Source organism: Thermobia domestica, chromosome 1 (assembly GCF_964235325.1).
Source record: "Thermobia domestica chromosome 1, izTheDome1.hap1.1, whole genome shotgun sequence".
Lineage (NCBI taxonomy): Eukaryota > Metazoa > Arthropoda > Insecta > Zygentoma > Lepismatidae > Thermobia > Thermobia domestica.
In genome coordinates this window covers 282,092,373-282,236,551 of record NC_137454.1, presented here as the reverse complement: position 1 = coordinate 282,236,551, position 144,179 = coordinate 282,092,373, and the positions used below count along the sequence as shown (strand labels likewise).

At 35.8% G+C, this 144,179-nt stretch overlaps 3 protein-coding genes across 10 annotated transcripts; all 3 read left to right on the top strand.

Moving 5' to 3' along the window:
- Nucleotides 1–8,150: 8,150 nt before the first annotated feature.
- LOC145680034 (52 kDa repressor of the inhibitor of the protein kinase-like) lies at nucleotides 8,151–8,975 on the top strand. Its single transcript, XM_081750423.1, has one exon. It carries the CDS (start codon nucleotides 8,151–8,153, stop codon nucleotides 8,973–8,975), a length of 825 nt encoding a protein of 274 aa, XP_081606549.1.
- A 14,520-nt stretch (nucleotides 8,976–23,495) lies between these two features.
- On the top strand, nucleotides 23,496–25,228 carry LOC145680003 (uncharacterized). Its single transcript, XM_081750422.1, has 2 exons — nucleotides 23,496–23,836; nucleotides 24,873–25,228. Exons 1-2 carry the CDS (start codon nucleotides 23,500–23,502, stop codon nucleotides 25,226–25,228), a joined length of 693 nt encoding a protein of 230 aa, XP_081606548.1. The 5' UTR covers nucleotides 23,496–23,499.
- A 6,224-nt stretch (nucleotides 25,229–31,452) lies between these two features.
- LOC145661147 (ARL14 effector protein-like) lies at nucleotides 31,453–135,012 on the top strand. Of its 8 annotated transcripts, none has more exons than XR_014126886.1 (4): nucleotides 31,692–31,722; nucleotides 41,601–41,747; nucleotides 100,703–100,819; nucleotides 132,633–135,012. XR_014126886.1 is itself a non-coding variant. In XM_081726597.1 (3 exons), exons 1-3 carry the CDS (start codon nucleotides 31,689–31,691, stop codon nucleotides 63,665–63,667), a joined length of 810 nt encoding a protein of 269 aa, XP_081582723.1. In that variant the 5' UTR covers nucleotides 31,453–31,688; the 3' UTR covers nucleotides 63,668–66,261. The 8 variants fall into 8 exon arrangements, 3 of the variants coding, with proteins under 3 accessions (XP_081582723.1, XP_081582729.1, XP_081582726.1); XR_014126884.1 differs by lacking the exon at nucleotides 132,633–135,012 and adding an exon at nucleotides 110,125–112,228; XM_081726597.1 differs by lacking the exons at nucleotides 100,703–100,819; nucleotides 132,633–135,012 and adding an exon at nucleotides 63,010–66,261 and having other exon boundaries at nucleotides 31,453–31,722; nucleotides 41,601–41,718.
- The last annotated feature ends 9,167 nt before the right edge of the window (nucleotides 135,013–144,179 follow it).

Sequence of the window (144,179 nt, the reverse complement as noted above, 5' to 3'; positions counted from 1 at the left end):
TTCCAGGAGGAAGTTGTTCTCAAGAACGTCGTGCCTGACAAACAGCTGATTTTGGAGTCTGATGCTTGTGATTTCGCGTGCTCCTCTTTGTTGTACCAGCGTGATGATAATGACGATATTCGTGTTATCGGTTTCACATCACGTGTCTTTAAAGCGGCGCAGAATTATTCGGTCACTGAGAAAGAGTTCGCTGTTGTTGGGACTAAATTTAAAATTCGCTGCGACCACCTTGCTCTCAAGTTTATTCTATATTGCAGGCTTACGAACCAGCGCATTAGCCGGTGGGCGATGCTGCTGTCGAATTTCAACTTCGAATTCGAGTTTGTTAAGTCAAACGAAAATTTGAGTGACTATCACTCAAGGTACCCTCCTCACACAGAAGAAGACCTCAGTGCTGCACGGAAGCCTATCCTCCAGGAGTCACTGATGACTATCCTTCCGGAGATACCATGTGAGTTGAGGAAGATGATTGCCATACTGCCAGAGATGCAGTCTTCTGGTCCAGTCTATGGAAAGATTAAGAGAGAAGTTGAAGAGAAGACGAACTCATCACGAGTGAACGGTGCTTGTCACCGTTTCGAAGTACTGAATGGGCGTTTGTGTAAGCGTGACCGGGAAGGAGTTCGAATCTGCATCCCAGAAGTGTTAGTAACTCCCTTGCTCGATTATTATCATTCAGATCGAGGGCACATGTCGGCTTGTAAGTTACTCCCACTTCTGACTGAATTCTTTGTATGGCCTAAAATGCGAGCAAGTGTGAGGAAATACTGTGCTTCCTGCGAATTGTGTCAAAAGAGAACCCCACCCCACTGTTATCGTCCGGGACCACTGAATCCCGTCGTCGTGCAGAAGCCAGGCTACTTGGTATGCGTCGATTGGCTTGGGCCAATTACAAAAGGAATTGGCGGAGTCCACTATTCTACGATGCATTTTCCAAACTAGTGGGATTGTATGCATGTAGAAAGGCTAACACTACCACCGCAGTAAGAAAGCTAAAAGAATACTTAAAAGTAAGTTCTAGTGTGGAACTCGTCTTAACAGAGAGGGTCACCTTTCCAGTCTGAGCGCTGGAAAAGAGAGCTTGCAGAACTTGGTATCAGACACATAACTTCCACACCATATTATCCCCAGGGAGAAATGGCGGAAGTTGTTGTTAAGGCAACCGTACGTTTACTACGTAAATTGTGTCATGACAACCAGAGAATGTGGCCCAAATATTTGGAGAAAATAGAGAAGTGTTTGAATTCTGCGAAACACCTGACCACTGGCGTGTCAGCTTATGAATGCCATTATGGCCAATCTATGTCAAGAGACATAGCACGGATATTTGAAATCCCAGAAGTGGAACAGCGCCATGACGTGCAGTATTATGTTGATATAGCAAGAAGGAACCACAAGAAAAATGCTGCTGCACGAAAACGTAACTTCGACAAGTCACACCGTACAATAGTGTACAATGTGGATGATCTTGTGCTATCTACAGTATTCCCTAAGTCGGATGCTCTAGCAGGTGTTTCAAAGAAGCTCCTTCTCTTATTTTCGGGTCCATGGAAAATCGTTGCAGCATCGGGCAAGAACATGTACACACTAGCAGACCCTGCAACGAATGAAGTCTAGATGACCAGAAACGCTTTCTTACTGAAGAAGTATGTATCCAGGGAAGAAACTACTGGTGGTACTGGTACAGAGGAGCCGCACAACGAAATCACACCAGAAGCATCCACCACCTAACTGTAACACTTTAGTGTATATAGTGTTAGTGTTATAGTGTTTACTGTTAGTGTATTTTTGTGTATTGTATATTATTCGGGAAACTTTGTATTCAGGTATAGTTAAGTTAGGGCTACCTGAATTCTCTGTATTTAGTTATCTTGCTTATTGTTGTTTGTAATTATGTTTTCTTTATTTTTTTGTGAGTTATGTAATATCCATTGATTTGTTTACAGGAATATGAAATGTGCACCCTGTTGATCTACGTCCTATATTAGTAATTACAGCACCTAGTATCAAAGGGGGAATACTGTGGAAGGCCGAGTGCCTTCACCTTCATGTGCACATCAAAATGCAGATGAGTGCACATTTCCCTATCAATATGTAAATTGTTGATAATTTGTGATTAAATTAATTGCTGATTAATTAGCATTCATTTGGCATATTATATAACTTTTATGAATACTATTGGGTAGACACCGAGCGTAATACGATATTATTAATAGGCTTTTGATATATATTTCATTCATGTGTGTATTTTATGTCCTTTATAGGTTATGAATATAATTAAACTTTGCGTGCATCTCATTAATGGGAATTTAAATGTATATATTACATGCGTTATTGGATTTACATATCCTGCATACATATTCTACATATGATAGAATAAAGATGAAATCATTATATTCATTTACTTCATGTATAGAAGTTTGAACTTCGTGTTACAGAGAGAGCTTGGACAGAGATTTTTTTCCCTTGGCGACAGCAGTCTGAGCTGAGAGTTTGTGTGAGGTCTTTGACTACTAGTGGGTGGAGAAATCTCCAAATAAACAAGGAAGACTGAAGGATTGTTTATAGGAAGTATACTGGTAACTTCCCTTGTATAGAAAGTCTAGGTGGAAACATTGCTTACAGACGCACTCCAGGCTTTGTTGCAAAAGTCATAAAATTTTTAGCGTCAACACGATAGATTTCCAATTTCTATACGTGTCATCTTCACACCTTTGAAAAGAATCTCACACGTCCCAAGCTCGTAGCGTTCCTTGAAGCAGCGTCCGTTAGCGTCAGCAAACTTACCTAGCTTTTTCTCCCATGATGCACTGCTTATTTGAAAACTTGTACTTTATTTTGACTTATTTTATGTGTAAATTATTAATATTGCCGTATTACGCTCACAAGTTCTTGGAAAGACCGTTTAAAATTCATGACTTTATTTGTCATCATGTTTCCCAACGTACAAGACATTTAGATCTTGTGTTATTGTCAAAATTTACTCAAAACCATAAATGTTTCTCTCTCTCTCTCTCTCTTGGGATGATGGCTGCCGGATTTTAGCAGACGTATCTAGGGAAGCCAAGGGAAAAGAGACTTCCTACGCATACTATGAGTGTTGTCAGCTGTATATAATAATATAATTGCATTCGGTGTATATATTACTAACTTTATGTGTGTATAATCATGCGTGACTATTCTTTGTATTATTACTGTTAGTGAAACAAGTAATGTTTATTTAGTTCTTGTTGTGGACTTCTGTTTGGACAGGAGCTTTCAAAACTGCCGCTCGCTACGATGAGGGCACCACCTGTCACGAGATAATTGCTCGTGGCACGAGCAGGTTGGCGTTTCAAAGTGTTGTTTTGTCGAGAGACCACCCACAGTTTAGCCTCCAGGCATCAAAACTCTTTGTAGTTATTCTGGGAAGAGCGAGTCCTTGCTTTTCCTGGAAGGGGCAGAGGTTACTAGCCTTTGGTGGTCATTGTGCAGTTTAGTTGATTCTGAAGTTCGAAGGTGCTTGGATGTTAGAACCCGGAGCGATGAGAAGTTTCGCTTCCCCAGGAGCTCTGATGATTTGAATACATGGTCACCCATGTATCGCGTACACGGGTGTGATAGTGTATATATTAATTGATAGTGGTTCTCACAAGACAGTGGATGAGATGTATCTTGAAGTGATATAGAAACAGTGAAATTTCTTCAATTGTCAAACACTTCGTTTTCAAGTATTTAAATTAACCAATTTTACTATCACTACACCTGAACGGTGGCTATGTTGGCCATGCCTGTGCAAGTATTTTTTCAAACTACCAGTATAGCAGTGAACTTAACTTTTCTATAGTGCAGTGGCGCTAGCATACCATTCCTGTCATGGAATGCTAGAATCTATATTAACAGATCTCAGCCGAGATCTAGCGGCCTGTCTCAGTAAACGACAGGGCTCCTCCTGAACTTTAAACAAGGAGACCACAATATGAAGTTGTACTAACTTTTATACTGGCAAACTTCTGTGTCAGTCGTGACATTTTTAACGTCACCTGTTGATTTTTCGTCACCGTACAGGGACAGTCATATTCCCAGTGGAATGAAAATGTTAGCAAGCGTATCCTGCGTGTGATCACCATCACCGAGACCTTCCAGTCCCTCCAGTGAACAGAGACTATCTTTGAAGTGGACATTAGGTCATTGGATTCCACCATGGAACTGTGTCAAATTTTCTAAATTGAGTTTAAATTTAATTTTTTTTATATTTTTATCTCTTCTCCTCCTCTCTGTGCAGAGACTGTGAGAGACTATAAACTCATACTAATGAGGAGAGTTCTGTGTTTTTTTCTTTTAATATCTGCTTAGCAGCTTACTATTAAAGAGGTCAGACAGATCTCAAGTGTGTAATATAAATCATCTGTATTAAAAGGAAGTGAGATATATATGTATATAAATATCAGTGTGATTGGTGCACTAGCGAAAGTAAGTTCAAATAAGTGAGTGTTATGTAAAATGATATCGGTGAGTGTATTCTTCAGTCATCTGGCTATTCAAGCTGGAGAATAAATATCTATCTTCAACCAGTAGAGTGAGGGTGTCTATTTTCCTGATTGGTGAGTACCCGATAGCTAATCCAAATGTTTTATTTCAGGATTGAGAGTTAAGGCAACATTATTCCTTTCTCTAGTACTTCTGACCACCTTCCTGAATGGGGCCCAGGAAGGCATACGCACAGAGAACAACTAAGACATAGCTATGAGTGTAAAGGGTATGTAACAGGCTGCTACCTGTTGTTTTGAAATCATTTTTTTATTAACCTTATTAAAAGTTTGAAAATCCTTTACAAGTAGCTGCTGAGACCATAGCTGTCGTCAGAAATCCCTGAGATTTATTATTAAATTAAAACCCTGAGATTTTGTTTTTTTTTATTTTTTTCTCATGCTCTAAATTATCAAGTGTGGCAGTGGCGGCTCCATCAGGAGATCACCTTAACACTCCGAAAAGGGATTTGCATACATAAGAGCAGTTCATTAGCATTTCATTTATATGTACATGAAATTTGAATATCCCTCGTCACTCCACCACCGTTCATCTGTATTGTTGTGTTGGTGTTTTTGTCTTGTGTGCATAGATTATATCTATTGCTCCTTGCACCTCACAAATAGCCTAAGTAATAACAGCAAGAAGGCCGATATTAGTATTAATACGGATACTAATTTCAATATTATTGCTGTTGGCACTTAGGCTACTGGGTCACTCAGCCTATCAATTCGAAAACGGTCATGACCAAACGAAACCAAAATTAAACTTTTTCTATTTTAATCAATTCTCCGAGCAAAAGTACAACTAAACACAATTTGGGAGAGAGAAAGAGAGAGGTTGTAAGCTGAAGGACGGACAAACTACAGATTGAGGGCGATTAATCTCTTCTTGGTTATGGCCCTCATTATCACAGCAGCCAGGAGGCTGTGGTTCGCCACGATTTACAATACTAAAATTCAATGGGATTATTCTCTAATGCAGCCTTTAATGGTAAATCAGAAGTTAACCCTTTCCAAATTCCAAAACTTTAACGCTAACAAGTTACAACTACAAGTTGGTTCAAAATCATTTCCTCCCAATCCTCTCACCCCTGATTTTTAAAATAACTTATACGTTTATTTATACGTTATAATTTATACTAAACTCTGTTCTCCAGTACAGAAATATTATATAAACATGATGGCCGTACTGTTATATATTATGAATACTCACAAGGATACACTCTTTATGCATTTATTCTATCGTCTATTGCTACATGAGATGATAATACTTCGCAGTAGCGGATTTAAGGGGGCTTTGGGGCTGAAGCCCCCAAAATATCATAGCAAAAGGAATTTGAGATCAGTCACACTAAACATGCTGAGAATTTTGCTGATATAATAAAATCTTCTTCTGAATTACGGAAATGGATTATGGAGGCTTGTTCTTGTGTTTTTAGATATTAACTGTCTTTAGATATTAACTGGCTTTAGATATTAACTGCTGGTCTTTTTAGTGGAGGACTTTTGTTTGGTGATGCTAACTAAAGAAGTTTTGTACTAATGTCTCGAAGTACATCGGTTGATTCTGAGGATTTTCGTTCTGTACTAGAAATGGCCATATCTTAATATCCGAAACTCCTATGCAAAACCCATTTCAAGAAATTCTCTTCCACACCGTTTATTGGGTAGTCAAATAACAATTATCTCGATTTCTCTTCAATCTTCCTTTAATTCTGAAAAGCAGGGATGGATTAACCCATCCGGAGGCCCGCGGCTAGAAAAATATGTGGCGCCTGCTGACTTCACCTAACACATTTCTGTGAAAATACAGCAGGAAATTTAAGGGAAGGTTTCATATTTTTGGTCATATTTTATGGTGATAATTGTATCTTCATGATTCGTTTTAGATAGGCAGTTGAGATTTTGAACAGAGTGAAGGCCTCTGTCCACCTGGAGGCCCGAGGCTATAGCCCTCCTAAGCCCCTCCCTTTATCCGTCTCTGCTGAGAAGCCTAATGCAGTTCCACAATTATACTTGATCCAGCTGGGTTTACAAACAGCGTTTTTGTGAACCCAGAGTCACCGACCAATACAAATGACTCGTACGTGAAACGGGTTGTAGCCAGTATCGTTTCAACACATGTCAATGGTATCAAGGCGAGCGTCTTTTTCTACGTATCACCTTGTCATTCTCACTTCACTTGTTAGAAAAGTTGACAAACAGTAAACTCTTCATTATTTTATCTGGTCGTTGCAGTTTCATTTTGCATTTTCGTATGGCGTTGTGTTAAAGACTTTAGTGTTAAAATGTCAAAGCGCAAGCAGTTGAATTTCGATATTTTTCACCAAAATAGAAAGAAATAATGAAGATAAGTGTGATAGTGATCCTAGTACTAGTTCTGAAAATAAACTTTCTGCAAATGAATCGGTAGAAGGAAATCAGTCACCAGCCGTAATATCAGCAGACCTTCACACTAAATCTATGTACGAGAGTAAGATAAGTGATACAGATTCGTTATCCGGTGCACCAGTGAAACTAATAGAAAAACGTGATATTGCAAAATGTGTAAGTAAAACTTTATCTCCTGAAGACAGGTGTTTAGCCGTCACTAATTGCTGGACACCTCCTACTTCATATTCTTTCCCATTTGTTTTTGAATCAGGGCAAACTCGTAGGTTCAACAGAAAATGGATCTCTGACTACCCGTTGTTGTCTTACAGTAAAAAAGAAGAGGGTGTATTCTGTTACGTCTGTGACTTGTTTGGTTCGCCAGAGGCTGGAATCAAAAGGAAAACACCCCTTAAAGCTTTAGTAACAACCCCCTTGAAGAAATATAAGAAAGCTCTTGAATATTTCCGCGATCATGCTAATAATGAAAACCACAAAAGTGTTCTTTCGAAAAGTAGAATCTTTGTGAGAAGTTACGAAAATCCTGAGTGCTCAGTGAACATTATGTTAGAATCTGAGGCAAAAAAGAATCTGTGAAACCTGTAATCGTCTCATACCTATTATAAAGAAAATTATGCTGTGTAGCAGGGAAAACGATCCACTACGAGGACACCGTGATGATGGAGAACTCCTAACATCGGATGACGAATCTCATAAAAACGAGGGGAAATTCCGTCCTTTACTGCGATTTAGAGTTCATGCAGGAAATAGACAGTTGGAAAACCATTTAATTACAGCTCTTCAAAATGCAATTTTTTTTTTAGCAAATCAATTGAAAATGATATTATAGAATGTTGTGGTTAAATAATATTTGCAAAAATTGTCAGTGATATAAAGAAAGCGAAATTTCTCTCATTGATTGTAGACGAAACTCGAGATTCAAGTACAATTGAGCAAATTAGTTTTGTGTTAGATATTTAGATATCGAAGACATTAAAATCAAAGAAGAGTTTTTAGAGTTTATAGTAACAGATATTGTTACTGGTGAGAGTCTCACTAAAATTATCCTCAAAATTTGAAGAATTGGGTTTGGATTTGGCATATTAGAGAGGTCAAGCATATGATGGCGGAGCTGCACTTGCAGGAAAGTTTAAGGGGGTACAAGCTCTTTTGGAAAAACTACAGCCACTAACTTTATTCATTCACTGCGCTTCTCACCAGTTGAATCTATCCCTTACACACGCAACCTCTGAGCAGAATATAAGGAATATGCTAGGGACTGTGTCAGATGTGGTTAACTTCATACTAGACTCACCTCAAAGAACTGAAACAATGAAACGTATTATTAGTGAAGTGAGTCCTGGAAACAAACACAGCAACTTGAAGACATTATGTGAAACAAGTTTTATTGAACGCCATGATGCCCTTATTCTCTTCCTTGACATGTACAATGTAGTTGTAGCATTATTCGAGTCTATTGATGAAGAAGTTCCATCACCGAAATCTGCTGCTCTCCTTTTTGCTGTTTTAGGGTTTGACTTCATCGTTTCTCTCCACATCGTGGGTACAATTCTTGGACTGATTGTTGCTTTGCCTCGTCAGCTTCAAAATCCTACTGTGGAACTTCATCAATGCTATACCATGTCTGACTGTGTAATACAGTTACTCAATCAGTATCACGTTAGCAGTGATCATTACAGTAAGATTTTTATTAAGGAAGGAGAGATTGCTATTTCACATGATGTCGATATCACATTTCCTAGGACTGTAAAGCGCCAAACTCACCGATCTAATGTAGAAGCACATACCCCACATGAATATTTCAAGACAAATGTGTATATTACTTTTTTGGATCACCTCATAACTGAACTGACCTCAAGATTTGCTTTAACAAACTCAAAAGTGATGCCTTTATTTAGTTTGATTCCAGCATTTACGGCACAGTTGGTTGAAGAAAGCGTTGTAAAATCATTACAAATTTACCCTGAGGATCTATGTGGAAGTGAAATCGGACTAAAAAGTGAAGTGACTTTGTGGAGGGAACAGTGGAATGGTAAATCAAATGTGCCTAAGAACGAAGTGGATGCTTATTAAGACCCATCTTGTGAATATTTTACCATTATAAAACAAGTGCTAGATCTTCTATCTGTTTTATCAGTAACATGTTCTGCAGAAAGAAGTTTCTCTACTTTAAAACTGGTAACATTCTATCTAAGAAACACGATGGGTCAGGTCAGACTTACTGTGTTAGCTCTAATGAATATTCACAAAGATATTGCAATTGATGTGTCTGAAGTAGTGGAGTTCTTCGCCCAGAAACATTCCAGAAGAATGCAGTTTCTGTATGATTGAAGCAAAGATATATAAATTTTTTATTTTTTACTTCTGTTTTGTCGTGAAGTTCTGTGACATGTATTCTTTGTTACAAAATATTTCATGTAGCTCCCGAAGATTTTTTAAAATCCTAGCTCATTAAGAATACAGAAAAATATTACAATGAGATACATTGGACAATGTCACAATATTAATAAAATAAACCTTTCAAATAAATGAGGTAGAATAACAGGCAACGCCAATTCTTTGGTTCCATGAACTAACCTATTTTTAACTATATGGAAGTTTATTATATATTACTATCAAATTTGACCAGCAGAAATGAGTTTTTCTAAATTATTTTGTTCCAGTCCCTCTCAAAAACAATTTCTGGATCCGCCACGGATACTTCGGACGTATTACGCGACGCTCCCGTTAATTTAAAAGTTTGATTTAAAAAATCATTAGCACAACCAATCACTTCCTTTATAAACGCAAAATTCCATTCTCTCATACAAATACATAAAGATAGAAATGTATATAGTGATAATTCATTTTACAATTTAATCAGTTGAGTAGCATGAGGGTTGTTCACTTCTCCGCTTTCCGTAGCGAATATGATGACTCTTTTTTAAAGCAGAGAATTAGCAGTAGGTAATCCAGATATACCATTTGTTCAAAGCTGGATATATAAACCTCCGTGAGCTACCACCTATGTGAAACAGTAATAGAGACAAACAAATACTTGTGTAATATTTTTTACGGAATACAATGCCATGAAGGAAATTTCGAATACTCACACCTCAATGAAATTCTTTGCAAATATTGTACGAATATTACATCCATTTACACTTACGGGAAAGCTCGCCAAAAGTTTCTGCAGGAAGTTTTTCAACGTAATGTTGGAAATCTTGAGGATTTAGACTGTCCACGGTAGACATCTCTAGGCTTCAGTGCGTCATAAATGTGCGCATTATAATCGTCGCTTAGGACATTACAAGTGTAGTGTACATAAAACCTTGTTATACAGTGAATATGTAAAAGTGTATGACTATATTTTATTTATGAACAATAACGGTGATAGATGTATTCCTACTTCGATACAGAAATAAAGTGCAGCAAAGGAAAGTGTATACAGATGAAATTTTAATAGTTCTTTTTAGCGTTAAAAAGTGGGTCATATGTGAGTGGTATTTATTCAATTAACACAATTCCACAAACAGTATAGTCCTGTTGGACTAATCGTTAATCTCGATACGTCAGATTCAGGAGAAACTCATTGGGTTGGACTATACTTAAACAAAGCTCATGAACATTTTACGAGGGCTATCCAGAAAGTAGATTACGTTTTGGAATAAAAAATCAACAAAGTATAGGAAACAAATTTTATTATATACAGATGAAAGCCACACACAAATACTACTTTTCGACATAGTCACCATTCAAATTAATGCATTTATCGTAGCGATGTACGAGCTTGGAAATTCCTTCGTCGAAAAATTCGGCCGCCTGCGACTTCAACCACTTCGTTACCTCTTCTTGCAGCTGTTCGTCGTCATCAAAACGCTGCATAGCCAGCCACTTCTTCATTGCTGGGAATAGGTGGAAGTCGCTCGGTGCCAGGTCGGGACTGTACGGCGGATGAGGAAACAACTCCCACTGAAAAGATTCAAGAACTTCACGCGTGACATTTGCCGTGTGGGGCCGGGCGTTGTCGTGAATCAACAAGATCTTAGAGCTCAACATTCCTCTGCGCTTGTTTTGAATTGCTCTTCTGAGGTTTTGCAGAGTTTGGCAATACCTTTGAGCGTTTATTGTAGTGCCTCTTTCCAGGAAGTCCACCAAAATCACACCTTTTCTGTCCCAAAAAACAGTCGCCATCATCTTCCTTGCCGACATTGTTTGCATGCATTTCTTGGGTTTTTGGGGAGAACCTGTGTGCCCCCACTGCATTGATTGCAATTTCGTTTCACAGTTCACGTGTTTCACCCATGTTTCGTCACCAGTAACGATGCGATCGAGTAAAGAGTCACCATCCTTATTGTAGGCGTCCAAAAAGTGCAACGCTGCAGCCATTCGCTGATTTTTGTGGTCCTCTGTCAAGATTTTTGGAATCCATCTTGCACAAAACTTGTGGTAACCAAGCTTTTCGCTGATGATTTCGTGCAACAAACTTCGCGAAATTTGTGGAAAACTCAAAGAAAGTTCCGTTATTGTGAACTTTCGATTTTCACGGACTTTAACATCGACTTTTTCGACAAGTTCGGCAGTCACTTTGCTGGGTCTCCCACTTCGATCTTCGTCGTGAACATTGGTTCGGCCATTTTTAAATCTTATGACCCACTGTCGCACTCCACCTTCAGTGATAATGTTGTCCCCATACACTTCACACAGCTGCCGATAGATTTCTATCGGTTTACAGTTTTTTGCTGTCAGAAACCTTATTACTGCACGCACCTCGCAGCTCGCGGGATTTTCAATTAACGCAGACATTTCAAACCGTCACAGTATCTTAACGGAGCACAGCACGAACCTCTCACTAGCACGGCTAGATGCCGACTGAGCTGCGCAACGCTCTGACCCCAAGATGGCCGCGCTAGCCCCGCCCCTAGCGGACACAGACGAAAACGTAATCTACTTTCTGGATAGCCCTCGTACTTTGTTAATTTACGCATGCCAATGCCAAAAGAAATACATTCATTTTTATGTGAAAACAGTAATATATATTATGTAAATAGTCAAGCATAACAAAACGAAGAATCTGTGTTGTGTGGATATTTTATATTATTTTTCATGTATCGTATAGTACGCAATATTTCATTTGAAAAATCTTTGTTTCATAAGAAAAAATAAAACAGAATGATAAGATTGCATATAGTCATGTATTTTTTTCAAAAGAAAACATTTATCTGAAATAATAAGTTCATTTATTTAATTATTATGTACAAAAATATATAGATCATAAAAGATTTTTTAAAAATAAAACTTTTAAAATTTTACTTCTTGTGCTTCATTTACATTATTGATTACTAAAGCGTAAAGTTACAACACTAAAAACGTATTAGTTAATGCTGTTTATAGTTGGAACTTCCACCAATAATTATTTTGTTGTGCATTTCGATATGCGCAACTTGATTTTCTCTCAAGCTTTTTTTATTTTGTTCGTGAAAAGAACAACATTTATTCGTAAGATTACCATGTAATTCATTTAATGGTAGACATTGTTTAGATTCAAGATCAACATTATCTAAAGAAAATATTTTCTTAATCCAAATGGATTTTCCTGTACCTATACAATAAAAGGTTGCATCTTGCAAACATAATTGATATAGAAAGTTACGTATATATGATACGGAATACCCGTTTTTATTATTCTATCGTAATCCATGCAACTTATTTGTTAAGCAATTAATTTGTTTTTGATATCCTAAAGATAACTAATTGTTTTCAAATGTTGATTTTACTAAACAATGCAAATTTACTGTATCATCACACGCAGTTAAACAAAATTCACGAATAATAAATTCGTTGTTTGAAATGTAAAAATCTTGTATGTCAATAATATATTGAATAACACATGGTGAAATTTCACACAAGCGACGCATGAACAACGGAATAATTTGTCCGATAAATTCAATATTCTTTAAACATTCCTTCGTTGTTCGAATAAAGTTTGTAGTTGAGATTTCACTATGTCTTTCGTCAAACAATTCAATAAGAGTTTTCTCATTGGATAAATGCTCTAGTATTGTGAAGTTCCAGTATTGTGAAGAAACAAGCACTGATGTTGAAGATTCAACGAACACTGTTCACAGGAAATTGCATTTAAACGTAAGTATACATTTATAGGTTTTAGAACACATAGTTCACTAATATATAGTCACTACAAAATACACAAATATGATCACCACCACGAAGTCCATTAATTTGTCAATACATTTTAAACAGCAACTATTTACACTAAGACAGTCAAATTAATCACTGTGTATAAGCTTTCTTCCTGTCTTCACTTTGAAGAATGTTTGTCACTTCACTAACAAATTCAGTGGCTTGTACCTAAATCAAATTTAAAAATGCTTGATAAAAATTTCCTGCGTATAGAAGACACTCAAATGCAATTTTTCGTATGTGTAGAATATAGTTCTGTCTACGTTGATTAATCCTTTCACCGCAGCTTCTTCAACACCCTCTGCGGACATAACACTCATGTACAAGCTGATTCTTAAGCCTTTCAACACATCCACCACAAATTAGGATTTTGTCGGTTTCCCATGCGTTTATTGGGGGGCTTCAATAATATATTGTACGTCCACTTTTTGGCGGGAACAAGAGATCCTAAACTTCAAATCGTGAAAGTTATAATAAAGATGGCGAACTCGGCGGCGATGGAGAAACCGTTGGCGATGGTGTTTCCGGAAGATCCAGTTCCTCTTTTTCATCCGAAGAAGATTATATATATATCTTCTACATAGTCTTGGGATTTCGGTCTGTTATCGGACTTTTGCCTCTTCACTCGTGGAGAAGATAACATTTCCTCGCTGTGAGGCTCTCTAAAAAGTAACATTCTGACTGGTGCCAAGCTGAATACATCGTTGTTGCGCTTCGAAGAACCACTATGTGACATTTTTGTCAAAAATGAGTTATATTATGCTAATAAACCTCAAAGCTGCCAGGCAGCTTCCCTTCTAATGTGAATATTCAATTGTTTCACCGCAACAATAAAAATAATAGATAGGCTTCAAGTTTTAATCACATAGTATTGATTCTCTATGTGCTTATAAAGGCGCAAAACATAAACCAACATTTGCTACGTAAACACAAAAATAGTAATATAATATTGCTGAAACAAGCTACAACAATGTCCAGTGCACAATATACTCAGAATCAACTTTATTATATTTTCAAGTGTTTCCGTGTATATTTGGCAAAATTTTAAGAGTGGAATGTTTTTTGCTTCTCCTGAAAAATTGTGGTTTTAACACACAGCGGTTCTTCGAGGCGCAGCGACGACATACAAGATTCTCCTAAAACTGTTGATTTAAGCGTTTACGTCACAACAGAATGACGTTCTAATAACAAGTTCATACAAGTTTTTTGCCCACTTACATACATATACGATGACGTCGACATTAACACGACATTCTTGCCAAAAAAGAAGAAAGTGTTATAGGATGTTATGGGATATTATATGATGTTATAGGATATTTATGGGATATTATTAGATGTTATAGTACTAGACTTCGATTCTCGATAACGTTATATTATTTTATGTTATTTAACTTAATTTTAGTTATATAATCACTCTTGTTCATTAAAATCATGTCATACGAATAAGAAGAAGAACATCATGTTATGGAAATTATTTACTTTGCTGATGCATTATTATCTTCATTACGAAAAGCAAATACTGCAACCTAGTAAGTATTATGTTAACAAGAGATTTCATTAATGAGGTTATTATGCCTGCCAAACAATCACCATTGGATCAGCATTTTTACTTTCAAAATTGAGTACAGAATGTCTGTAATATTGTAAGAATTATGTATTTATTTGTTTCAACAATTTCTTAGATTAACAAAATTTAAATCATCCGAGAGATTGTGTCTGGAGATTCTAAGGATTTTTGGTCAGCAGAATATTCTGTCCCACTTGAGTTTTCTCAACAATTCCACGGGCTAACTGGAGTCTGTTGTTGTCATGAAATATCTCCGATATCTGCAACCTCATTTCTTGATCATATAAAACCGTTTACTTGGAAAGAGAAATCAGTTTTTTTTATAAGGAGATTAAGTTCAGTGGAAGTTGGATGAAGTTAAGATTCATATCGATTAGTTCACGTGTCGAAATAGTAATTTAACATGTTACTTTACAACACGAACTTATATCTAAAGTAACGGATCGGAATAAGACATTCCAGTTTAAGTTTTCGGAAAGTTCGTACATAAGCTTTATTCACGAATATTTTACGAGTGTCAAGTTTCATCTGTCCATGGACGCTTTATAACATCTGAAGCTGAACTGCAGAGGAGATTTCCTGACAGCATAGAACCAGAAGCAGTCAAGGTATAATATTCTTATGGCAAGATTTCCTTATTTACATTCCACACAACCTTTCAGACATTTAAACGAGTCAAATCTAAGAACACTAGTTTCAATGACCAATAAACTGTTACAAAATGAGCGATAAGCTTTTCTCTGAATCCAATAACATTTTCATTAATCACAACTTAAATTATTCTTAAACTTTATGTTACACATTTTGCCTAACTTTCAGGGGTATGTTTAAGAGAGAAATCTCACATTTCTCTAAGTTTAGTTTGGTCTACTTATCCAAGCTACTATCCCCACATTCACTTCAAACAAGAGTAGACCAGGCTAACATAGTTGGAGATGCTAAACGATCCTAAATCCCTAAACAGTTGTATATTAGCTAACCAGCATGGTAGAGTATGCTTCAAGATCTACACCTTTATTTTGAATGACTATCAGATAACAGTCAACCCTCCCACCCACCCACGTTCGTTGTTTATTTTAGCATTGTACACATACATGCAATAACCATACACCTTGATCCGTGTTTTATTTTAATATAATGTGTTAATTATCTGGAATAATGATGGTATAAATGTAGTGTACTATATATAATCAATATCTATTTATTTTATTTTTGGCAATGACTGAAGGTATTTTGACTAGAAGTAAGAAAGCTATAAAGGACATGATGTTGGCATAGAAAACATTAGTTAAATATTAACCCCACGGCGACAAAAAAGTAAGAATACTAGAATTTTGAAATTTCCTAGCATAGAATCTAAAGTTGAAAATATGGCAAATCAAGGCGGTAGTACACCACCAGAACAGAAAATAGCAGTCACAGTATTTTCAGATTACGGTAGATTACCAAGATTTGATCTCACGAATGATAGAGATACAGTGTCATTTCTTGAAGAGTTTGATGATGCTTGCGACATAGCAGGTTATGACGATAATAAAAGAAAAGCGTTATTACCGTCAGTATTTAAAGGAATTGGCCGTCAATGGGTCAAATTATTTTTGAAAAGAAAAAATACTGAAATCACACGTTACGCGACACTGAGAAAACAGCTTATAGACGAATTTACAGGATCATCATTTAATGTAGACATTGAAGATCGGATTAGAGATAGACTTCAAAACGAAGACGAACCAGTAATTAGTTTTGCATACGATATTCTAACTTTAGCCGAAAGATTAGATGAGAAAATGTCCGATACGAAGAAAATAGGACTTATAGCATCAGGTTTATTACCTTATTATATTGACAAGGTAGGAACGAAATCTTATGCTAGTTTAGATGAATTTCTGAATCATTTACAACTCTTAGAGAAAAATAAGGTGAAAATAGTTAGGAGGCAAAATCGTACAAGCAATGAAACTAAAGAAACTGTTCGGGAAATGTTAAGTAAATTAAGAAAGCAAGACAGTGATGATGACTCAGATTTAGAAGAATAAGTGGCAAAAATTGCAAAGAAAAAAGAAGAAAAGCAGATTAAGCAAGAACCCGCGAGTTTATCTCAACTAGCTAGTTTAGAAAAGAAAGTAGAAGAATTGCAAGTAGCCTTAGCTGATTCAAAGAATTATTGTAATTATAGCCAGAAAAATAATCAGGCGAGAAATCAAAACCAATATAATAATAGAGGAAACAACAATAACAATAGGAGACAGTCCAAAGCTAGACATTTTAGAAATCAGGGAAATAGAAATTATAACAACACCGGAAATAACTTTGGAAATAGAAATCCTAGACAGAGAGGAAATAACAAAAATTTTCAGAGAGGTAGATATTGCAGAGGCAATAGGCCCACATATAATAACTATCAATATCAGCCATCATTTTGTAATCATCATCAATACAGTACGTGTCAAGGAAATTCAAACACTCAATTAAATTCTAATGCACAACCATTTGTTCCAAATAATGCAAACCAACATCAACATCAGTGTTCTTGCAATATTTCTTTAAATTAAAATCTACAGTAAATTGTCGAGGCACATTTACTGGGAACAAAATTAATAGAAGTAGAGAACTCTTGGCCTCTATCTGTTGCGAAAATAACATGGTACTTTTACCAGTTAATATTCACGGAACATCTGTAAAATCAATCATTGATTCTGGATCGCAAATATCAATAATTTCTAACGATCTTGTACCACCTACAGCCACAATAATTAACAGAGAAACGAAAATAAAAGGAATTACACAAAATATGCTCACAATAGACAAAGTCGCAATAATAAAATTCGCTATTGCTGGCAAAAATTTTCATCATTTATTTCGTATAATCAATGGATTTCCCAATAGATTATTAATAGGAAACGATTTCCTTAGCATACAAAAAGCTCAAATTGATTATGGTAGAAAAATCATAAGTATACAAAGATTTGGTCGTCCACCTTTACCATTAATTAAGACAAATGGATCGGTCAAGAATTAGGCACAAGATGAAAATAACATTGAACCCATGAACGTTTCAAATGAAACGGCAATCATTTTGAAAGCATGTTTAATTCCTGTATTTATCACACCGCGAAAATGTTTTATTTGGCCAAAATCAACTGTAACCATCCCAGTAAAACGTAGAAATTCTTGGTCCGGATGTGAAATGATGTTAGAGCCTAATTTAGAACTTCAAGCGAAAAAAGGCATTATTTTTCCTCGCGTTCTATTTGCAAAAAAGGATGACGTCATACAAGTGACAAATTTCACTTGTGAGAAAGTTGTATTGAAGCAAGGTACTATTTTAGGGAGAGCGGAAACATGCATCTCAAAGAAAGATTTACAAGAACAGGGCTTAACAGAAGAAGAAATTGAGGTAATAGTTAACGCAAGAAAGGAATTTGATAAATCCCGTTTGCTAATTGGCGATAAGGCCGATCCCGCAATTAAAAAACAATTGGAAGATCTTTGTTTTGAATTTGCAGATGTCTTCGCTTGGAATAAAAATACAATTGGTAAAGTTAAAAACTATAAACACCACATTGAGTTGAAAACGAAAGTTCCATTTCACCGCCCACAATACCAAGTTCCCGCTGCTCTTCGTTCTTAGTGCGAGAACAAATCAATATTTTACTAGACCAACAAATAATTGAAAGATCGGAGAGTCCTTTCAATAACCCAATGCTATTTATTCAAAAACCAGGTGGTTCATTACGTTGCTGTTTGGACTCCAGAGTTTTAAATAAATTCGCAGAGTTCCATAGAATTTTTTTACCTCCAATACATCAAATATTGACAACAATGAGCGGACATAATTGGTTCTCAGTCCTGGATGTAAAGTCGGCATATATTACCATCCCAATTACACCTGAATCGAGACCATGTACAGCGTTCAATATTCCGAATTTGGGCAGTTTCCAGTTCCAGAGACTTCCTCAAGGTTTTGTATCGGCAGGAGCGATATATTCTAGAATTATGGCTATGACCTTAGCGAATGCTCACCCAGAGAACGTCAATTGTTACATGGATGATATTTTCCTATGGTCAAATTCGCAGGAGCATATGATAGACATATTAAAGGCAATTTTTGTTCGTTTGCGTATCGCAGGACTCGAACTCCCAGTGGAAAAGTGTAAATTTATACAAGAAAAAGTTTTGGCTTTAGGACAAATTGTATCGAACAGCGGATATCAGATAAGTGAAAAAACTATTAAAGCAATAAAATCATTTCAACCACCCAAATCTCATAAAGAATTAAGATCTTTCTTAGGTCTCACGAATTATGTGCGCCGATTCTGTAAAGATTACGCAGAATTAGTAGCTCTATTACAACGCATGACAAGAAACATCTCAAAATTCATTTGGGATGAAGAAAAACAAAAAGTATTTGAAAAACTAAAACAAGTTCTTTTAGATGCACCACTTTTAGCACCCTATGTTCCAGGAAAACCTCTACGCTTATGCACAGATGCTTGTACCAAATCCATTGGAGCGGTTCTCCTACAACAGCAATCAGATGGTTCTTGGTCACCATTAGGTTATTACAGCAGATTATTAAGACCGGAGGAAACACGACGCCATATTGTGGAAATAGAACTTTTGGCTATTTTGTCTGCATGCAGAGCATTCAATTTCATTTTGGCATGTAATGAATTTGAACTATTAACGGAATGTAAGTCTTACATATTTAAAAACATCACCGAAATTATCACCATAACTCCTTCGTTGGGCACTTGAACTTGAAAGTTACCGTTACATTCCTGTACATATAGCTGGTAAAAATAATCCCGCCGATATTTTAAGCAGAAATACGGACATCGAGAAGACAAAAGAAGATTTCGATCCTGAACAATTGGACATACTTTTAACATGCCAACAAGGCTTAGATGTCGCTAGATTGCAGAAAGAAGATGAATTTTTTGGACAGATCTATGAAGCGATTCAAGATCCCGAAAAATGTTCCACCACTTTAGAAAGAGCGAAGAAAATGTATGAAATTAAAGATGACCATTTATACAGGATTCATCGTTTCGCTAATGGAAAGAAACTTCTTTTATGTATACCATACAGCATGAGGGATGCAGTTTTTAACCAAGCTCATTCTGACCCCATGGGCGGAGGCCACTTTGGGTACAGTAAAATATACAACGCTTTATATAAGAAAATCTATATTCCCAATTTGAAAGTTTTTCTACATGAGAAATGTGATACATGCATAACGTGCCAAATAAACAAACGGAAACAGGGAAAAATAACGTTACACCCACAAACATACCCTCAATATGGACCGATGGAGTCAATCGTTCTCGACGAGATAGGACACCTACCTTTGTCTGGAACCCATAGACACAACTACTTGCTGATGGCTACGGTGCTAGTTCCATCGGAATCCATAAATACCTTACGTATACTCTCCTTCCCTCCCTATTTCCTGATACCTTGTCAGGCTATTCGTGTTGGAACTGTTACCTTCATTAACATATATGTACTCCGTCATCTCCATCTTCTTCCCTCTGACTGAATCACTCTTTTTCAAACCTTAACCTCTCCGTGGTTTCTTGGTGGCGACCTTAATTGAATTCACTCCATCTGGCCAACTGCTCTTTCCAATAGGGCTCGTTCAGAACTCTATGATGCTTATTTTAATTCCTCTGTTGTGTTCTTAATGATGGTACCCCCACTCGTATTCCCGTCCGTCAGAATCTCCCTCTGCTCCGAACATCTCTTTCTGCTTTCCTTCTCTCAGTCGACTCCTCCGTTGAGAAGTGTTTGCTGACGCTTTCGACAGTGATAATGTACACCTTCTTATCCACGCCTCCTCCCCTCACCCTCCCACTCCGTCCCTGTCCTTGGTTTGTTTACCTCACTCTATGCCCTCCTTTTCTTGCCTTTCCATCTCCTTAGATTGGGCTTCCTCCTCAAGTTTATCTCCCTATGATTACCTGTGGCCTTCCTTAAAGCGTATTATTACAATTCAATCTCTTCAATACCTCACTCTTTGTCGTACACTCTTCCTTCCCACCACTACCGCCACCACAGCACTCTTTACGAAAGCGCGAGTTCCCCCTTCTAATTTATGTTCAATTCCTCAGTGATACCTTTTGTCTTTCTCGCTTACCAAGTACATTCACAGTTTTCCTTCCCAAACTCCAATTGTTGTCTCCCCTCATAATTCATCCCGTTATTGTCCTTATACTTCCTACCATCCCTTTCTCTATTATAGTTATACCATCCTTTCTCCTCTCCTTCCGCTCATTTCTCGTACTACGACTTCCTTGCCTTATTTGTACGATTATTCTCTTTTGAGCTTAGATCTCAATATCGAACTTCCCCTTTCCGCTCGGTCGCCGCATTCCCAGCATCTATGTGTCTCTTTTCCAGTCTTTGCCTCCTCACTTCCCTTCCACCTCCTGCTATTTATATACTAATGGTTCTAAATCCCGTGACTGTGTCGGCCCTGATTTCTATTATTCCTTTCTCAATCAACATTTATTTACAAATTGCCCTCCACTTCTACTATTTTTCAAGCAGAAGCTTGATCCGTATTTGCTGCACTCCTTTCAACATTCTTATGTTACAGTTTGTTTCATTACAGATTCCAAATCACACCTTACCGCATTAGAATCATATCCTTGGTCTTCTAAAAACTGTTCGTTATCTCTTAGAGATTAAATCATTGGTAGCACAACGTACTTCTTTTTTTCCTTGTTTTTCTATTTTGTTAGTGAAGAGTCGAACTTTCTCCTTCTGCCTACCGTCTCTGTTATCTCTCACGTCATTTACAGCGTTGGGAGCATTATAACTCAAAGTTCTTCAGCTACGTGGTGGTGGCACCACCTTCACCTCTAACTCCCCCCCTTGGTTTCTTTCCACCTCCCTCTCTATTTCAAATCCGTTTATTACTCCAACTTCGTCTTCATGTCGCATCCACTCCTGTTCGTCTTTCTGTCTCCACTAACTTCCCGCTGTGATTGTGAAGCAGTCGTCGGTATACGTAATCATTCGTTACTCCCTATATCGTCCCCAGCTCTACGCTCTCTTGTATGCAACTTACGGACCTGGTCCTTTCAACTTGGATATTATTCTTTTGACGGCCCCGATTTCCTTCCTCATTTTTTCTCTTTTTCTTTCTACAAATCACATGTTCCTCTGCAGTTCATAGTTATCTTCCCTTGTTTGATGCTTTCTCTTAATTTTCCCAGAGTTTATTCCAACCCAATTAAATCTTTCTTCATTGTCGTTGTTACCTCAGTAAATTGCAAATAGGTATTGTTCAAAACAGTAGCAACATTTCTGGAGTTCGACAGTGTCCAGCGTGGAGTGCGTTTGTATTCCACAATGTTGTGTGGAGAAAGGGATACATATACACTATACATATGTCTTCCTTTTACGTTTACACTTACATATATTCCTTTTCTTTTACACTTTCGTGCAGTTTTACTATACGGACCCATAGTATAGCTAGTAGTTAGTAGTAGAAACGTTTTAGAAGCCCAACAGGGGTTTGTTGGGTTCTGTTCTCGACATAAAGCGTCAAATTAAAGACTTTACCAAGGTGACTAGACGTCCCATTTTAGGCAGGACATTCCCTCTTTTACAAGCGTCGTCCCGTTTTTTTCTGATTCTCAAACGGGCCACTTACATGTCCCGTTTTTAAGCAAAAATGACCTAGGTGTCCCGTAATTATTATTCAAAATATAAATGGTCAATGCAAATTTTACACTCTTCCGTAGCAACACTCATTGTGAAGGATCAGCCGGATCTGGAACTTCTGAATGTTCAAGTGGGACCTCTCATTTCTATTTGTATACTGTTCGAGTTGAAAGTCTTAAAGAATTTTGTGCATTTATCAATCAAGAATATAAGCAGATATTAGGATATAGTAAAACTAGAGGGCTTTTCATCCTCTCAGCTGTTGAACGCCTTCTGATGATGTTTCTACATTTCAAGTCTTACTTTGAATCTGATGAAAAATGTCCGCTTATAATCAAATTCTTCTTTGAAAATCCTTTATCAGAGTCATGGATTTACTTCATCCGTAATCAGGCATGAACTTTCCATTCGGCAGTAGAAAAAAAAACAAGGTCAAACTTTACATTTTAAAGATAATTTCTGTTTTATGTGATTTAAAGAAAAAATTGGCTTCAAAGTCTCAAGATTGCGTCATTTCAGTAGCTATGGGAAATTTTTTTGAGAATTTGGATAGGAAGGGTTTTATTTCTGAAGTAGCTACGTTTTGCCAGTATATTCACATTTACTATCAAACTGCAGTTGAATATTTAGATTTTAAAGCAATTTAGTTGGATTACGTTTAAAGGTGTACCATGTTGGCAGGATATACAAAAAATCGTACGTAGACTTTATTCAGGAAATTAGCCCTTTCGTTCAGATTGATGATAGCCTACTGCTCTTTACGAAGAATTCGCGTATTTAAGACTAGCAGCGTTCACCCCGCTTCGCTGCGGTCACCCCGGAACGCAATAAACTTTGTTACTTAGATAATTTTTACTTTTTCGCTTTCAAGTGATATGATAAAAACCATAGAAGATTGCAGTAAATGTTAACATTGGGTGATATCAATAAAAATGAGTAGCTACTCCTGAGAAGTCCAGCTCAACAGTCGGAGTAACTACACCTGAAGTAATCTCCTCCCTCAATTTCGTATCAATAAAACAAGCCACTACTCAGGTCTAGTCTGCTCCAGATTTATGAACGTTTACTTGCGTTTCTTCTGCGCGTAGCAGTGAGTCATATCAATAAAAGGAATGGTTACTCATTTCTCCCGTCTGCCGGGCGGTCATTTCGTTGTGGTGCTGTATCCTAAACGCAATGGAAGGGACAAGTAGCGACGACAGTTTCAATCAAAGTGCATTTGTGGATATTATAAAAGAGTTTCCAGTGATATTTTCAAAGTCACAGCTACCAGAAAGTAAACGAAAGAAAGCCGAAGCTTTGAAAGCAATTACAGTGAAATGCAACGAAATATCAAATACACCAATGACTGAGACGCAAATCCAAAAGAAAATCTTTAATATTCGAGCGAGAATAAAACAAAAAACCGATTTGAAAAAAACAGGAAACAAGAAAGTAATACTGAAACCATGGGAACGAACACTATTGGAACTGATGGATGCTGATTCAAATCCAGCAATATCAAGATTAAAAGGTAAGTTATATCGCTCAGAAGCCGAAATATTTTATATGTATTCATAAATTCATAAAAAGCCACATACGTCTTTTGTATTTAGTTTTAAGTACTTATGACTTTTAGGCAGTGGTGGTTTTAGCGGCTAGGCCGGGTAGCCACGGGCCTACCCAAAAATTTTGAAAAATATATAAATGCTAAAAGATACAATGAAGAGTAAATATATTTTTCCACTATTAATATTAATGGTAGATAATTATTTAACAAATAGCATCAATCACTACTGTGAAAGTAATTTCCTATTGTCATTAATCAATCAAATGTGTATATGTATTTATAAGCGAGGGAGCGGGCCTACCCAAAATTAAAATCCTAAAGCCGCCCCTGCTTTTAGGCACCTCAGATACTTCAGAGACCTGCTTTCAGGCAGAACATCAAATAATCATCATATTCAATTATGCTGCTAACGTAAGGCAAACAAAACTATTTAACTCGACCATATACAATCGGTTTCACAGATCAGTTGTATACGTACAACGCAATACGCGCACAGCACGTGTTGTCCAAGGTCTTCGTAGATTGCTTAGCTTAAAGAATGAAATCAGACACTTGGCCCCTTTGTTCCCTTGTAAAGAATGCCTACCTAGTCAAGTCATAAATCACGTCCAGCTGATTGCGTTCTCCACACCACACGTGCTTCCTTTAAACTACATACACACGTATCACACGCAGCAATTACAGAAAGACTGATGAGCTATATATTCCTTTATATGTGATAGTATTTGAGAGCTTTTCTCTCAAACCTTTATATCTTCTCCCAAAAAAAAAAAAAAAAAAAAAAAAAAAAAAAAAAAAGCACTTGTGAAATATGTATACTATTCACATTTATATTACTATTCACAGTTTATAACTTGTTGGATTAAAAAAGCCTTCCACGAGCACGAAAAAAATAATATTATTTTCACTTTCACACTAGTAATTCAAAATCATACACTGTACACTTTCACATGAAAAAAAAATTAATCCAAATATTTATTGAATTTACATCCTATTCCAGCTGGCGTTACATGTGGTCTTGGGACATCAACATCATCTGCACCAACTAAGAACCCATGCGAGACTACTGATGAGGATGAAAGTCTCTGTCCTTCAGGAAGAGAAACACCATCAACATCAAGATGTAAGACACCAGTTCTTGCAGACAGAATGAATATCTTTAATGAAAGTGATGAGACAAAAAATCTGTCTCTACAGAAACTTCAAAGATTGGTTTTACTGGAACAATTAGCTGTTCTCCGATTGAAAAAAAGTGTCCTGGAATTGGAAAAACATAAATTACTTGGGGGAAATGAAGAGCATAGCGCTGCAGAAGCTGTAGTAGCCGAAGCTGATCCAGTGTTTTATACCCTGTAACGTGTATAGGATATTCGCGCTTGTGTGAAACATGACACCTTATTATTATTGCGGGATGTTCGTATTTCCACGAATACGTACAGTAGTGTAGTATGTTTATTGCATAGTATTTGCACGAGTGTGTTAGATAAAAAAAAAAAAAAATAGGCCTATAAAGTTAATTACAGTGCATATAAACATGGAGCGTGTTCAGTGTACAAGTTACTTGATATAGTGCATAGTTCGTACTTCGAAAAATATATTTTTGGACTTAACCTAGTTTCTGTTGTGTATTATTCCAGCAATTTCATCTCTTCTTCGCCGACCTCTTTCTCTAATCTGATCTCTTCTATCTTCCGGATGGATTTCCACTTCATTGATGACATCTGGAACTTCAAAGTCGTCATCCCGAAGATGTTTAGCAACGTTATGTAGCACAAAACAGCACAGAATCAAACTGGGAATTTTGTCTGTTGCGATTCGTATTTTACTTTGCAGAATAGGAAAACGTTGTTTCAGTTGTCCAAAGCATCTTTCGATAATGACGCGTTCTTTTGTTATGCATTTATTGTAAGATCTCTGTTCCGGCGTTGTCGGATTGTGGAACGGGGTCATTAACCATGGAGCAATACCATACCCGGCATCCGCCAAAAGTAATGCATTTGCACGATTTTCTATCATTACCCTACACACATCAGAAGTTTTCCATATACGGGAATCATGGACTGATCCCGGCCATGTTGCATCCACACTTGTAAACTCTTCTTTGGCATTACAAGTTGCTTGCACATTAATACTGGGTACCCCCTTCCTATTAACGTATTCGTCACCAAAAATGCTAGGTTTTTTAATCGCCACGTGTGTACAGTCAAGTGCTCCGATGGCATCCGGAAATGTATAGCGTTCTTGCCACTCTGCCTTTGCTGCTTGCATTTCACGCACACTTGTAGGAAACTTAATCCACTTTTCAGATTTCGCAATAATCGCATCCATTACACTTGTAATAGTCATAGACACAGTACTTTGAGCAACACCAGAATCTTCTGACACTCCGACTTGGAATCCCGGATCACTCACATAACGCAAGAAAACCCGCATCTTTTCTTCATTACTTAGTGCGCCACCCCGAGTTTCGGTTGTTTCTCCTAAAAAATGTTGAGCTAACCACTCCACATTTTCTTTCTTGAACCTATAAAGTTTTTTGTAATCTCCACTTGCAACATTTCTACGCAATTTATAAGTTTTTCTACGCTGCAAAACAATCATATACTCTGCCATATTTCGCACGGAGTCACCTATTTAGCTTGCTCCACAAATTTGAAGAAGTTACTAGCATCACAGAGGAGTCTTTGATTTTTATTGATATCAAACGCGGAGTAGTTATTCGGCTCGAGAATAGAGGTGTGGTTTCTCCAAAGAGGCGGGGCTTCTTCGAGGTCAGCCGAGACGACTAGTGCTCAGTTCTCTTTTTATTGATACCAATGCGAGTAACTACTTTAAAATTGGGCGTAATGAGTAACTTCTCCGTTTTATTGATATCACCCATTATATCGCCTGTCATTTATGTTAACCCGCCCCGCTTCGCTGCGGTCACCCCCGAACGCAATAAACTTTGTTACTTAGATAATTTTTACTTTTTCGCTTTCAAGTGATATGATAAAAACCATTATAACGCCTGTCATGTATGTTAACCCGCCGAGTGACACGGTCATGCGGGTTGCATATAAATACGTTTATTTTTATACCTATGATGAACTAACAAAGGATTTGTACGTAATGAACACCTGAATGGTCAATTATCTCAAGACACTGGTAATTGAAAATTAAAGTGATATGATAAAAACCATCTAGGGTCCAAATCCTAATAACCCCCCAAAAATAAAAGAAATTGGTTCAGCCGTATTAGCGTGATGAGCGGACAAAGGATTTGTACGTTCTCTTTTATATATATAGATAGCTAATACAACAACTAACCAAAGCAGTATATATATATATATATATATATATATATATATATATATATATATATATATATATATATATATATATATATATATATATATATATATATATATATATACTGCTTTGGTCAGTTGAGTTTTATTAGCTATCTTGAATTTTCCAAGGCTGCAATAAATAATTTATCGCGTATTTAAAAGATTACTTGACACCTGAAATATTGACTAGGTGGTACTCAAATAGAGTATCTTCTGACAACTGCATAATAGAAGTATTTTCCCATTTCTGTCCTAATAATGTACCGTACTCAAATTTTCTAAAAGTTGAGGAGTTCTTTGTCTATTTGCCCGGGACTAATGCTCCAACTGAACGTGTATAGGAAATTCCAAAACATGTGAGCCTTCTCTCACACCACTAGCAAAAGGGCAACCCACCCCTTGTTAGAACGATGGTTGGTGGTTGTTGCCAAATGTCCGATGTCATTAGGTAGAAGAAGAAACAAGAAAGAAAAAAGGAAGGAAAACAAGTGAAAAATAAAGACATAATGTGATAGATTTAACATAGCATTATTATTGTAATTATTATTATTATTATTCAGGACTGTCCACAGGCGGTTTTTAGGTGCTGGTTGTATTCATAACATTATTATTATTACTATTATCATTATTTTTATTATTATTATTATTATTATTATTATTATTATTATTATTTGAAAGACAAAATATTTCATTGAAAGTAGCATAGTCGGATTAATTATACCTTAATGATGCCTTTAAGAACGTTACCTATAAAGGAGAACTTAGCATTTTCAAATAATTAATTGTCATTGTCATAGCCAAGAATGCATTCTCTTTTAATTGAAAGAGCAAAATTGTGGAGGGAGGCATAAGGAAATCTAGATTGATTTTGTATTGATAGAAATTAGCACTGGCTGCCACGTTAAATAGCGTCTTATTATTTGGGATGTAAATTAGTATGGGTACTCTTATCCTTATTTTTCCTTTTTCTGGGCGTGGGGAATCCTCTACTACTTATTTTGGCTGTAACGGGAAATTTGGGGGATGATTGCGCCTAAGAACTTGAAGGATGGGTACTATTGTTATTATTATTAGTATTAGTGGCTGAAAGTTACTACAGACTCCCTGGAGATACAGCCTATAAAGGTGTATGGCCAGCCAGCCAACTTTTAATGGGTGATGTCAGTACATGACTTCCATCGCCTTTATTTCTGGATTTCTAGACCAGATTCACTATCTTTTAATTTTAAAAAAAAGCCCTCCACTTGTCTCAAAATGTGAAGTGAATAACGAAAATTGTGCCTGTAAATCAAAGTCAGAACCACGAATATGTTAAGCGTGTGCAATAGCAATTTTAGTGTTAGTACTATGGTCGTTACTACTTTTACTACTACTAACAATAATAATAATAATTATTATTATTTCAACATTAATATGATTGTAATCAACATGTAGTAAACTCTTACCTTTCTTGTTTATGAGCTATCATCATCATCACTCTCATCTGAAGAATCTGTTACTTGTACACAGATTTCAATCCTTTCATTAAAAATAGATTGAAAGTTTCTGTAGCTTCCTTCAATGCTTTCTACATGTTTGATATAATTTATCCACTTTTCGGGCGTCACATGATTGCACGACTCCTTAAGAAGTTGTATTACTTCCCCCCGCTGGTCGTTTCCTTAAATTTTGAGACGAAACCCTACCCTTCAGTTCTGACCACACCTTTTCGATGGGGTTGAGGACGCAATGGTAAGGTGGTAAACGTAGCACAATATGCCCATATTATGCAGCTAATTCGTCCACAGCATATTATTATTATTATTATTATTATTATTATTATTATTATTATTATTATTATTATTATTAATTATTTTGTCGGTAACAAAAGTGTTATCGTCTGTAACTTCAAGGAGAACGGGAATTATAGGAACAGGATTAGGAATGGCGATATTATGCAAGGTCATATAGTTAGGAATTTGACTTTTCTTCCAGGAAGAGGTTGGTTTTGGGTTGAGAACACGACTGTGATACGAAACACTGTCCATAACAATTACAAATGGTGTCTCAAGGCGTTTCAATAGTTTCTCTTCAAACCAATTCTCAAAGATACCTGCATTCATGCTACCATTGTAATCTGCTGGAGCATCAGCCCTTGTTTTGTGAGTTAAGCGCATCATCAATAAAACCTGAACGCCCCCCCGCAATGTAGAATAACAATTCTATTACCTTTATTCTTAGGACTCGTTACAGCACAATTGTCCCAATCGTCTGTCCAGTTCTTCATCCGTCAGGAGTTACTATCAAACCACGTTTCGTCGAGGTACACATCTGCATTACCCTAAGCACGAAGATTATTGATACTGTGCAGGTATTTATATCGCCATGCAATTACATGTGGTGATTCATACGAATACATTTTTTCACCGAGGTTTTATATTTAAAATCCGTACTTCGTACGTAGCAGGCAATGAACTGTAGTGCGTTGGTATGGAAACTTGTATTCGGTGTCAGCTGTGTTAAGCCTCATTGCTTCAATTAGCGCTTCCATTGTGGGAGATTTGCCTTCCTTATAAAATTCAGAAACTGTGCGTCGCAATAAATCACGAGTGAAATCGCCAATTTTGTCGAATTGAAGCTTTTGTTTCACAACTTTCTTTTTTGTTGGTGTCGAATAGTTTTTCACATCAATTTTCTCACAAATTCTTTTTATAGTACTAATGCTAACACCAGTCGCCTGCGTTAATAACTTATTTAAGTTTTTGGAAGTTAAGACGCCACCATTATCAATGACAATTCGTAAAAAAAAAAAAAAAAAAAAAAAAAAAAAATCACATCTTCACTAACATTATTGTTTGCTTACGCAACTTAGCTCCCCTCCCAACTACAACTTATCTTCTTTCGTCGGAGTTCTTGACGAAGAAGGCCCGGGCTCCGGATTTTCATACAAATATTGCTCGTTACGAGTGTTATTGTTTAACGAAGGTCGGAAAAACATTGACATTGTAGCGAATTATAACCGAACACACTAACACAAAGAGTGATTTAAGACTGAAAGAAATCTAGAAAAAAGAGGATATTTGGCAATCTCTTTTTCTGTTTCTAACCGACGGTCGCCTCTTGGTTTCTTAGATTTATGGCCAGTTGACAATGGTCAGAGCCATATGGGTGATCTGTGAATTCCTGGAACCAGGGTTCTCTTGATCTGAAACCATGTATATTCTCGGTTTCTCGCACATGAATGCTTTGTGGACAAGTGAGAAAACCCAACTGTCTATAGATACTTTGAAAGCTGTGCTGATCAGTAAGATTAATTTTGATCAGTCTTGTACCAATTTCTATAAACTGTTCAGTGCAAACAAAGAACGTTTTAAGATCCATTCATCCCAAAACTACCAGTGAAAGTTATGCTAGATGATATCATAGAGAATAATGGATATTCAGTAATGAGCTAAGTAGTTGATTAGTAGTTAAATGTGTTGTTGGGTAGTACTCAGAAACGCTGTGTTATCCCTCACACTTCTGTAGTTTGTAAATTGAAAACATTGTTGAGTCCACAATGCAATCTGGAAGTCACATATTTACCCCTACCCCGCCGCCGATTCGTATGCGTCTCGTGTTTGCAAGTAAAAATTCTGCTAACCTTGGACTTTCCTCATTTTTACCTTATATTTTACAATCTGTGGATGCGTATAGTAAACCTGCACCTATACTTTTTCTTTCTCATTTTACATTTCTCACTTTTCCCCCCATCATTTTTGCCCCGTTCATCTGGGAAGTTTGCTCTCCTTCACTGTTTGAACTTCTCTCCCAATCTTGCCATTTTCCCGAAGTTGACATTTATTTCTGACTGGGATTTTCACCTCAGTGTATTTCTTACAAAAATCCTGCTTGTATTGAATTGAAAAAGGCTTTATTCAGGCGGGTGAGGTTCAGCTTTTTGCTGCTCTACCACCTAACCCTTGTCAAAGAAGTACATTGAGATATACAAAAAAACATACAATCAAATGAGTCAAAAGATACGGTTATATACAACAAAAATACAGGTATACATTAAGAGGTATACACAAAAAAATTTGATTATTGCACTAATTTATTCGGGATCAGGTAATTCGGTTCGTACGTACCAAATTATCCAATTTAACTGCATATTTCTATAAATTTATGTTCGTAGTCAATTTTCACCGGGCAAAAATGATGGCGGAAACTTCATAACGAGGAACAACATAATTTAAACGGTTTACCCAACATTGTTAGGGTCGTCAAGTCTAGGAGGCTTAGGTGGGCGGGTCATGTAGCTAGAATGGAAGAAAGTAGGAACGCTTTCAAAGTCTTGACTGGAAAACCAATCGGAAAACTCCGGGTTCTATAGGTCATAGAGTTAGTCAATTTTCACATGGGGCAGTTTTAGTGATATTGCCAACTTGACTTTATAGTCGCGGCCGACCAAAATATTTAGTAAATTGATTAGTAGAAGAAGAAGAAGCTATGTGGCGTGTAGGACGATGAAGCGGAGTTTGAAGAATAAAATATTGGAAGGTAATTATAGTATTTGCCATGGGTTGAGTTAGCCGTACAGTTTTACTTTTGACACACCACTAGAAATAATTATTGAAAAATTATAATTTCAGTAATCTTCTTATTGTCCTCTAAAATGTTTCCTCTGGGAGATCTAAACCTGAAAATATCTCGTTTGGTATTGTTAAAATTCAAGAGAGCCATCAGGAGCAATTGTTAGAAATTTACTTTTTTTTTTTTTTTTGGTTCACTTGAGCAGACGGCTTAAGTTAAGAGTTGCCCCTCCAGCCTGAAGCGTCTCTGGTGCTTGGGGTCCCGGGTTCGATCCCAGCCCCCGCCAAGTGGACTTTGTGGTGGACAAACACCGTGTGCGTGGGTTTTCTCGGGGTTCTCCCGTTTCCTCCCACTTTCTTCATTCCACTATTTCATTCATTTCTCATCATCACCGTCTCCTTTAGCCTAACCGGCATAACCGTGGGACGTAATACTCAAAGATTTCATTTCCAGTCTGAAGCTGCACTTGGAATTTGCAACGCACAAAATACAGTGCTTACAGTATTAAAAACTGTTATATTCACTTAACTTCACTACTCCGTGTGCTTCAGAAAAATTTAAAGGGTTTTCTTCATTATTTTTTGCGCATCCGTTACACCTGTTCACCACATTCGCCGTATTTTACAACTACCATTCTGCTGAAACCTTCCGCATCCGTAAAATAGTACTAACTTCCACATATCTTTTCTCGTATTAAACATAACTCTCCTGCCGAACTTACATTCCTAAACATAAAATAAAAACTTACCTCATTTCTCCTGTATATTTTCCTGATTTTTATAAAAAGCGGAGGGGTAACTCTAAACTTAACCCGAGCAGACGGTTCTATCAATAGGTAAAATACGATTTTAAACATTTTTCGTGAAGGAATGAGAGTGTGAATATAAGTAATTACTGTCAGTGGACTGCATATTGAAATTAATTTTGAATCACAGGATCCTAGTTTATACATATACTTCCCGTCGCTGACGCGCGTGCTCCCTACAGACGCATCCTCTTGCCACGGCACGGACGCCATTGCTGTGCTCCTGCCCTGACTCAGATAGCATTGGTGCTTTATACTGGCTACCCAGCACAAGTTGGTTCACGTTTTCCGCATTTGCAGTTTTTAAGCGGGTTAAGTTCCAAAGTTGGGCGTCCGTTTCCATGAAAAGTTTTAAATATGGATAATTTATAATTTCCATAAAGATATGGATAATTTAATCGTTTGTGTGCTTGATAATATATAAGGGTCTCGAAAAATCTTTTTATTTGTTATATATAAGCGGTTATAAACATGGGATTATACGGCGAGCGGAGGGAACTACTTGGCGCAATTAACCGAACAGTTGCATTGTGGGAAAGTAACGAGCATATTGTTATCAACATGGCGAATGTACAAGGATAATGAAGTAACAGTTTTAACATTTGTGAAGCAATACGTTGATAACGAGCAAAATCTTTTAAAAGTTTGTGAAGAGCACGGATTAATGAACCTAGTAACAAATTGCAGAAAATATGGAAAGGAGATAACGGCGAAAAAACGTGACGAAAGCGGACTCTCAACTTCGGAATAAATGCCTTTTAAGCTATAGAGAGATTCTATTTCCAATCGTCCAGAATGGTCCACACGAATGCTCGGAATACTACATACAAAATTATTAGACCTGTATCTTTTCATTTTTTTTGGGGGGGAGGGGGGGGGGCAAAAATTTCTCCGATATACAGGCTTCCAACTTAGCCGCCCTCTTGTCGAATTCGGCCTATGTTTAGCAGAAGGGGTCCAGCTCTTTTCTCTAAAAAATGTTACAATTTTTGTAATTTCTGTTCACATTCGATTAGTTGAGGGTAGGGTTGGTTAGTTTAGGCTAGTTTAGGTTACGTTCGGTTAGTTTAGTTTGTGTTATATTAGTGTAGGAGTCCCGCATAATTTTCCAAAAAATGATAGAATTTCGCTAATTTCTATTAATATTACGTTAGTTTAGGTTAGTTCAGGTTAGCTTAAGTTAGTTTATGGTAGGTTAGGTTAGATTTGATTACGTTATGTTACGTCTAAGTACTTGCATCACTCATTTCTCCTGTAAATTTTGTGTTTTTTACGTGCTTCTGGACCCCTTGTACTAAACATACCCCTCGAATTTCTCGACAAACTGAAAAACATGTCAAATTAAAAGTTTTATTGTAGAGAAACGAGAGTACTTAGTAACATAATCACAACAGTAGGAATAATATAAAGTAGTGTGTTTCGGCGGAGGGGCAAAATTCGCCTGTTGGTCCAATAAGAATCGTGCAATTCACTCGCAATGTTGCCAACTTTGGTGAAAATTTTGCTAACTTCAAACACTTTTATTTCTTTCGTCACGACCCATATCAACCATCTGATTCTAGCACCGAAATCTACTCGATAAAGTCTCTTGAAAATGTAAAGGACTTAGGTTTGTGATTTTTATATCCTTGTTATGGTATAATGAAAACTGAAAATTTAGTTAAGACACCTATTTGGCCGCCATTTTCTCAAAAACTGCACCATTTAAAAATCTGATTTTTTTTTTACAACTATTGGAGAAGTACCTAAGTATTTAATATCCGTTAACCGTTCATGCGGCTGCAGGCCCTAACGTTCGTAATTAATTACTGAAATTTCGATTTTTGTACTTTGAATGTAATTATTTCTTATGGATAGTCTTCAGGTCTTTAGGTCTTGTATACAGGGCAGTTTGAAAACCAGTATGAAAATTTCGAGAGTTGAATCTTGACATCAGATCACGTAGAAAATTCCTATAAACATGAGTCGAATTCAGCTTCGTTTTCGAGTTACAGGGTTACCATCTCGGGTCCGAAAAGAAAGTATATATTTTGAGTTAATTCAACAAGTATGCTTTAAAGCTACTATGATGAAATTCAGAAAGTTGATTTGTATCAATATGATGATTTTTACGTGTGTAAGGGCGATGTAATTCGGTTGGCAGTATTGCTAACTTGGTAAAACTTTTACTTGTTTCCCAATGACACTACGTGTGTGTTTTTATTATTATTATTATTATTATTATTATTATTATTATTATTATTATTATTATTATTATTTATTTGGTATTCATAAATGATTTTAAACATCTCATGAAGCACATTTTTTTCCACATCACCCCGTTCTTGAAAACTTACAAGTATATCATTAAAAGGTTTTTACTCGTTTGCTATTAATAATTTGGAACATTGTGTGTGAATTTCACTTGATGTTACATCATTAGTAAAACCAAAAATTAAAATAAAAACTACGTCCGTGTATGTTGTCATAATAACAATAATAATAAGAAAAATTTCAGAACTTCTCGTAACTCTACACATCAAGTTCGAACGTGTTCAAGAAGCGAAGTAAGATCTGCTCGGCAAGTTGTAACGTGTTCAAGACGTTCTGTTTCAACCATGAAATAGTTCATTACGTGATTCGGTGTCGTAAACATCGTCCTAGTGTTCTCTGGGACCATGAAAATTGCTTTCACTAGTAATATAACATGGTAGTGCACTGATTACAGTGTGTGTGTGTGAGTAACAATGGAGAAGTCTTATTACAGTAAAGACCGTATTAAATGTGTTGATTATGCCAAAAGGCATAATATTGTGTACAGAAAGAATTCTCAACAAAAATTTTATCTTGTGGTCGAATATATGGATTGCGTATAGTATATCTGCCCAAACGTAGTATTAGAGGAGGATGATTAAATTCCTCCGTGCTTTAAGTAGTTTCCGTGAAGAACGTTAATGTGTGTGATATTGATGACCACGGAAGAAAGTGTAAAGATGAAACTATCCACCAGCAAGATGAAGAATTTGTTCCTCTGAATGTAGATTTGGAAACCCTTAACCAGACGGTTAACGTACTAAACATGAATGTGTCACCATTAAATGGGCCGTCATCGGTGAAAGGACTACGGCGAAGGGCCGTCATAGACTACGGCGAAGGATTCATCTCTCAAAATATTTCATATTGCCGTGGTGATTTTTTAGGAACTACAGGCAAAGCTTTCCCTAACCTGTTCAACAAGAGCAGCAGTAACGGGCGAACGACCTGATGATTTCACATGACGAACAGAACAACCAGTCTCAACAAATTTCTTGTGCCACTTGTAAATTGTAGGCCTGCTTGAAGGTTCCTTACCTTGTTCCCTATGAAATCTACCCTGAACAGCTATTGCTGAGTTCGTTTCATGAAATAATAACACACACGGAGCACGCTCACACCAGTGAAACTCACCATTTTAAGAAAGCACTACAGTGACGCTCGGGGAGACGGAACGTGGTACTGCGGCATTACACGAGTCAAACTTGCAGTGTTTTGCTACAATTTGTCAGCTATATCGATTCTTTAAGTTATTTCAATACAATTTTATATGATTTGAAAGTTGTATAGTCCTTTTTGACTCACCGTGTTTGTATTTAAAAATATCACACAACTATATACGTATGCACAAAAATATCCTGGAATAATAATAATAATAATAATAATAATAATAATAATAATAATAATAATAAAAAAGAAGCAGTTGTAGTGATCAGTCTGTAAAAGACGAAATTCGTTGGGTTAAGTATTGACCCCTAAAGCCCCTACTCTACAATGGTTTGAAGTTTGAAAATATTATTCCATTTGTTTACCTTTTTTTTTTAACATTCTCACGCAAACAGAAGCTTGTGTGTACCTCCTCACTCGTGTCATTTTCAAACCTTCATTCTCACAGTCGTGATTAATCCGATTGGGTAGAAAACCCCAGGAACGTGATTAACTAGCAAACTCATCACCATCAAAACGCCGAGCATGTATTTCAGACTTTGGCAGTTTCTGATTTTGAAAATGCTCCTGCGTACACTATAGATAATGATTCGGTATCTTGTACATCACATCGACAGTAACAAATCATATATAATATTTTTTAAGTGAGAGTAAAAAGTTTGGGATGCGAACGGAGCGAGCAAGAAAAATTTTAACTTTTCTATTTCTTTGCAAACGGACAATAATATATAATTAAAAGGGTGCCAATACTTTTTAGAGGCGACGCGTCTTTCACTTATTTCCAACACCTTTCCTTTCTTCTTGCTCGTTCGGCCCCCCTTGCTATCAGCGCCCAGGGCGACCACCCCGCCCGCCCTCCGCCCCTTAGCTACGGCTCTATAACTACTGTATGTTTTGTCCAAATTTCAAGTTTCTAGCTTAAGCTGTTTGGTCTGGACGTTGAACAGTCAGTCAGACACTCACTCAGTCAGGACTTTTTTCAGATATAAAGATATATGAATACAGGCCCGGGGAAGGAACATGCCCCAGAGGTGTGGTTAAAGAGAGCAGTAGATTGATTGATGTACATATAAATTAGGGGGCGCCGAATTTCATGTTTGCCCCGGGTGACATAAACCTTGTATGAATAAGGAAAATGTAATGTCCATGAAGTTGACAAGCCACTTACGTCAGACCCCAGTTTCGACTTTACACGTCGTTAGTGTTCGATAGTGACGCAAATCGTTAATAATACACTACACAGGTAACGTGTACTTTTTAAATAAAGAGTATGGATCTTCTAACTGCATGCCAACAGGGCCACATCTAAGAATCATCTCAAAAATGAGGTTAACCGTTAGAGCAGTGTAAGTGCTGATTAGTGCCATTAATATTAACGTTAATGCCTCCATCGTACGGCTCTTGGCGTAATAATATGACTTTAACAACTTTATACATCAGGTTCACCTTATTAAAATTAGCCAAACGAGCATAAAAACACCACGCTCTTTGTTAGAGTCAGAATGTGTCCCTCAATTCTCGCAAATATGAATGTGTTACCGGACGTGCCCAAGTTAGTTACTTCGTTGCAATTATTGTTTATCTGGTATTTACTGCTAGTCTGCAAAGTATTCCTTACATTAATATGCCCTTGTCCTCAGTAGTCATTGCGTATTTACAAGTAGTATGTGCATTACTGTTAGAAGATATCAAAGAACAATAGATAAAATCTGCTACTTAACGGTTCATATTTTTCTTTTACAATACATAAACAAATAATAGTAATAAGACTATTCCAGCATAAAAGTTATCAATTGCATCACATTGGCAACAAGCGACGCATATTTTAAACTTCATAAAAATTCGTTTCTCACGATTTTTTCGGAAACTACGCATGATAACTTATGTTCATTATGTCATTTTGTTTATCTCGGTTTGATATATGTCTTATCTCTGGAGAATATCACAATAAAACAAAAAATAAATATTAGGAGTACATTATAGTTTTGGGCTTCATCTCATTAACCATGGAAAGATTGAGTAGTATATACTTTAGGATGTAAGTTTCAGCTTAACTTGCATCATATACTTTCTTAGGATTACAAAAAGGAAAATAATCTTTCCGAATTCCGGAATTTTTTCCAAACTACGGAAATTTTTCGATTTTACTTTTCCGGATTCCGGAAAGTAAACATTCCGGAATTGGCCATCTCTAATATAAACAAAGTACGAGTATGTCCCATGGGCTAATGGAAACCACAATGAGCGCGAAGATATGTTGAAATAATATCGCTAATGTGTAAACTAGTTCGATAATAGCACTGGTAAATTCTTAGAAAGCTCATGAACATGATTAACATCGTAAGTTTGTGCGTTCCTCTGTTGAGCTCAGTAAAGAATTTAGGTTATTTTTACTTGGGGAAATGTTTTTTCATGTATTAATTTCCTTCGACTTTCCCATGAGCGCATAACTATCGAATCCACTGTGATCTTGCAAATAAGAAATTAGCAATCTATCATCAAATAACTATGGATTTTAATTCTTTTTTCTTGGGAATGAATAAAATTTGCTTCGTAAGGTCGGTCTGTGACCAAAACCTGAGAATAGTAATTAGTTTATCACGTCAGGCTGCAAACAATGTCAATAATATAGCAAATTAGTACACTACAACTTTGTCCTAAGATATTCAAGTATATTCAAATAATTGGTAATAAATAAATAAATAAATAGCTTTCTTTTTAAAGAAACCTTAAATTCTGTTAGTTTTCTTAGTCTTTGTGTTCTTAGCAACGTCGTACAAATTTAAGGAACATGCATAGTATCTTTTGCTAAGCCTTTTCCCTAGTGAGCAGCACAGACCTTTTTCTTGTACCAACCTGTGACGTGCAATCATGGTGATCATTGTTTTAAGCGCACGAGTGGCAGACCGGAATTGAATCGCAAATTTCGACTAGTTAGAATCATCGCATGAGCGTAAGGAAGTGTTCTCCGTAATCAGCTAGCCTTGAAGTTTGTTTTTTAGAGCAATATAAAAATCAGTGGAAATGTCTTAGAGCTTAGCAAATAAATGGTTTGAATCATACCTTAAAGAGCGGAAACAAGTAACTGAAATCACAGGAATAGTTAAAAATAAAATTCAAAAATGTTTGTCAAGTGAAGAAATTATTAATCGTGGAGTACCACAAGGATCAATTCTAGGACCACTTCTCTTTCTTCTTTATATAAATGATCTTTCTGAAAGTATTAATAGTTCATGTGTGACTTTATATGCAGATGATACAAACATAATAGTTAGTGGGAAAGATGAATGCGAATTAGCATCAAACTGCCAAACGGCAATGAACCAACTTTCAAGTTGGATGAATAACAATGACCTAATCATTAATGTAAATAAAACATGTGCCTTAAATTTTAACAATAGTAAAAGTAATCAAGCCAATGCAATAATAAAAATAAATAATAAAACAGTTAAATATGTAGAAACTGATACCTTTCTCGGAGTTAAAATATCTGATAATTTCAACTGGGAACCACATATAGAACATGTAAGAAGTAAGCTAAGCAAACTATGCTATGCAATTAGATGTGTAAGAGATAAGATTAATGTAAAAACAGCTAAGTGTATATATTACTCAAATTTTCATTCTACAATAAAATATGGCTTGATGTTCTGGGGAAATGCACCTAAAAGTATTGCTTTCTTTAGGCTACAGAAGAAAGTAGTAAGAATACTTGCAGGAGTAAAATGGAACTCTTCTTGCAGAAATATTTTTAAGGAACTTGGAATAATGACTCTTCCCTTAATGTATTTGTTCGAAATATTAATGTATTTGAAAAAACATAGTAGTGAATTTATTGTTAACAAAGACATTCATAGTTATAACACAAGAAGTAAAGACGACATTCACTTGCATGCACATAGGACAAATATATACAATAAATCAGTTACGCACAAAGGTACTCTATTATACAATCTACTTCCATCATGTATAAAAAATCAAGTCTCTGTCAGTAACTTTAGATCCAAACTTAAAAGGTACTTGATAGAACATTGCTTTTACTCTGTTGAAGAATATGTAGAAAATAATTCGTATACGTAAAATTAAATGTATAGTAAATAAATTATTGAAACCATAAGAATATATATGTAATAATAGTATGTATGTTTATGTATACTGGTATATATATAAATGACATGTCCAATTTCGTTGTATGACGATGAACGGATGCAATAAATTATGATTATGATTATGTTCATTGCCTTAAAGGAAAATTTGCCATGCATTTTATTTATTTTTTTTTTTACGATTTGCAAATCAATACAGCCTCCGGATGTGCTGAAAGAAAAAAAAACTGCAGTAAAGAAAACCAATTTGTGCTACATGGCCACTAAAAAGTATAAATGTTATTTAACCGGGTCAGGGCAGGGCGTAGGTGGTGCGGTACCACGGGGCTGCGTCGGAAGGGAACAGGCGCGTTAGCGATGGTAGTGAAAAGAAGTGGGTTAATACAATGATAAAAGTTTCAATAGCACTTGTCATGGTTTCATACTAGTGACGCTGCACTTGTAAATATGAAGTACAGATTCTATACACTGTGCAGAGATATACTGCCGGTGGAAAATAGCATCTAATATTCATCATTCATATATACTAACTCAATGTATCTGTCGCAAAGCATTTGGAATGATTTTACACTAGTAACCCTACACTTGTAAAACTTAAATAGAGTTGTATTACTTTGTATTTAATTCTGTCGTCTGCAGAAATTTTTACCGTATAAACATGTCTTTTCATGCTAAGTGTTGAATTTTATCTGTAAATCTTCCAAAATGTTGTGCGATACAGCACCACCAAGTTAATTTAAATTTTTATGGTAAGAAATTAAAATTCGACAAATCATATATAATTACGTTTACTTTTTTTTTTTTTTTTTTTTTTGAAAAACCTTCCCACTATTTAATATAGTCGAATTTGATACCGTACACGAATAAACTAATTTCATAATGAAACGAAGTTTCCTTGATTGTAGTGCTGTTAATATAAGTACGTAATTGTAAATTATCTAGTGTTATTATTCTTTACTAATTAATTTCCGTATCAATGGGGTCTGGTGTAGGCTGTTTTTTTGTGTAAATACGTTTTTTGTTTTCACTTTGATAAACATAGCATAGCATTCTTATAAGAAGTCGTCAAAAGTTAAATATAAAGTACGTATGAACTAGAATGTTACTTTGAGGCATAGATTCTGTAATGGGTGCAGATTTACTGTACAGATCCAGAATATTTGTAAAATACACACAACAATGTTGTAATATTTTAGTAGATTAGTATGTAAATCATCTAAATATTTATATTAATACATTAATGAAAATCGACCCTGTTATGTACGGATTCGCCTATAAGGAACTAGTAACCGCAATTTAGCCTATAAAGTGAAGTACTTGATGTCAGTGTGCTAACTCCTGACACCCAACTATAGATGTGTCCGTGAGTTAGGGGATCCAGGTAATTCTGAAATTTACGTTAGTAATATGTTATATTACTTTGGAACAGAAATACGGAAGCAATGGAAATTGAATTGCATTTCTCTTTATTTCAGCGGGCGAGGTTCAGCCGGAGGCTGCTCTGCCACCTAACTCTTGTCATCATTACAAAGAAAAGAAAGAAAAAGAAACAAAGACAAATAAGATACAAGATACAAATAACAACATAACATGGTACATTCAATAATACTAAGGATCTAAGGGTAAACAAAACATTCAGTAAATGTAAATGGAAAAAAGAAAACAACCTAATACTGTTAGTCCAGTTTCATACTGTAGTAAACCTTCCATGTGTGCCAATGCTTTTTCTCTAATATCTAAATAATAATGTTTGGAGTGATGATTTAAATGAATTGAATGGTTTTCAGTGATTGACTTCGGTAGGGAGTCCAGATTCTTACTGCCGAAATTGAAAATGCCTTCTCTGTTATTTTTAAAGAATGCCGGGACATATTCAGTTTATTACTTCCTCGGGTATTGTAACCGTGAATTTCTGATGTACACCTTGTCTCAAAAAGGTTGAGCGCATTCTTTATTGGTGTTTTGAGGCAAACATTTTCTAAGTCCAGCTTCGGGTATCTTCGGGAAAAAGTAAGCCAGGTTCGAACCTCCAAGCCAGCCTTTGCAATCGGGAAAAAGTTTGCAGATTTGTTTTTCTTCTTTTAAATATAATAAGACTTGTTACCAAGTGTTTAAAAAAGCAACATTGATTGAAATACTTAATGATACAATATTTCGAAACCCTTTTTTTTTCAAATGTCAGCACATGCTTGTTTGTCGTTTAGCTCTCCATACGTAATGGAACATTTAATTACGTTAAAGAATCTTTCCATATGTAAAAGAATGCTCAAAGTTAAGAAATAGAACATAATTATCGCCTGAGTACTAAAATAAAAGTCAAAGTAGAACAGAAACAGCGTTTGTAATGGATATGAATGTCATAATTATCTTGAGATCCGTTATACATCGCTAGAAGCATAGCTCTAGAAGTCCTTGTGTTAGCTCATTGGTAAGCTGTCGGATTTCAAATCATAAGGTTGAGAGTTCGAATCCCGTCTAGGTTAATCCTTTTTCTAAAATTATATTTTCCGCAATGCATGAAAAATTATATAAAATAATTACATTAGAATACATAAGTTTTGTATATATAACATAATCATTGCAGAACATAGTAATTATTATGTTTAAAATATAACATCTGAGATAATTTTCACAGTAGGTCGGTATATATGAGGATGTAAATACAAGTTAGGAAAATCATTTAATAGCAATAAATAAGTTATGTAGTGTATTTATTTGCATCTATTTGTCATACAGATGTAACTTCTCAATATTCTCATTACAGCATGTCATTTACATTCGTGAAATACAATATATTCCTACGGATATAGAAAGTGTATAAACAGAGTATCCAAAGTCGTATCCTGCTTCAAGACACATAACTTTTCCCGATCCCCTTAATGTCACGGGAAGAAACACAAACTCTCTTTAGAACGGAATGTCGTTACTTAGAGTCTCATTCGAATACGTTGAATATGCTTTTGTATATTCATCTCTCTCTCTCTCTCTCTTTCGCTTTGTTTATGTGTGTGTGTTGCGGAATATCCCAAGTTGAATACAACATTTGCCAAGTATATGAGCATCATTGTCATCGAATACCAGAAATTGAAAGTCGTGTTTCTTCAGGTTGGGTTTGCGTGTTCATGTTAGCTCACTGGTAGAGTACGGACTTGCCAATAAAGAGGTCTTGAGTTCAAAGCCTACAGCTAATTATCATTCTTTTGTTAGTAGGATTGCACAGAAATCGGATACAAGGAGTGGTTTACTTCTAGAAATATTTTCAGAAGCGTTTAGGTAGCCCTGAAAAGGGCTGTTTTCGGGAGTTGAGGCGGGGACATTAATATTGTGTCCAAGACCCTTCTGAATTTATTACACGCTCCATTCTTCTGGGCATGGAATCTATTACATGGGTGACAAATCTATCTCCTTCCCCTACCTCCAGCCATGCTTCGGAAACAAGATGCCACAGGTCATCCTGAGTTCTTGGTGGATCTGCCTCAGGCCAACTTTCCCTTAGAGTACGCTTCACTTCTGCCCACATATTTTCCATGAGATTGAGGTCTGCTCCACGAGCGGCCAGTCGATTAAATCAATCTCAGGGTGCCCTGCGAACCATTCCTGAATCACACGGGAAGTATGTATTGGCGACTGGTATTGCTGGAACTGAATTACACCATCAGGCTGAAATACTCGTACAGATAGCACCATGATATTACTGATAATGTCTAAATACTGAGCATTGTCCAGATGTCCTTCAATTCTATGAAGCTGTCCTGCTCCGCGACTGGAAATCCAACCCCAACATAAAATAGATACATGGCCACTGCGATTGCAAGCAGCCACATATCCATGGTCATATCGGGTGCCTCTCGGACGATACACAAAACGGCGTCCCTCCTTTGATGTTGTGAATATGGATTCATCTGAGAAAACTACGTTTTCCCAATTAAGACCCACATTCGCCTGTGCAAACGCGAGACGGTAAATTTTGTGGTCGTCTGAAAGTTTTTCCTTCACGGCAGCAACACGGCCACGTAACCCAGCATGACGTAGCCTTCGCAGAGATGTATGCTTTCTACCAGGAAAGAGAGAAACTTTCCTTAGCTGTCTAGATGTCCTTAGTGGGTCTAACCGGGCTTCGTTTACTAATCTCGCATCTTGGGCTTCGGTTGACACATGCGGACGACCAGAAGATCGTAAATTATCAGTCTGACTTGTAGCACCATATTTCCGAATCCATCGCCTTCCTGTAGAGGCCGGGACACCTACTCGCCTGCTAGCTGCAGTTGCAGAATAACCTTCCAACTCCCATAAAGTAATTACTGCTGTATGTCTATCCATAGTTACCAATGTTCTGAGCTGTGAGAAGGAAGCAATAGGTAAAAGCTAGTACCTGACGTGTGATTGGTTACTTGCACGACACGCCTATTGGGGAACGACTTGGTCAACGACTCGCGAAAGAAATCTGAAAATGGTGCGCCGTAATAATAATATCAAAAACAGTTTTTATAAAGGAATATTAATACATACGAAAAGCTGTTTAAAGAATGAATTGTTATACTGACTTTACACGTATAAAAACATATACCATATACCAAACAGATTGAGCGATATTATGATAGCTGTTTTGAGACAAACTCTTTCGAAGTCCAACTTCGGGTATCTTCGGAAAACAGTAAACTAAAGCTGCTGGTTCGAACCTCCAAAGCCAACCTTAGTAATCGGGAAACGATGTACAGATATGTTTTTCCTTCTGTTAAATATAATAAGACATGTTGAAATGGTATTAAGTGTAGAAAAAAGTAACATTGAAATACTTAATGATACAATATTTCGAGACTATGTATTCACACTCTCGTTTCGTCATTGTGATTTCCATACGGAAAAGAGCATTTACGTATGAGCTCAGTTATATTTCAGAAGCAGCTTCCGAAAAGCGGTCATGTTAGCTCAGTGGTACACCACCAAGCGTTTAAATCGTGAGTTCGATACCCGTTCAGGTGAAATTCTTTTATGATATTCTACTTTCCTCAATGCATGAAAATTATGTAAAATAGTTACATTACAATTCATCAGTTGTATATATCAGTTGAATATATATATTCATATCATCAGTCGTATATATCAGTTGAATATATATATTCATATCATTTCACGACATAAGTAATTCTTATCTTTAAAATATAACATCTGAGGTATTGACAGAGCGTCGGTGTGTTATGTGTGAATATTGAATACAAATTTAAAAAATCGTGTAATAGCAATAAATAAGTTATGTAATGTATTTATTTGCAGCTACTTTCATCGCAGATAACTTCTCAATATTCGCATTACAGCATTTAGGTAGAGCATATCGAAAATCGGATCGTGGTCCAAGACAAAAAACTAGCTATCCCCAAACTGTCACGTAAGAAATTCGCGAATTGCAAAAGTAAAGTGAAGAGATTGAGAGCGGTAATTCCTTAATCGCTCTCTCTCAACTCTCTCTTATCTGCATTTATACACATAAAAGTGTATGTATGTATGTTTCAACATAACTCATGTATGCCTAGAGCAGGGTTTCTCAACCTGGGAGTCGCGGCCCCTAGGGGATCGCGAAGATAGGCGGAAGAGATAAATATAGTTAGAATCTAATACCAGAAATTATTTTTAAATACTATTTTTAATTTTGTTCTGATAGGCATACTTTTATTTTTTATACACACTGTAAAGAACAATAAAAAATAAGTCTACTGAACATTTTCAAAGGGTGTAGAATTCGTGTTTCTATTCGGTTCAAAGTCTCTTGTCATCGCGAATTCTGTCGAGAAATTTGAAGCTTAAAATATACAAAACGATAATCATGCCTGTTGTTCTGTATGGTTGCGAAACATGGTCGCTTACTTTGAGGGAAGAACATAGACTGAAAGTATTTGAGAACAAGATCCTTAGACGAATATTCGGACCCAAGAGGAACGGGAATGGGGAATGGCGGAAACTTCATAACGAGGAACTACATAATTTATACGGTTTACCCAACATTCTTAGGGTCGTCAAGTCTAGAAGGCTTAGGTGGGCAGGTCATGTAGCCAGAATGGAAGAAAGTAGAAACGCTTTCAAAATCTTGACTGGAAGACCAATCGGAAAACGACCATTAGGAAGACCTAGGCGCAGATGGGAGGACAATATTAAGATGGATCTCGCTGAGATACGAATATACAAAGTAGAAACTGGATCCAATTGGCTAAGTATAGAAGTCAGTGTAGAGCTTTTGTGAACGCGGCATTGAACCTCCGGGTTCCATAGGCCATAGAGTTAGTTAGTTAGTAGAGTTGTTTAAAAATGAATTTAAATCAAAGAGGTATGATATAAAACTAATGAGAACTGTATATAGAAATACTAGAAAAATACACATGCAACAAAACCTGCAGATTGAAATACAGTTAAAATTAAAACCTAATGAGACACCTAAGCATGGTGTAATTTCACTAGTTCAGCAATGTCCGGTTCAATCTTCATGACGAACATTATCAAACCATTTTCAACTGATAAGCGATTTCTTATCTTTGTTTTAATGTTTACCATAAAAAAACACACTTTCGCACAAGTACGATATAGCAAATGGAATTATTACTTTTAAAGCAGCAATCCCCAGACCAGGATATTCTTCTCTCCTCATCAGGCAGAACTTGTCCAAGTCTTCGTTACAAAAAACCAGTTGCAAAGACTTGTCGCATAATCATTCTATTATTTGGTCAAGAAGTTGTGGGCGTAGATCGGATACGTTAATGGCCTCTTCAATGAAGGAGTTTAACATCCATCTTGAACCAGCACCTTCGTCGTTGGGAATATAGATATTACAGTTACTGTATCCACTGTCAGTGCCGGGAGCCGAAAAAAGGGGCCAAACATTTCGGAGGAAGTGTGTTACTCATGTTAGGAAAGTTCATGTGCACATGTGTAAAATAGAAGGAAAAACGTAATAAAATGTGCTCAAAATTAAGGAAAGGTAGGGTTTATTTTGAAAATGTTATTGAGCTTCGTGCCAACCATGGTGGCGCTTCGTAGCTAGTCTGTCGACGTCACTCATATATACGGTGACATCGTACTATACTCTCGCCCCGGGTGCTGATTTTCCATGGCACTGTTCACTATAAACAAAAAAATGGATTCTACTATTATAGAAATAGGTATGTTAAAAATCCCACACAAGCTTATTATAAAACAAATTAGAAAAGGGTCGCTGGCAAGAGCGTGTGATAAAAGGGGATCGTGATAGGAATTAGATTGAAAACCACTGGCCTAGAGTAATTTTAACCACATTTCTTATAGTTTCGAAAAGAGTGCTGTCGGGTTACCTATGGTGAATGGGAGGGGGATACATATAAAAGATTGCTAGAAAATGATCGATATTTTTGGGGGTCGCTTAGATAAATAGTGAGACTTTCAATTTCGCTTAACTCCGATTAAGCTCTCATTAGTAGGGATGGGCACGAACGACTTTTCTTTGAAACTCGACTCGACTCGAAACAGACATCTTTGAGGTCTACTATTGGACTCGGCGCGAAAAATATCTTCCAACTCGACTCGGATTAGAGTCAAGTCGAACCAAAACGAGCAAAATCCTGTGTGTAGTCCTACCTAGACAATACATAGACAATAATTATTCTATCATCAATTATACTACTATTATTATTATTACTACTACTACTACTACTACTACTACTACTACTACTACTACTACTACTACTACTACTAATAATAATAATAATAATAATAATAATAATAATAATAATATTTTAATTATTATTATTATTATTATTATTATTATTATTATTATTATTATTATTATTATTATTATTATTATTATTATTGTGACAACACCGTGTACAAACATGAACAATAGATGGTTAGTAAAGGAATACTAAAAGCTAGTTGACTGCCGACGTCGGTAGTCATGAACTCTACAAGGCAAAGACATCGTTCATTACTCTAAGCTGTAAGCGTCGGTGGACTACAGATGGTCAACTATTGACCTCTCGCCAGAAATTGGTGGCCCCGCAGCGACGATCCGTGGTGGCCCAAGTTCCATTTTGAAAACTTTACTACCAGCAGCAGAGACGCGATGAAACGCCAACGAACCACAAAATTACTCTCCCAAAATATGTCAAAATGCCTATATGTGTGATTTGTTTATATTTAGGTGAATCAAAAAAACACAAAACAAATACCCGGGGTGGACGCAAACTATCAATATTACGATTACTAGGCACGTGTTCTTCTGACTTCCTCACGGAAACGATCATAAAAAGCTTGGTTGTTGAAGGATAAATCATTGACGTCTTAATTTAGCCAATCAGACAAACCCCTACATCTCGAGTTCTAGAAGGTGATACCGTGAACCGTTTCAGATTTATTGCTTCCTGGTGGAGTACTATCCATGAGCAAAATTTGAGCATAATAGCCGACATGCATCTTCGGTGCCTCTTATCTTTAGCACAATTTTAACCAGAGATGGTGTGGGTCAATGAAAATTTGATCCACGACCCACCATGACCCACTATCACCCACCACCCAAATGCCCCATTGGCCCACTCTGACCCATCAACCATCGTGATCCACTCTGACCCACCACCAACTATGAACCACTCTGAACCATTGTGACCAACTCCGACCCACCAAAACCCATCGACATCAACTCTGACCGATGGCCCACGTCCTCCTCTCCATTGGCTAAAGAGGTTACACTTGTAATAAAACAAGACTGTGAAATTATCACTTACCGGAGTTTGAATTTCTACCATTAATGGCTCAAGCACCTCTCTGTTACAATATTGGTGGGTTTGACCTTTACGATATATAATGGCATAGTGTTTCTCATCTTCCAAATTAAAATGAATTTAAATTTATCATATATAATTATTTCTTTGTTGCCTTACAGACACATTTCAGTAGAAAATAGGGTGAAATTTGAAAGTTTCAAATCAAGAAAAAGTAGACCAACGTAAAAAAAAAAAAAAAAAGAGAGAGAAACTAATTTTCTATATAATTAAGCATGCCGTACTAATTGAAAATGCCCATGTAATTAAGTTTAGAATACAAATTTTATGGCCATTTTTCTCTAACTTTATGGCTTGATTGCCTTATGCTCGGAACGCTCCATATATTAAACACCAGATTCAGCAATTATAAATAGAAAGCAGTGGGTATAAAATTCAAAAAGATCTTTAGTTTGCATTACTCAATTTGTTTCTCAACTAATAACAATCGTTTTCGATTATTTTTACAAATCAACCCACTACCAATTTCCAATATATAGAAAATGCACCCCCGTCCCCCCGCTCATAAAAGATAATTTTAAAAAATGCCAGGACATATTCTCTTTATTTTTAATAAAGAGTTATATGTTGAATTTCAGCTCTCAGTTGAACGGCTTGCGAGATACTAAATTTTTCGCAAAAATTCGGACTTCTACTCCCCCTAAGGATATGTATTATAATGAAAGTGACACGCGTATGATAACTTCCCAGTTGGGATTGGAGCCTGATTATATACCAAACGTCAATTCATTTGACTTTGCAATTTGACCGTGATGATTACGCAGACATAGTTACTTTCAATTTTTTATGATGGATATCCTTATTTCATATGTTACAGATGATTCAAAAATATTTTTTCAAGCAGTTAGCTCCTCTAGAATCTCACAGGCTGCATCCCAAAATCCAACTCCTACTATCCTATGACAATCCAAAAGTGACTGAACTTTTTTTATTAGGAACAAATGACAAAAGAAAAATGGAGAGCTTGAAAGTAAAATGTAGAAAAGCTCGGTGCCCCCAATAACTATATATTTCTCCGCCCCTTCATCCCGAACTTAAAAATAAAACTTAATTCGAATATGGTAAATTAGTGAATTTATTACAGTTAAATTCCACTCACTACATGCTACAGCTACAACTATGTAACAAAAAATAACAACTGTGAAACATGTTCTGAATTACTATTAGATTTCTTACGCTATTATTAAACATATTAGAATAGTAAAAGAGGATTGTTCGTGAAATAGTATATTTGCTCTTGATTTATAACTTTTTCATACGGAAAAAATTAAAATATTATTCAAGTTTTAAACTTTGCACTCTGCAAATATGTTGCCCTCTAGGCAATGGGACTAATGTGAAATGTGGACTAATGTGGACTAATGGGAAATGCTGCACTGTTAGCGGCGCTGAAAACTTACGATTCGATTCTAATATCGAATGATTTCGATATCTTTATGTCGCTACGTAACCACCCTGGGTGCTAATGGGAGCTTAATTGGACTTGAATTGAAAGTAGAACTATTCACCTAAGCGACCACGAAACTATGGATTCGATACTAATATCGACCTGTTTCTAGCATTTTTGATATGTATCCCGACAGTACTCTTTTTCCAGACTGTAAGAAATATAGTTAAAATTGCTCTAGATATATCAGAATTATGTTGAAATACACACATAAATTCACTTTTATATTCTGTATAAATAGAGAGTGAGCGAGCGAGCGAGCGAGAGAGGGCGACTCAAGACATCACCACTTCCACATTGCAAAAGCATATATCAGGAATTGAACTGAAAATCTATGTAAAGACTTTCTGCTGTGGCATGCTTCATAAGGACAATTCCAGTCTGCTCACGTGACCTTTGGGGTTCATGAATATTTTTGCGAGCGTTCCGACTTTGGATTCTCTGTTTATACCTTCTGTTTATGCATCGAATAACTTTTCAAGAACATAAATGACATTCTGTATTATGAATGTTGAGAATTACCCTCTATATGACAAATAGCTACAAATAAATACACTACATGATTTATTTATTGCTATTGAACGAGTTTCTTAACTTGTATTTACATCCTCATATATAATACCGACCTACTGTGAAAATTATCTCAGATGTTATATTTTAAACATAATAATTACTATGTTCTGCAATGATTATGTTATATATACAGTACTTATGTATTCTAATGTAATTATTTTATATAATTTTTCATGCATTGCGGAAAATATAATTTAAAAAAAAAGTTTAACCTAAACGGGATTCGAACTCTCAACCTTATGGTTTGAAATCCGACAGCTTACCAATGAGCTAGCACAAGGACTTCTAGAACTATGCTTCTAGCGATGTATAACGGATCTCAAGATAATTATGACATTCATATCCATTACAAACGCTGTTTCTGTTCTACTTTGACTTTTATTTTAGTACTCAGGCGATAATTATGTTCTATTTCTTAACTTTGAGCATTCTTTTACATATGGAAAGATTCTTTAACGTAATTAAATGTTCCATTACGTATGGAGAGCTAAATGACAAACAAGCATGTGCTAACATTAAAAAAAAAAAAAGGTTTCGAAATATTGTATCATTAAGTATTTCAATCAATGTTGCTGTTTTAAACACTTGGTAACAAGTCTTATTATATTTAAAAGAAGAAAAACAAATCTGCAAACTTTTTCCCGATTGCAAAGGCTGGCTTGGAGGTTCGAACCTGGCTTACTTTTTCCCGAAGATACCCGAAGCTGGACTTAGAAAATTATTGCCTCAAAACACCAGTAAAGAATGCGCTCAACCTTTTTGAGACAAGGTGTACATGTTAATTTATGATGCAAGTAAGGTGGTGTTTTATGTGAATTTATTTTGTATAGTAAACAACAGTATCGGAGATATCGTCTTCGGGACATGGTTAGGATATTGTTTTCATTAAGTACCGGCAAAATATGCCGAGACTTTCTGTAATTGAGAGAGAAGCATATAGAGTAATTCTGTATTTTCTGAATTGCCCTAGTATTTTGAGTGGAGCGAGAGCTACCATATATTGAATCGCAGTAATCGAACAGAGGCAAAATGAGAGTGTTAACAAGATATAGTCTTGTTTCTTGCGACAAATAGCCTTTTAATTTATAAAGCTGTCGTAAGATGCTCTTAGCTGTAATACACTGTTCAGAAATGTATTTATTCCAGCTAAACCCTTGGTCTATTATTAAGCCTAGATCTTTTACAAAGGGAAAAAATGGAATATTGGAATTCACTACAGTTACTTTTAGGTCGTCAGGGTTCACTTTGCTCAACTGATGTGATGTTCCCAATACAGAGAAAACACATTTTAATGGATTAAGTAAAAGACCATTTTTAAGGCACAAGTTGCTAACAGCTGAAAGATCCGTATTAAGTAACTCTATTGCAGGGTTGATATGTTTAAAACGAGGGCTGTTGTTTTATTCAATTTGTTTTAAACGTGTTTTTTTTTTTTTTTTTTTCGATGATGGTTGAACATGTTTAAAACAAGTAAAATATCAGATTGAGTAAGTTAATTTAATTTTCTAACAAACAACCCATCCTCCGCAGGATTTGTGCATGGAGTAAATTACAAGCAGAGTTATATTCTTATTATAACAGCAATTACTGAACGAAATTCTGCACACCAATGTGCGTATAACTAAACCAACAGAAATTCAAATTAAGTAATTTCAACATTTCTTAATTTTCAAGAATAACGGAGGTTAAACACACTATACAATATTCTAAGATCCAAATTCACAAATTCAAAACTTGGGTATTTCTTGATTCACTATCATTTCCATAATAATGAAGAGTTCTTACATCATAAGCTAGAAGAAATGTTCTGACAAATACAATAGAACTCATAGAAAAGAGCAGTGACTAGCCTACATGGAGCAAATGACGTATTTTAACTAAACAGTTTTCAAGATACATCTCTATCAGCAACATGGGTAGCTAATAATGATTAATGTCTACGGCATAACAACACAATTAACTCTAGACGCCCGCCAGGGATTTTAACAAAACGGTAGACTCTCACGTTCGGGGCTCTGGTAACCTCCCTAATTATCACAGAGTCATGAGTGGAAAGCTTATAGACCACAAATTCCAATGAGGTAACATTCGTGAAATCCCCGCCGTATTCGTAGAAAAAGAACAGACATAAAAAATCATTGAAAATATGAAAATATTGACGTTGCGGGACCCTGGCAACCCTTGCAGCCACCCTACGCTGACAAAATGATTAATGTGTAGGCCACATACTTGTGACAATAATGTAAGAAATGGTAGCCATTGCTGCCATTGCGTAATGAATTCGTTTTATGTAGGAAATATTAAAAAAAAATATGCGCAGAAAACATTCATTGAATTAGACATTGTCTCCTCTTCCCCACTTAATACCACGTCCATATGCAAAAACCGTCATTTTTGCTGCACACATCATGCATACGAACAAGAATTATGTTTCTAGACCACTTCAGTGAAATATATCTTGTGTTATATGGGACCGTCCCGAAAATAAATGTAAATTAACCAAATTTGACCCCCTCTTCCTCTGTAAACAACAAGTACACATACAGGTTACTATCATGTAGTAGGGGACTACCTCATTGCTTCACATACCAATTTTTATGAATGTACCACAAAGGAGGGAGGAATACCCGCCAAAACCTGATGAAAAAAATTGATGAAAAATTAAAAAACGAACTTCATCCTCCCTTTCTCGGCCATACATACGTACCTTTATATACATAAAATGCAACTGACGGAAAGCTTCATCCCTCAAAAATACTTTAGTACCAAATCATATTTCTAGCTTAATTAGAGGCTGAGCTATTGATGTAAAAATAAATGTAATTTACGTCAAAAAAAACTGAAACTCCAAAAATTGTCTAACTTTGCCCCCTCCCTGCTCCTCATATAAGCAAGAAGTACAAATACACGATATTACCATGTAGTGGCGTACTTTATTGCTTCACGTAACAATTTTTATGAAATTATCCCCCAAGAGGGGGAATGCCCCCCCCCCCCCCAAAAAAAAAATACACGATGTTTACCCTTCTCCCATATACATAAAATGCACACCAGCAAAGCTGCATCTTTCAGGAATAAATTGGTACCAAAACCATCTTCCAGCCTTAATTTGAGGTTTAAGACTGAGCCATTGAGGTTTAAAGCCCTGACACAGCAGTTGCGTCAATGGGCGTTTAAAGATTAAGAATGCAGACGACCAGTAGAACGTAACACAAAGAAACTAAACTACATATTCCGTGAACGGAGATCGGGAAAATCCCGATTTCTTTCTCCGGAATTGAACATTTGGGCGGATCCAGATTAGGGAGGTTCCCGAAATTTGATCTAGCGGTTGAATATAGATGGCAAGCAATACCTAAGAGTGTAAAAATGTAATATATATGTGTATTTAGATTATTGTTTTAAACAAAATAAACATTTTAAACATGTTTTTTTGTTTAAAACAAAGTACTTTGTTTTAAACGTTTTAAACATAAAAACGTTCTTTTTTTTAAAAAAAAAAACATGTTTTCTTTTCAACCCTGCTCTATTGTGTTCAGAATATTTTCAGGTGTACTACTGATGAAGATCTGTGTATCACCCGCATAGAAGTGAACTGATGAATGTTTTATGACTAAAAAGATCTGCTAAAAAGAATGAAAATAATAGGAGACCTAATATTGAATCTTGCGGAATTCCTGCCTTTATCAGGGATGGCGTAGATACCTGAGTCTTTTCTCCTCTTAGTATTACTTGTTGCTGTCTACAAGAGAGATAGCTGTGGAACCATTTAATAACTGATTCCGAGAAGTTGTAATATTTCATTTTGGCCAGTAAGAGTTCATGATTTACCAGATCGAAAGATCCAACAAGACCAAAACTGTTACCATTGAATTTTCTATTGAATTCATAATTGTATCTGTAATTTCTAAAAGGGCTGTGGTTATGCTATGTTCTTTACGGAAGCCGGGTTGAGTAACAGGCAATGTTTCATTTTTATTGATATAAGTTGTTAATTGCTGAAATGCTACCTTTCCTAGTACTTTGGAGAAAATTGGAAGTATACTGATGGGACAAATTCCATCAAGCGACTGTACAACTGTCTTCTTGGGCAGTGGAACCACTTTCTCTCGCTTCCACAATTCTGGAAAACAATCTTGAGTTAATGAGTAATTTACTATGTAAGTGGAGTTAAACGGAACAGACAGTCGAAGCAGTTTTCCTGTTATTCCATCAAACGCACATGTGTTGGACTTAATACTGTGTATTGCAGTTTTAACTTCTGTTTCGTTTACAGTGTGAAACTTAAACGTTTCAATATTGCTATTTAGTTCACGCGATAAAAGCCAATGCGTTTGTTGATCAAGTACTTCAGTGCTTGTCTGAGACATTTTATAGACACTTGTGAATTTATAGCTTCAATCTCATTTATATCATCCGGAAGAATCAAGCATAAATCGCTTTCACCTACACCAAGATCACGCAAAGTTTTCCATATGTTACGTGCATCATTAGTAGATCTCATGCGATCAGATAAATACGCAGTCTTTTCTTGCCGAACAACAGTAGTTGTGAAGTTACGCGAGCGTCTGTAATCTTCCCAATGCAACTGATTCTTCGTTCTTTTATATTTTCTGTAAGCACGGTCACGCAACTTCACTAAAAGTTTTGTGTTACTTGAAATAAAGGGAAGAGTGTTCTTAGGTAGCCTTTTTGTTTTGAGCGGTGCATGGTTATCAAAAATATCGACTATAGACTTCTGTAAAAATTCAACTTTATTATCTATTGTCTCCATTTGAATAATCTTATTCCAGTTGTAATTTTGTGCATCATGATAAAATGATTCGGTATTAAATGAAGCGTAAGTACGACACTGGATTACTCTACTGGGAGTTTTGGATATTGTATGAAGCTTGAGAGTGACGTGAATTACGCTGTGGTCTGATGTTCCAATGGGTGGACTAACTCCAAACGAGTGTATCTGTTGCGTGTTGTCAGTAATAATTAAATCTAGCAAAGATTCGGTAGTTTCAGTGACTCTCGTAGGTTCATTTATTAACTTTGTGAAACCTAATATGTCAATAATAGATTTGAAGTAAATAGTTTCTTGTTTATCTGGAGAGAGTTGATCGCAATTGAAGTCACCAACAATGAATATTTGGTCGACCTGTTGATATAGTTCCAATACGACATCTTCGATCGCTGACAATTCCCTATACGGTATGCTGGGAGATCTATATACAGCAGTAATACCATTTGACAAGTGGTTCACATTAACAACAAAATTTAACATTTCTATACCTTGATAAACATCGTAAGATTGAAAGTCAATAACTTTCACTTTAATATGTTTTAAGTAGTAAATCAGCATGCCTCCATCCCTCCCTTTGTCACTGCGAATGACTGAATATTCTGGAATCTCAATTTGCCTTGTACTTATAGAATCGTCCAACATTGTTTCCGATATAATCGAAATGGAACATTTCATGGAGACAGCGAGTAGTCGTACTTCGTCAATTTTAGGAGAAAGAGAACGGACATTTGCATGCATAATCTTAAAATTTGACGGAGCAGCAGAATGAGTAAGGATCTGAAACCCCACATTGCTTATGTTTGTACTACCCATATTCAAATACAAAGGTTATAACTAAAATGTATGTATGTATGTAAAAAAAAAATAAAAATAAAAAAAAAATAAATAAATAAAAAAAATAAGCAGTAATTGAACCCTGGCGAAACTGAAAGGCTACACTGACACACATGATATGATGACTGCCTTTTCTATCAATAAACATAAAATAAAATACCATAGAACATAGATGACTGAACTTACAGTAAAGAAGAAATAACAGTATGGGAAAAAATCGCCTTACAAATGAAGTTCTAACATAGGCGTTTTTGTATTTATCACTTAACGCACACTTAATAAACCAGTGCTTGAAATTTAGCATTTTCTGGCTTGTTAACGTCGTGTCCAGTTGAAATTTGTAACGTGATGAGTAAGTAACTTACAACATCGGTACAAGTACCCTTGTACAAGTTCAACTTCTATATCCAGTAGTATATTACAAATTTGTCAACTCACGGCACGCAGATAACAAAAGAGCAAAGTTGATTTCGACTTACCATAGTTGTTCTTTAAACTATAAAGTATATTTCTAATACATAACAGAATAGATAACTGTAACACAAATACACACTTTTGCACTACCTGCAGGTTACACACTTTTGCACTACACACAAGGTCATCATTCACGCACTGTAGAGTGCAAACTTTACAGCTCCTGTAATTGAGAAGCAGGTAATGGGAAACATATCGGGATATTACCTACAACGTCTTTAGTAACGTATAAATACATAATTCAACACATAACGTAAGTAATTTTATGCTCCTCGTTTATGTATATACGCACCTTCGCCGACGCACCCCATTACTGACGCTCGTGCCTCCTGTTGCGTTCTTGCGATGACTCGGTTAATTAATGTTGGTGATTTTTAGTGCAGACCTAACACAAGTTTGTTCGTGTTTTTGCACAATAGTTCTTGCCGTATGTACAATGTAGGCCCCTAAAGTGAATCTATACAGAGCAATGGAAGTCGACACCTCTAAAATGGTTGTTTAAGATACGAAAAGTCATTTTACTGAAAAAAGTATATATACAATCAATTTATGTATGAATCTGTACAGTAAATGTGCATCCTCTAATATTTTCAAGCACATGACCAAATAACTGCGTACAGATTGGTGGTATGCATACAAGCTGATATGCTGCAGAAACGGTTATGACCTGATGCAGATTATGAATAGTCTCTCATACTAGAAAAACATTTTTCTTTCAGTTTCTTCCGTAAGGCTCTCTGCGCTGTTATTGCCCTGTACCATGCCCAGATAATTGGGTGCAGATTGTTAATATGTATGCAAACTGATGTACCCTAGAGATAACTACGTGCTATCCTGTTGTGTGTAATCACCAAATTCACTGGCAGATTCACTTTACAAGGACTTTCTTACGGGTATAAAGACGCGTTCGGATATATGCCATAAAAGCGATTGTCAAAAACACAACCAACTTTACAAAATGAATTCTTTCATCGAGGAAATGTAAATCATTTTTCAAAAGAACAAGAAATCTTGATTTAAATGTCGTAAAATGTAATATTGACAAGAAATGAATCACAATTATTAACAGTGATCTATCAGGCTACACATAAAATCTACAGTATTAATGAGGCAAATCATATTTAATTCTAAAAAAGAAAAAAAAAACTTTATTTCTACATATGGTTACAAGTATACATTCAGAGAATTTCTGTAAAGCAACTAACTAAAAATTGTCCTCTTGCTGGTCTATAGGCTAGCACGTACTCCTTAAGTGCACATGGTCCTGTGTTCGATTTCTGGTAGAAATCATTAAAATATGAACGCATTACGGTGGTACGGTTTCCATCTTACACTGTAGGCTCACATATCATATAGCCTCGGCACTGAAACTAAACAAATAAATTAAATAGAAACCAACCTAATAATGGTGAGAAGAAAAATTGGCACTTTGATTAATTGATTTGGATTTAGCGTCCCGATCAGCACCAACGCTGTATAAGAACTACGGCTTAACGTGCTATCCACAGGAGTTCCCACCGGCAATTGAACCTGGTTGTCCCGCACCAAAGGCGTATACATTGATCATGTAGCCACAGGGGAATTCGATAGTTTATTCAGTTCAGTTTTTCATTGGTCTTCGAATTTTGATCGTTAATTTTGATTGCTCTTGGAGTATTTTTAAGAACAAATTTTAATTCAGATACTAACCGTTCTACAAAATCCAAGACAAATTACGAGGCAAATTGTTTCAATCAATTGAATGAATGTACTCACATGCGCAAAAAAATTGCGCGTATACTGTAACTCACGATTTTTTGCATTTATTCCATTTTCCTTACGTTTCTGAGTAAAATTCAGTTATTAGTATGTGGTGATAATAGAAAGCTATGCATCTAAGGAGATATTTCCAAAAAATATAATAAATTTAAAATATAAGCAAATAAAATTACGCTCGGTTTTGTGTATACTGGCAATCATACTTTCGAGGGATTTTTCAGTAGCAGAGCACTATTGCGAAGGGAAATTGACAATAGGCAGTGAACAAGCTGGCGGAAGGAACTGAAAAGAGGATTAAATATTGACTTTATTGGTTTAAACTTAATATCTAGTGGTTTGCCAAATATAAATTAGCTTCTGTAACTAAGATGTCGTACGAAAATATAGAATTAAACAGAAAAACTCTTAAGGTTCGAAGCGATACTCACCATGGTTATGAGCATTATTTGTTAAGAAAAAGAGAGCAAACAAAACGTTGTCTCCGTGGTTAGGTGGACAGAGTGGCGGACTAGCAGCTATTTTATTATTTTGACACGAGATCGAATCCCACCCCATCTCATATATATATATATTTTACAAAACATTATAGGGTCATTCCATGTCAGTTCATCCAGCGCAAACCGAAATGTCACCCACCGACTCAGATTTTAATGATATTTGGTACACTTGGTCTACAACCACCAAAATTAACTTGTGCAAAATTTCAGAGCTCTCGCTCAACCCGTTTCCATGGTATGGTCCATCAAAATTGGGACATGGTAGGCAAAAAATTCTACTCACGACAGCCGGAAATGATGCATCGAGGTTTAAAATTGCCCTAGTAACGGGGCCTAAAATTGAGTGGAGTACTCCACACTTTGCGGAACTGTAGAAAAGGAGTGTGGATCTATAATTCTTAAAGTGTGGAGTGGTATTAATGTGAGTACCTTACTTTTCTCGGATTATGCATTTAAACGCGTTTAATGTGTCAAATTAAGTCTTTCTGATTCAATACATTCATTGTGCAATGGATTACTCAATTCCATATAACTGCCAGTATATGACATTAAGCCAGAGTTAGTACGTATAGGTGTCTCCTAGATGGCAGGGAAAACCATTGCCAATTTTGAGGTGAAGGGACCTTTTAACTATATTTAGTTTTCAAACGTTTTCGGTTGCATTCATATAGTATTAAAATATGCAACAACTAACTACACGTTTGTCTGTTGTTTCAATAGGACATTACACTTTTCCGATATAATGAAATGTGTTGTTTTGTAGATAAAAATTACACGATTCTTTGAATCCGTTATAGAAATATGTACTACCAGAGATAACACATCAATAACCGCCAAAAATTTAGCTGAAGCAAGGTAGACTGTCAACAACCAATCATAACCCAGAAAATATTATCCGTTCGTAAGTTTCATGAGAAAAAATCTCGCTAGCCGGCCCGGGTTAATTCTTTTTTCTATAGATTAGTGTTCGCTGTTTGGTGACGATGCTGCATTGTTGTCTTTGGTAAAGTAATTTCATTACTTTAGAAACAATAACGAAAATGGAACAGAGGAAGGAAATAAAGAAACAAAAGGTAAGCTAATGTTCCTTTAGTTCGTCTTTATACCTGCAGACACTACACCTAACACATGGTTCTCGTCTAGTTGATTTACCGGTACTTTGTGCCTACAAGCAGCATAGGGTATTCAATTTTCCATGTTGCTAGGCATTGGACATTAGGTCTATTTATTTTTATATGGAACATTGGAATTCAAAGCCTCATTAAAATTATACAGGGATCCCTCCAGGAATTTCTTAGTGTGGGCACCCATTACTGACTAAATATTACCCGGTTTTGAGAAATCGCGCTCACAGTCAGCAGTATGAACAGGTACAGTAGGCAGTAGACTATAACGCAGTAAATTTGGGGCATGTTGGGTAAAAGAGTACATGATCTTGTTAGTGGAGAAGTACTTCACCAGCTCGGAGTATTTTTATTCGTTTCAGGTATTAACGCAATTTGATGCATATCCGCATCGCATCCGCAATTTGATGCGCTACCCATCGCATTAATTTAACATGGAAAGATGACACCAAGAATGTCCAAGAAGTTTCATTTGTCATACAAGTAGCATCTGGACTGTGTGCTTTCTATCTCTTCAGGGCAGCAAACAAAAAGTTTAACGATGGTAACTTCAGAAAATAACTTTGAAGTTTTGCACTATCCAGAATATTTTGACGTCAGGTGGACAGAATTTTCATTCAGTGTGCTCACTACTCTCCTAAAAAAATAGGTATCCAAGATGCCTTTAATTGCAAACGGAAAGCCATGGATGTAATGAAACCATTGGTCATCTGCGTAAATAGATAGAAGTAGATCGTCTTCATCTTCTGTGTCTTGTGACAGACGTTCTATATGTTTCCACGAACTGCCAGCACAAGTTTGAGAGTGATGAAATGTTTGTTTTGGACATAATAACAAATAAAAATAGAACTGTAGCATAATTGGAGAGTATGAAAGAGAAACCTCTGTTAGGCGGGTGGGAAGAAACGTTTTTAAACGAACGTGTGCAAGAGATCGTCAACGGAGAAATACAGTACTCATTACATAGTATTCAACTTCATCGTAACACACGTCGCAATAAATTCCATAACAAATATGTCATGTAGAAAAGAGATCTTACTGTAGTATGCTACGAAGTCCTGGATTCCATAATTAACTTTATTAGTCAGCGTTTGCTGTATGAAGACAGTATTGTTGCTTTGGAGCCTTTGCGTGTTTTGCAAGAGGATGTAACTGATGATGCCCTAAGAGAATGCCACAGAGTTATTTGTCCTGATACAGATCTTTTGCAGTTCGCAATACAATATCGTGCAGTATGTTGAAAGGTCTGGACGCTAAAAGCCTTCTCATGAAAATCTGTGGAAATCAGTCATTTCAAGCTCTGTCAACAAGTCTAGCCCGAGTTGTTGCTTCGAAACCATCTTCTTTCGATGTTGAAAGACTTATAAGTGACTACGACATATTGAAAACATATAACATACTCTCTTTGGCTCCCACTACTGTGAAAAGTTACCTTCACGTTAATATAAACAAGGGTCCATTGGAAGATTTTAGCCCAACCCCTGCTGTTATGAAATGGCTGGCCAGAAAGGAAAGACTTTTTGAAGTTGGTAGGAAGTCAGAGGAACAGCCCTGGTATAACGGTGTATTTGCCTCGGCAGAAAACAGACTGAGACAGCGTGATGATCACGGAAAAATGACGATGAAATTCTTATGTAAGAAAAAGTTACTTTTTTCTTCCAGTGTGACTATTTTTCTTACCGGCTTATTTCCTGTATTTTATGGTTTAATACAATACAATTAAATATGTATCCTAATGTGCCTTTTGTTTGCTCTAGATGGCAAAATTTTCTTAAATAATAATAATAATAATAATAATAATAATAATAATACTTTTGGTCGCAGGTAACATAATGTACTGGACAGAACACTGATTATATGTCAAAACAAATGCTGACTGAAGTAGTTTTTCTATACTATATAAAATTTTTACCAGTGTAGAGCTGTGATTTCGTTGAATTTTAGGCCCTGCCTAGTAACATGCTGACATGAATCCTTTGAGGCAACAGACCTATCCATTTTTATCCAAAATTGTCTGTAGATTTCAAATCTGTTGTCAAATTTGACATAGCATCAACCTAAAGTCCACTTTTCTTCAAAAAATTAGTAAAAAGCATACTTGAAAAACGAGCCTCAACTAGAAGTACAAAGATGTTCTGTTTCAAAAAGTACCAAATTCACAGAAATAATTCCTAGATATTCTGAAAGAGGAGGAAATTTCCTATAAAATGAAGTAAAAATCATGGTGGATATTTGAGCATGTTATGCACTATATTCAAAAATGTCAAAGTGAATGAAAAGAATTGTCAAAGTTTCCATTCTGGATCTTTTAGTTGACATGTCTGTTACTATGACATGCCAACTAAATTGGGCAGCAATTAAATTGGGCAGCAATTAAAAGTACCCTGGGTGAACAAAGAGTGAGGTATAACAAAGGAGAGTTTGAAAGGTAAAAGTTTCATAATTTGTGGCACATTTTGAACTACAGAATAGCGTCAGTAGCTTCATTATCTGCAATATTGCGATTTGTAATTACTAACATTTATGAATTAATTAATTAATATATAAAGTAACTAATTAATTACTTATTTTCTGATTTCACTTTTAGGATTGAAATGAAAAGTGTGGGTTCATCTGAAGGTACTGAGGCTGATCCACCTCCTTGCAGCACAGGTTATGCACATCCAGACTCAAAATGCCACCAGACTACATATGGTTCTACAAAGGAAATTCTGCTAGTTAATAATGAAACTTTTGCAGAGAGGGAAATTGAACTTATTTTGTGGAGATCTAAATTACAAGGCACCAATGAAAACATAACTATTAGTTTTCATGATAAACAGTGGTATTTGCATCACTATGAACTAGTTCACAAGAAATGTTGTGATCCTTTTGCAAGGCACAAGAAAATAGTGCGACGTGATTTGCGAACAGTAACGTTGAAACTTTCTAAACCCGTCAGAAAACATCTGAACATTATCGTTATCCTAGGTCGGAAAATGTGCTCCAACTGCCGAAAAAGAGTGGAGAAGGAAATTGCGACTGTCAAACAAGAGAAATCGTCTTCAGACACGCCAGAGTCAGCATCTCCACACAAAAGTTCAGACAGCGAATTCAAATTTGATCCTGATACAACAGAAGCTGCAGTGAAAGAAGAAGCAAAGCTTGATACAGGTTTAACACATTTAGGCCTTTCACCTTTGTTGCTCCTGCATGTTGTTCCTGCACATCATCGTGTAGCAGTTGGGCGTAAAAAATCAAAATGATGCACGAATCAGCAAAGCTGACAGAAACACAGTTTAAAGCTTGATGATACAGAACACTTGTTATCTGACACCAGTGATTCGGACTTAACCAGTGCAAATGAAGTAAAAGAAAAAGCTGCAGACCTGGATCGTCTAGTTCTTTTAATGAAGCAGAAGCTAGCAATAGCAAATAGACGTGAAAAACTTCAAATTCTCACTATTGCTTCAGAGTCATGGTTCCGCAAAAAAGTGTCCGATGTTTTTAATGTTAGTGAATATATGGTTAGGCACGCTAGGGTATTAAGTAAAAGCAAGGGCATATGCTCCATACCAGAACACAGATTATGGACAAGACTACCGGGAGAAACTGTAATTTTAGTTCAAAATTTCTATCAAGATGATGAATTTAGTCGATACTTCTTGGAAGAAAAGATTTTGTGAATGTTAAATCTCCACATGTAAAAACGACTAATACTGTTCAATCTAAGTGAGCTTTATGTTGCTTTCAGAGAAAAACATTCTGACATTAAAATTGGGTTTTCAAAATTCTGCTTATTAAGGCCTAAATGGTGTGTTGTTGCAGGTTCAACAGGTACACAGTGTCTGGGTGTGTACTACTCATCAAAATGTAGATTTATTGTTGTATGCCATTAGTTTAAAGAAGGAAGATCTTGATCATGCAATTTCATTGATGGCGTGTGATGAAAGTAATATACATTGTATGGGAGTGTGTATGAAATGTCCCAAGGACAGTAATAAATTAACAAATTTCTCCAAAACAAAATCGAAGAGTACTGGAGTGATGAGCAGGTGATCTTTGCAGAGTGGATCAATGTTGATCGTAGTCAGTAGAAAGAACACCACAAATTCCAGAATATATCAATCATTTCGTTCAGAAGCTTCAAGGATTAATACCCCATTCTTTCATTGCTAAGAGGTAGGCAACTAACTTAAAGGAACGTAAACAAAATCTCTCATGATGAAACCATTATATTGATGGACTTTGCAGAGAATTATGGTTTTATATTACAAAATTAGATACAGACTTACCATTGGAATCATGTGTCAAGTACCTTGCACCCTGTTGTACTTTATTTTGTTGACACCAACCGTTTAACTGAGAAATCTCTGTGTCTTTTTATCTGATGTCTTACATCGTGATGTACACTCATGTCCAAAATAATTGTCGCATGTCTATAAATATGTTGTTGTAGGAATATAATTTGACAACGAACTCGCTCGGTATTTCTTATAATGTTAGTATGTGTATTATCAGCAAAGACATGTATGTGGCAAATTTCATGTCAAAAGAGCAGTAAATAAGAACAATAAAACGAAAATAAAACTTTCTTGTCCATTTAGCAACATTTTGTTTTATTCATTCTAATTTTCGTATTTATAATTCTTTTCGTATGAAATTTACCACAAACATACATTTCCCGATTATACACATAGTATCAGTATTAAAAGTACCCTGCAAAATCATTATCACATTATATTGTTACAAGAAGACAGTTATAGATCTGCGACAATAATTTTGGACATGAGTGTACATTATGCCTTTTGTATATAAGGTCCAATCTGAAACCATGTCATGCTTAAAGAGTAAATATCCACAAATTAAAAAAATCGAATATGTAACAGATGGGTGTGCTGCAGAGTATAACTTGTAAGAACTTGTTAAATCTGTGCCATCATCTCCAAGATTTTGGCATATCTGCTTGTTGGTCTTTCTTCCCAACAAGCCATGGCAAGTCACCTTGCGATGGGATTGGTGGCAGTGTGAAACGCTGTGTTACAAAGGCAATTCTGGAGAGGCAATTTCAAAACCAGATAACAAATCCAAAACAAATATATGACTTGATGACATAGAGCTGACATATATGACTTTTGCAAGCGTCAGTTACCGAAAATTATATTTTTTATATCTACCTGAAACTGGGATTTACAATGTAAGAAGTGTGTTAGCAAATCGTTTCCAGATTGCTCAGACTGTAGCACGAACAAGAGATTTTCCTAAGTTTGTACCACTGTCAAATACAGTTATAACAGCAAGACGATTGAGTGCAAATGAAACACCAGATTTAGAGTTCAACTTTGCACCAGAATATGATCAGTAGGAAAAGTTGGCTTTGCCAGGACATCAAATTTAATTGCTTTGTAGCATGCATTTATGATAATAAGTAGTATATCGCACTAGTAGTAGAAGTAGATGCTGACAATGCGGATATAAATATAAAATCCATGCATTCAGCTGGGCCTGCAGCATTCTTTTATTGGCCTAGCATAGCTGACACATGTTGGGTTACGGTACTGCACATTTTATCTGTTATTGAGACTCTTTCTACTCGTACTGGTAGGCAATACTAACTGAGTAATAAATGTAAATTATTAATTAAACAGCAACGGAAAACTGTTGCGAAAAATTTAATATATAGGCCTATGTAAGTTTGTTTGAGTGGTGGAAAATATTACAATTACCTGTACATTGTGGAAAACTGCATTTTTATTTCTTGTTTAGCACTATGCCAAATACCCAAAATGATTTTCACTTCATTTTATAGGAAATTTCATCCTCTTTCAGAATATCTAGGAATCATTTCTGTAAACTTGGTACTTTTTGAAATAGAACCATTTTTATACTTGCTAGTTAAGGCTCGTTTTTCAAGCTTCCTTTTTACTAGTTTCTTATACAAAAGTGCACTTTAGGTTGATGCTATGTCAAATCTGACCACAGATTTGAAATCTACAGACAATTTTGCGTAAGAATGGATAGGTCTGTTGCCTCAAAGGATTCATATCAGCATGTTATTAGGCAATTTTAAAGCTCGATGCGCTATTTCCGGCTGTCGCAAGTAGATTTTTTTCCTACCATGGACCATAACACGGAAACATGTTGAGTGAGAGCTCTGCAATTTTGCACAAGTTAGTTTTGGTGATTGTAGACCAAGCGTACCAAGTACCATCAAATTTCGAGTCTGTGGGTAACATGGCCTGGATGAACTGACGTGGAATGACCCTATAGGAAGTGTATAATTTTGATTTTAATAAGAACCGAAACAATATAATAAGGAAATAACTTATTGATAGTATCCTTTAATCGACGTATTTATTCAGTATTGGAATACGTGTAGGCCTACTATTGGAAACAACGATTGCTTTCAGTTTATGGTCTTGTATGTTACACCTTCCCTGCCCGTTCGTGGACAGCAAACAACTCACTTCGGATTTGTGTGTCAGGAACAGGAAGAACATACGCGACCTTGACAGTCTTTCCAGTCTTACCCCTCGTTACATCGACATAACGTTACATTGAATGAATAGCTTTCATGAGAAAAAGGAAGAAAGGAAAAAGCTGATGTCAAATTATCGTTTGTGTGTGTGTGTGCTTGTGTTTTTCTTTTTATAGTATTGACTTTCTCTTTTTTTTCATATCAAGTGCAAGAAATGCAATCATAAGTCTATGTAAGGTATAAATAATGCTTTCGTTGGACGTAACTAAATTATACAGATCTATGTAGGCGGAACACGAATATTTCCAAAAGATATCATGAATATGAACGATAATCATACCATATTTCTACATTATATACTAGCGTGAAAAACTGATATTGAAGTAATATAACATACAGGCATAAACTTTTTTTCCTGTATGGCAGCACATTAAACGTATCTCATTAAATTTTTGAGATTACAAATTATCACCTTAGGTGTCGTTGTATTCCTATTCGTTTTCACGTTCGAGCGACGAAAGAAGAAATTGTAGTGATAAAAATCGAATTCGAGATTTCAATGAATTCAAGTTTCACACCCCCACATATCGAAAAAGTGATTTTGATGTCTGTCCATCTGTTCGTCTGTCGGTTCGTCACGCTTTTACATGCATCCAAATAGAGGCCATACTGTTCGACGTATCTAGACCGAATTCTAGACATGAAGTTTTTATAACACTTTATCGTTTCGAATTCTATATCCTCCGACACCTAAAAATAAGGGTAATTTACTAAAGGATGAAAATTTAAAATAATTAAATTGTCTCAAAAACAGCTGTAAAGATTTTGCTTATTTTATTACAAATATATATTTTATTAATAACCCTTCACCGTAGTATGAATCATTGCTCTGAAAAAGTACATAAAGTGTAATTTACTGTATGGGATGCGTTTTTTTCGAACAATTCTCTCAATCACATTTCATAAATAAATGTATCATTAATAACCTAACAATATGACACAACTCGTTCGTCGTGTAAACATTCAGAAGGAGTAGTTTACTCTTCTCCGACGATTTTCCCATTAACACCTGACACAATTTTGTTCATATTTCATAAATAAATGTTACATAAATAACCTAACGATATGGTATAATCCCATCATCCTAAAAAGCTAGAAGTGGCATATTACTTCTCAGAGTAAGTTTTACCCTACGATTTTGTTGAGAATGACTCAGGCAATTTTGTTCGTATTTCATATTTTCAGAACTTGTTTGTCCTGAAAAGATACACAAGGGATATTTTATTCTTAGGGATGACTTTTTTGACGATTTTCTCAGAAAGTACTCAGACGCTTTTGCTCATAGTTCACATACAGTTATTTCCTTAATAATTTTAATATATGGCGTAAGCTATTTCTAACAGAAATATGACCAATGGGTACTTTACTTTTGGACGCAAGTTGCTTCGAACAAAGTTTTCCAAAACACATTATTTTATTCGCATTTCCCTAATAAATGTTTCAATAATAGCTGCAGCCTAACACGAGTCAGTTTAAGAAATTCGAGCGAGAAAATTCAGTGCGTTTCATCTGTACCCATTCTTAAATATATTTTTAAATGTTACACCTAATCACAATTTTCCTAACAAAATCGAAACTTCTTTTTAAATGTGTCTTGTTGTGGCCAAATGGTTCAAGGGCATTGGTTCTGGATTTGATTCCCGGTGAGACCTAATGTATTTTTATCCAACGTTAAGGTATAGGTGCAAAGAAAAAAGTGTTTACACAAGCCTAACCAAGCTAATGAATAATACAAAGAAATAATACAATATTACGAAATTATAGAAGAAACGTTGTTAACATTAGATATTTGCGTGTGAAATGTCCAACCGACGACTGTCAACTCCAAACGTAAGAAAGTGAAACATCCAATACCAGGTTAATCAGTGGTCCCTAGGAAGTGATTGAGATACCAAAAAAACGTTGTAATCGCTGGGAGACATGTTAGGAGAATACAGTGGATGAGAGAGTTTAATATTGCAACTCATGAATAGTCTGCACCTCCGTTGAGTATTGAAGTGCGTAGGCCTATATAGGTTTGCACTGAAATGAGCATTATTACACAATACCTGTTGAACATTACGGGGGGCTTGCGGACAGGTTTGCAGTGCATTTCACGGGGTTCGATATTGTAACGATCCTAGCGAACTCCTGAGCCTTCCCCACTGTACATTATAAGTGAAATTCGTGCTTAACTAAAATTCTTTTGTTTAAATTTGACACTGTTAACCGTTATCACCTGTGCACTACGAGCAATAATCCGCCAGTAATTCTTTATTTTTGCCCTTTGTTTTAGCGCCATAAATGTCTTTGTTCATAAATTTCTTTGTCTATGATTTTGCATATACGTAGCATGGACATTAAATTTTGACTTCTACGTCATATGCATCTAATTACAAACACACCTATAGAACGAACACAACAAACTTGGAATATATAGTTTGTGTATGGAAAATCATACACGAGGCGCTGCACGGGAGAGCCGTGTGCATACATACGGCAGTCAACTTCCTAAGAAATTTATAATAATAATAATAATAGTAATAATAATAAACAGAAAACGAAACAGTTATTTACATAATTTATATATTTATGCATGTAAGTGCAGTAGACTTAAGTTATTTCTCTCTCTCTCTTTGAAGGCAACAATCCTTAAGGTGCCAAGACGTAGAAAAGGACTTCTTGCACTCACGACTATAGGGTGATGTGTGGTTGGCACATCGGGTTCCTTTGTTGTTAATTCCAGCTTTCTAGACCGGATGCAGTTATTCCCGGTAGAAAGTACAAGAAAATATACATTTCTATTACTATTAAAGTAAATAATTACACTCATTCCCTCAATGTGATACTTGTTTGTTTAACTGTATATAGACAGCTAATCCGTGGAAGAATCGTTGATAATAATAAATAAAATAAACTCGACAAATATTCTTGTAAATAATAGATAAAATTTTGCGTCACACTGTTCATTTTGCTGGGCGCGCCAGTGTGCCGTGTTATCCGGTTGTGGCACACTGGAATATAGGGTATGGCTTTCTAATTTTTCCCAACTATTTTAACTGCTTCAATTTAAATGAATCTATAATAATAAGAGAGTGAATTTAGTGTTCTTACCCTTCGATTTAGAAATAAGGTCCGCTAGAATTGTATATATAAAAAATAATAATATTCAGGATTTTATAGAGTAGTTTGTTGTATTCGAAATGACATACTTCCTGCAACTGTTTGGGTTGGAATTATTTGAAATCAAATCTTTAAGTTTTGCGACCCACGGTTATACCGGCTAGGCTAAAGGAGACGGTGATGAGAAATGAATGAAATGGTGGAATGAAAAAGTGGGAGAAAACGGGAAAACCCGAGAAAACCCATGCAAATGGTGTTTGTCCACCACAAAATTTACTTGATGCGAGTTGGGATCGAACCAAGAATCCCATGCACCAAAGGTGAACACTTTATCACTGAGCCACCGCGGCCCCTCTGAAATTATTTATAGGAGAGAGTTGACTACTTTATGAAAACTTGATATCGAACACATTTGTTTAAAAATACCAGTTTTTTGTGAAATATTGCCTAATATTAAGAAAACTTGAGTCAATAAAATAATAATAATAATAATAATAATCTTAAAAACTCTCTGGAACTAGTGCATTGGCACAATTCCACGAATTAAAAAGAATTTGTTTACTTCTCATGTAAGTGTAGAAGGAGTTAACCCCTGTTGCTTTCAATATACGAAGAAAGTGTCCAATTGTGAAATGATATGCTACATAAAATGCGCTATGCAACATAATGTAGTATAGAGTCATCATTTCTAGGTTGTCTAAAGAACACTTTTGTTTTAGCAAGAAAGGAAGAAAATAGAAAATGCTCAGTTTTAACCAATGAGAAAGTTTGCAGATTTAAGGGAAAATGCACAGAGTTGTTGGATGTTAACTGTAGTTCGGATTAATGAAGTAAGACACCGTAAATAGTTTATTGTTTGAAATATATTGGGAGTGACCAAGCCATTACCTATGGAAATATCGAAAGAGATACGTTAATGGTGTTAGTTGCAAATTGTTGTAGAAATGAAAAATTTAAGGAAATCTCTAAAACTCTGAAATCACAGATCCAAATTGACTGACTGTTAAGTAAAACTGCTAAATCTGATTAAAACAAAAAAAGAAAAAAAAAAGTATTAATGACCTGTGTTACAATTTCAGACATATCATTCTCATATCAAAAATACGATAGAAGTAAATTATGAATAAAGGTGAATTTACAGTTCTGAAATACTAACAAATAATTTTGCTAGATGTAAATTTGGGGAAAACTTTTTTATAAGGCTTTAGATTTATTTATTGGTTTGTTTGTTTATTAGTTTCCCCATGCCGTAAACGTCGCCAACACCTAGTGGTCTACTTTCCGGTAAATGGCGATCGTCGATATAGCGACGTGTCGATGGATTGTCGCTAGTGTGCCACTAGTGGCAGGGATTCGTAGAGTCGAAGCAGATATCTAAAATCGGGGGTATTGAAGTTACCACCTCGTAACAGCTAGGACTTCATTTTGATCCGCGCTCCTTTGATTTGTCACGGAGAATCGCAAAGGGACCAACACGAACCACCGCCAGTCATGTGCATGCGGATATTATTATATAATATTTTTCCCTGACGAACTTTTATTATAAGGACAATACTTGAGCTCCGGGGGTCAAGAGTAACTCCTGCCTTTACATCATGAAGTGAAAAATCTTGAGATGGGTGCGTATAAGTGTATGAATTTAGATGGCAACTGTCGCCGATAACTAGCAAGTGAATATGGGAGAACTATGAAAAAAGTAAATAGATGCTTGCCATTTTGTTATAAATTTACATGGCGAGTGCATTTGATCTGATTCCAAACAGTTATAGCCAAATATACACGGTTAAAGGAGCACTCTGATTGGAAATATTAAAAAACGTCAATGGTTTATCACTCTACAAGCTGTGTCTTCATAATCGCCTCCGTGGCGAATTCGGAAGTACACGCAATTAGTAACCCTAAGGTTGGTGGTTCGCGCCCAGCTCAAGGCACTTTTTTCTACTTTTTTAAAAGTGTTTTTAGACCCTTAATGCAAACAAATTACGCATATATGCGATTTAACGTATTTTAGGGGAATAATTTTGTGGTTCGTTGGCGTTCCGTCGCTTCTCTGCCGCTGGTGGTGTAATTTTCAAAACGGAAATGGGACCATCGCCGATCATCGCTGCGGGACCGCCAGTTTTTGGGGACATGTCGCAAGTGGTCTATCGGTGATCCACCGACGCTTACGGCATGGGGTTGTCCCCTCACAAGTGAGGCAGATTGTAATCGACCAAGAGTGCTTTGGAAAAATGGGGTACATCTTCCGACTTCGACATCTGAATAATCCGTTTAGGATCAAGTCGAATCAAGACTGCCCCCACGGGAAGGTAGAACAAGTGACGCAATCGTTCGAAGCACTATGCTTGAGAGCCTCCGTCTCATTCAAGACTTAGACCCTTCAGGAAAAGTAACAAGTTTATTACTTGTAGTTTATTCTTGGAGTCAAAGTATTTTGCAATAAACCTTCATTTTGAAAGATATTTTTACGATCGTGTACTATTCGAAAATTGTACTCATAATATAGTTTCCCATAATGGATTTGAATAAGTCAAAGTTCGAACAAAGAAAGATCTCCGATACACATGTCTCTTCATGTTTGATATGGAAGTCTCATCTATATTATTGACCCTTAATTTATTTTAGTCCTAGGCAACGCGAATCGACTGGATGGCTCTAAGTGAAAACATTAATTTAGCAGTGTTAAGTAATCAGGAAATTGCTGCTCTTATTGCACGAAACACAACAGATCTTGAGGAAAAAAAAATCCTTACCAGAGGAGGAAGTTTGCGTTTACGTTTGCTTAACTAGGAAGAAGGCAAGGGCGCCGATCCTTCCCCCTCCCTCCCAAAGCTCATGTGGACCTCCTTTGTATTTATGAATATACACTAATTGGCATAATTTGAGTGCAATTTGTCTTAAAATCCTCATATATATATATCTTCTGCATTTGATGCCCCCACCTGGGGCCGCGGTGGCTCAGTGGTAGAGCGTTCACCTCTGGTGCTTGGGGTCCCGGGTTCGATCCCAGCCCCCGCCTTGTGAACTTTGTGGTGGGCAAACACCGTGTGCGTGGGTTTTCTCGGGGTTTTCCCGTTTCCTCCCACTTTCTTCATTCCACCATTTCATTCATTACTCATCATCACCGTCTCCTTTAGCCTAACCGGCATAACCGTGGGACGTAAAACTCAAAGATTTCATTTTTTGATGCCCCCACCCCCAATTTACAGAGAAATCAGCGCACTTGGAAGAAGGTCTAGTGAAATGAATAAAAATGTGATAACGTAATACTTGAACAACTCTATCTAATGAAGGAAAGTAAATTAGTATTCAACACTTCTTTCAATTTTAAGCATTTCAAAGATTCTCCTAATTTAGTAGCGTCCCGGATTTGCATTTTTGAAATATGGGAACTCTATCTATACCTTAACGTGGGAATTGGTTTCGGACCAAGCACTTAAGTCGCTTTGCCACAAGAGGCACATAGGAGTTTTCTTTCGATTTCCTTAGGAATATTGCGAATGGTATGACTTTTAGAACTATATTTAAAAAAGAATACACATTGACACAATAAGATGATTATCTGATACCTAGGAAATATATTGAATTGTTTTTAATTTGTTCTCACACTACCAAAACAGTACTTATGCTTTTTTTTTTATATTCCAGCCTTTTAATATAAGCATTTCACACTATTATCTGTTCTAGGTCGATACAATTCTAGTTCATGTATATGCTAGCTTGGGAAATACAGTAGGGTTACGCTTATCCGACATAAACAGGCAAGCAGAACGCCGGATAATATGAATGTGTTAAGAAAAGACCTATTAAAAGTAAAACTTACGGTGTAATTTTACATATTATGCATCTAATAACCATGTTTTATAACAAATAAATGCACTGCACTGAATTAGGGACGTATCCAGCGTGAGGGCCTGAGGGCTGTCCCCCTCCGAAACTCAAGCACTTTTTAATAAACTTGCTTTTACCCTTTTGAGGTTCTTTTGTATCAGTTTATTTGAGAGTCAGTGTCCAAACTTTGAGCAATGTGCTGTTGTCTTGTTATAATTCAAAGAATACCATAATGCGATTATACCAGGTGGAATTAAAGAACAGTTTTAAATAGGATTAACATTTCGTTTCCGTTCTGTTTTTAACTTTAATATATTAGAACGATGCACTCTATGTCTTCTTGCTATTTTTGTTATGTGATATACGTAGCAGACAGTTTTCTTTAGTTATATTTCTCCCGAAAATATGTTTCATATTGTTTGTGCTATAATGCAGTTTCCAAAGTAAACGGTTTATAAATGAAAAGTAGGAAAAAGTTTAAGAGAAATACAGAACTGTTGCATTATTATTATTATTATTATTATTATTATTGATATTTTTAAAATAGAATTACGTGCTTACGAGGATTCGTGTTGGTCCTCCTCCGAATAGAAAACCTGGATACGTGTCTACACTGAATGATAGACATATGAGTCAAGGTGTAGACAGGCGCGCTAGGCGGTAGACTCCAGAGCATGAAAAATAGATTAAGACCACAACTTGCAGTTCTTCTTGCTGATTGGTGCTATCTACAATGATATGTCGTATTATACGGTATGTGGAACAAAGGAAGGTCAGATAAGCGAACAGTGTATTGGTGTTTCACGCACCTAAACCTGTAAAATGTTTGTATAAACAATTATCTTTCACTCCCTAGCTAAATTTGTGGGTATGATCACACACCTTGCCTTATAAAGTATAGTTTTATAAATAAAAAAAATTTAGCTAAAAGCTAAAGAGAAGCCAACTTCAATAATTTACTTTAGTTTTTTTCTTTTTTTTAATAATGGCAAACTAGTCCATTTCATCACGATAAATCACATTTGGTACTAAGATGTATTTTTCTGTCCGTATATAACCTTCACATTTTGTTGGGGACAGAATTGTTCTGTTCCCAAGGAAACAGAATGAGAGAAGCTATACAACAGCATGAACTGAAAACGATAGCTATTACCAATAGTACTCTAATACTGGATAAATACGTCATTACAGCAAAGTATCAATAAGTTATGTCCTTATTATATTGCTTCGGTTCTTATTAACATGAAAAATATAATGTTTTGTAAAAAAAAAAAAAAAAAAAAAAAAAAAGGGATGGGATGGGATGGGATTCGACCTAGTGTCGAAATAGTGTAAGAACTACTAATTCACCACGCTACCCACCTAACCACGGAAACTACTTTTTGCTTGTTCTCTTTTTCTTAACAAATAAATGCTAATATCCATAGCGCATGTCACTTTCATCCACAAGACAGGAGATTTCTTCTTTGTTTCTATATTTCCATACGACATCTTGGTTACAGAAGCTAATTTATATTTCGCAGACAATCTACACACTAGGTTTTAACCAATAAATGCAACATTTTACTCCACTATCCTATTCCTTGATCCAACTGCTCGACTCCCCTACTGAATTCTCTCCTCAATCGTGCTCTGCTACTGAAAAAATCCCTAGAAGTCATGATTGCCAGTATACACAAAACTGAGCATAATTTTGTTTTTTGCTTATATTTATATGTTTTGGAGATATCTCCTTAGATGGATTGCTTTCTATTATCTCTACGTACCAATAACTGAATTTTACCCATAAACGTAAGGAAAATGGAATAAATGCGAAAAATCGTGAGTTACATTATACGCGTAATTTTTATTGCGCATGGGAGTACTAACAGCTGCGCACGTCTCTTTGTGTTCATTACAACTCCGTGAACACGAACGACTAGGTGATTGTTTTTTTCTAGTAAATAGTTTGAATCCCTATGCATATGACTTTCCATACTTCTCATGCACATAATTACCCATTGTTATTTAGTGACGTTTCGTTGGTTCATCGAAACATAAGTATCGAGTTAAGTATATTATGTTATTTTAAGCATGAAGAAGTTTAAAAATAAAACGCTGATACAGTCAGTCCATCGCGTTCCATCAAAAAGGATAAAAGGATACCATGTTTTGCACCTTTACGATTTTGGTAGAGTTACAAGTAACTTCAAGTGGAATTTATTTTGAACACTTCATCAAGAACGTTATCGTCCACTGTAAGAGTATCATTTTGGTGAAATTACAAGTGATTTCAAGTTGAGTACACTCTTAAGAACTGTCTTAACTTGAATCTCAAATTTTTGTGATTCACTCATACAGTTTCAGTGTTCTCGGACACTTTTTTTCGGTGACTTCTAAAAATTACTAAACTGGACGCATTGTTAAGGTTTTTCTCTTCCTATGTAACTCAGAAGAAAGTAGATAACCTCATTCCTCAAAAACTATAGTAAAAATGTTTGCTTTTTGGAAAAGCGTGTGTTGTACAGGTATTATTGGTTTGTACAAGTTTATCATGGTTTTATAACATTATCTTTACCTTTCCTGGGAGTAAAATAGTAACGAAATTGCACATATCTGTTGATCATTTTACATCACTTAATTGAAATAGGTTTCTTAGAAAAAGTATGATCCACAGATTAAGTGCTACTGTTAAATTTAAAAACTGTCCTTCTTGTGCGCTGAAATTGGAATGAATTTGTATATAACTGTAAACTCACTTTTGTGTTGGAGAAAATGGTTAGAAGTTTGGTTAGGAAAGAAACTGTACCATAAAAACGTGCTTAAAGATACGGTAAAAAAAAAAAGTAGAGAGAAGTGAAAGACTGCAGTCGATGTAAGGTATTAAAACATAAAGTCGTTACGTGAAGACGAAGAGGTTAGCTGAAGACTGTGATGCATGAAAGCATAATAGCAGAATACCTATAATGATGAATCTGTGACGAGCAGCTGCTGATACCCCTGTGGTCTGGTATTTCTTTAATATATATTTCACCAATTCAGCTGTTTGCCATAACGTCCGAGTACTTAGAAATGAAGGAGAATCAGTATGCGAATTGAATTTTCCCTAGGGATATGAATTCATCCATATACGCCCAGTCATCACATATTATATTTATCCCATCACAAATCACTCCTTCGCGTGGTGTACACGTGCAACTACTACTTTATAACGCATGGTTTTACTGAGTGACCAGCAAACATATACCTATTTCTTCTTCGATGTATGTATAGTGACACGTGTACACCACGTGAAAAAGTTATTTGTGTTCCGTGAAATTTTCTCAATATTGAAACCGATAGTGCTAGTAGATTTCTATCACTTCCGGCTATAGTAGGGAGATTAGGATGAGGACGGAATATATATTCTTGGGATGCTTATCTGATTGCAGAAAACAAGTAACCTCTCGCTATTTATAGCTGCTTTTACTCCATAGCAAAGAATGTTAAAACCGGAAGTGGACAATTTTCTGCCACAGAAAACTGTTTTTGCTACAGGTTTTAATTCTAGGGCGAACAACGTTAAACCCGGAAGTGGTTTATATCTGAAACTTTCGGTTTCAATAGGGTTAAGACAGAAGATATTTTTTATTCTTAGGACCCTAAATCGATTTTTAAGTGAAACGCGTATCGCTCTCTCGTATCATTTTTGGTTTGATGTAGATCAATATTGAAAGAGTTGTAGTGGACTTTTACTGTTCAGGTTTTAGTGCAGAGTAAAGGATATAATGAAACGTTCTCTTGGGATGCTTAATCAATAGCAGAAAACCGCTTCTTCATATGAATATGTTATCGTTTTTGATCTTAGTGATCAACTTAAAAACCGGTAATTGTTTACTTTTATTACCGGCTTGCTTATTGTCTAGGTAATCGAACTCGTCTCCTAACTTTCGACTCACTACTTATGAACAAATTTGGTGGTGTCCTATCAAATAATCCTTAAGATGTTTTCATCTTACGGACGGACAGGTACATGAACAGAAGAAATATGTAACGGAGTTTTGGTAAACCAATCTCCTTAACAAGATTTGTTCCTAATTGTAATACTTTTAACTTAAAAAAAAAAAAAAAAAAAAAGTTTCCTGTTTCAACCCTCTTGAAGATTCAAAAACATTGTAGAGGGGGAGGGGACTTAACCGTGCCAGGGATGAAAAGTTTCTTCTTCAGGGGGCACATTTTTTTCAGGATGAAATAGTTTGCATTCCCCCGTCATTACTCACAATGGCAACAGCATCTGGATAACTTTTAAAAAGAGAAAGAAAAATTGCTCAGATTATTCATTTCCTTGGTGTTTGCACACTCATGGAATACAAACGGTAATCAGTTAGCGACTTTCTAAAGTGTGACTTCACCTGAAGAAAGAAAGAAGGAAATTAATCCTAAAATCAGAAACTGTAAACTAAGAGGAGCAGGAAAGTTAGTTTTTGTTAAAAAGAAAATAAATTCAGCTCACTCACAATTGCCAAATTCATAATTTTAAGGGACTTAAAAAAATTGAGGTGCGCAAATATATTTTGGGGAAGTGTATAAATTAAAAGTATTATTCTCAAAAAAGTAGGTCTCCTTTGCCTGCCTAATGTTCTTTTGTTTATTTATTTATTTGTGTGTGTTAAATTTTCATTTAGTTCTTGTAAGATATTTTGTTTGGAAGCAGCTTCAATCGTCACAATATTCTTGAGAAGCGATGAGTCATGTTCATCGAGATCTCACTTTCAAAATTCCATTTATTTGTGTTAAAATCAGAAGAATTGTTAGAAATGTATGTATGATGTGCACACGCTTCGATGAGAGAATGGAGTCAGTTGGATATCATGTTGTGGTGCTTGCGATTTGTTTTTGGCATCCATTGTGATATCTTGCTGTGGTCCATTGATGTCGCCAGACTTTTCCAAGCTGATTTGGAATTGGTTAAACAATTCGTCTGTTTTTTTCTTTCAGTTTATTCGTTAATATGTAACTGGATAATACCATTAATATTTATTTAGGTATTTCAACTTACATTGTTGCACTGTGTTTATACTACGTAGAATCGTCAAAAGTCTACTCATGTATTGAAAAAAAATATGTAACAATGTTTATCCTCATGTAAATTTCAAACAGATATGTTTGTAAATCTCCTCAGATATACAGTGATTAGCGAAAAAATAAATAAAATAAAAAAAAGTTAAAGTAGTAAGCATTTGACATTAAAGAGTTTCAAGTTATTATCAAAATTATTTTTGCATTTCGCTACTGAAGTGACTTTTGTGAAGAAGATAAAATTTATTTGTCTAATATTTCTTAGCCTGGGTGCGCATTAGTGAAAAGCGTAGCTATATTATGGTAACCCTAAAATACAAAATACCGTAACTATCTTTATATGCATTCAGCTGAGATTATGAAGTTAAATAATATTTAAATAAATTGTAAATTGAAGAAAACAATTTGTATTGTTAAATGAATAATGTATAATTTCAGGAGTTAGAGCCTTTATTTATAAATTTTTGCTTGAGTTATATGCTCTTTATGTTTTTAATTCTCAACGGTATTCTAAACACACGTCACTACCCCTGTTTAGAAGAAAGAAAGGAAGGGAAAAACATGGCATGGGATACAAGCTCTATGTGTTCTTTCGATAGTAACTTCCAAACGGGTTTGAATGCAGTTTCCAGTACTATACAGTGAAATGAGTAATCAAAATAAATAAAAAATAACAGGTTATTGACAAAGAAACATTTAACTCGTACCCATTTTTGGCTGATAACTGAATATTAAAACTACAGAGATTGTTCAGTCTGCATTTGGCCAATTTCGACTTACCTAAAATTTAGAAGAATCCATGGCGCCAGGTCTGTAAGTGCTCAATGTGTTTCCCTTTTTTCTTAAAAATAGCCCGACAGCGTAATTTCTACTGTACTAGGATTCTCTGAAGAACTTGGAGGGTAATCTTGTCCCATTCCCTTTGCACAGCTTTCCAAAGTCCTTCCACAGTTGTCCCACGCCGTTTTCTCAAAGCCCGCTTTAGCAATCCAAATCCACAATAGTCCATAGGACTTGTATCTGGAGATTTAACAGGTACCTCATTGAAACGTATCACCTGTATACCACTTGCCTCCATCTCTCTGTAGAATGCGAGGGACGATTGTGAGGTATGTGATGAGGCCTTGTCCATGTGAATGCGCACCAGATTGACGTCATTTCTGTACATTGTTGGAATCTCATGCTCGTAATCGGCTGCTTGGTCTGCTCCTGAAAATACTGCGAATTTATTTTGCAGTTCTTCGCCACCTTACGAATCTTCAGTTTACCTCGGTAACAGTAGCGAGTAACTACCATGAACCCTTTTGGGAAGGATTCTTTACAGACACGGACCCACCTTCTGAAGTTCTTGGCGCCTTTCTCTCGGTACATGATGGCTCTCGGTTTGCCGCAGTCGAAAAGGTAAATCCATGCTGCATCGAGCGTTACGACGTACATCCACCTTTGTTTTGCCAGATGCCGTTCGTACAGCTTCCGGGTGTTACACTTTCGTTCCTTTTGGTGGGCATCCGTGAGAAGATGGCCGCGGGCTTTCATGACTTTTTCCAACTTGAGTTGATGGTGTAACGTCCGGCTCACAGTCCCCAAAGACACGTCAAGACGATTAGCCATACACCTTTGTGTTGGCGGATTGTCTTGCATTGCCATTTTGCGAAGTTTCCTCTGCATGGTGTATAACGTTTACTCCATAGGATGGTAATCCAAATAGAGCAAACATTATATTAGATAGTCGTAAATTCTCTCTTTAATCACCAGCTATCTAAAGGGACGTAAACAGAAAGTTCTTCTTTCAGGGGCGACTTCTAACCCCCAACCTGTGATCTCGGGGGTGCCTCAGGGAAGCGTACTAGGGCCCCTGCTATTTTTCCTGTATATGGACGATCTCTACTCTCACCTATCAGTTAATCCTAGTGGCCTTTTGCTTTTTGCTGACGATTGCAAATTATATAGAGAAATATCATGTTTCCATGATACAATTGCCCTACAGGAAGACATAAATTATCTTGTAGACTGGTGTGAAATGTGGCATTTAAAACTTAACAGTAAGAAATGTGACGGTATTACAATTACTCTGAAAAAGTCTCCTGTTCCCTCCAAATACCATATTAACGATTCCCCTATAACACATTCTGCCAGTCATAATGATCTTGGTGTCATCTTTGATTCCAAACTCTCGTTCTCTGACCACATCTCCTCAATATTTAAGAAGTCAATGCGTATGCTGGGGCTTCTTTACCGATTCACTGAACTACGTACTGTGGCATCATTAACAACATTCTATAAAACTCTTATAGCACCCAAGATCGAATACTGTTCTCCCATATGGGCCATGGCCGCACCGACACATCTCTCTAGACTTGAGTCTGTTCTCAATTTCTTTATTGCAATAGTACGTTTTCGTGTTCCCGCAGTTCGAATATTACCTAAGGAGGAAATTTTGCGATATCTTAATATCCAGACGCCGGAAGTACGCAGAAATAACTCTGATTTGAAGTTTCTTCATAAGATTGTAAATGGGAACCTAAGATCAGAAACCCTAATTCAACAACTATCCTTACATGTCCCTTCCCGCAAAACCCGGAATACCCACCTATTCCATCTTGCACGCCCTAGGTTGACAATTATACAGAGGTCTCTTTTTCACCGAGTACCCAACTATTATAATAATCTAACCAGTTAGGTGGACATTTTTGCGAGCTACCCGGTGTTTGAAAGAGCAATAAAACGCGTGCTGGCTAAATAAAATTACTTGTGCACTCTTTGTTAATACTATTGATGTTACTGTTGTTGTTTATTTTTAAATTGTTTTTCTTTTTCTTTTTTTTCCCGCTTGTTGATATTTCCCTGTGTAAAATGGCACAATTATGCTGTATCTGGGAATTTGTTCAATAAATAAATAAATAAATAAAATAAATATGACGTTTGCTCGAGCATTGACGATGAAACAAGTTATTATAAGAAATAGCTCCTTTCAACGCCAACTACACATAAGCAAAAATTCTAAATACAACCTTTAAAAACACCAAAGATTCAGCATCATATTTTCGAAAAATAATAAATTCTACAAACAATAAATAAAAAGTATTTTCTGTACCATGCACCTAAATGGGCGGCCACGAGGCTTGAGGAGATGACATGCAGAATCGCAGCAAACACTCATAAATGGACTTAAGAGTTTTAATAATGATTTATACTTACATAGCTTTAAACTGGGAAAAGAATAATACACTTGAATTAGTTATTGATGCTTTGTATCAAATGATATGTGAATCGATGCGATTACATATTACATTACTAAAATAAAAATATAGTGCAGCAATATTTCTGAAGTTGTCTTCATACTCCTTCCTTCGCGCCGAATAATGTTGCTTACCGCCAAATCTCCCTAGCTCTCGCTGTTCGCGTGAGTTTCTCGTGTTGGGTGACGTAAGAGCGGACAGAGCGATGATTGGCTGGAGAAGCGCTAGTCAAGGTCAAACCAGCTGCCTGCATCCTATGAGTGAGAGAACGCACACATAGAAACGTCGTCTGCTAGTAAGTGACAGTCCTTTTAAATAAAAAGAGAATTAAACTGCTTGAGCCGCACACAGCCAAAATGATGCACAAACGAGTTTATGACAGGTGGAGGTGGCCTTGGTGCATTCCCGCTTCCTAGGCAACTTCCTTGGTGATCCAAATGGTGGAGCTTCGTTGTCCTTGTAGTTTTTAATAACATTTTTTATTCCACTTAAACTGATGTTGCAACCATTCTTCTTGCACTGTTTTCTAATGACAGAAACACTAAAGTGGACGTCATAAAGAGCCAAAACATAGCCTTCCTAAAACCGGCTTAGTTTGGGCGGCATTTTGGTCACAAAAGCGGAAACCCACACACTTGGAAACAAATTTAACACAACACTCACAACAATTGTCCTGTTTTGTGCGTTATTGTCGTCCGCGCGGAAAAACAAGTCACTGCACAGTCTCAGGAAGCCACTGCAAACCCTGCAGGACGTCACAAGCCAGGTCACGTGAGTCCATTCTGCCCGGGAGGGGGAAGGAATGAAATCGGCCAAACGTAGGCTGAAGAACCTCCGTAAACTAAGTAACTCTAATGGCTTAGGGAACCCGGAGTTCAATGCCGCGTCCACAAAAGTTCTCCACTGACCTCTATCCTTAGCCAACTGGATCTGCTTTTCTACTTTGTATTCCTATTTCTGCGAAATCCATCTTAATATTGTCTTCCCACCTTCGCCTACGTCTTCCTAATGGTCGTTTTCCGATTGGTCTTTAAGTTAAAACTTTGAAAGCGTTCCTACTTTCTTCCATCCTGGCTACATGACCTGCCTACCTGAGCTTCCTAGACTTGATGACCCTAATAATGTTTGGTAAACCGTATAAATTATGTAGTTCCTCGTTATGAGGTTTCTGCCATTCCCCATTCCCGTTCCCCTTGGGTCCGAATATTCGTCTCAGGATCTTGTTCTCAAATTTTCAGTCTATATTCTTCCCTCAGAGTAAGCGACCGTGTTTCGCAACCATACAGAACAACAGGCACGTTTATCGTTTTATACATTTTAAGCTTGAAATTCCTCGACAGAATTCGCGACAAGAGATTTTGAACTGAATAGTAACATGAATTCCCTGCTTTTAGTCGACATTTAATTTCTTTCGAATATGGTTTTGGTCTGTTAATATTGATCCTAGATATTTGAAAGTATCCACTTTATGAACAGTATTATTTGATATTTTAACGCATTCATAATTTGCCGTATTACGATCCTGACGAACTTCCACGTATTTAGTTTTCTCTGCATTTGCTTCTAAATCCATGTCCCTGTAAGCGTTTAATAAAACCTCTGCTTTCTTTCTATTGTTCTACTATCATCCTCTATTAAATTTACATCATCAGCATACGCCATAAGCTGGTGAATACCATTAAACTCTAGGCCTTGGTTGCTATCTTTGACTTTCCTTATAGCTTATTCCAAGACAAAGTTGAATAATAATAACGACAATGCATCTCCTCGTTTCAGGCCATTCTCGACATGAAAGCTCGTGGACAAGAATTTCCACTCGGACTGTTCTTTGGGTGTCATTTAAACATAATCATTAATCTAATCATCTTCTTCATTAATTTAGTTAGCTGTTTCTGTATTCCAAATTCCGTAAGAATGTTGTACAATGTTTCTCTCCTAACCGAGTCTAAGCCTTTCTAAAATCAATAAATAATTGATGTATCGAGGTATTGTATTCCCATTTCTTTTTGAGTAGTTGTCGAATGGTAAATATTTGGTTAATAGTTGATCGATTTCGTCTAAATCCGCACTGATTATCTCCAATAAGCGTATGAGGCAATGCTGCTAATACAATCTTTGAAAGGATTTTATAGGATGTTGACAGAAGAGAAATGCCTCAATAATTCTTACAGTCAGTTTTGTCTCCTTTCTTGTGAATTGGAACAATGAGTGATTCTTTCCACTCTTGTGGCAATTCTTCCTTGGTTTCAAGTAAGGAGAATGAGTTTGTGTATCTTGTTCCACAATTTTTCGCCACCAGCTAAAATTAACTCAGCCGGAATTTCCTCTACACACGGAGATTTGTGTATCTTTAATTTCTTTATAGCAATTTCTACTCCTATTCGGTTAGGTTCTGGAATATATGGTTCTGCGGTGTGTGTTTCCCTTTCTCCACGCACATTAGTTTTTGGCTGTGTGTTAAGCAAATCATCAAAGAAATCTTTCCATTTTTAAGAACTGTCAATATTACAGTGTCATATATTGCAGCTTTAATATTTCTGTTTCTTAAGTGCATATTTGAAGTACAGATTCATGAAAAACAAGGAGAATATTGTAGTGCTTTTTTTAGATTTTTTCTTACCATCCTATGTTTTGAGTCCCAGAATATGAAATATATTTTTCAGTGAAGTCCAAATAGCCTTGCAGCACGTTTCTGAATACGCAGAATTTTCAGCCTTGATCGAATATTCTCTCTCTGAAAGTTGAGCTATAAAACTCATGGTAAAATAAAATTGCCATATTTGACTTCTGGCTTCTTTCTTAGGATAGATATTTTGTCCATATTATTCTTTAGTTGAGAAATAACACATCGAATAATAATTATTATATATATTGAAAGTCCTATTGACCTGATTTTTTATATAATTCACGTGTGTGTTTGTAGTAGTATTTTACAGTTGATTAGTTCATTCTGTAAGTGATCAGTAAGACAAAATCATATATACACACTGCATTTTAATTTAACATGCTTTGCTAACCACCGAGTTGTCTAAAATGTATTTAGCCTTTGGAGGTCAAAATTAAAATGATATTTATTGTGAGTTGGGAATAACATTATGCATCATCCTGTTCGATGACCTTTTGCCATTTTTTCAGCAACATAATCCCAGCGTTATAGACCTGTGATTTCTGGTCAAAATATTGACATGTGGCTTTTACAGGCCTCCTTTGAAGCTAACGCCATTAAGGGAGTTCTGCAGAGACAGAAAGAAATGATAATCTGGCGGTGCCAGGTCTGAGATATAATAGGATGTATTAAATCCTCCCAACAAACTTCTCTCAATGTTTGACGGGTCGTTAGAAATGTATACTGTGTGGCATTGTCAGCATGGTATACAACATCCATTCTGTTGACCAGTTTCGCACATTTCTTTTGAATTGCTAGGTGCACTGAAGCTGATTGTCCACAATACACATCCGAGTGCATCCTTCTGCCTGGCGGCAGGAGCTCATGATGCATGATAACCTTCCAATCCTATCAAACGCACAGCAAACCTTCCTCAACGTCAATATGGGCTTTGCCATGGATTGTGTGGCTTCTCCTCACTTCGACCACAATCTCTTTCCCACATTGTTGTAGGTTACTTATTTTCCATCGCTTTACAAACGGCTTAAATTTCAGTAGAGATTCGCAGATAAAAATTCGATCAGGTACATGTTTTTCAGTCAGATCACATGGATCCCAAATGTGAAGCTTCTTTTTGGAGCTAGCTTATTGCAAGTGGTTTAACACTGTTTAGTGATGAATGTTTAGGTCATTGGCAATCTCGTGGCTACCTATGCTATTCTTGCTTGTCTTCTGCCAAAATATCATCGACTTTTGCAATGATTGGTCGCCGATTGCAAGGGGCATCTTGAACATCGAAACTTCCAGAGCAAAAACGACCGGATCATCTTTTCGTTCTTGCTTTCCCTATAAACAGCATGAACTTCTTCACTAGTCTGCACATTATTTGCACCTTTATCGAAATAAAATTATAAAATATAGACCAGTTTTTCGGAAAGTTCACTAATCTTCACAGCTCAATACCTTACGTCTGTTTATAATAATTATAAGAACAGGTACTAAGCTTTTCGTTGAACTAAACTCAGAAATTCCTGACATGCAAAGCTAATAAGAAAAGTATTGAAACAGCCTTGTTTGATTTCATGTCCAACATGGCTTTTGAATAAAAAACACTAAGTATGTTGTAAGTAAGTTGTTGGCCTATTCATCGACCTATCCAAAGCTTTTGATACCATTGATCACGCTATTCTTTTCAGTAAGTTGTATGCTTATGGTATTAGATGTGTAGCTCACACCTGGTTTCTTTCTTATTTATCCAGAAGACAACAAGCGGAACAAATATCAAAATTGGTTGCAGATGGAGTTCAAACAACTTGTTCTTCTTTATCAAGTGTAATCAGAGGTATCCCTCAAGGTTCTATTTTGGGCCCTATTGTTTTCCTGCTTATATCAGGAAAATCAATATAAGAAATTGAGATGAAATCTGACATTTTTACCGACAAATTGAGATTAATTATAGATCACGAAAAATCGATTCTCTTACATTTTCATTTTAGAGAAACGACATACATCACCTAGAATAAAAATATCTCATTCCCTCCAGTATTATTGCAAGACATAGCTTTTAGATGAATAAGTGGCAATCTCTAATGGTCTGCTCACATCTCCACGTTAAACAAGAAGCTAAGTAAGGAGTGTTCAATATAAATTCGCACCAGTTACAGTGACAAGTATAACTGAAATGCAACGTAGTAAAAGGAACAAAGGTGATACACATGAGAAGTCACAGCACAGAGAATAGTATCATGGGACTAACAGCGTTCAATCAGTCCCTCACGACGCACTTTGTCGATACGACATCTGGTGTATCTTGCAAGGTTTTGTACAACAGATAGATCAATGTTCTTCAGGCAGTAACATTCACATACACATTCACATACACAGTGAATTGTTTGGTTGTATAATAAACTTCTATGTACTTACAGAATATGACTAATGGATCATTTCATGTCAAATCACCTAATTTTAAAACATGACCGTGCTTCAATATCTCAGATTGTCTTCAAAATTTTTTCATACATAAATACCAATGAAATTATCCTAAATTAAATTTTTCCGGTATTTTGGATGACAAATGGGCCGGGGAGAAATTTTCGAAAAATGTGAATTTTGCTTCCATTTCACTATTTGGCACTCAGCATCATGGATCTAAATTACCATAACTTCCTTATTTTTGAAGTTATTGGGCTCATCCAGGTGTCAAATGAAAGCTTAATTTTCGCTCTTTCAGTAGATCTTAAGTAACCTTGCGAAAGGCTGCATTGTCAAACATTAATTGGCATACAAACAAATTTTAGGGCTTTTTACAAATTATGCCATTGCTCAAAAGTTACAACTATGAAACTTTTGAAACTTTTTTTGTACATTCACCTTAACACGTACTTGGTATGATTAAAAAATAAAGAGGGTGTTTTTTGTATTTTTTAATTATTATTTTTTATATATGAAAACATACAGTTTTAAGTTTTGTTACAAATTGTGTTATTGCTCGTAAGTTACAACTATGAAACATTCGAAACTTTTTTAATAGAATTATCTTAGCATATAAATAATATGGTTAAAAAATAAAAAAGGTGCTTTTATATTTTACATGTACGGAAATATACAGTTTTAAGTTTTGTTACATACTGTGTCATTGATCATAAGTTACAACTACGACACTTTTGAAGCTTCTTTTCATAGAATCATTTTATCACGTACATGTTATGATTAAAAAATAAAAAGGGTGCTTTTGGTATTTTTGCAACTATTATTATTATCATTATTTGTGCTTTAAATGTACAGAAATATACAGTTTTACTGTTGTCAACAGATCATGCCTTTTCTCTGAAGTAGTGATGGCTAATTCCGGAATTTTTACATTCTGGAAAAATTTCGGAATTTGGAAAAATTTCGATTCCGGAAAATTTTGGTCATCCCTACTCTGAAGTGATAACTGTCACACTTCAAAATTTTTCAAATAGTCATCTTAGTAAATATTAGGTATGCTTAAAAATAGAACTGGTGTAATGTGTAGTTTTGCTATTACCATAATGTTATATTGTTTACTTTAACTATGACTTTCCACTTTTTTCCCAATTGTACCATCGCTTACAATTATAAAACTTCTGTACCTTTTTATAGGATTAGTTTGCATTTACTAGATATGATTAAATGACAAAAAGGGATACCTTTTTGTAATAATCTTGCGGTTTTGTGAATGGAAAATATAGGCCTAGCAATGTAAGGGGTTGAGTGATTATTACAAACCCTACCAACAGAAATAAGAAATAATAGACTAATGTACAGAGATGAAAACAATAAACGTACATACCAGTAATACTTCTTAAAATCAGATAGTTTTACAGACAAAATGTTGTGTTTCTCAGCTCATTCTTTTCATTGATGATGTGATGTCTTCTTTTAATTTTGCTTTCAGTTCCGTAAGTCAGGCCTGATTGGCTTGTAAGAGATGGAACAGGAACTTCCCAGATGATATTTTCAATAGGTATTCAAGAAAAGTCTTCATTTTCCGGCCAGTAGAATATAGAAGGCCCAGAGCGATTCATGAATTGCACTCTGACGTACGTGAATTGCACTCTGACGAATTGAATGACGTACAAAAGTAATAATTACAAAAATACCAAAAGCACCCTTTTTATTTTTTTAACCATATCATGTATGTGCTAAGATGATCCTGTGAAAAAGGTTTCAAGAGTTTCACAGTTGTTATTTACGAGCAATGACACAATTTGATCTTGAAGCTTTGCTGGCGTCTACTATTAATCCAATGCTCTGGCAGCAAGTGAGTGTTGCTGTGCTGAGCTTTCGTTACCATACAGCGGCAACATCTTCAGAGCTATGTGTTGGAGTGTGCTGGTCGTACAATTTATATTGTAGTCGTAGTATATAAATTGTACGACCAGCACACTCCAACACATAGCTCTGAAGATGTTGCCGCTGCATGGTAACGAAAGCTCAGCACAGCAACACTCACTCCGGCAGCAATTCCGAGAACATTGGATTAATAAAGACACAATTTGTAACAAAACTTAAAACTGTATGTTTCCGTACATGTAAAATACCAAAAATATAATAATTACAAAAATACCAAAAGCACCCTTTTTATTTTTCAATCATATCATGTATGTGCTAAGATGATTCTATTAAAAAAGTTTCAAAAGTTTCATAGTTGTAACTTACGAGCAATGACACAATTTGTAACAAAACTTAAAACTTTATATTTCCGTACATAAAAAATAATAATTACAAAAATACAAAAAACAAACACCCTCTTTATTTTTTACACATACCAAGTACGTGTTAAGGTGAATGTACAAAAAAAGTTTCAAAACTTTCATAGTTGTAACTTTTGAGCAATGACACAATTTGTAAAAAACCCTAAAATTTGTTTGTATTCCCATTAATGTTTGACAGTGAAGCCTTTTGCAAGGTTACTTAAGATCTACTGAAAGAGCAAAAATTAAGCTTTCATTAGACACCTGGATAAGCCCAATAACTTCAAAAATAAGGAAGTTGTGGTAATTTAGATCCATGATGCTGAGTGCCAAATAGTGAAATTGAAGCAAAATTCACATATTTCAAAAATTTCTCCCCGGCCCATTTCTCATCCAAAAAATCGGAAAAAATAATTTAGCATAATTTCATTGGTATTTATGTGTGAAAAAATTTTCAAGAGAATCTGAGACATTGAAACAGAGTGCTCAAGTTGATTTGACATGGAATGACCCTAATGTTACCGTGTTTTCATAAGAAGTTATTTAACCTACTTGCTGCAAAATGCCATTACTCTATTAAGGAATATTTAAAGAATTCATTAATGAAAAGTTGGCAACAAACAAATAGTCCTCAGTATATGCCAGGTGTGGTATACATGGCTTCCTAATTACCATTAAATAGTCATGTGTATATACTTAATATATCCTATTTTATACTCATAACTATATTTTAGTAAGATGGGTAAATGGAATATTATGTATACCTTTTGCTACCTGATTATATTTTGTATGTATTTTATTGACAACCGTTACGCTTACATGAGAATTTCTGGCGTTTTGTAAGCTAATGAAGCAGGCAAATAAATGAAATGAAATGTGACTGAGTCAAGCCTGTCCCTGACCGAGTTAGACTACCAAATATAGCGACCTTTATTCTCTACATGATGGGCTACTTAACGCACTAATTGGTTCAGATCCATCTAGTAGTTATCGATAAATGCGACACCACAAATATGTCGAGCCGAGTGAAAGATTTTCATTTTCCCTTACATAGTTATCCGGAGCTACGCGCTATGCGTGTGATCTTACATAGCAATCCGTAGCTACGTCGTATACTTCATGTGATATTTTTTTGGAAGGGGGGGGGGGTGAGAGTAAACATGAACAAGATCCAAACGACAATAATGGCTGCTTTTTATCTCTGTAAGAAGAGAATACGGAGAATACAGAAAAATAGATGGTTCCAGACTCATGCCTCACTTAGAAAAATTTGAAGGGAGCTTTTCATTTATTTATTAGCTCCCGACGTAAGCATACCGGAGCTTATAGTTTGACTCCAGATGTATGTATGTGGTACTTCATTTCTAGATAACTACAGACTGGATCTGAACCAAGTTCGCTGGGCAAATAATCGATGGCCGAGTAAATTAAAAATACTATATTTGGTGGCAGGTCTTGGGTTGTCTTGCCATGTAATGGTACTTTATTTGTGGATAACTACTGTCCAGATTTAAGCAAAATTTAGTGAGCAAATATCCTATTGCCAAATGAATAACAAATACTATATTTGGTGGCCCGATTCGGCTAGGAACAGGCTTGGGTCGGCACCACTCACCTTGCACGTGGTACTTTATTTCTCGGTAGCTACTGACCGGACCTCAACGAAATTCGGTGGGCAAGTAGCCCATCGTTTAAAAAACAAAGATCGCTATATTTGATAGCCGTGACGGTGGTTATATTTGGTGGTTCGACGACAGACTGTGTTCTACAGGTTTGCACGCCGGGAGCTTCTGAATTTGGTTCATCTTGGCTTGCTTGCTTATTTATTTTTTACAGGAAGGAAACAAGGGGATAGGCTTACTTCAGCTTACACAAAACCGTTTGTAAATTATGTGAAACTAATATAGATATAACGGGGTTTTGTAATTAAGTAAAATAATCATTTTAGATACAAGGAACATTCTCTTAGTGATCCAAGCCGATTTTGATAAATTTTGGCAAATAGATACTACACATGATCACGGGGTTTTGTAATTAAGTAAGATAGTCATCTTGGATACAAGGAACATTATCTTAGTGATTCAAGTCGATTTTCATAAAATTTGGCAGGTAGATAGTACACGTGAAATAATAGAATACATTTTTTAAAAATTTATTTTCTGTTAAAAAAAAAACGGTTTTAGGGGTCAAAAGACCCCACCCAAAATTTTTAAAGTCGGCGTTCGAAGGGCAAGAAGTAGTAGACCAAAATTAGACCGAAGTAGTGGACCGAGTAGTGAACGAAATTATGCATAAATATTGTAGACGTAAAATAACGAAATACGTATTTCTTTTTTTTTTTTTTCTTTCTTTCTTTCTTTTTAAGTGCATACTCCCTCCAAACGTATAATCACGAAATATCAAAATGTATAGTAAGTATAATTCCGAAGTACCTGCAGTACATGTAGAATTGCAAGGAAACAGCGTTTAGGGACAATACGCAAAAAATAAGCGAACACGTGTTCTGCGGAGAAACAGTTCAGTGGGCAAACGCCTCACTCCCAAAAACTTGACATGCGACTCCTCTAGCGCAGGAAGAAGTTGACCGAAGCGAAAGAAACTGTGCGCAGATATACTAGACACAAAGTAAGGGAATATGTGTTTCTTATTAAAAAAAAGGTTGGGTAGGGCACAGACCCCCAAACCTATGATCACAAAATATCAAATTTGTTTATGAGTGTAGTTCAGAAGTACCTAAGTACATGCAGAATTGTAACGAAACTGTGAAGGTACAATACGCATAAAATAATAAAAATAATAATAATAAAACACTTGTTTTTTATTTTCTACAGAAAAACGGCTTTACGGAGCAAAAGTCCCCACCCAGAATGTTCAATGTCGACGTCCAAAGGGCAAGGAAGAGTCGACGGAGGTGAATGAGATTGTGCAGAAATATTGCAGACGTAAAATAAGGGAATACATGTTAAATATTTTCTTTTAAAAAAGTTTGGGTGGCGGTACAAACCCTTCCGAACATGCGATCACAAAATATGAAAATTTGTAGTAACTGTAATTCTAAAGCACCTAAAGTATATGCAGAATTGCACCGAAACTGCATTTAGTGACAGTACGCATCAAATAAGCGAATACGTGCTTTTTATTTTGTATGGAAGAACAATGTGGGAACAAAGGCCCACTACCAAGAATTTGCAATTCGGCGCCACGAGCACAGGTAGAACAAACACGTACGCCTAGAACGTTGTTATTATTGTAATCTATGAGGAATATACCTTTCATAACATATTTTCCCCTTCCTGAACGTCCTTAACTCCAGCTGTTGTGTAGGCCACAACGAAAATCGATATCAATTGTCAGCGGTCAGTAGGATGACCGTTTGCTCCATCGTCCCTCATATATATGTTTTGTGAATACATCTACCAAGATACCACACTCTTCCGCGGCGGATGTTCTCGGTTACATTTCAGGCGAGGATTCTGACATTTAATCTACTAGTCAGGAGTAGTCCACGAGGTGGCCTCTGATGAGAGAAGGTGGACATGTAGAAGGTAATCTCATGAAACAAATTATGACGTATGAAGTGTAGATACTAATTTATTTCTGTATGGATCACAAAATCCTTAGAGGTTCCACACGTGTTATGGATACTCACTTGTGTTGTAAATCCTTACACGTTGTACCTACACTGAAACAGTTCATGTCTAGTGGTACTGACAGGTAATGTGTTTACTCAACAAACGTGTCACAATCAATGGTCACACTATTTTTTTTTTAAAGCATAGTTATCTCTTATACTTTCCATAACGAATCACAAATATTCTTCAAGACCTGTACATAAACACTTTGGTACGCTATTCGTGTCAAAATGTATTCAACCCTCATTTTTTTTAAAGTTAAGTGAGTTCAAAGTTAAGTACACAGCAGATTAAGTACACAACAAAAAAGTCAGGGAATTGATTTGGTGTGTCATATCTCATCCATTTGGTTGAGTTTATTTTTGGTGCGTGAAACAACTTTGGGACACACCCACACACACACACATACACACACACACACACACACATATATATATATATATATATATATATATATATATATATATATATATATATATATATATATATATATATATATATATATATATATATAATAGTAAAAATCACGGATGGAAAGCAACGATTTTCACTTTTAATTCTAGAGCAATTTATGGTTGCTAATTTTCGTTGAGTTCAACCAACCAATATTCACCGTATACCCAACGATTAGTTTTGGTATTGAGTTAAAAACTGGTTTTCAATTTAGTTGCTCTTCAAATGAAAATTAGTTGGTTGAAATTAGTTTTGGTATTAAGTTAAAAATTGGTTTTCAATTTAGTTGCGGCGTAGCGGACATCATCAACGTCGTAGCGCCGTTGAAACGTACACAAATAAAAATCGACTATTGCCCAACGCTCTCCTGTTATCGTTTGTCTCGTACCTTACAGCTAGCTGTTCGTAGATTCGTAACACTTTCAAACATGTAAGTCTGTTAACACGGTACCAAACAGTATTTGGCATCCAAGCCCTTGCGGTTTTTCACTGATGGTTTCTATATGGGAAATAATAATAAATAAATAATAATAAATTATATTGTTAGCGCTTTAAATGTGATGTGATTTAAAACTACGCCTATACACTCTCGAAATGACTCAATACTTAGTTCGCGTAAAATTACATAACGTCATCAGTAGATGTGGTTTGGATAAGCCAAAGACGTGCCAGTTGTACCCATTATTTGCAAACAGTTTGTACCCATTATTTGTTCGATTGTACCGTGTAACGGAAGTTGAATACATGAATTGAATGCCTTTTATATGACTACTAGCTGAAGTACCCGTTCCTCGCACGAAAAGAATAGTTTTATGGAAAATATTTGAATGCCCTTATCCCTTAGGATACACATTTCAATCAAAATGTAACGATAAAAATTCATAAGATACTTTTGGCATAAATTTGAAAGAGTCCGTAGAAAAATTCCTTGAAGCAAAGTGATAAAATGTAGCTTAAGATGGTTAATAACTATATTCTAAATGTAACTTCAAACGGATCAATCGTGTTCCCGGCCCCTAAAACTACTGATTCGACGGTAATTATAGTCATTTTCACCCCTTGTCACCTTCATACCGATTGGGGTGAACTTGTCTTTAACAGTATCATGAGTATTACTATTCATCTTAGTGATATTGAAAACTATGAAGTTGACAGAATATGTATCGTTTTTTATTATTCCTCATGTACTCCTTATCCACTACTTATCTACCACACTCCTTGGACTTTAAACATTTTTTATTTATTTATTTATTTTATTTTTTACAAATTGTAAATCATTATGGTCATGTTTAGTTAAAATAACTAAGGCGTTCCAGAGTTACGCTACAATATACGTATATACATATACACAAACATATGCCCATTTTAATATGCATGAGTAATAAACGTTACCCTGTAATAAAAAAAAGAAACTATTTAGAATAAAGAACGACGTGTAACGTCTTAGGCGTTGCTCCTGTTAATTTTTAGGCTAGCTGACATGCCCATCTTGACTAAACTTGGGCTTATATGTGATCTAGACTGTCCCCAGTCATCTTAGCGACCCAAAAGTTACACAAGCAATTTAGACTTTTTGTTCGTCACATGAATGGAAGTAGATTACTTTATTTAAATTGACTCTCCTTGAGAGGCAAATTATAATAAAAAGTTCGTAACACGTAACATTTTTGTGTGACAAGTGAGTTGGATTTCAGCAGAAAATTGTAAATTAGTTTTGTTGATATATAATTTAATTATATCACTAACATTCTTATTTAACTACGGAATGTGATCTGAACATGCATTCATATCGCATATAATGTGTAATAATGTGTAACATAGATTGTAATAAACTAGAGATACATTCGCAAAAATGTTCTTTGACTTGAATACAAATCAATAAATATCTCCATTTTTGACAATTAGCTAATCTTTCTTTAATGTACTAAATAGAAATTCAAAGAATGTTGTAAATCGTAATTTTGATCAATATTTCAATTTCTATACTTCTAATACAAGGCATACTGTATATTTCCTTTATGCAGTATTCGAGGTGGAGGAAAAGCAGACGTGGTACGTATGTTTTATTACGATTTTGACGCGACATACCGGCTATCTAAATATTGATATATGTTGCCTAAAAAATTGCATTTATATTTATATAATGACTCAAAATCGTGGAAAAGCTCACGGGTTACAGGGGGCAAGGAGAAGCTTTGCTCCGCCCCCAACTCTCTGAGAAAAATTTTAGAAAATATCCCCTTATATTGTATTATATATAATTATATAGGAAAATATTCAAAAACCGAGTTTTTATATCAACAATTTTTAAACAATTTACCGCAGGAGAATTCCCGAACCCCGTACTCGACTGAAGGGTATTCCAGAGCCCGGAAAGTCTGCTCCCTAGAGCAGACAACCTCTAAATCCATACGTCGTTTATATGCATTAAGGCAAGAAGACAGACACACACATATATGAAAGAAACAATTGAATATGGCACAACTAAATGAACTTGTTTGTACACCTCATTTTTAAAACAAAAGTTAGGAAAAAGATAACAAAATTGTCAGTTTTACCAATTTAAAAATTATTTCCACATAAGAAATAAAATATTTTTGCGTGAGAGGCTATTCGTCAATTACTGTGTATAAAAATTGATTTAATAAAGGAATATTATCATCCATTTTCCAGTGACAGTATGTCTTAATCACTGAAAAATCAGAGGGGATATAGCTTCATCACTGAAAAACCAGAGGCGGTATGGCATACCACCGCATATCGTCTCACTTCGACCACTGTCCTTACGTCTACGGAATGCGCCACTAGTATGGGTAGTTTATCATCCCGTTATAGTGCTTTGAAGCGTAGTTTAGAATAGTCATTAAATACCTCCGCTTTTCAGAGATGTATTTAACCTAATGCCTAGACCAAATCATCTATATTTTGCGATTTTTCGTAAGAAAGTAAGCCGAAAATTGTTAATATATATTCCTTTCTTTATATATAATATATATATATATATATATATATATATATATATATATATATATATATATATATATATATAAAGGAATGAAAATCTAGTACTAGAATCCTGTAAATTTCATTTCTGTCCTCTTTATACAAGCATATCAGCTTGATCAGAACAAGATTTAGATATCTCACTGAGTTCTCCAGTCCAGAAAAAATAATTAGAAAAAATTAAAAGAAAGTAATTTTTGGTTCTGAGCTATAGTTTGGGTCAAAGGACGTGGATATCTCGCTGGAGTTATTGTCAGAGGGAAGGCCGAAACCCAAAATATGAATTTTTTACAGTAAAACATTCCCTTAACTAATTCCCGTTGGCCAAGCTTATAGAACAATTAATCAGTAACATTCAATAATGTAGCATACGGCTCATGCTTATGTAATTTGAAGAGCTACACATCAGTTGAACTCGTTTTTAATTAGTTGTTTATACAATGACATGTTATAAGGTACAAGAATACTTACCATATTACTTTTGTCGAAACAACTTCTTGAGATGGAGGCTGATGCATTTGCTGACGTCGTGTATATATGAAGATATGTTATTTTTAGAAAAGGGTAATACATTCGGTGTCTTCAAAACAATTAACATTTCAACTTTGTTATATTTCCATATGGTGCAGAAAGCAATGTTTTCATCTGGGATATAATATTTCAAAACAAAAAGGGACTCCACTTTTCCTTCAATATATATATTTTTTTTCTAATTCATTCAATGATTACGAAACTTTCAGACTTGGGTGGAAAAACAGTATTTTTATAACAATTTAAAATACGTGAATACTTCCTTTTCCTATAACTAACTGATTCATACTAGCTTTGCTATATTCAATAACTTACAGTAAATTACAAATTGTTGAGCAAAGCAACGTTTATTATAAAATAATAAATGTGTGACAGTTTCGCCAACTAACTGCACATATTGGCTTAATCAGACACTGTAAAAAAACCGTGTTTTTTACAGTGTCTGATGAAGCCAATATTTTCAGATAGTTGGCGAAACTTTCACACATTTATTATTTTATAATAAACGTTCCCTTTCCTGTCAGAATAACAAAGAAAGGAACTTTTGTTGCTGAATTTCATTAATTTCCCTCAATTTTAGCTGAACTAAACCCCTTTGGGGTAAGATCAAGAAGTAGAAATTAGTTGACCGCACTTTTGGGTCAATTGAAAGGAATAAAACACGGTACACAATATAATTCGTTAAATTACGATAATTCTAGTGAGAAAAACGGACAATTATGTGGAAATATTTATTTTCTATTTTAAAAAGTCCCAGTATCAAATGGATTTTAGTAAATTATAAAATATACGGTAATGGAACCTTTTTCTGTACATGCTCGCAAGTACCTTGCTGTATAGTCTATGGATTCGACACTGATCGCAGTCATTTTAAAGATTTTATTTTTCAAGCCTTCTTACTATATCGATGGGTTGGGGACTGAACTTCGGCCTTAAACAGAATCTGGAGTCGGACTTAAACAGAATCTGGAGTATCACTAATCATCTCACTGACTCTATGGACTCTATCACGGACTCACGAAACTGTGGATTTGACACTAATGTCGGCAGTTTTCGATTGCTTTTACAAATCACTTCTTCCTGCAACCCCAGGAGAGAGGATAGTAGCATCTTATCCCCAAAGTATTATTTTCCAGAGTGTAAGTAATAAGGTATGTTTGGTTGAAATTGCTCAAGGTGTTCCAGAGTTATGTTGGAACATACGAGAGTTGCTAAATAACTTTTTGTTTTCATATAGAAATATTGTCGCTATTTACATGAAAGTTATGAACAAAAATGACCCAATATCTCATGAGATTAATTATGAACTTTTATGATTTTAGGGTTTAAAATGTTTAAGATATGGTGTCTGGAAGTAGTGGAAGCGTCGAGCTGTCAAAAGTTGAATATCGAGTAGCCAAAAAGTTTCTACATCTGAAGGGAGTGAAAACATCTGAAGGGAATGAAAGCCAAGGAGATCTATAAAGAGATGAACATTTTTCCAAACCGTCGTGCGATTGCGGTACATGTCACGAATGAATTGAAGCAGCATTTCCCACGGCCTATGTCGACAATTACAATCCGCCGCGAGTTACATGGACATAGTATGTAATTGGGTTGCATGGGCGAAATCGCTGATATGGGACTATAACGCTTTAGCATGATGTCAGTGGTGCGACGAAGGCGCAATAAGGACCGCTGATGATTGGAAGCGTGTGATGTGGACGGATGAGCCATAATTCAAATTACGGGCTGTGTTTATGCATGGCAGACGCCCAAAGATAGATATGATCCTCAGTGTCTCCGCCCAAACATGTAACATAGTTGCGGGTCTGTGGGCCGCAATATCCTGGTTTTCAGTGGATCCTCTGGATGTTAACGGTTGCGTCGCTGCCCATGGTTGTGTCGCCAATGTAGAGGACAATATGGATCCTGTGGTCCAAAATTTTCCGGGCAGTGACACAATATTACAGGATAATAATGCATCCATTCACACAGCTGGAGTGTTGCGACGTGGGCTGAGGAACATCAGGGTGAACACCTCCTCTGGGCAGGACCTGAACATAATTTTCCCACGTGTGGTCATTCTCTTTCCATAAAAGAAAAATACCGGTTAAAAGAAAAATAATAAATTGGATAACGGTAAAACAGAAATTCAAATTGTTTAGAATAGGCCTCAGATACACTCCCAACTTGAATAAATCTCCGATAAGGGGGTTTAATTCATGTAAAGAGACGGGTTCCAATGTTAGACCAGAATGAAAAATGAAATGAAATTTTTCAGTTTAACTTCTGACGATTATGCCCTTTAGGCTAAGGGAGATAGATGATTAAGGTAAGTGAATGATGATGGAAGAATCTGTGGAAGGAAACGAGAGTACCCCGGAAAACCCACAGACCCGATGATGTACACCATAAACTTACCAGGAGATCGAACTGGAGACCTCACGCACCAGAGTTAAGTGCTCTACAACTGAGTCATTGTATCTCCCTAGACCAGAATGAAAGGGAAAAGTTTTAATATGATTGTATTGCCACAATACATACTTTCTTAAATACTCTGTGAGAAAAAAAAACCTTTTACTCCAGGTTTATGACTGAGTTTAGGAAGTGGTTGACACAGCATAACAATTGGTGTGCAAAGGCTGAGAAAGGTAACATACGTAATTATACCAAAGGAAATGTACTAGAGGAAGGTTTTAGAGAAAGCGCAGGGTGGGTCATATATCAAATTAGAATCTAAACTTTTATACAAAGTAGTGGCTAATACCAATATCATCATTGCCAAGTCAGATATTTTAAATTGTGCAACTGGTAAAGTTCTAAAAATTTCTAACCCTGAATTAACCATAATTTATGATTTACCAAAAATTCACAAAGGCCGATGTGTCTGTCTGATCTATTATTTCAGAACAACTCCATACCACGTACAAATTAGCTAAATGATTGGTCAATTATTTCAAAGATTTGAATATTCCTCTTACATACTGTGTGAATAATAACTATGAAGTGAAATAACAAACTTGTAATCTAGTTAATGTCAACCACATTAAAATGGCATCAGTTGATGTTAATCGACGTGTATCCAGTGACGTAGGGGGAGGTTTGATGAAAGTTTATATACTATGTACACAATGAATGACTAGTACGACTTAGGTTGGGTACTACAATGATTGTCAATTTTCAATAGAATATATATTCCTTATTTCCATAATTCTTAAATATATATAATTGTACTTTATTTCCATTATTGTTTCTTTATTTTTTCTTTCTTTTATTTGTCTCTTTTTAGTCTATGACAAATATATATTGTCATGTTTTATTATTATTGAAATATGTACGTAGTGGATTGTACTGCCCCTTAATGTGAGCATTAGCTCGTTGGGGTCAATGGAAAGTGAATAAATAAATAAATAAATAAATAAATAATGCCGGATATATATATATATATATATATATATATATATATATATATATATATATTACGCGACAAAATTACAAAGAGCGTTCAAGTAGTTCTGCACAATGGGCATAACTTTTTTCATAGTTGATTAGGGCCATGAAATTTTGTGTATGTGTACTTGTGTCCTTTATGATGAAGTTGTGTAGCAAATTTTCTTTCTCTACTTACAGATACGCTCACAATGGAGAAGGAAGGAAAACATCGCACCCGCCAATTATTCAGCCACATGCATTCGACACAGATAGTGTCTGATGAAGCCAAAGTGTTAGTTGGCGAAACTGTCACACGTATGTAGTTTTTAAATAAGAATATATTGTTTTGCTAAGCAAATGGTTTTTTATGTTTAATTATATACAAAGCAAAGCTTCTACTATGGAAAATACGACACAAATTGCTTCGTGTATGTGAGGATGAGACTTAGACCGCAGCAACATCCAGTAATGGGTACAAAGGTTCCACAGTGGTGTTTTCTGGACCAACACCATACGGTAGACCACCAACTTCAGTGAACAACGTTAACAAAGACAACATTGACAAATGTGTAACCACACGACAACTTGAAGTGACTGGGTTATCTGTGGGTAGTATTCTGACATTAATACAGTTCATAGGTTATAGAAAACTTTATGCCCGTTGGGTGCCACACTTGCAGGATCCGTAAAGAGTACTTCACCTCCTCAAAGGACAGGCTGTCGAAGCTTTGATAGTGATAATTAATAGTTAGAACTACGTCACTGAGAGTAATGTCCGTAGTACATTTTGTGAAGTGCGCACGTCAAAGGGTGCTATTATAGAAAAGTTTCTAATATCGGTCTAGTTCTTACTAGTCGTAGCAAATGGATGACAGAAGACATTTATATAATGGTTAAAGTCAGTAGGATGATAAACGTAGTCGTGCCGGAAGAAAGTTTGTCAATTGAAAATCCTGATTTTCTGAACACACTGTATATGTAGTTTATTATGTTAGTGACCATTATATGATTCGCAGCGGAGAAGCGAAAAATGCTGTTGCTGGGTTTGTGAAGTTCATTCGCTCGAGGCGGAAAGAAAAATGCTGGCTTGCAATTTTGTTCATTGAAGGAAAGTGTACGTATGCAGGCAGTCTGAATCACAGAATGCAGTGAGATGAGGAATTATGAGAGAAAAAAGGACAAAGGAACTGTTGCAATGTGAATATTAAGGTACGTACTAAATTTGGTCACTTCAAATAGCCTTATCATATTGCAGATGTTGTTTTCTGCTATTCGAAGTTTTGTTTCTTTTCTTTCTCTTCTTTCTTCCTTTCCTCTGCCGCTGAAATGTGAGGAGTGCTCGGCGCGTGTCGTTGGTTCGTATCTGCTAGAATCATGTTACTCTTTTCTTTTCTTTTCTTTTCTTTTCTTTTCTTTTCTTTTTTTTTTTTTTTTGTTTGTTGCGTTCTTCATTATCCGTGTACTATGTGTATTCGTGGCCATCATAATATGGTTTTATTCTGTCTATAGAGATATTCTGCTCTCTCTCCCTGAAATTGTCGGGCATGCGAACTCGGCAGAGGTTATTATTTAGTTTTGAAAGTATTGTGGCCAGTCCGCAGTACCTGTCAGTGCATTGTGATGATTCACCGACCCGTCGAAACGGAATATAAATTAATACTTTATCTCCATTGTGGAAAGTTTCTTGCTTATGTTTCTTGTCAAAATATTTATTTTGTTCATGAGCCTTTAGTAAATTTTGACGTACTTTTTCCGCTCTGTGCACTGGATGTTTGTCCAGATGAAGAAAACGAAAAGCACAGAATTTCAAAATAATTTCTTCCAATAAAAATTGTTCAATTTTATCTGCCGTTATGCTATTAACAGCTTTGGTCACTGTATAACGAGTACTTGTTTCGATGGCAACTAAAACGTATTTTGGTTTCCCTCTTCATGTGGATAAGGTCCTAAACTGTCAAACATCCATCATTCTCCTATAAGGCCTGGCGGGTGATGAAGGAATTCTCCCTGTGGCTTTTCGGGAGTTTCTTGAAGAGTTGTCACTCTCTGCAAGTCTTAATTCTAAACTCCAAGTATGACTTCATGTTTGGCATGTAGTATTCATTGAGGATAGTTTTATATGTCTTCGAAAACCCAAAATGGGGTGCTGACGGATCTTTGTGAATAGACTCTAACCGTTGTCCTGCCAAATTTTTCAGGATACACAAAATATAAATTAATCCAAGTTCTGGATGTTTTTGTGTACGGTAAAGTAGGTTGTCTTTTAAGCGAAAGTACTTAGCTGCTCTCATAGTAGAACATTTTGTTGGTTCTTTCCCTTCTAAAACTGCTATTATGTCAGCATACGAGTCATCTTTGCGCTGCTCTTCCCGTAAGTTCTTCAAAAGATCCTGGTGGTTGTATTTGAAGAATGGGTTCTTCTAAAGAATTTGAACTTTATGCATGCATATTCTCGGTTGCCTGATGTAGGTCCGTGGCTTCTTGATTATCATTGCTATTTTGTTTTAAGCGGCTGATGATATCGGCCGGGTGCTTCTTTCCTTCGATATGGCAGATGTCAAAATTATAGTCGGCTAAGAAAAGTCTATAGCGTATATATTTTCCAACTTTGTCCGGGTGCGTGTGTAGAGAAGTAAGACATTTAGCGTCCGTAAACAATTTAAACTTACGATTAAGTAGGAAATATCTGAATTTGCGTAGAGCATTTATAATTGCGTATAGTTCTTTATGCCAGACTGAACTTTTAGTTTCGGCAGTTGTAAGACGACAGCTACAATACGAAACAATTCTTTCTTCGTCTGTTTTGGGGTTATAACAAGCTAGTACCCCCCGATTTGGTGTGAGCTTGCGTCAGTATACAGTCTTATCTCTAGTTTTTCGTCAAAATGGTAGAGAGATGAGGCATTCAAGATGTCCTCTTTCAGCTTCTCAAATAATTCATGTTTTTCGGTCCATTTGAATTTAGCATTTTTAGTAAGAAGTTGTTGAAATGGTTCTACCTTGGCCGTGAAGTCCTTAATATGACTTAGAAGATAAGAGCAAAGACATATAAAGTTCTTGAGTATTCGTTTAGTAGTCGGCTTCTTAAAATTCTTTATCTTATTTGCTATTTTCGGTGAGATGCTGATCTTTTTCCGGATACAAGGAATTCTAATACTGGGAGATCTCTATATAGCAAGTGTGTCTTCTTGGGATTGGCTCTAAAGTCATGCTTGTGTAGTTTTTGGAATAAAAGCTACAAATCTGAGAGTTGTTGTTCCCACGTATATGAACCAATGACGAGGTCATCTGTAAAATTGGTAATGCGTTTTGGTAAGCCTCTAATATTATTTTAGTGACAATATTCAAAGATTGGGAACTTGAGCAATGGCCCATTACGCCCCTGAGAAATTTATAACTTTTGCGTGTATGATTCACCTCAAAAGTAATGTACTTAGTGCTTTTTGGATGCAATAAGATTTGAAAATACGATTGAGAAATGTCCAGGGTCGCAATAAGGGTTTTCCCTTTTAAAACCTGCAGAACATCATCTGTAGACTGAAACGGGATGCTTAAATATTTGATACAACTATTACATGCCTGTAGGTTCAACACAAGCCTAAAATCTGAACTGTTTGGTTTTGTGATCGCAATTAGAGGTGAAGAGTAATTACTCCTCTGTGTCTCAGTTATGATTTTGGCATCTAACAGTTGTATGTGTTTATCAATTTGGTCCCTTATTCCTAATGGAATATGTGGGGAACGGTGATGAAATAACGCACTTTTATCTATGCGTATTTTATGCTCGTATCCCCTAAAATAACCTATATCCTCCGGACTGTATGAAAAACATCCCTGTATTTGTACAATAAATTGCTTACAGCTATTCGCTGGTATTCCGGTAATCGGGATTTATATTAAAAAGGTCAACGTTAAAAGTTTTAGCGGTCTGTTTTAATCTTTCCTGTATCTCTTCTTGTGTTCTAAATTTGTGTTTTTCTTGTCGTCTTCTGCTATTTTGAAAGAAAATTCTTCCACGTCCTCCTCTGTATACGCCACTGGTGTGCCTTTACTTAAAGTCATTATGCGTGCCGTAGGGTTTGAGATTAACAATGTATGGTAATTACTTGGTATTCGCATGGTCATTGCCTCCAATCCGTATCTATCTAACAGTGATTGCAGTGGAGTAATAATGTAAAATGCTGCGTCATGATTTTTCTTCGGAATTGAAACAGGAAAGTAGAAATGTGATTTTCCTGGGATCGTAATTTTACTAGCTGTGAATACATCTGCGTTTCTCGCAAGCACAAAGAACGAATAGTTGCTTGCGGCATTTCCTTCATCTCTTTTTTTCCTTGGGAAAAGTAGGATTTCTATATAATGATATAGAATTATGCTTTAGATCTATTAGAGAGAAAAGTTTTGTAAGTATGTCATTTCCAAAAATCGGAGTGAAGTCTGCATCTATAATGCGGAAATAATGTGAAAAGGTAGTGGCACCCATTTTAAATTTAATTAGAGCTATTTCCTTCAAAGTCAGAACTTGGTTAGCAATGCCCTTGATACGAGTCTGAAATGGTATTAATTTGCAACTTGGAGGTACGTCTCATCTGGACCATAGACTAAGACTGGATCCTGTGTCTATTATTACTGGCACACTGCTTGAATTTACTTTAATATTAAGTAATAATTTATTATTTTCTGTCCCCAGCTTGGCATGTTCTCGGCGATCGTTATAGGTCGCCTGAGTGAAAAAATTGTCCTTCGTATGACAAAATTTTCGCTATTGCCCGATCTTTTTGAATGTGATGGTTTTCTAATTGTGGTGGCTTCTGTATGGTCCGCGCTGACTTTTCTGGAATGGTCCGCGAGGCCTGACTTTGGCCTGCGAGCCCACCTATGCGTTTCCCTGGTTGGAGTTTTTAGGGTTATTCCAACACGAAGGCGCACCGTGGTTCTTCTTATAACATATTGCCCATATAGATATTTTATCGCCTTTTACAAAATTTTTATTTTTCCTACCACAGTTATTTCCTTTGTTGTTATTCTTCGCGCCCGCCTTTTGTTGTCCTTTTCCTTGACCATGTTTTCCTCCGTTACTACGCCTGAAATTAGTCTTCATGGCATTCTGTGCTACCATTAATGATAATTCGGCTATTTCATTGGCTAGTTTAGTGAGGTCCGTGTGAAGAGCTTGTGAGGGCGGGTTTTGACTTTGGTGGGGGTGCGAATTTAAAACTTCAGGCTGAATGGAAGTTGAGTGTGGAGGGGAAATATTCTGCAATGGAGGTGCAGAAGGTAATGATTGCGAATAACAAGGAGTAGGTTTGGTGCGTTGCACAGTAGAAGTTGGCTATTGTGCATAGGTTGGCATTAACGAACTAGGATTCGTTTGGTTATGAAAGTCATTTAAAGGAAATGTTGAGGGGCGGTTAGGTTGGCTGATTAAAGAATAAATTGCCTGTGACAATTCCACGTAGTTCCTCTTCTGCATGAGGTCCTGAGCCTTTTCTAATTCGCGGAGTTGATCCTGCAACTGCTGGACTGTTTGGAAGGATTCCTACGCTATCTTCTGTAAAAAATTTCTTTGTAATCCCAATGAAAGAAAATGGATCTTCTGTTCCTCCGATAGCTGTCTAATGGTCCTTAATTTCTCTAAGAAATATGAATCGACCGACTCATTTCCGTTCTCCTGTATTTGAAAAAATTCTAACTCTGCCTTATATGGTCGTAAATTTGGACGGGACAATAAAATTAATTTAGTTTTAAGTTGCTCGTAATATAAGGTGTTAAATTGATTTTGATTTTGTAATTGTAATACAAAATCTAGAGCTACACCTTGTAAATACATCGGTAGAATTTCTATCTTCTTTTCGGGGGGTCCATGCCTGGAGTAAAGCTAAATGATCGAATAACATAAAAAAATCGATCCGGGTCGTCTGTACTGTGACCTGAGTATCTAATTAGATGCGGAATATTCACAGGTATTCTGGAGCCTGATTCTGCCATATTACTATCGTTCTCTCTATGCGTGTTTTTCTCAGATCTAGTTGTCAGCTTAAATACCTGCCAGCCTAAAACGAATCAATTTACCGCTAAGAGTAATGGGAGTGCTATAACAACACGGATATTATCTTTATATAATCCTGTCTTATCACCAACATTAATACACTGCACTTTAAAAAGTTTCTAAGTCCGTTTCCGTTAATAAAAATAGCGTCCCGTAGGAAAGTCCTTAAGAAATGTCTGAAAAATAGACGCCGACGCATCTAATGTAAAATTCTCATAGTTTATGTAAGGTAGAGCAATTATCGTACTCGGGAGGTTGGACTTTCCCATCATCTTTTATTATAGAAGATCCTCTTGAATACAGAAATATATTAAAGTAAGTAGTTTCCTCTAATATGTTAGGTAAGAAAGTGAAAGGAACCCAATGACCAAGCGTCGTAGGGCATTGTATGTAAGGTTACTCTCATTGACCAGGCGTTGTGAGAGGGGATAAGTTTGTGTGTTTAGGTGTCTCTCGGTGAGAGAGAAAGGGAAGCTAATGACCAAGCGTCGTAGAGTTTTTAGGAAGGGTATCTATCAATTGACCAAGCGTCGTGAGAGAATAAGGTGTTCCAATGGCCAGGCGCCTTAGGGCTTTTGGTGGTTTGATCAACCTGTGGAGATTGATGCTTCTTGAGGCATGCTGGTGACTTTTATCCTAAAATGTAGGCTACTTTCGGTGATCTCTGTCTTGCCGACTGCTGGCGATTGTGGGCGACTCCTCTTCGGTACTGTCGTCTGCGTTGTATTTGTTTACTTCCAACACGTGTAGTACACACATGGTTACAGCATGATGTGAAGACATGCGGAACCTTACAATATTTTATTGATAATTGTATGATCAATAATTAACTTGTTCTTAACATCAAAATGAAATGAAGAATATGATTTATTGTATTGAAATTGTAACAACTCTTTACAAGTGTTCTAAAATATTTCTGGGAAGATTTCGACAATTAGAACCCACTATACCGTGCAAGCTGTACATCCTTTTATGTATCCATCCATTTCTTTGAAATTGGTGTCTGAAATCTTGAATGAAACATTCTCCTTTAAAGTTCCTTAGTATATAATATTTTTTCCTTTGAAGGTAATATTTCCACCAGGTCGAAAGTTCAGCTATGGAGAATCCATTGTCACCGTTATTAGACAATTTGGTACTCCACACTTTAAAAGAAAAATATTAAATGAACAGCTTTTGGATACGGTATGGCACACTATTACAGATACGTGGATTATGTACTTTTCTTGTACAAAGATAACGCACAGCTTGAATTTTTTATTGAAATAATGAATAATATACATAGTTATCATCATCATAGGTATTCTACCCTTATTGGCAAGTCACTTGCCGCAGCTGAGCAGCTTCCATGCTCCACGGTCCTCCGCTAGCATCTTCGTCTTCACATATGATCTTTCTGTTTTTATATCATCCATTAATTGTAATCTCCTTCGCCCTCTTCCTCTCCTTCCCGCCACAATACCCTCTGGGACGTCCCTCATGATACAATTTCTTCTTAGGCAATGTCCCAACCAGTTGTTCTTCCCTCTCAGCCAATAAGGGCAGAATACCTATGATAATAACATAGTAATTTGAGATACACGGTAGAAAATGGAATGGAATGCAAATTTACTTATTTAGATGTCAATATAAGGAGATAAAACAATAAATTCGTTGGTAGTGCCCTTCATAAGCCTTCAGCCGGTACTTAATATATTTATTATAAATCTGTTTATTCTGCAATGACTAAACAAAATATTTGGACGAATTTCTTTTCACATGCCATTCGACTAACCTCTTTGGAATCTGAATTACAGATAGAAATTTATCATTTATTGAAGCTTGGCATTTGACAGTATGAGCGGTTTTTCAATTCCATCTTTAATAATAATGTGTGTCAGCTTCTCGAATAGAAGAGAGAGACTTAAATCTACCAAATTTTGCACAGGTAGATCTTCACCAGATCTAATCACCTACGAAACCCTTTTGTCAAATTCTAGCACGGGGGTCAAAATGTATGCATAAAAGATTATAAATGCCTGGGACGCTAGATATTACTGTCAAATTCGTACTTTCCGAGTAAGTTGGAACAAATAGTAACAGTCCCATTGCAGTTCAAGTCTAACATGAGCCCCCATCGTTATGGGCGGTTGGGGGCGTAAAAATTATGTTCAAAATGAGTGGTACTAGTGTCTAATCCATAATTTTCGGGATTGCTAAGCTGATTAATGACAGTTCTATGATGTTTGAGTCCAAGTTTAGGCAAGAAGGTACATGACAACTGGTTTGAGAACTGACAGGCGCAACACCGTAGGCGTTGCTCGTTATTATTTATTTATTTCACTGATATGGAGAGTGACAACGCCGAAGGCGTTTCTGTTCGTTATTTATTTCACTCATATCGACAGGGGCAACACCGAACGCATTACTGTTTTTTTTTTTTATTTCATTGTTATTGATAGGGGCAACTCTTCCTTATTTATTTCACTCATTTCTTTACATTCAAATATATATTGCATATACCTTATCCTCCCTGTGCGAAGAACGGGTATTTCAGCTACTTATTAATAAGTTCGTACAACCAAATAGGAAAGAGTGCGTGTTTCGATAGACCTGAAACAGAAATCAATCAGACGGGTAGAATTACCTATTTTTCCCAGATTGACAACAGCATTAACGATTTTTTTTTACACAGCATGGTTTCCATACAGTTTTCAAGCCTCTCCACCCCCACCCCCCTTCCCAAAAGAAAACAGAAAAAAACAAAAAATAAAATACAGTTTCCATGAGAATTTCATAAGCAAGACTAAAAAAACCACAAGGTTTCTGTGAAAGAACACGTTAGGAATGCCAAATGTGGAAGTCCGGTGTCAGGTCAGTTAGGTGTTGGCATAATAAAAATACGAACATAAGTTGGTAACCTTCCACCAACGAACAAAAGAATAAAAAAATTGACCTCGCCATATTGCAACCTGCATTTCCATTAATTGTCGTGTAATCTTTACTTTTTAACAAAATGTCGCTAGCACTGTTCTGCCCGGGTAAGTCCGTTCCGTTTTATTTTCCTGATGTTTACTTTTTTTTCATTTCTTGCTTTTATTCTACATGGCGAAGACTCCAGGGAGAGTCGAAAGCTCAGAAGTGTAATTAGTATTAAGAAATTGCATAAAACTGTAAGTAAAATTATTATTCTACAAGAATTACAACAAAGAACTTAATATCCAGTTAAAATTTAAAGAAGAAAAACAAACTGAAAGAATTAGTCTTACCATTACTCTTTGAGCGTAAACAACAACAAATGCTGTCAATTATTAGCAAAACACTAATATTAGTATAAAATGTTAAATTAAAATGCGTAATACTATTTCCTCTTACTGATTACATACGGAATGAACTAACCAAGTGCAAAATACTAATACAAACATGGATATGGATTATGGAAAAATCAATCAATAAGACTTTCAATATACTTAATTAATTATTATTAGATTATTGTTAACTATTCTGCTTGTTGGCAGGTTCTGGGACTAATGATTTTAATATTATTATTGCACAATATGTCGGAAAAGTAACGGAACTTTTTTCTTTATAGATAGTCACTCCATCTATTGAAGCAACATATCGTCCGAAAGCTGGATATCTGCTCAACAAAACGAGGCCACAATCATGAGAACCGATTACGGGAGTGTCAAGTTATAGCAAGAAAAATAAGTGTATCTGGTGTCACCTCGTCACAAAAACCCGAGGGAGCAAAGAGCCAATATTAAATTTTGTTTCAAGCTAGGTAAAACATTTACAAAGACATTGGAAATGATGAAGCAAGTGTATGGTAATCAGTGCTTATCACGTGCATGTGTATTCGAGTGGTGTACGCGATTCCAAGACGGTCGTGAGTCCTTAGAAGATGACCCAAAGCCAGACAGGCTGAATAGCAAAAATCGCGATGAGTTGGTGGAACAAGTGCGTGAAATGATCTCCCACGATGCGGATTCGACTGTGAGATGGATAGCAGAGGAATTAAATACGAAATACATGATTCACGAAAGTTTGACAAAGGATTGAAAGAAACGGAAAGTATGTGCTCGATTTGTTCCGCACACCTTCACTGACGACCAAAAACTTGCTGAGACTTGGTGCTTCAAGTACGACCCACAAATAAAACGCCGAAGTGCTGATTTGTTTCAACGACTGCGAAGGCATTATACTTTAAGAATTCGTTCAACAGAGTCAAACTATTAGTGGCGAATGTTACCTGAGTGTTATGGAGCGTTTGTGGAAGCGAATCGTTCGCGTGAGGCCCGAGTATCGAGCGCCAGGCAGTTGGTCCTTATTGCACGCCAATGCACCATGTCATACAACCGTCGCAGTTCGTCACTTTCTGGCCTTTGTATTCGCCTGATTTTTGGCCGTGTTACTATGTTCTATTCCCAAAATTAAAATTGGCCATGAAAGGAACATCTTATGACATTGTTACACATATCAAGTCTACCGTGACAAGGGTCATTGAGGCAATTCCGAAAAGGGACGTTATAAGCTCTATGGTAGCATCGATTGAACGTGTCCAGGTGTGTATTGATGCGGAAGGAATGTATTTTGCATATATGTTGTTAAAATACCTAATTTAAATTGTTCAATTTAAATAGTTCCGTTATTTGTGTATTAAGGTTCGGGTATGGAAATGTTTCCAGATCTTCAGTATCCTCTTTTAACTGCCAATATTTTCGTCTATTTTTCAAATCATCGATCGGTTGGGTTCTCCTTCATACTCTCCCTTTTACTGTATGGCGGTAGGAAGAAGACAATTCCTTCGCATGTGTCCAATCCAATTCGCCTTCCTACAGACAATGCTGGCTAAAAGCGTCCTCTTCTCTTCTACCTATTTTAAAACATCTTTGTTTGTTACTCTCTCTGTGTCCATTTTATTTACTCCATCTTTTAACACCATATTCTAAGCTCTAAACTCAATGAGTTACATTTCAAGTAAAGAATAACATGGACAAAGTATCTATCCTAAGGGGAAAGGAGTCAGAATTCAGATATGATTGAACTTTATTTTACCATGAGTTTTGTAGGTTAGCTCGCAGAGAAAAGATTCGATCAGTGCAGAAAATTTTTCATATTCAGAAATGTGTTACAAGGCTACACGTACTTCACTGAAAAGTTTATTTTCTCTTTCGGAATTCAAACCATAGGGTGAGAGGAAAAATACAAAACGAAAATCACTACAGGTCTTTGCTTGCTTCTTACGAATCTGTACTTCAATTATGTAATACAATTTAAAAAAAATAAGAATACTGAAGCTGTAATACAAGACTGAAATATTGACAGTTACCAACCAAAAATAGGAAGGAGTAAGATGTCCCTTTGTCACTAATCTGAAAAAATGAGCTGATCAGTTTATTTATTTATTTTGACCTAGGAAGAAATTATACGATCTAAAAGTTCTTAATAAAAGTACGTGGATGATGCGTATACTTATTTCACTGTACATCACTGAAAACCACATTCCAACTGTTTGCAAGTTATTTTCGCAAAACCATGTAGACTACTCCGTACCATGATTTTTTTTATCTTCCTTTCCCTCTTTCTTGTAAAGAGACTTAGTAGTGTGTATATCGAATATTGTTGAGAGTTAGAAACATCAAGAGTATGTAACTTATGTAATATAATTATAAATAAAGGCTCAAACTCTTCCATTTCTATTGTTATTATTCACTTAACAATACAAATAATTTTCTTCAATTTACAATTTAAATTACATTTAATTTAATAATCTCAGCTGAATGCATATAAGAAAAATTAGCTGATTTTGTATTTTAGGGTTACCATAATATAATACGTTTTTCATTGATGTGCAGCCAGACTAAGAAATATTAGAAAACTAAAATTTTACCTTCTTCACCTCAAGCAAGGTCATTTCAGTACCAAAATGCAAAAAATAATTTTGATAATACTCTTAAATAACTTTAATGCCAAATGCTCACTATTTTCCTTGTTTATTTTCTATTATTATTTTCGCTGATCATCAGAGAAGATTTACATGAGGATAAAGACTGTTACATATTTTTTCCCCATTACATGATTAGACCTTTGAAGATTCTATGCGTACATGAAACATAGTGCTACAATCAGTGGTCGAAGTGAGACGGTATGCGGTGGTATGCCATACCGCCTCTGGCTTTCCAGCAATGAAGGCATACCGTCTCTGGGTTTCCAATGTTTTACATACCGTCACTGGAATGTGGATGCTAAGCACCTTTAATAAATCCATTTTTATACACTGTAATTGACGAATAGCTTTGCACGTAAAAGGTTTTATTTCTTATGTAGAAATAATTTCTAAGTTGACAACACCGACATTTTTATTGCCTTTTTCCTACCTTTTGTTTTCATATTGAGGTGTCTGCAAAGAAGTTCACCTAGTTTATATTTTGATGTGCCATATTGAATTGTTTCTTTGTTTTGTATGTGTGGATCTTCTTGCCTTAATGCATATAAATACCATGTTTTGAACATGGGCGGGTTAAGGAGGTGTCTGCTGTGGGAGAGAACCTTTCGGCTGTTTTGGAATAACCTCAGAGTCGAGTGGGAGACGGGGTTTTCCCGCAGGAAATTAATATTCTCATTCGGTTTGTGAGCATTTTCGTGTATAATTCTCTATTTGACTTATTTTATTTATTTTGACTTATTTTACATGTCGAGGTTAAGGCTATATGTAGCCTTATCTACCACCTATAATACAACATAAGGGATATTTTTTTCAGAAAGTCGGAGGGGATCAAATCTTCATGCCTCCCTCCCCCGCGTTACTACACAGAAGCTCTCCAATGGTTTTCAGTCATTATGTAAATAGAAACGCAATCTTTTAGGCCACATACCCTTACTGCATTTCAACATTTAGGTAGCCGGTATATCAAGTCAAAATCGTAGTAAAACATACCACCTCTTTTTTTTTTTTTTTTTTTTTTTCACTTCGAATGCTGGCTACATTGTAAGTTAAAATATCTAAATAAAATTCATTGATAGTAATGTCTAGTTACATATGAACTGGAAGAAAAAATAGATGCATTGTTTAACAAACTTCCAAACTAGCTTGGAAAAGTCCGGCGACATGAATTGATCACAGCAAGATATCAAAATGGATGCCAAAAACTAATCACATCCATACACAACATGATATCCAACTGACTCCATTCTCTCATCAAAGCGTGTGCAGATCATACAGATATTTCTAACAATTCCACTGATTCTAACACAAACGTATGGAATATTGAAACTGAGATCATCTCGGTGAACATGACTCATCGCTTCTCAACAATATTGTGGCGATAGAAGCTGCTTTAAAAAAATAAATAAATAAATCTGACAAGAAATCAAAATGACATACATAAATACATACATACATAATAAATAAATAAATAAAATAAGTTTACGAACATTAGGCAGGCAAAGTAGACGTAATTTTCTGAGAATAACACACTTTAAATTTGCATATTACCTAATAATGAATACAAAAACTAGGTAAACACTTGTCTAAATCTGATATACTACATTAATGCTTCAGTACCCAAATGGTTAAACTACGTATTCCCAGGTTCAATTTCCGATAAATACACAGTTCTCAGAGATAGACGTACGAACGAAGCAGAAAGAAACAGGGAGATATGATGTAGAAAAGCAGAAGTAACAGTGTTCGAAATCTATATGTCCCACACACACATACCCAGAGAAACATGCTCTATCAGGCACACAATAACACTTCTAGGATGTAGCGTCAGGGACTTTGTGATGCATATGTTTACTTATTTCAACCGCATGGATAGTACAGTATAGCTTCGAACACAAATTCAAGTAGTAGTCTGGATCCTACTATAATACATATGGTTCGTTCTTTGTGACCACTTAATAAATCACAATGCGAATTTTCCCGAAATCAAGCATAGATACCAATCTTTTCCTTGCTGGTAAATAACTCAGTCAATTCACATTGAGACAAACATTTAAACTGAGATATAAAACCAGTTTAGGTTACAACGAAGCTAGATACTTTTGAAAAACATTAGTTAAGAATAGAAAGAAAGAAAAGAAAACTTATTTCCATGCATCGTCACGAAGAGAAAGAGCACATCAAAATTCGAAATAATTTTATGAATATAATCACTTCATTTTGTACTTTTTTAATCTTTATTATTGTGTATTGTTTCTTTCTCCAGAAGAATATAAAAAATCTACATTGATTGGATGGTTGATTTGTATTTATGCTTTTTATCAGCAGTTAGATTATATAGCATGAGATCTATACTTTAAAGTAGGATCTGAACCAGTGCAGTGCATTCGATATTCTCCCACGATCCATTATCTCGCTCTCTAAAGGCACGTGCGCAGGTACTAGACCAGGGAGGAGAGCAATGTATGGTTTATAGTTATTAGCGTGATAGATTTATAAGATTAAGACAAACTAATCGTAAATTATCCACATTTATTGTGCGACCAATCGCTGGCTCCCTTTTCCTGAGTTTGCTACTATAGCTTGTTTATATGGTAGCAGACGGTAATTTTACAGAGTTGCCAATGGCTTAAAACATTAGGAAACTAAACGTGGTAGAGACAAAACCAGAAAGTAATCGAGAGGGAGAGGCAGTATCAATAGTAGATGATACATGTTGTTAGTGCTCGGTATCTTATCTTTATTAAACGATCGACATACGAACAACAGAAACAATGATTATTTCAGAAATAATAAAAAATTGTGCTTTCTAATATTAAACAAAGCATGATCATTTGAAAATAAGTTGTTAATTACTTTATTATTATTATTATTATTATTATTATTATTATTATTATTATTATTATTATTATTATTATTATTATTATTATTATTATTATTATTATTATTATTATTATTTAATAGTTATGATGCATTTGTTGTATCAGTGGCGTCGCAAGCTGTGGGTAAAGACCCAGGGCCTCACGCTTTTAGAGGCCTTACAAAGCCAAAGAACCTAAATACAATTTGACACTGATTTTATAAAGACCCATCGATTCAATGTGAATACAAACAACTATGAATTCGGAATTTTTTACATAAAACATTTCACAATGGTGGATTGAAACAAACTTATAATCTATTCTGGTAATATTAGGCCACTAACATAGGCGACAGGCACTGAGCTTACTTTAACATTATAATAATGAGAGCAAACAAATCTTTCTTCTGAAATAAGAATTGAAGCTTTCCTGGCGGCGAATATCATAGAGATGTTCTCGGGATATCAGCCAGATGAAGTCCGACGAAGAGGCGACGTTTTATGAACTGATTGAGGGCGATTATACTGAGGTCAGGTCGTGTGTTCTATATATAGGAGAGAAGAGTGGAGGGGGTAAGAACCCATGTCTCTGATTGGATGGTCTATAGCTTGACGCTAATGGTCGTATTCACATATGCTTTCTTTATGTCTGGTGTCCATGTCTGGCTGAGTTGAAATCCTGTATCTCTGTTGATATTCTTGGGTTCTTGTCGTATGGCAAGAGATTATTTATTTATTTATTTGTATTTGTACCCTCAACAGAGTATAAAACTCCAGTTACAGAAGGTTAACATTAGTGTTTATGTCCAGTTAACCAGTAAGAGTAATGATGATAAATAAGTTTAAATACATACATAAATAAATACATAATAACACGACAAGACAAATAAAATACATTAAATGTACAAATAGCCATGAATCATAGGATTTCCAAAACTTGGTTCCTGAAGTGATCCTCTTTGTTACTGAATATATCCAAAAACACATTCTCTTTACTTATTGCATTGTAGGGGGCCGCGGTGGCTCAGTGGTAGAGCGTTCACCTCTGGTACTAGGGCTCCCGGGTTCGATCCCAGCCCTCGCCTTGTGAACTTTGTGGTGGACAAACACCGTGTGCGTGGGTTTTCTCGAGGTTCTCCCGTTTCCTCCCACTTTCTTCATTCCACCATTTCATTCATTACTCATCATCACCGTCTCCTTTAGCCTAACCGGCATAACCGTGGGACGTAAAACTCAAAAGATTTCATTTTCATTTTATTGCATTGTAAGCAGCACTAATTCTCCAAGTAGGTGACATATACAGTATATTTGTTCTTGCTTTCCGGCTAAAGAATGTTATTTTTTGCACGCATTTTGAGGGACGGGGCTTGAATAAATAGATTTTGTAACAGCGCTGGACAGTCAATTTTATTGTGCAGAAGTCGAAAGAGAAAAACTAAGTCAGTTAGTGTTCTTCTTTGTTCTAACGTCCTGAATTTAAAATTATCAATAAGATTGGTATAGTGTTCAAATTTTGGATAAAGACCGATCTTTTTGTAGGTAAAATATCTCAGGAGTTTACTTTGTAATTGCTCGACTTTCTGGTATTCAGATTTTAAGTATGGATTCCAGATAACTGATGCATATTCTAATTTAGCCCTAACATACGAAAAGTAAAGAGTCTTCAACGTCATCTCATTTCTAAGTTCATTACTCATTCGAATTACGAATCCGAGGTTCCTGTAGGCTTCATTAGTTATTTTAGCTACATGTTGGTTGAATGTTAACCCATGATCAAATATTACTCCCAAATCTTTCACTGAGTTCGATTTATTTATATTTGCCCCACCAATGAAATACGAATATTCGCAAGGAAACTCTTTTCTACTGAACGTTACAGACACACATTTATCTATATTCATCTGAAGTTTGTTTACCTTACACCAATTCATTACCTTATTTAGGTCTTGTATTAAATAACAGTCTTCTTGTGTTTTGATTTTGGCATATATTTTGAGATCGTCTGCAAACAGTAGTTTTTCTGAATTTGTAATACAACACTGAAGATCATTGATAAAAAGTAAAAAAAGAAGAGACCCCAAGTTCGATCCCTGCGGAACTCCCGAAATCATGTCGATTTCTTTAGAAAAAAATTCTTTATAGATAACGGACTGTTTACGGTTATGCAAATAAGAGGAAAAGAAGTCAACCATCGCAGGACTAAAGTTAAATAGAGCTAATTTATGTAGTGAAACATCATGTTGTACGGTATCAAAAGCCTTACTGAAATCATCATATATAACATCTACTTGACCATTGTTGTCCAAAGAAGAAGCTATAAAGTCTGTAGTAATACCTAAATTTGTAACTGTCGATCTACTTTGTAAGAATCCATGTTGATATACCGAGATTACAGGGCGCACGTGATTTAGTATTCTAACATACAGGATACTTTCAAATATCTTGGCAAACACGGGTAAAATTGCAACAGGCCGAAAGTTTTCAATATTGTTTTTCTTTACTGATTTTGAAATTGGGCAAACTATTGAGTGCTTCCATTTGTCAGGAAAAACATTGTTTTTTTATTCCAAAATTAAATATTATGTTTAGAGGATATTTGAAAATATCAGTACATGCTTTAACAATATATGGAGGAATGTTGTCATTTCCCATTGATTTATTAGATTTTAATTTTCTGATTGCGCTTTCAGTCTCTTCTATGGTTATCTCCGGTATAAAGAAAGAGCCTAACATAGTATTATTATCAATGTTATCACCAAATGAATGACTACTACCGGTATCATCAGTTGACGACGCTAGTCGATATATAGACTGAAAATGGTGTGCGAAAGCATTTGCAATCTCATTATTTTTGCTCAGGCTACGTCCCTGGTACAACAGTGGTCCAGAAGAGAGATGTCGCGTTTTACTCTTAATATAGTTCCAAAATTGTTTTGGGTCTTCCTGTATGTTAATTTCCGTTTCTAAAATAAATAATTTATACTCCCTTGTTATTTCCTGTTTCACCTCCTTCCGCAATTTAAAAAATTCATTGTAATGATATTGACAATTCCCCTTTCCCCTCAGCCAAAAAGCACGGTGGCACGATTTCTTTTTTATTTTTTTCTATTATACTACTTGTATAATATCCTATCCTATCCCTTCATTATCCTATTCCAGTGGTTTGAGCTCTTTCAAATAATTTTAGTGTCTGAAAATAAAATTCTATGTCCTTCCGTTATACTGTGTTCTGCCACGGCTGATTTCTCCGGATAAAACATCTTGATGTATCTCTCATGTTCCTTGCATCGACGTGCTATTGTTCGTCCTGTTTGTCCTATGTAAGTTTTCCCGCAGTCGCAGGGAATGCAGTATACTCCTGGTGTTTTAAGATCCAAATCGTCTTTAACTGGACGGAGTAGTTTTCTGATAATTGATGGCGGTCTGTGTATGGTTTTGATGTTGTGTCTCTTCATGATTCTTGCAATTTTTGCAAATAGTTTCCCCGTCTAGGGCAGAACTGCGATGTTGACTGGGTCTTCAAATTCTGTGGTGATCCTTTTACTGGAAAAGGTCCTCTTTAGGACCAATCGAATGTCATCTTCCTTGTACCCAATCTGGAGTAAGATATTCTTGAGATGTACAAGTTCACTGGAGAAGCTTTCTTGGTTCGAGATGGCTTTTGCTCTAAGTGCAAGCGTGCTGATAGCTGTATTGCGCTGTGATTTATGGTGAAAACTGTATCCATTAAGATAAAGATCAGTGTGGGTGGGTTTTCTGTAAACACTGTGGTGTGCGTAGGTTTTCTGTAATCACTGTAGCCCTGACTTCCATCAGGTTTGCGACGAATGAGGATGTCTAGAAACGGTATGCAGCCCTCTGTTTCTATTTCCATGGTAAACTTGATGTTGCTGTGTTGATTGTTGAGAAATTCAAGGAACGATTGCAGTGCAATTCTCCTATAAGGCCAGATGACAAAGGTATCATCAACATCATGTTTCTCGAAAATATTATTATTATTATTATTCGTATTAACTATTTTTAAAAAACGGAGGCGTTACAAACTTTTCTTGCCCAGGGATTCGCGAATATTTGTCGCCAAGGTTATCGTAACAATTTACTACGGCGCTAGCTATATGTTGTCATACTACATTGGAATTAATTTCTTTATAAGAAGTAGTGTTCGAAAAATGCTTCTGTGCAACGCAACTGTAATGTTATACTGCAGTGTATCATTTCTGTAAGCCTTTCAGATTTTAATGTGATTTGACTGCTGACTGATTTTGTTCCTTTCTGGTCCCTTACCTGAAACAAATGAGATATCTGGGGTAGATAAGACATGAAGCAGAGTTTAAAAGGAATGTTCAGGTGGTGAGGATAATGCATGCTCCCCGCAGATTTCAGTGAACTAGAAACACCAGGCAATTCCTTATTATATTTTCGTGGAAACATTCGAAATTCCAGTACGATTAATCGGTTCGCACAATTGTCATACTAGTGATAGAGTGTGAAACTACACGAGTGATTAAACGGAACGGGTCGTGTGATCGTGAACTCTGAGTAGATATCTCATTCTCATTAGTGTCCGTAATTGGTATCGAGTTGTATTTTGTGTACTCGGTATGTGTACTTGGAGAACAAATAAAAGTTAGCATTTAGCATTCTGGTTTCAAAATCACTGAAATCTCGGGTTCAAATCCTAGATTCGTTTATTAGTACTAAGAACTGTTGTTCCGCGAACTACGGATTATAAATTAATGTTGCTGGCAAAAAGTCCAATTGTCCGTCAATTACCAGTTATCCGACTAAATTTATCAAATTCCCTCTAAAGACAGTATTAAATAATATTGCACAACATTATTAAATTAATAATGTACTGAATAATATTTCCAAGTTCTCGTACATTTCACACGACATTCCATCAAACAAAAATGCGTGAATGGTATTTTATTTGGGATGCAGATTATTGAAATATATTCTGTAGTTGGTAACCCTGCTGGCAAGGGATGTTTTGATGTTCCAATTGTGGCCACAATCCGCTTACCGCTCTGTCGACCTATATGATAAATAAATGTAGGCCCGATTTTTAACTTCTTCACTATTTACGACAACGAATAAGACATTAATTAGTTACTCACCTACTACCTAAAACTAGGTATGGTACTGAAACTTTTTATAAATATAATAATTAAATTATGGTTACTAAACTGTGCTCGTGGGTACATGGTTTAAAACCCAAACTCTTACCTTGTACCCTTAACTTCTATTCACGTTTAATTCATTATCCTCACAATATTTCGATCCTGTCTGAAATTATTCTCAAGGACGGGCGTGATGCTAGCCGGGCCTTTAGATGTTCTACAAACGAAACGGATTTACCAATTACAGCAATAACCTCAGATTCTACAGCAATTACCTTACCCTGAAAGAAAAATGAATTTGATAGTCTTAATAAATGAAAAAAAAAATACTGCTTTAAAACAACATAAAAGACCCAAAAAGTAAGAGTGAAAGTGAATACAAGTTTTCAGTTAGGAACAGATGGATGTAAAAGATGAAGGAGAAAGTGGAAGTGTGGGTGTGTTCTCTTTTCACTTTCTGTGTATGTTTAACTTGTTATTCTTGGATTGGTCTTTCATAATGTGCCTGATGAAGGCGGCGTAACATTGCCGAAAGTGTTACATAAATATTATTAAGATATATTTAATCTTCAGTTCTGTTTTATTAATACAATAATAAATCTAATATATATTTTTTAAAATCGTAGAGAATCTTTAAATTATAGTTCAGCTTATGAAAAGAAATAAAATTTACGTACAAAATTTTATATTGCCAATTTGCTCTAAGCAAAGTCACCAATTCAGTTTGTAGGCGTCAAAAAAGGAACACTGAAAATATTTCATTACGTTTTGAGACTTTAATACTATCTAGAAAGTAGATTGCAATTCTTTATTATTATTATTATTATTATTATTATTATTATTATTATTATTATTATTATTATTATTATTATTATTATTATTATTATTATTATCTGGGTCTTTTGCTTTTGGTAAGTTAAAGATTATACTTGTACTAACTCGGAGAAACAAAGACTAATTTGCAAGAGGTGTACTCTAAGATCAATGTGAAATGTTCAAAAATATATATCTTTAAAGTCTTTTGAGTTTAACGTCCCACGGTTTTACTCTTTAGGCTAAGGGAGACTATGATTAAGGCAAATAAATGATGATGAAAAAATTGGTGGAGTGAGAAAGTGAAAGGAAACAGGAATATCCTGAGAAAACCCACGGACACGATATTGTCCACCACAAACTTACTTGGACGGGGATCGAACCAGGGTCCCTACGCGCCAAAGGTAAGTTAGGGATGGCCACATTTTTTCGAAAAATACTTTCTCGAAAAATGGATTTTTCGAAAACGAAACACGAAAAATTTTTCGAAAAACGAAAAACGAAAAATTTTTCGGAAAACGAAAAACGAAAAATTTTTCGAAAAACGAAAAACGAAAAATTTTTCGGAAAACGAAAAACAAAAAATTTTCGAAAAACGAAAAACGAAAAATTTTTCGGAAAACGAAAAACGAAAAATTTTTCGGAAACGAAAAACGAAAAATTTTTCGTAAAACGAAAAACGAAAAATTTTTCGGAAAACGAAAAACGAAAAATTATTCGGAAAACGAAAAACGAAAAAAATCAAAACAGAAGGAGATGGAACACGAAGGGACGAAACGAAACTGATGAGAAATTTGAAGTTGCGAAAGAGCAACATTTCCTTCCCTGCCTGGTTTGATTGAAGTTATAAACAAAAGAAAAAAAACGCATCATTACATACAGATAAGCTTTACTCCCTGACTGAAATTGAATAGTATCTTATTTCGCTGATGCGGCGTGTTCTAATCGTAATAGCTATTTGAGACTGCTTTTAGCTAGCTATCTCGTACTCGCCTTTGTTGATACGGTACGTGGTTTCGTATTCGCTGTGACTGAATATTTTGGTAACAATAAAAGATTGTTGTTTAGAGAAAGGACACGTGTCCTACGATATCAACACTTCTGATATGTTTATTGGCCTAGTGGGAGAAGCATTAGTTCGTTATGAGGAATACCCAACTGAGTTCATTATATCAGTTACCAACGCAGAGCTTGTTTCGAACTATATAAGATAACTGCAAGAAGAGATATTTTCGGGAAGTATTTACAATGGGAAAGTCGAATATATGGGAACATTTCACTCGTGAAAATGATGGTGTTTCTTCAAAATGCAATTACTGTCGAAGTATTATCCACAATCGAAATTCAACGACTGGCTTGTGGTACCATTTAAGATCACGACACGTTGGTGTTATACAGGAAACATCAAGATAGCAGTCACTGGAAGAGATTATTGAGGCCGAGGGTGATCCAGAGATGGAGCCACAAAAGAAACAGAGGTGAGTGATTGTACATTGGTGTCATTTGAATCTTCTAGCCCCCTCCCCGAGTGGGGTAGCTAAGATTTATTTAGAGGATACTCGTGTTTGACACTCTTAGAGTAAAAATAAAAAAAATAACGTGACACGAACACACTTAGTGGACTATTTATCTTTACACTCTTGTAACTTTTAGAATAATATAAAAAAAGGCTGAAATTTTGTTACAAACTAAGGATGCTACAGTATCACAAACATCCACAAAGATCCAGGCCCGTGCTGGCTTACTAATGAGGGCGGTGGACAAGTCTACCAAGAGGGCGCTCATACAAACGTGATTACGTTATATATATATATATATATATATGTGTGTGTGTGTGTGTGTGTGTGTGTGTCTGTGTCTTTTGGAAGATTTAATTCCTGTCTCCAAGATAAAAAGAAAAGTATAGACCAACCTGGGTGTAGAAGTGCCTCGGAGCGATGACCATCCGAAAATTTTCGGAAAAATGCAAAAACAGACATACTCCAGAACAAAATGTCGGATTGAAATTGGGCAAAAGTGAATGTCCATTATTGTTAGTCATAGATTCCATTAGTGTACAATCGGATAAAGTGCAGTGGCGGTGCAATGGTGGCTCCCAAAGAAACTGGGGGAGCACAGTTGTCTTCAATATTGGGAGACGGGCAGATTTAAGGCTTTTTTTGGTGGCGAAGGGGCAGATGAGACTCAGATGAATCTGCTTTCTGAGGTGAACATGTATATTATATATCAGGCGATGTAGATGAAATAGTGGTAAATATCAGTATTACAAATCAGTGCCATGAACTTATTCTGAAATCTGAATACATGCATATTTGTAATTGGTATGCTTCTACTTAGACCGCATTAAATTTTAGGACACTTATTTTATAATAACTTAAATAATGACTTTCCCAAAACTATGAAGAAAGAAAATAAATTATGTATGACTCAAGAATACTATTATTTGAGAAAAATGATGATGATCTCAATAGCATTATAGGAATCGTTACAGGAATTAAATAAATAGACTAACAATAATTAAAGACGAATTTAATGTATTGAAATTGGGGGGCAGGCTCCCCATTTCCTCGGGATTTATGCCCTATCTACAGCTGATACAATTTTCCAGCATGAGGAGAGGCACATATCCTTTTCTGACACTTATTGCAATTTGTGTCCAAGTAACGGGAGCTGAATTAATACAGATTGGTGTGACGTAAATACGCCAGGATACGAAGTTCAGTTTGAAATATGAAAGAATACGATTCTTTTTTTAAAATGAAACAAGCCAAGAGACATCAATTTCATCTCACTTTCCTTTGTGGCAGTCGGACACAAATCATCACATTTCTCCCCCAAAAACACATTTCAAATCGAATTATTGAGGGGACAGTCCCTCGTAGTTCCAAGGTTGGGGACATGTCCCCCTCATCCTCTCGGGATTTGCGCCAATGACTATATGAATTTAGTATATAGAACTGATATACAGAAGGACAATTAAAACCACTTCCCTCTAACGTGGTGTTTCGCAGGGTGCTGTATGCGCGGGACGCACTGCACCCTTCACGGGCTCTTCACCCACAGTAACAGCATGTATTCATTTTATAGAACTAAGCCATACAGAAAAATAAATAAAACCGTTTATCTTTGATGTTGTTTTGCAAGGGTGCCTTGACGGGTTCTTTTCCAACGATAACAGTATGTATATTGTATAGAACTGTGCCATACAGAAGCACTAGCGGATCCAGAGGTATCGTTTGGAGGTGCGGTTCGCTTTCTGGAAGATGAGATAGCCTGAAAGTGACCAGAATTTTAATTTGCAAAAATGGGACACATATGAATCCGGGGCTGGAGAGGAGGGGGGGCGTAAACCTGATTCTCAGATTATATTTTGTGACCCGATTATTATTATTATTATTATTATTATTATTATTATTATTATTATTATTATTATTATTATTATTATTATTATGAAAGTATATTCTTTCTCTAGAGTTAAATTCAATACGAACTTCTGTTTCGGAGGCGTGGCGGTATCATAATTCACTTCACACTTAGTCACCACAATATATCAGATGCACTGTCTTGCACAGTACTTACACAAAGTACTATATTGACGATTGCATTTATATGTCACCTGTTATCTGCCACGAGCCTCTCCCATATCTCCTCTGTGTATATAAATATAGCTTCCCTTTGTTTCACTAAAGTGATCGCAAGAAAACATGAAGTTTGATATAACTATCAATTTCATTATCCAATAGAATGCCTTGACGTTCGTCGACCCCTATCCATGACATTTTTTTTTCACTGTCTCTCTGATCTGATCTTTGATCTATGGCGCTATGGAAAGAACATTTCCTGAGGGCAAGATGTTGGATTTCCGTTACGTTTCGTTTTGCTAAACTCAATATTTCACCATGATTTCAGTTTATCAACATTATTGACATTTTCTTAAGTGCGCATTAAGATTGCGGCTACATAAGTCGTACCAAAATCTTCTGATGTATCAAAGATGAAGAAAACATTTCTATGATTGGTATAGAACCCAGGATTCACGAGGAGTTAGGGAGTCATTGATAAGCCTTGACGTTATGTGTGCATGGAATAGTTCATTTCTCAAGAAAAGCTCCCAACTATACTCAATTGATGCATTTAAAGATGAATGTGTAAGGAATTCAATTTCTGGTACATTCAGGAATTTTTAACTTAAGCAGGAGAGAGCAAGAAGACAAATATAGGATACTATTACAAAAGTGTAGACCTCTATACATAGGGTATTTTGATTTGTTGCTTGAGCTTAACGTTCTATGGTAGTGACATGACGGCTAAAGGAGACGTGCACTTATTGATTGTAATGGAATCCGAACCACATTTTTCGTTGAAATGTACCCTCAACGGGAATCAAACTGGGGACTTTAAACACCGTATAGGGTATTTTGTCAGAATACTCTGCTTTTGCAGTGGTATAATTGAGTATGTAAAAAAAAAAAAAAAAAAAAAAAAGACCAGACGAGGAAGAGGGTGTTGGAAATTGGCTCTATTAATTCATTTCTTAAAAGCAGCATTTAGAAACATGTATGCCTACAACAACAATAAAATTATATTATAGTAGCCTTTACCTAGGTGGGATTTCGCTCCCAGACCCCCAATTTGTTCGGAATACGGCCCTGTACAATGTAGAAAATGCTTCTACGTGTATTGTGGCACAATATTTTGCGTTCTCCCTTCTGTGTCTTTCATATACATATAACTGAATCGAGCTAAAACGCTGTCACGAAATTCAAACACCTCGCAAGGCATTTTAGTCAACCCTCACCTATTTTTTTTTTTCCTTTCTACTGTACGTTAAGTGGCAAAAAATGCTCAAATACATGTTTCATTATTTTAAATGAATAATCAAATTAGCAACTTTCATGTCTCTAGCCGTAAGGAATCCCGAAATATAGGCATCTTATAATAATAATAATAATAATAATAATAATAATAATAATAATAATAATAATAATAATAATAATAATAATAATAATAATACAAAACGCTGAAATATGTATTGAATTGTTTTAAGTGAGAAGTCCATATATCTAATTCCATGTTTCTAACCTTCAAAGATTCTTAGATATTGATATCTTATTATGATAATTGCAATCCCCGCCCCCTTTTCTTTACACCTCTTTTCCCCATTTTACTGAAGTATCAAAAAATGTTGAAACGCATTATTTTAAATGAGAAATCAAAATCAAAATTTCAGTTTTCTAACCTTAAGGGATTCGGAGAGATGATCATCTTATTAAAATAATTCCCACCCCATTCCCCCTTCCTTTCTTTGAATTTCCCAAAAATCCTTCCTTAGTGATACCTTAGATCGAAAATCTTATCTACTGTCCGAATTTCAAGTTTCTAGCTTAAGCGGTTTGGCCTGTGCGAAGATCAGGACGACTTCTTTATATATGATTACAATAACAGCTTGTAGCTTGTATTATTTCCTAAGAAAAGATGAAATGCCATTAAAAGTCACAATGAATGTTTCCGTGTTGAACCCCAAAAGTCACAGTTCTTTGTTGATGTAGTAGCTAGCGGACATACCTTTGATAATTGATGCATGAGGTTCTGTGGTTTGATACAAGGTAAGTGAACATAGAACGCACTGCAGTGGTTCAGATCCAACTTTAAACTCTAGTTCTCGTTCTGTAAAGCATCGCTTTTGACAAACGACATAAATACATATCAATCAATCAACCAACCGAAAAGTCTCCTTTTAGATTCAGAGAGCTTTTCGGTAAGGAGCGCTGAATATTCTATATTTCTCTTTATTCAAAGTAAACGTAATTGAAGATTCGGGTTTTGAATCACACATCATTTTTTTCTAGGATATAGTTTTAAAATATACATTTTTAGTTCAAAGAGTGATCCATCTTTCCTTCTTCCTACAGCTGTTCGTTCAACGAATAAATCATTCTCGCTCGTTTGCGGCTTATGGTGACAGTCTCAAGGAACTAGGGACAGAAGTATTCACAATTCAAATATGTCTGTATTAAGTACCATACATTTTGATTAGACTCTGCTAGGCTTGTCACACAGATTGGATCGGCCAGATTGAAAAGACAATATTTTTATTTCCGAAAGTAAACTGGAAGTAAAATACCTTTGGGGGAGCGGTCGCCCCCTCTGCCCCCACGTGGTCGTGGATCCACCAATATACAGAAGAATAAATTAAACTTTTATCTTTGATGTTGTTTTGCAAGGGTGCCTTACGTAAAAGGCGCACTGTACTCTTCACGGTTTCTTTACCCACAGTAACAGTAAGTATTTATTGTATAGAACTGTGTCATACCGCAGAATAAATTAAACCGTTTATCTTTGATTTGGTTTCACAAGGGCGCCTTACATAAAGGGCGCATTGTACCTTTCACGGGTTCTTTACCAACAGTAATAGTATGCATTCATTGTACAGAACTATGCCATACAGAAGAATAAATAAAACCGTTTATCTTTGGTGAGGTTCCGCAAGGGCGCCTTATATAGAGGGCGCACTGTAACCTTCATGGGTTTTTTACCAACAGTAACAGTATGTATTCATTGTACAAAATTGTGCCATACAGAAGAATAAATAAAACTGTTTATTTTTGATGTAGTTCGCGAGGGCGTCTTATGTAAAGAACGCGCTGTATTCACCACCAGTTCTTTAGCAATAATAAATGTAAGAATTTATTAGATCTATATATATAAAAAAGTTGTACCTTTATTTATAATGAGATGTTTGGGAGGGCGCACCGGGACATGTCCCGGTGGGCCAGCACGGGCCTTCAAAGATCCAAATGTTTTAGGCTTCTATAATAGTAATAAATAATAACTTGGACGATGCATGCACATCCACAGCACATTAGCACATTACATACTATGATCATGATATGATTTATTTCAAATAAATAGGTACAAAGTTGTCATCATAGGTATTCTGCCATTATTGGCAAGTCACTTGCCGCAACTGAGAAGCTTCCATGCTCCTTAGTCTTCACGTAAGGGATTGAAAATTTGACTTTTTTTCCAGAAAGATTTTATTTCGATAACTGCTTGGATGAGTATCATATCCAACAACATAGAAGGTTTTCAACGGACGTAAAGATCATAATGCAGTTTACAGCAATTTGATATCTCAAACTGATCTGGAGATGTGATACACATTGGTAAAGTTTGCAACACTAGTTAAAATTATGTAATTGCAAGAATTTATTGTAATTACAAGTACCAAAATCTGTTTCTGTAATGTTATAAAAGCAAAGAGAATCAAGATACATTACGAACAATCCCCAAATACGTCATTTTTAGGAGTATCACTATCAGTATTCACGTTTTTCATATCTCCTGAACGATTTGAGATATCAAATTGCTGTAACGGCTCCGAGAAGTTTACGTCTTTTGAGAATCACCTACGTGATTAGACGTTCTGTTTATGTAAGAAATTTTTCGAAAAAAGTCTAATTTTTAATTTCTTGTATTCATTCGAAATAAGCCATGGTCATAGTATTCGACACTAAGGTATTTCGGGTTTGCATTTCACTGTCCGTCTCACTTCTATTCATAGACAGATCCAGGGGGAAAGGTTATTCACCTCCCTGAGTTTCACAATCACCAGTGCTGCAAAAGTCGGTGAGAGAGAAAACAGAATCTTTCACTACCTTCTTTCCTCACCGTTGAATTCGTCCTGAATCCGCCTCTGCTTTTATTAATACTATTATCAGGTTTCTAAAGTTTAGATGCTTGTCATATTGCAGCGTCCTTAATTTGCAACACTGAATAACAAATTTGTGTTGTAAGGTTTCGTTTAATATTTAGATTTGAGATATGTAATAACATGGCATAGTGGCGTTAAAAATATAACTTTATATTATGTTGGCAACACTATTAATTTGTTGGTACTGCAGAGTTTATTAGACAGAGTTCCCTTGTCGTTATTTGCATCTTACAAAATTCCAGCCATTTTTGTCAATTAGTTTCAAAATTACATGGGCGTATCAAGATAAATGGCCCATCTCAAATTTTTATACTATAAAGTGGAGAAGTTCCATATAATATAAGCCTAATTAATCATTTTTTTCTTTCTTTAAATGTAAAATCTCAAATGATTGTTGTGTTTTCTTCTTTTAAAGAGACTCAAAATATTTTTCAAGTGAAAAGAAAACATATAAATAGAAGATTCGCAATCTAGTTTTTATTTTAAGCTCAACACCTTGCAAATGTGTTCCGATGATGATGAGGATATTGGTTTTAGTTTAGCGTCCTACTCAGCTATAGAGACGTGAACTCAGCATAACATGAGATACAAACCACTTAAGCTCCAGGCTGGAATCGAACCCGGTCTCCCGAACCGAAAACGCATATGCTAAACATATAGTCACGAGGGACCTCGAATGGGGCTGCGTAACTAAGGGAGATGCTGATGAGCAAAATAATGGATGAAATGGTGCAACGCTATGAAATGAGGAAACGGGAGAACCCCGAGAAAACCCACGAGCACGGTGTTTGTCCACCACAAGGTCCACACGGTGCGAGCTGGGATCGAACCAGGGATTCCAAGCACCGGAGGTGAACGCTCTACCACTGAGCCACCGCGCCCCCATAGGAAATTGTTCAAGGTTATGTACATACAAAGCTCAAGCGACTGAGACATTTTCTCAGGTCAACATGTTCTCTCAAATTATGAAGTATTGACTGTATCCTATCGTCAACTTTCATATACATGGCTTTTCCGTTCTTTTGAGTAATGCTTAGCATTTCCATTCTTCTGAAAACATGATTACATATAGAATCTTCCCTCAATAGTCTTCACAAGACTGGAAATGTGCAGGGGTTCTGGATAATATTTTGTTTAAGCATTTGTGTCAGTCTTCTACTGCTTTATTTGTTCGATTCCTGTGACTGCTACAATTCCAACTTTCCGGAGAAAAATTTCGATTTTCCAGCCATTGCTCCTAATCATTGAAGACTTCGACTCTTCGTCTAATCGGACAGCCTCCATGTTGATCAACAAACCATCAGAAATATACTCTACGGGTACTAGTGCCAGTGTTGGACACATCCGGACGTGACTGCGAATCTCTTTAATCTTGAGATTAGGGATGCCACATTTTTTCGAAAAATACTTTTTCGAAAACTAAAAACGAAAAACGAAATTTTATTCGAAAAACGAAAATTTTTTCGAAAAACGAAAAATTTTTCGAAAAATGAAAAACGGAAAATTTTTCGAAAAACGAAAAACGAAAAATTTTTCGAAAAACGAAAAACGAAAAATTTTTCGAAAAACGAAAAATTTTTCGGAAAACGAAAAACGAAAATTTTTTCGAAAAACGAAAAACGAAAAATTTTTCGAAAAAACGAAAAACGAATAATTTTTCGAAAAAGCGAAAAACGAAAAAACGAAAAATGAAATTTCCGAAAATCGAAAAACAGATTTTTCGAAAAAGGCCATCCCTAAGGTAAGTGCCGCCGTACTTTCCCCACCACCACAAAAAAAAAAAAAATGCTTAAAAATGGAATAAGAAACAAAATATAGTGTGTTTTTCACTCATAACACTTATTCCTAGGCTTAAGTTATGTAGGTTTAGTGTAACTTAAAAATGTTTTACAATATTATTGCGGTTGAACTTCATGTTAAGTCAATCTGGTTAAATTCCTTTTTGACATTATGTATTCATCGTTGCATTTACATTTCGCCTCATATACTCCAAAATTCACCAAATATACGAAATAATGTGTATAACCTATTAATGTCATATTAATACTTAAAGCGGATATAAAAATGACAGTGAATTCATAGTTTTCGGTACACTTATTGGACATAAACATCAAATATCCTCGGAATGCAAAGGAAATCCATTTATAAATAGATATACAAGCGATATTATTCTAAGTTGCATTAGAAATTACGAAGACTTATTTGCTTGATTTTTCCAAGGTATCTAACAAGTAACCGGTCTTTCTTAGATTAACAATTAATTCCGATTGTCTATTAGTCTCTCCTAGTGAGATATGAATCAGCTGACTGTTGATTTCAGTTGACGAGACTAACCCACATGCTCTTAAGAGAAAGATTATTCACACTTTGGATTTTATCTTATTAGAGTGTGCCGATTTCTTTTGAATGTAATAATAAACACAATTTGGTAACGAAGTTATTATTTTGCCTACGAAACGTCAAACCCAAACTATTTAAGTTATTCTTTTCAAGCGCAGTCGTTTGGTCAGACCTCTTTTATTTTATCATGTTTCTAGTAGTGAAAAAAGTATTGTGTGGCCGATGGTTGGACAGATTATAAATATATACCGTACAGTGGGTGATCGTTCTAAGAGCTTTCCATTGAAGACGACTTGTTAGAAAAAAGATATAATTCTTATTAAGAAGATATCTAACATATTGCTCTTCAATTCGGAAAAGACATCCTGACAAAATATCATCGTATTCTAAGGAACGATGAGGATAACGTATTTTGAAATTAAAATCTTATTACAAACTTCACCTCTCTGAGGAAAATATTGATTAAATTTGGCGTTTTCCACACACGACGAAAGGCACCAGAAAAATGAATATACAGATAGACAAGTGTGTATGTTGCACAGTAAAACTCATTGTACTATGTAGAGTTAAAGAAAAAAATTTAGAAAATTTATCATTATATACTTGGAAAAAAAAAGGAATTTTTTAAAAAAGAAACTAACTGATTTATCAATATTAATATATTGATAAATGGTGTAAACAACCGATTTCTTTTTCTCTATAGGTGCGAATTCAATAATACATAAAGGGTGAAAAGATGCACGATTGGACCGCTACGCAACCCGATGTTTACTTTCTAAATACATAAAGAGATGAAATTCTTACTTCTATTGCTTTTTTCTGTTACAAGCAATTACAAACATTTCCAAGGTTCTGAAGGAAGGGACTTAATACGTGGGATCTGATCCAGGACCAGGGTTCATTTTGGTGCAGTTGGCGGATGTATAGACCAATATGCAACAGCAACCCTCACTATGTTACTATTATTTACTAGGTTAGCTACTTGTAAAATCGACTATTTCTATAAAAGCAAGTTAATGGTCAAATTAATAGCATTAAAAGCATAATGATAATACATTAAGAAGTATTTTAAGCTAAATTCTGACGATATAAGTACTTTTTATATAGCACTTCTGTGGTATTCATTATATTTGAAATCACTCTATCATGGTTCTTGAAGCAGTAATAAGATTCTATGGCAATTTAATATATCTATTTCCTTTATATATATATATATATATATATATATATATATATATATATATATATATATATTACCTAAAGTGCAATTTGTAAGCAAATGTAAAATGAAAATTTTATATTTCAGATTAACGATACCCAGCTTCATGAACCTGTCAAGAAGGTCGCTGGCACGCGTTATTCTTATCCATCCTTCAGCATCAGAAATTTGTGTGTGTTTAAATGGGACATTATCTTAGAAGACTATGCTGCCGTAACAATTTTGTAACTGCTTTGACGATTATTCTATTTTTTCCTGTCTCTTTTATGTACAAATATTATATAAATTGTTTTGTTGTTCTAAGTATGATAAAATTGCTCCTGTGTGTAAGTCATTTATAAAAAATATCAATGAAGTTAGTATCCAAGTACAAATTTATGTATTTATTTTTATCAATCTTATATGCATTACAAAATATGATCCAGTATGTAAAATTACTCTTCATTGTTCGAATATTTAAATTTTCGTTAATAATGTCATCCTATCTTTTATCTATATTTTCTTTTTTCATATTGAGATCCGTATTCCGTATTATAATAGATATCTTTACCATAAATAAAAAGAAATGTACTTGAGGTCTATTATATTAGAAATAAAAATTTTGATCTCAATACAGAAAAAGGAAATATAGATAAAAGGCAGGCGACATTATTAAAAATAAATAAATAAATTCAACTATAAGGCTTTTGCATACGGCATCATATTTTGTAATGTATGTAGGATTAGGAAAGTAAGTACAGAAATTTATAAATAGATAATAACTTAATTGAACTTTTTTAATATATAAAAAAAACTTATACAAAAGGGATTTTTATCACATTTATTTAATGCGTGAAAATAAGTGAAAAAAATACATGAAAAATCATCGAACTGTTTACAGAATTATGTCAGCACTGCCTGTCTATGAAGCTGGATTATTGTTAACCTGAAATATAAAGTTTTTATTTTATATTAGTTTATAAAATGCACTTCAGGGTCATATATAATATATAGGAAATATAGATATTAAATAGCCATAGTCTTGTTACTGTTTCGAGAACTGTGATAGAGTAATTTCAAAATTGATGAATACCACTAAAGTGCTCATATAAAATGTGAATAGCCAACATCTCAGAATTTAGTTCAAAACATCCTGAAGAACGGTGTTCAAGATTTAGGGTTGAAATATTGACGAGAAATTAAAGAGTAGTATTCATTGTTGGAATATTTAAGGTTAGTATAGTGTTAAATGTATGTATACTTCCTTAATTTATTATAAACAATAAACTTGAATTTTAAAAGTATAAGCGTCCCCGTATTGGTCTCTAATGTAGCTATTGACTTTTGTCATTTTTAAAAATCTTTCTGCCTTTACTCTGATAACAAGCTCAACTAAGTGCTTAAATTATATTGACCAAGACTCTATGGAACTGAAAAACCATTCAGGTAAGAGTTACATTAAATTCTTTTTATTTCAGTGGCTTCTTGCATTTCAATCTACTTCAAGATTGCTAACATTTCTTTAAAAGCAATCTTCCTTAAAATGTCAGTTATACTGGTAAGTAGGTAACAAACGATAACAATACTACTTTGATTATTTTTTTTTAAATAGTATTTCAAATTTGCTCTTTCTGAAGACATTCTTAAAAAGCTGTCTCTTTCTATACATGACGAAATCGAAAAAAATATAGATACATATACTTATCTATATGTATATGTATCTACATTTTTTCGCCCGGATATTTTAGTTGAGAAGGGCATTTATTTCTACTTTGTTTGCCTTTGAAAAACTGATGAACAACCATTGATTCAGACTTGAAAATTTATGCCCTAGTCTAGAGTTAAAGAAAAATCACTACAAAAAAATGAAAACAGTATATAATAATTGCCTTCTTCCTATACAAGAAAAGAAGTGAAAATTCCTTCAAGAGGTATTTAAAATTGCATATGTATCTATTATGAAATTATAATCTTAATCCAAAGCCCTCCCCTCTAAAGAAACTCTTCTGTACTTAAATCGAATTTCTCGCCTTTCACACATGAACAAACCTTATATAAAAACGTAAGTTCAAGCGCTAGTCGCCATGCCAACTGAGAGAGCAACTACCCATTTTTGTACTTCAAAATTTAAAGCAGCAAATGATTTAAAAAGAGAAAAAAAAAAAATACATTGTTCTGGTTACGTTTTCCTAATGCGTATAATTGTAAGTAAGGAACATTTGACCCGCACGAACTAACATAGGGTGAAATTAAACTATTTTACACGTTTATCTTAAAAAGAAAGTCAAATTTACTTACGTATATTAAATTCTTCTGTCAAATAATGTAAAGGCCTCCAACATTAATAAATTTCTGTTTGGTGCTAGAAGATTACAGTCTAACCAACTAATCAATCATTCCCCACGGAACTGAATCTAATATGCATGAAGACCATTTCTATATATGTACATTATATAATAACACACAAGAATACTGAAACAAGAGTAAAGCATTTTGTCATTCGTTTGTGGCTGAAATTTACAAGACAGATTCTTCGGTAATGTAAGTAATCCTTGCATGTATAAGAGAACATTTCAAGGACTTATTCCGGTTTCATTACTTATGTACGAATACTGTTGTGCAGGACACCGAAAACAGCATGCTTCACATGTGTATTTGATATGTAACAATAAATAAATAAAATTACCCTCTCAGTACTAATTAACAGAAAAAATCTGCACATTCAGTGAATCAAAGTAACAGGAAAAATGGACGAATGGACGACAATGAATGAACAGGAAAATGGAATACATAAGTAAAAAAAATGGACTGGGGGACGTCTTGGTATATGTTAGAGAAGACGTTAAAGTGAAAATATTAGATCAATCCTCCAGTTTATATTCCGCTTCTGCAGAATACCACATGCTCGATCTGAATATACAAAATGAACATATTCTATTAATCTCCGTTTATCGCCCACCTAATACAAACTTTGAAAATTTTGAAGAAGCAATCTCCCAAGTTATCCCCAGTAGAGTAACATCATAATTATGGGGAACATGAACTATGATCTTTTGACGTCTAAATCCGAGGTGTTTCGATATAAAAGCTATATTAATTCTCAATCTTTCTTTTTGTACGTTACAACCTACTCACAGAACTGAGACGCACGAATCTTTAATTGACCACATAATAGTCTCTGATACTTGTAAAGTAACAAATGTAGGTCAAGTATCCGTGCCAGGTAGGACCTCTTCTGTTTTCCTTATACATCAACGATTTACCTGAACACATCACCCACTGCAAATATCACTTATAGCAGATGACATACAATGCTATTTAACCATTAATTCTCTAAATTTAACCACCGCGATTGATCACTTAAACAGTGACATCGAAAGTATCTGCACATGAAACATTAACAATGGATTGCAAGTAAACCCAACCAAATCAATATTTATCATGCTTGGTTCTCGTAAACTACTCTCCACAATCAATATTACAAGCCTACCGATTGTTCTTGTAAAAATGTAGCAATTCCTGTAAGCGATAGCGTCAATAGCGTAGGACTCCAGACCGATAAATTCTTAAATTGGACAGACCATATTAATAGAGTATGCAAGAAAGCATACAGCTCCCTTCATTCTTTTCAGCGTTTAAAAAACTTCCTTCCGGAATCCATTAAAGCGTCCCTGGTTCAATCATTGGTAATCTCTCATTCAGATTATTGTGGGGGCCGCGGTGGCTCAGTGGTAGAGCGTTCACCTCTGGTGCTAGGGGTCTCGGGTTCAAACCCTGCTCTCGCCAAGTGAACTTTGTGGTGGACAAACACTGTGGTTTTCTCGGGGTTCTCCCGTTTCCTCCCACTTTCTTCATTCCACTATTTCATTCATTACTCATCATCACCGTCTCCTTTAGCCTAACCGGCATAACCGTGGGACATAAAACTCAAGAATTTCATTTCATTTCATTTCAGATTATTGTGATGCACCATATGTTGACTTAACCGAAGATCTGGCAAAATGTTTACAGCGCATTCAGAATGCCTGCGTTCGCTTCATATTTAATAAAAAGCGCTTCGACTATGTCTCCCATTGTTATCAGCAACTAGGATAGTGCGATCTAAGCACCCGCCGCCGCATTCATTCTCTAACACTTTTATATAAAATAATTAATTGTAAAAACCTACTTATCTATCCTCTAAATTTAAATTTCTCGGCGATACTCACCCGCTAAATACCCATTCTAAAGGAAATACAACACTCGCCGTTCAAACGCACAAATCTAATTTCTTTTCCAAATCTTTCACACTATTTGCCACCAAAGCTTGGAATTACACCCCTGAAAGTATCTGAAACTCTGATTGAGTGTTGACTTTTAAACGTCGGCTTAAAGAATATCTTTATAATGAAGGTATTCAGTTAAAAAAAAAAAAAAAAAAAAAAAACTAAGAATCGTTACACACGAAACTATTCCTTGCGTTACCATGCAGTCGTTCGTTTTTCTTTTTTCTCTCTCTTTCTATTTTTTCTTATTTTCTTTTCTATTCCTTTCTGATACATGTGTATGTACGTATATATTATACACAATTATTTAAGTATGTGCATCATTTTATACATAGTCAATCAAAGGAATGTATTTTATATGTTATATATAATCAAGATTGATTTCTTTGTTTCTCTCTCCTTGTATAGTTTAACATGTCTTCAGCATTGTCGTTTGTTTATTTTAGTGTTTATTTTATATATAATAAGTTTCATTTTCACTTTTCATGTTTTATTTCCTTTGTATTGTTCTGTATGTCTGTAACTCTTTAACGTGCCTAAGTGTGTATATCCTTTTAATTCTTGCAAAAAAAAAAAAAAAAAAAAAAAAACTATTGCGAGATCCGATTGTAAAAGAAAAAATGTAAATGGTTGAGTGGAAGAAAAGGTTATGGCTTAACTCCGCCATTTTAAATAAGAAATAAATAAAAACAAAATAGAAAATACACACATTTATGTTCGTAAATACTACACAAGAGTTGCAAGGGTGTAGGAGATGATGTTTAAGTAGATACATATGCGAAGTCTCCGTGATGGAATGGTATTAAGTGTTACCAAATAAACGTTTGCACAACGCAAATTTTTGAAAATAACTGGAAGCGACTACTTCTTTCTCAGCTGATTTTCGGACGTGGATATTTCGTTTCAGATAAGTGTTCCATTGTTTTACAAATACAGTTTCATAGCTAGCATTTACGAACGATATCATTGAAAACAATAATCTCCTAACTATATTCCGATGATACAAGCTCCTATAATGACATGAAAGAAGCTAGCGCACACATTTAATGAGCCGGAAGTTGAGATTAGTCACTTAAATGCAATATTATTTCTACTTCTGTCATAGAAGTGGAAACTTACTTGCCATCGAAATTCGAACTACGTTAAGTTCCGAAGAAGTCCATTCAATAAATAACATCCAAACCCATGAAACTAGATATATGAATACTGATGTTGCCTAATCTAGCAAGACCAATGTAAGTATAAAGATACAGTAAAATATATTATTGTTAAAATAAATAAGTAAAAACTAAAAGAATTTAGCACAATGAAATGATATTAGCGTTTCTATGAATCTTTTGACGAAGTGTAATTTTGCACTGCCTTTACAGCTTACACATTAAAAAAAGAAAAAAGAAAAAAAAAAACCTCATGTCCAACATTTAAAATCTAAGCTACAAACTTCCTCAATAGACAGCTTATTAATGTTGAATAAGCAGAGAATAAAAGTGTAAATGTTAAAAGAATGTGTGTATAAGTTGTGCCGCTTGAAGTTTAGAGCAATTATGATCTATTAATCTTTAGTTTAGATTGAATTAAAAAGTAATTAACGGAAATATGAGTGTTTTCCAACTGTTTTTAATGGTGTATAACTTCTGTTGTGATTCCGCTTTTAAAATCTGGAACGACAGCAACTGGAATGAATAGCAGAATATCTTTAATCCCCAATTTCTTCACGAAGGAAATAGTGTCGCAGGTTTTCTTTAACTGAGGTATACTTTGCTGGTTTAGAAGCTTGCAGGTGAAATTCATGGACGACTTCATTTTACAGAGCAATGGAAGACTAACATGTATTGGTTAAATTTTGTAGATCCACATTATGCAAAAGATTATTACTCTTAGAATAGCTACATACAAGGTAGAAACGAAACGCGATAAACCAGTTGTTGGCCTTTAACAAACGAAACGATACGTTTCCTAAATCGCCACACTTCCTCTCCTTGTGTGTCGATGGATATGAAGTAACACAACAAGTCGCTAGTACAATGTAATCTACTTATAGCTTTGTTGCACTAAATTATGTACCAAGGTTAAAGCAACCGTAATGATAATGAATTAAATCGTGAAATGAAGTGGACGAATCCGAAAAAAAAAAAAACGCATACGGTGTTTGTGCCCTACAAACCCCAGTCGATACGAGCTGTGATCGAAACTGGGATCCCACGCAGCAGGGGTAATAGCTCTACCACAGAACCACCGAAGCCCCTAAAACTCTGAGGTGGAGCTAAATTTAGCAAAACTTACAGTTTTTGTTTATGGATTCATAGAGACTTTCTAATCTTCACCTACATATACTGATTCATTTTTTCGCGTAGTTAAAATACCCACATCGTGAGCTGTGGATGAATTGTTTATTAACACGTATATTACTAAGAGTCCCTTTGAAACGACTGAGCGAACAAGTAGAAGAGTATATTGTAAGGATCCCCACGTTGCCGTACCAGGCAATAACCACGTGTGAACTACATGTGTTGATAATAAACACAAACAAACAGACGACGTTCCCGAAGAGGAGTCGATCACCATCGCCATCAGTCGGAAGGACGAGTACCCACGATGGAAGCCGACAAGACAGAATAAAAAGGACCTGCACACCTCGACCAACATCAATCTTCACGGATTGGTCACAACACCTAAAACCCCTCTCACGACGCTTGGTCACCGAGAGGTACCTATCCTTATACCCACGACGCTTGGTCACCGGGTTCCTTTCCTCTTTCTCACGACGCACGGTCACCGAGAGAGAGATACCTAATCTACACCCCTCTCACGACGCTTGGTCACCGAGAGTACCTCACCTCAAAGCCCACGACGCTTGGTCACCGGGCTCCCATCTAATCTTACCTGATATTAGTGGAATTTCTTATTATTTGTGTACATAAAACTTTTGTAATAAAAGGGTGAAGGGAAAAGTCCAAATCCCGTGTACATTTCATTTGCTCTACCCGAGAAATCTTTACATGGTAGATGCGTCGGCGTCTATTTGCAGACACTAAAAGGACTTTCCTAAGGGGCGCTCTTTTTATTAACGAAAACACGGACTTAGAAATTTTTTTACAATACAGTGTAAGTGTTACTAAAAGCAGGATCATATAAAAGATAGTATCCTTATTCTCATAAATACTCTCATTACTCTTAACGGTAGATTGATTCGTTACAGGCTGGCAGATATTTATGCCGACAACTAGATCTGGGAAAAATACATATAAAGAAGGCGATAACAATATGGCAGAATCAGGCTCCCGCATACCTCTTAATATTCCTCACTTAACTAGATATTCTGGTCACAGTACTGACGATCCCGATCGATTTTTCATGCTGTTTGATCATTTGGCTTTACTTCAGGCTTGGACCCCCGAAAAGAAGAAAGAAATTCTTCCTATGTATCTACAGGACGTAGCTCTTGACTTTGTCTTACAATTGCAAAATCTGAATCAATTCGACACACTAAATTACGAACAGCTGAAAACCAAATTAGTTTCTCTGTCCCGCCCAAATATACCAGCATATAAGGCGGAATTAGAAATTTTTCAAATTCAACAAAACGAAAATGAATCAGTCGATTCATATTTCTTAAGGAAATTGAGGGCTATCAGACAGCTGATGCCAGAGGCTTCAGAGGAACAGAAAATTCATTTTCTTTCGTTAGGACTACAACGAAATTTGCTGCAAAAGATAGCGTTGGAATCCTTTCCAACAATCCAGCGGCTGCAGGAACGACTCCACGAACTGGAAAAAGCTCAAGATCTCATGCAAAAGAGGAATTATGTAGAATTGTCACAGGCAATTCATTCTTTAATCGGCCAACCTAACCGCCCCTCACCACTCCCTTTGTACGACCATTATAGCCAAACAAATTCTAATTCATACATGCCAACCTATGCACAACAGCCAACTTCTACTGTGCATCACACCCAACCTGCTCCTAGTTATTCGCAATCGTTACCTTCTGCACCTCCATCGCAGAATATCTTCCCTCCTCAGTCAACTTCCTCTGCACCTGAAGTTTCGAATCCGCACCCCCACCAAAGTCAAAACCCGCCCTCACAACCTCCTCACACGGACCTTACCAAATTAGCAAATCAAATGGCCGAGTTATCGTTAATGGTAGCACAGAATGCCATGAAGTCTAATTATAGGCGTAACAACGGTCGAAAAGCGGATGCGAAGAATAGCAATAAAGGAAACAACGGTGGTAGAAAAAGGAATAATTTTGTAAAGGGCGACAAAATATCAGTCTGCTCAATTTGTTACAAGAAGAACCACGGAGCATCTACCTGTTGGAATAATCCAAAAAATTCCAACCAGGGAAACGCCTAGATGGGCTCGCAGGCCAAAGTCAAGCCTCGCGGGCCATTTCCGAAAAGTCGGCGCGGGCCACACAGATACCACCACAATTTAAGTGTGATGGCAATCAAGAAGAGCAGGCAACAGCGGAAACTCTTAAGGACACGGACGCCAATTTTTTCACCCAGACGACCAATAATGAACATCGTGAACATGTTAGATTGGGAATAGAAAATAATAAACTGTTACTCAATATTCATGTGAATACAAACAGTCTACCAGCTATAATAGACACTGGTTCTAGTCTTAGTCTATGGTCAAGACGGGACGTACCCCCATAATGTACGCTAATACCATTTCAAACTCGTATCAAGGGCATTGCCAACAAAGTTCTAACTTTAAAAGAAATAGCTTTAATTAAATTTAAAATTGGCAACACCACTCTTTCACATTACTTCCGCATCATAGATGCTGACTTCAATCCAATTTTTGGAAATGATATTCTCACAAGGCTTTTTTCTCAAATTGACTTGGAGAATAAATCAATATCATTATACAGAAAACCTAGGAAACCTACGTTTCCAATGGAAAAGCAAGAATCGGAAGAAATGTCACGAGACACTATGCACTCATTGCACTTGCAAAGGAATGCAAACGTCATCACAGCAAGTAAAGTTACGATACCAGCGAAATCACATTTCTTCTTTCCTGTATCGATTCAAAGAGAAACAATTCATGATGCTGCATTTTACATTACTCCATTGCAATCATTATTAGACCGATACGGCTTACAGGCAATGACCATGAGAGTACCGAGTAACGACCTTACATTACTCATTTCCAATCCCACGTCACGAATAATAACATTAAATAAAGGTACACCAGTGGCATATACAGAGGAGGGCGTGGAAGAATTTTCATTTACAATAGAAGAAGACGAAAAGAAAGCGCATCAATTTCGTACTCAAGAAGAGATAAAGGAAAGATTAAGGCAAACTGCTAAATCTTTTAACATTAACCTTTTTGACATAAATCCAGATTTACCAGAATACCAGCGAATAGCTGTAACCAATTTATTGTATAAATACAGGGATGTGTTTTCATACAGCCCAGAGGATATAGGCTATTTTAGAGGATATGAACACAAAATTCGTATAGATAAAAGTGCGTCATTCCATCACCGTTCCCCACCAATTCCATTAGGGATAAGAGATCAAATTGATAAGCAGATACAACAGCTGTTAGATGCAAAAATCATAACGGAGACGCAGACTAGTAATTTCTCCTCACCTTTAATTGCAATTAAAAAGCCAAACAGTTCAGATTTCAGGCTTGTGTTGAACCTCCAGGCATGCAATGTTTATACGAAATACCTAAGCATACCATTTCAAAATACAGAGGACGTTTTACAGGTTTTAAAAGGGAAAAACCTGATTTCAAGTTTGGACATTTCCCAGTCGTATTTTCAAATAAAATTGCATCCAAAAAGCACTAAATATATGACTTTCGAGGTAAATCATACACGCAAAAGTTATAAATTCCTTAGATGCGTAATGGGTCATTGTTCCTCTTCCCAATCTTTGACTATAGTAATAAAAATGCTACTAGACGGCTTACCTAAACGCATAACCAATTTCGCAGATGACATCGTCATCGGTTCTTATACGTGGGAACAACAACTTTCAGATTTGGAGCTTTTATTTCAAAAATTAAGGAAACACGACTTCCGAGCCAACCCCAAGAAGACGCACCTGTTATATACAGAACTCCCAGTACTAGGATTCCTTGTATCCGGAGAGAAGATAAGCATCTCACCAAAAATCGCAAAAAAGATCAAGAATTTTAAAGAGCCAACGACCAAACGCATACTTAAGAGCTTTATTGGCCTATGCTCTTATTTACGAAGTCATATCAAGGACTTCACGACCAAGGTAGAACCTTTCCAGCAACTTCTTACTAAAAATGCCAAATTTAAATGGACAGAAAAACATGACGAATTATTTGAAAAATTGAAAGAAGACATTTTGAATGCCCCTTCTCTCTATCATTTCGACGGAAAGCTAGAGATAAGGCTATACACAGATGCATCCTCTCACCAGATTGGAGGGCTATTAGCTTGTTTTGATCCCAAAACTAACGAAGAAAGAATCGTTTCCTATTGTAGCAGACGTCTCACAAAAACTGAGATCAAGAGCTCAGTATGGCAAAAAGAACTGTATGCTATTATATATGCTTTACGCAAATTTAGATATTTCTTACTCAATCGTAAATTTAAATTGTTTACAGACGCAAAATGTCTAACCTCTTTACGTAGTCACCCGGACAGGGTAGGGAAATACACTCGCTATAGACTTTTCTTAGCTGACTATAATTTTGATATCTGTCACATCGAAGGAAAGAAACATCCGGCTGATATCATTAGCCGCTTAGAGCAGAATAGCAGTGATATTTCAGAACCCATGGACCCACATCAGGCAGTCGAAGATCTACATGCATACAGATCTAATTCATTAGAGGAACCCATTCTCCGAATAGAATACTCAGGATCTTTGAAGAACTTACGAGAAGAACAGCGTAAGGATGACGCATACGCTGATATTATAACAGTTTTAGAAGGGGGAGAACCGGCAAAAAGTTCCACCACGAGAGCAGCCAAATATTTCCAATTAAAAGACAACATATTGTATCGAACACAAAAACATCCAGAACTTGGGCTACTTCATCTTTTATGCATCCCGAAAAGCTTGGCAGGACATTGGTTCGAGTCTATTCATAAAGACCCGTCAGCTCCCCATTTTGGGTTTTCTAAGACATATAAGACTGTCCTTAACAAATATTACATGCCAAACATGAAATCATACTTGGCATTCAGAATCAAGAACTGTAGAGAGTGCCAACTCCTGAAAAAACTACCCAAAAAACGACAGGGAGAACTCCTGCATCACCCGATAGGCCATATAGGAGAACGATGGATGTTTGACGGCTTAGGTCCCTATCCGCACGAAGAAGGAAAACCAAAATATGTTTTAGTCGCCATCGAAACAAGTACACGCTATATAGTGAC

Excerpts from the sequence above, each read along its gene's own strand:
- LOC145680034 (XM_081750423.1), top strand. The coding sequence starts at position 8,151 with ATGCTAGGGACTGTGTCAGATGTGGTTAACTTCATACTAGACTCACCT.
- LOC145680003 (XM_081750422.1), top strand. The coding sequence starts at position 23,500 with ATGGAAGGGACAAGTAGCGACGACAGTTTCAATCAAAGTGCATTTGTG. Across the intron at positions 23,837-24,872 it reads AGCAATATCAAGATTAAAAG|CTGGCGTTACATGTGGTCTT; the intron begins GTAAGTTATATC and ends ATCCTATTCCAG.
- LOC145661147 (XM_081726597.1), top strand. The coding sequence starts at position 31,689 with ATGAAGCGGAGTTTGAAGAATAAAATATTGGAAG. Across the intron at positions 31,723-41,600 it reads GAAGAATAAAATATTGGAAG|CGGGCGAGGTTCAGCCGGAG; the intron begins GTAATTATAGTA and ends TCTTTATTTCAG. Across the intron at positions 41,719-63,009 it reads ACAAATAACAACATAACATG|GATTGAAATGAAAAGTGTGG; the intron begins GTACATTCAATA and ends TTTCACTTTTAG.